Source organism: Varanus komodoensis, unplaced genomic scaffold (assembly GCF_004798865.1).
Source record: "Varanus komodoensis strain SLA01 unplaced genomic scaffold, ASM479886v1 scaffold68, whole genome shotgun sequence".
NCBI classification, from domain to species: Eukaryota; Metazoa; Chordata; class Lepidosauria; order Squamata; family Varanidae; genus Varanus; species Varanus komodoensis.
Window position 1 is genome coordinate 1,449,500 of NW_025336321.1, and position 122,844 is coordinate 1,572,343.

General features: G+C 41.6%; 4 protein-coding genes across 15 annotated transcripts; 3 read left to right on the forward strand and 1 right to left on the reverse strand.

The window, feature by feature from the left end:
• The first annotated feature begins 19,245 nt into the window (after nucleotides 1-19,245).
• On the forward strand, nucleotides 19,246-32,083 carry NFE2L3 (NFE2 like bZIP transcription factor 3). The gene is made up of 3 exons (XM_044450755.1): nucleotides 19,246-19,375; nucleotides 27,416-27,499; nucleotides 30,247-32,083. The coding sequence occupies exon 3, from the start codon at nucleotides 30,253-30,255 to the stop codon at nucleotides 31,435-31,437; it is 1,185 nt and encodes a 394-aa protein (XP_044306690.1). The 5' UTR covers nucleotides 19,246-19,375; nucleotides 27,416-27,499; nucleotides 30,247-30,252; the 3' UTR covers nucleotides 31,438-32,083.
• Nucleotides 32,084-34,388: 2,305 nt separating this feature from the next.
• Nucleotides 34,389-47,785, reverse strand: HNRNPA2B1 (heterogeneous nuclear ribonucleoprotein A2/B1). 8 transcript variants are annotated; one of them, XM_044450715.1, is made up of 13 exons: nucleotides 46,035-46,444; nucleotides 44,900-45,010; nucleotides 42,337-42,483; nucleotides 41,148-41,358; nucleotides 40,460-40,561; nucleotides 40,290-40,370; nucleotides 39,881-39,943; nucleotides 39,006-39,125; nucleotides 37,902-38,024; nucleotides 36,757-36,839; nucleotides 36,561-36,596; nucleotides 35,290-35,394; nucleotides 34,389-34,680 (listed from the first exon to the last, which is right to left on the reverse strand). In XM_044450715.1, the coding sequence occupies exons 1-10, from the start codon at nucleotides 46,230-46,232 to the stop codon at nucleotides 36,778-36,780; spliced, it is 1,218 nt and encodes a 405-aa protein (XP_044306650.1). In that variant the 5' UTR covers nucleotides 46,233-46,444; the 3' UTR covers nucleotides 34,389-34,680; nucleotides 35,290-35,394; nucleotides 36,561-36,596; nucleotides 36,757-36,777. The 8 variants fall into 8 exon arrangements, with proteins under 8 accessions (XP_044306650.1, XP_044306649.1, XP_044306653.1 ...); XM_044450714.1 differs by having other exon boundaries at nucleotides 35,682-36,596; nucleotides 46,035-46,442; XM_044450718.1 differs by lacking the exon at nucleotides 46,035-46,444 and adding an exon at nucleotides 47,551-47,785 and having other exon boundaries at nucleotides 35,290-36,596.
• Nucleotides 47,786-47,918: 133 nt separating this feature from the next.
• On the forward strand, nucleotides 47,919-60,014 carry CBX3 (chromobox 3). 2 transcript variants are annotated; one of them, XM_044450725.1, is made up of 6 exons: nucleotides 47,919-48,014; nucleotides 49,606-49,656; nucleotides 53,978-54,120; nucleotides 55,230-55,395; nucleotides 56,618-56,712; nucleotides 59,403-60,014. In XM_044450725.1, exons 2-6 carry the CDS (start codon nucleotides 49,633-49,635, stop codon nucleotides 59,527-59,529), a joined length of 555 nt encoding a protein of 184 aa, XP_044306660.1. In that variant the 5' UTR covers nucleotides 47,919-48,014; nucleotides 49,606-49,632; the 3' UTR covers nucleotides 59,530-60,014. The 2 variants fall into 2 exon arrangements, with proteins under 2 accessions (XP_044306660.1, XP_044306661.1); XM_044450726.1 differs by lacking the exon at nucleotides 47,919-48,014 and adding an exon at nucleotides 48,026-48,071.
• A 16,075-nt stretch (nucleotides 60,015-76,089) lies between these two features.
• Nucleotides 76,090-116,053, forward strand: SNX10 (sorting nexin 10). Of its 4 annotated transcripts, none has more exons than XM_044450720.1 (7): nucleotides 76,090-76,230; nucleotides 89,947-89,995; nucleotides 99,587-99,673; nucleotides 102,499-102,599; nucleotides 103,262-103,360; nucleotides 113,436-113,651; nucleotides 114,082-116,053. In XM_044450720.1, exons 2-7 carry the CDS (start codon nucleotides 89,972-89,974, stop codon nucleotides 114,161-114,163), a joined length of 609 nt encoding a protein of 202 aa, XP_044306655.1. In that variant the 5' UTR covers nucleotides 76,090-76,230; nucleotides 89,947-89,971; the 3' UTR covers nucleotides 114,164-116,053. The 4 variants fall into 4 exon arrangements, with proteins under 4 accessions (XP_044306655.1, XP_044306656.1, XP_044306659.1 ...); XM_044450721.1 differs by having other exon boundaries at nucleotides 76,104-76,239; XM_044450724.1 differs by lacking the exon at nucleotides 76,090-76,230 and adding an exon at nucleotides 76,242-76,308.
• Nucleotides 116,054-122,844: the final 6,791 nt, after the last annotated feature.

Genomic DNA, 122,844 nt, shown 5'->3' on the forward strand with positions numbered 1-122,844 from the left:
CCAAGACATACATCTTCACATAATGCAAAATTCACTGCCATGAGCTGTGGTGAGTGTTGCCAGGAGTTCTCAGCATATTTAGCTGAAAGCTCTTTCTGCCAGTAACCAATATGCAGGAGAGGCATTCTGATCATTTTGAATGAGGAAGAAATCACACAAAATTTGGAAAGGCACCAAACGCTAAGTAGTTGGGTGAGGGTGGAAAACAGGAACCATGAGCTGACATGGGAAGCAGGGCAGGTCTATCTAGGAAACACAAGAGGCAGAGAATGGACTGGGATCCCAGTGGGACCCAGTCTGGTCTGTAGGCCTGACTGCATGCACTGAAGGGATGATCCAAGTGCTAAATGTAAGCAAATTTCAGTCCCACTGATTTCCCTGTAGGAGCTGCTCTCTCCTATTGCAATCAATGGTGTTCCAAGGTGATTGGCTTCCGCTGGTGCGTGCTGAAGGGTTTTGGCTTGGAAATGTAGACCTCTGGAGTTGCAGAGTTCTAATTACCCTATTGCATCTCCTCTCTGATATTATTTGTAATACATGTAGAAAATAAAGCATAGAAAAACACTCTGAGAACCACAGTGGTTAATACTTGTCAACCTATGCCTCTCCTTATCTTTCTGAACAAGTGTCGAAGAAGCACCCATGTAATGGCAGTCATCAAAGGCAACACAAACTACCCAATTCAGCAATACTTCACTGAGGGAGCCAATCTCCAGAAGGAGCAGCTGGGTTGTGTAGAAGGACTCCCTGCTGCAGTCAAGCGTGCCCAGCGCACTTAATTTGAGCCACTTGCTATTTCCATAAATCTGCAGTGCAGAGTCTAAATCATAGAGTTTGTTTCAGTGGTGTGGATAAAATCAATAACTTTTATTTCCTGAGCCAAAATAAAACTCACCACAGTGGCAATCCGTATTGTAACTTTATAGTTGATTATCATCATTCATAGCCAAACTGTAGTTAAATATTCTCAGCCTGAATTTATGACCAAGGACACTTCAGCATAATATATATAAAGGGAGTTTTATTGATCAGGGAACATCTGCTGGCACTTAAACATGTAGGCACATAAACATGAACATAAGCTTTGCAAGTCTGCAATTTTTGATCGTCGTAAAATTAGAATTTATAATCCAGTGCAAGATGTAATGTTTTCTTTATCACCTTCATAAAGATAAAGTAATGTAAGCTGGGTCAGTAGATTACAAAACCATTACAAGATTGCAAAATCTTAGATTTTAAAAAATAATTTATGGAAGGAAAACTTCATTATATTCACTTTAAACTTTACCCTCTTTAATTACTTTTTGCCTGTTGAAGTAGAATGGATTTGGCAAGTCCTAGTTCTTAAAAGCACAAATGGAAATGATATAAAATATTGAGTACAATGCATCCAACAGGAAGTTTCATTGGGTTTGTAAGGGAATATTAAGTACATGCTTTAATCTCTCCCATGGAAATCAAATGAGCTTTAAATGCTTCATTTTAGGTAAAAGCACACTTAATGTCATTAGCTGCCAAAGTTAGTTTTAATGTGACAGTTTTGGCCCTTGATTTCAAACAGATTTCTTAAGCATTCATTTTTCAGCTGAGAGCAGCCACTGATCGATTGCAACTGGTATAGGTGTGCATTTTTCTCTGTTTTGATAATGAGGTAAATAGATTTGTTTCTCCAGCCCTCCAAACACATAGATGGCTAATTCCATTTCTCTGCACATCACACCATGGAGCACAAATGCTGATGCGCCCCCAGGATTATGGATAACATGGGGCACCTGACTCCTCCCATTCCCATACCTAGAAGGCCCACAAAACCTTGTGTCCAAGGTCACCTTTGCAGCCTTGGAGAAGCAGTTGTCATGGTTCTGTTCACACTGGCTAGAAGGGCAAGAGAGATGCTGTTAGTTGATGTTGTAGCAGAGAATCAACAAGGGACATATCCTAAAGCAAGGCAGCAATACATCTTTATATAAAAGAAATACTGGCGATGAGCTTGGAAGGCTTTTTACAAATTATTTAGTATTTTAATTCAAAACAACAGTACAGTAAAAGAGCTGATATTAAAAAACATAAGACACACAGTCTTTCCATATGCAACCTTCCTCATAAAACCAGGGGCCCTATTTATATCATTCTGCCCTAGTCTCAGGATATTCAAATCACATGATACACACTTAACAAAATAAACAAATAGTCATATTTTAAACTACTTAAAAATAGTTCATGTGTGAAGTAAGAGAAATAATAGGAAAAAGAGGGGTTCATGTTTTTCTGAGACTCACCATCCACTGCCCCAAAGAAGCAAAAAGATTAAAGAAGTTTTTAGAAAGGATTGGACAAATGAATGAGGGAAGAGTTATCAAATATTATGATCAACAGAGCTAGCTATGTAATTGGGTAGAAAAATTCAATGGTTTCAGGGAGATTTTTTAGTGTCATGAATTGTGCAAACAAAAAATTAACTTTTATTAAATCCTACATACAGACTTCAATTTATTTATTTTTTCTTTCTTGCACGCACTAACTGATTTCTCCCTAATTTTTGAGATTTATAATGGAAATTCAGCTTTTCCATCTTAATTAATCTTTTATTGTTAAGAAAAATGGTAAACAAGTGGCTGAAATGTTAACTAAATCTATGTTTTAGGGTGCTTCCAGACAAGGCTTTTATGGTACTGTTGCCTTGCTGAATTCACAGAATTTTACAGGTGGGTCCAGATAACCTCACCTTCCACTCAGAACCTTCCTCCATTTCCCCACCACTCCATCCCAATTTTTCTTGACCAAAGAAAATTAATTACAGCAATAAGAAGAGCCCAGGCCTTTTTGGAAGCAGCCTTAGAGAGACAGGTATGCTTGTGTTGATTGAGTGAATGAAAATAAAATGAAATCTGTTCACTGATTTACACAGTTTTTGCATTTAATGAAAATATCCTGACTAGTGTACACTTCAACCTGTGCATGTAATGAGTAGCACTCAGTTATGACATTACACTGACCCCGTAATAACATGGTTGACAGACTAGTAAAGGTTCCGAAACTCAACCATATTCCATTTATAAGACATTTCTGCCATGTACATGTATTTCTAATGTATAATGAGATATAGCTTAAATCCAGCCAACTTTTAATAATTCAAACCAAACTAATGATTTTCTTCTGTGCCAATAGGTGGCCTTTATAGTAGGTTTCCTTAGTAGAGTTACAGTAGCACAAGTTGGTCCTAGGACATTTAAAGAACCTGTTTCTTTATTTCCTTTAGCTTTTTAAGGATACAATCCAATGCATAGTTAGACAGAAGAAAGGCCTACAACTCAGAGCATTCCCCAGTCATTTCTTGCTGGTGCTTGCTGGGACCTGTTGGCCTTCTTTCTGTCTAAACATGCATATGATTGCTCCTTTCGGGATTATAGCCTCTTTGAGAGGCAAGGGAGTGTGATCCAGTTATGCACTTTCAAATGAGCAGGGAGTATAACTCCTTATATTCACATAATAAGATACCTGGGGTCAATTCCAGTGCTTTTTGAAGGCTGAAATCTCCTAGCCTGTTCCAGAGGAATTTATTTTGTCTTGTATGAATAGCAATTGTCAGGATTTCAAACCTGCTTGGAATGAATACGCAGATTTAGTGGAAGCATACAATCAAGCACTCAACAGTTTATTAACAGCAAACAGAAATTCCTAAATTAAAACAGCACTGGGGGGTAGTCTGTATAAGACTGGCTACTAGGAAACAGGACATGTACAGTGTGTTTTATGGAGTTGGGGTCACCATTGCTTTGCAGGGAGGGGGAAGGGGGCCTTGAATGAGTGATATGCAAGAACAGTATAAGCACTTAATTGCAATACAGAAATTGCGAAATTGTCATAGTCATCGGGAAAGCATCACAATACATGGAGGGCTTGAGTAACAGATAACAAATAAAGCAGTCATACGTTACAGAATGTAACGGGTTTCAATGTTTGATTTTTACAGTCTGCGGTAGGAATTTCCAGAAGACCATAAGTAGCTGGCCCAGTTGCATGGCTTCACCCGCTGCCTGCTAGGCTCTGTATTTGAGATCAATTAGCCAGCGGGTGAATCATTCACATGTCCTGGGGCTCCTGTCACCCATTCCAGAGCCAGACTGCCTTGATCAGAGCCAGAGATGTAGGCACAAAATCCTCTTATTTCCTGAAATCAACCAGTGTCTCTTTTTGAATAAAGAATTTGCATCAGCAGAATGAATCCTTTACATGCTTCTTAAGGGTGCAATCCTATGCATGTTTATCCAGAAAAAGCCATACAAATTGGGTGGGAATGCTGAGAGTGGTAGGATTTTTTTGTTTGTTTGTTCAACCATGCATATAAGATTGTACCCTAAGACAGATAGTACAAAGAGCCCTCTAGCACGTAAAGCCAACATAATTTTATAGTCCATTGACATAGCATGGACCATGATACAATGTCCTGTATCTCTTGGCTACAAAACCTGATGCGCTGTGCCAGGCAGGACTGCAAAGGAACTGAATAGCAAACAGTAAGTGCATTCAAGAGGATTGCCCATTTTTCCAGGCAGGCTGTCCTTGGTTTTAAATGGAGGCAAACACAAATTAAAATCATACTGGCAGGGTGGGGAGGGAGGAAGACAAGTTGGAACACGCAGTGCTTTTGTCGAGATTACTTTCTATAAGACCACCCAATAATGTTGCTTTCTTAACATTATGATATTTTAAAAGGTTACTTTTTAATGTTTCCCTCGCATGGAAGAAACTTCATCATCATCATTACTAAAAGCAGACAATGGGGGATTGTTTACTTTGCTTTATCTCCTTTCACCCATCACTTTGATATGTTGGCTGAACTTGTCTGATCAGTAGAAAAACTGGAATGCTGTTGAATGGGATTTGGGGTGGAACAGGATGCTTCCTCAATGACCCTTCCAACCCTGTGATATTCCAGTTCAAATTACCCTTGGCTACCATGGATGAGAAACCCAAGGGGAAAAAAATCACACTTTCCCCACTCTCCTTGAAGGCTTTTCACAACTTCATGACAAAAAGAAATCAGACAGGCAGAGCTTCTCCCAGTTATCCTATCTGTGCAGTGCAAAGCTTCATCCATTGAATGTGTGCTAATCATGCAGCTGTTAAATCAGGAATGGGAAATCTGTGCCCCTCCAAATGTTTTGGCTTACAATTTCCTTCAGGCCAAGCCAGCAGAGCCAATGGTGAAAGGAGTTGTGGACCTCCAGATGTTCTGGCCTGCAAGTTGTCCACCATGTTTAAGGCAAAGGAGACCTGTCAGGTAAAAATATGTCAAGCTACCCTAAAGCCTTTCCTTAACTCCTTTTCAAGATATTAACAGAGTTTGGATATGAATGTTATGTATTTGGGAGATGTTTCCAACCACTGCTATCTCCTTTAACAGGTGAAGCATCAATGAAGATAGTGCTAGAAGATGCATCCCACAGAGGATGCATTTTCTAACATGAGATGTATTACGTTCTGAAATCACTACCATCCATGGCAGTATTCAACACTACTACTAAACCCATGCCATTGATGGGTGACTTCTAACATAATGGCAATCCCTTGTGCTGGTGCGACAGATTTTCCAGGGAGGCTTCCTGTATCAGCAGCCACTATTTGCATTACACTGGAGGTTGCTTATGCTACAGCTGCATCCATAGCATAAGCAGAACAGCACCCTATGTGTGCCTCTCGTGCTGATCCTTGGGTGGCTTTAAGAGGGGATTCATGGAGGAGAAGGCTATGCACGGCCACTGATCAAGATGGCTGCATGTCACTTCTGGGATCAGGGACAGTATGCCTCCATGTCGTTCACGCAGAGGCTGTTCTACTCCTGTCCAGCTTGTGGCGTTCCAGGAGGCATCTGATTGTCTGCTAATGGAACGGGCTGCTGGGTGAGATGGGCCTCTGGTCTGATCCAGCCTGGTTCTCCTCATGAGTGCAGATTTTTAGAATGTGCCCCTTTAAAAATACTTAGAACTGAAAACTTTCACGGGCTGCACACCCAAGAATTTTGCAGGGCCATATGCTCACCTTTACACGTGCAGGCTCAACACCTAACAAGATGTTGGCATGTTTTGTGTTCTGCTATTGATACTCAATACAAAATGTAAAATGAGAATGGACTTTTACTTCCAAATAGGATTTAGATCGGAGTTCAAAGACCCCCATGCACACTTTCGAGGGACTCATATGCCAGGTCTTCTTAGTATTCTGTTCCAACAGGACCTACTTATGCGGGGGAGAGCACATTGGGACTGTGGAAGGAAGGGAGTCACCAAAGTTCCCATCGGCATGCAGAATCTCCATGTGTGACCATTTGTTTGATCTTGACCAGGAGATACAAATTGGCACAGGCCACACACCTCAGTGTTTGTGTTGCGGTTCTTATTAGCAGATAAGACACCCGCCACTGGCATGCACAGTCGGACTTAGGATACACAGGAAGGCCTGTTCAATATTCAGAAATTCCATTTATCCATGAGGCAAATCTAGGAAGCCATGTTGATCTTGAAATGCTTAGACGGGGAAGAGTCAGTGAATTTCTAAAATGTCTTGACTATTAGTGTTCTGAAATGGATGCTTTGCTGTGAAATTAATGAGAAATGTTGTAACTATCAAGCAAAAGCGCATACACACTGATGAATATTGAACAAGGAAAATATCTACAGCAGGAATGCCTGTTCAGCACCATAGCAACAGGACCAATTTTTGGTGGAGGACCAGACTGCCCTCGACCTGGCCCTCTGTAACCCGGATACCATGAGTAGGTATAGCCACACCTATTAATGTCCTCATCCCATTCATTTTCCCTTTCCTTATGCTGACACTGTGAGCTGCACGACCTGGGCTGGACAAAGGTGGCAGGTGTCTACAGGCGGAGCAGCAAGACAAGAGGTGGTAGAGGTGGATGAAGATCTTGGCCTGATACAGTAGGGCCTGAGGCAAAGGCAGAATCAGAAACGGGCAAGGATCAGGCACCAGCAAGGCATGGCAAGGCTAGAGGCAAAGGCAAGGAGCAGGCACCTGGCAAGGCAAGTCAGGTCAGGTGCATGCAGGAATCCACACACAATTGAAGGCAAGACTACCTGCATGATCAGAAACACAAAGGCCAGCACTACTGTGATAAAATGAACACTACCGGGAAGCCTTTTATAGGGCCTTCCAGAGCTCCCAGCCTCACCACATGTTGCCCAGGCCAACCTGGCAAGTACCTACAGGTCTGACCCTGGTCCAGCAGATACTTGCAGGGCAAGCCATGCTGCTCTCCACAATCACAACACCAGGAGGAACTGTGTCAAGGGTCGAGCTCTTGATGCTCATCCTCACTTGGCTTTTCCATAACACAGCCATCTCTGATGGACCATATTATCTTATGACATCATGGCATTCACAGTGCCATCTCCAACTGGCTGCACTTGCAAGCCCAGGAACTAGAAGAGGCACTGAACAGCGGGACAGGGGGGCATGACAAATCAGAGGGGCACCAAAAAAAAAAAAGCACTGGAGAACTGGTGGGGTTATTTTAGCACCACGCCTCCCAGTCTCCATTTCGCAACAATGACATTTGGGGCATCCCTTGAGTCAGCATTCACTTGAGCATGAGTGAAAAGTAGTGGAAAAAATGTAATGCATCTATTCCATTGCCAAAATTCATGTGGAACTGTCAGTATTTACAGGTAAATGTTAATATTTGCCCAATTTCAGGCATGCAGTATAACATATATTCCATTGTGTAGCAGGTGGCTCAAGTCCATAATTAAAGTGAGGCATGTGATAATGTGGTACATGCACATTCAGGATCTCTAGTTAAGCCCTGTATTTGTTTGATTCAGCGTAACATGCTTGAATAGGGTAATTCAATTCTTCCTCATTTTTAATGTTATTTGAGCCCTTTAATATAATTTGGTGGGCTATTACAGTTGTTACAGCTGCTAGTTTTGCCCTCAATACTGATTTCACTTATGACCTCAGTCAGAACAAGATTTAAAGTTTGAGATGATGTAAGTGAATAAGGTTTATTAGATTTATTCATGGGGCAATTTAAATAAGAATCTGCCTGGCTTAGAATAAGATTCAAAATGAAAAATGCATGTGATTTATGGACCTGTCCATTTTAAAGATTTATATGTAGTGTAGGATGATTAAGTAAGAGACAGACCTGATTATATGAAATATGTAATTTTTGTAATGCAATTTTGGAAGCAAGCTGCTAAACAGCACCGGCATAACAATGACTGGCCGAACATTTTTATTACAATATTACTGCACAGCTGGAATGCAGAGTCATATAAGTGTTGAGCACATACTCCTCTGATCATTCTGACCTGCTTTTCTAACAAAAGTAAAGTATGCTCAAAGGAAGGGCAGCTGGGACGGGGCTTCTCTACTTCACACAATGAAATCTGTATCCATTTTTGTTTGTCTGCTCTATCTCTCTTGGAGCCACCATAATTTATTTCTGATGTTTGTTTCATTACATATAAATACACTTCAATGCAAGGCCACATGCTTTAGATCAGAACTTTTAAAGTCTGGTACCATGAATCTCCCAAGGCACATACACAAAGGAATCGAAAGGTTAGTTCACACAAATCTTTCTTATTATCTTCTTTAAAAGTGGTTGGTTGACATTTAATTTTTGGAACATTCTGTTCCCCAGCCTTTGGGGGCTTTTTTTAAATGGGCTCATTTTATTGTCATCATTTTATTGAGTTTTGAGCCATTTGTGGGGGGTTTCTAACTTAGAGACGCCATGCTTTATTGCTTCTGTGTTGTGCTAGCTTTTGCTTTCGGAACTTCTCTTCCTTCAAGATCAGTGTCTCTGAGCATGCACAAAGCACCTTTCACTCAGAGGGCAAATGCATTCGCTGCCACAGTCCACCTCTCCATTCTCCAGAAACAGATATCTTCAGTCAAATTTACTAGCTGTATCTACACAGTGCATGCAATAGGAGATATGGCTATGGGGATGGTCCCAATAATACACTATAAACATGAACATCAGTCAGTGTGTATGTTCAACACACTAAAATTTAAGTTGCAATGCAACATAATAACCCAAATTATCTCACTATCACTTGTATAAATTGCAGAGCAAGAATGTTATAGACATTTCACACAAGCAACACAACTTGGCTAGAGACTGGAGATGGAGCTTTCCCCTCCCTTCCCTAGGAAGTTGATTAAAATAAAACAAGAAGAAGAATTGCTCATAGTTTTTACGTCTGGAAAACAGGTTTTGCAAGAGTTTTTATTGCTTCGTATTTTAGCTTAAAGCATAGTTTAGCTTAAATACATTGGTAAACTTTAGGTGAGGCATTTCAACCATCAGCATGAGGAAAAGCTGCAAAAAAGCTAGGCAAGCAGCCAACAGTCCATGGTTAGGAAAAAGGGATGGGGCCATGTGAAGTAGGGTAGTTTTTATTTCTATCTCCCCCCAAAGGCCAGTTTGGCACCCCAGGACTGGGATCCTGCATGCATATGGTACACTCCAGATGTGTTGGACTGAAACTTCCATCATGACTGGCTGGGAATGATGTCAGTTGCAATCCTACACCTCTGGAACACTCCAGGTTAGGGACCAGTTTAGAATATTAGAATGAAGCAGAGAGAATCTAAGCTCAACTACGCATTCAGCCATCAATCTTTGTGGGTTAGCCTGAAGCCAGTCCTTGCAGGGCTGTTGTAAAAATAGAATGAAAGATTGCGGAGATCCACGTGTGCAACTTCAAGCTAACATCCTGAATAAAAGTCTCCATATAAATGTCACAAAGGAACAAATAGTGTGATGGCCCCAAGACATTCTAGGGAAATCTAGCAGTGTAGAATTAGAGTGGTTCTAGTAGCCATGGCAGCATCAGATGCTGCCTTATGTGGAGTCAGACCATTGATCTATTGAACTCAATAGTGTCTACACTGACTGGTAGCAACTCCCCAGGGTTTTGGGCAGATGACTTTTCTAGCTTACCGAAGATTTCAGCAGCAACATCACACTGCATGTATACTCTGCAGTGTATTTATATTCTTTTTTCTTTTTATAAAGAACCAAAAGTGGCTTACACAATCCCCCTCCACTCTGTTTTATCCTCACAACAGCCACCCTGGGAGGTAGGTCAGGCTGAGAGTGAGTGACTGTCCCAAGGTCACCCAGTGAGTTTCGTGGCCAAGTCTAGAACACAGATCCTCAGCCCAACACTCTAACCACCACACCACACTGCCTGGGATTAAGGCATTCTTTACATGTAGAAAGTGTCTTCCACCACGGGGCCACAGCCCGTCCCCAACTATGGGCTATCAAAAAACAGGTTGGTTCAGAGTGGAAGGTTAACTCTGAATGTAGGTCAAAAATCAGCCCAGAACAATGTACAGGGCAGTTTTGGCTGTAGCGAGTAACACCCCCGCCCCCGAGAGTCCACTGGGGGAGTACAATCCAAAGAACATTTACACTTTATTCAGACATACAGGAAATACATGCGGCACGTAGGCAGTCTCCAAAGGGACTACAAAGATGGAGTGTGTGCAAGATGCTTTCATAACCTGCCAGTTTTATACACTTCGGGGAGGGTGGGGGATCAGGTACACAGTTCTCTGGAGGCACTCCAGGAGAAAACAATAGGGTTGAACACAATACAAAAAGAATCTTCAGGACAGACAAACAATTAGCATATCCAAGAGATCAGATCATGAATCCCTTCTTTAGTCTAAAGCTGTTCCTACACTGTCAGGCTTTTAGCAGCTATATTATGGCAAAGCTTGTGCTCATTTTGTCTGGACAAACTCAATCCTACATGTCTTTAATTAGAAGTCAGCCATGTCAAATTCAGTGGGACTTACCCCTAAGAAAATACATGCAGCATTGCCACTTTGGACTTAATAAGTGACTTCTTCATGTTTTTGTTTTCCATGTGTGACTCAGAAATGATGATGATCTAACTCACCGGGTTACTGTGAGGGCAGATGCAGACAGTTAAAGATGGAAGAGTTTGATGTAAATTAATTTGCTGCTTTGGGGTTGACATGTGGCCAAAACTGTATACAGATATAGCACCATGTTTGCATTTGGTGATTAAAAGTGTTTATACTCTGCTCCTGCACAGAAGTCCATGCTGGTAACGAAGTACAGAAGCTTATGAGATGGTAAGTGAAACAAATATACTTCTGATGACAAAGCTTCCCAAACCTATCTAAATCAAGGGGTCGTACTAGTAATACAATTTGCATGAAACAAAGTTGCCCCAGAAAATTATAAATTTTAATCTGATTTGTACAGAGTAATTTAATTTCCTCCCTGGCAAACTACATGGATTTTATCAATTACACCAATTAACTTGCCAAACAGATTTATCGGCCAGCCATTTTCAAGACACATTCTTTGATACACTGTTCCAACGCCATCAATTGGGCTGGCCTGTTTAGTTTCAGATTTTGATATCTTTATGTGTATTGGAAAGCAAATAATCAGAACTCTTCTTTTTAAAAGAGGGCTTTTCTGGTGCATTTTAAAAACAAGTTTTCAAATTTTACATGGATTTGTTATGCCAGCAGCTCTGGGACATTTATTAACTCCTGCTATCAATGTTAATGCTTAATTGTCCAATGTTCATAACTACCATTGAGTTCACTATATGCATTTTAATATTTCAATCAAATTTAGCAATCTAGAACAAGACTCAAAATTGAAGGAAGATTATCCCCTACCACCTGAAGATAGGGTTTAACTTTTGCAAATTATATAGCCTCCTGCCACTAGGTATTAACATCCTTGTATTGCCTGCTTACTGGCTCTCCACTATCTAAAATTCCTACTCAACTTTGAACACCACCATGCTTTCCTCCTGTTCTCTGGCTCACCAGGGATGAGACCACCCATGGATTCTATCTGAGGGTGGGGACATATATAAGGAACTGCCAATGATTATATTTTCCCCATTAAAAATGAAAGTGGGGAAATGGCCATTGTTGGGATTTTGTGCCACTAGCCCTCAGTGGAATCTGAAGCAGGCTTAGCACCTGATTCATTCTTCTGTAATGAAGGTTGCAAGCCTGCATCCACTGATCTAGGAGCAAGCCTTGTTGAATTGAATGGGACCCACATCTGTCTATACATGTATTGAACTGCATTGTATGTCTGTATGAATGCCTTCTGCACCCCATTAAACATTGTCACAAACCGCAGACTTTGAGATAATCCCAGTCAGGACCTACCTTTTCTTTCTCTTTTTGCCACTGTTGCTTTGTTTAACCTGGAACTCGAAGATGTCTGAAGAATTCAAAAGCTTGCTCACTATTTTATGACACTGCGGTTGGTCCTAAGAAAGGAATTACCTTCCAAGAGCTGCATTCCAATTTGACATGCAAAGTCATGCAATTTGCTGTGGTTCAAAGTGCTCACAAAACTTATAAAAATACCATTTGTGATCTGCAGGGTACTGCTGCTTTGCACAATATCACAATAAACTATTAGCACATTACTCTTGTTAAATGTTATTTAATCTCAAGAAACATTTTGGTAGTGCACAAAATGGTACTTGTCACATATCTGTTGCCTCTTAGATCCACATAATTTGAAGGAAATTATTAGAATGATTATTAGAATTACAAACTGGTGACAGGCCTAGTTTTGGGCATCCTTGTGCATTACCATACTGGCTGGGGCATGCTGGAATTAAAAGCCTTTTTAATTTTCTAAACCCACATGGGATTGCACCTTAAATCCTGTAAGCATTGCCACTGGATCTACTCACTGCTTGGGGAAATGGAGAGCTTGTTCATTTCTGATTACCGAGCTTGCTGCAATAAACCAATAAACTTCCAGGAGCTGGCTTTACTTACAAATGAATAGAAGAATAAACCAAGCAAGCACTTGAAAGAGTAACTGGGAGGAAAGGAAAGGAAAGGAAAGGAAAGGAAAGGAAAGGAAAGGAAAGGGGAAGGAAGGAAGGAAGGAAGGAAGGAAGGAAGGAAGGAAGGAAGGAAGGAAGGAAACCCTCTGCACACACCTGTATGCACACTGCATCTTGTGATGGATTTTAATTGTAAGCTGCCTTGAGGGCCAATCATAGCTAAAATTCAAAGTATATATATAAATTAATACTATCTTATTACCTATATTTTTATTTATTGCTATTTTTTATTTAGGGAACAGAGTGGGATATGGCTAACTTAGATGGTTCATTTTGTGCACCCAGTTTTAATTTAAAAGACTGACTTGGTTCTTGCTAGATGTGCTGCCTTTAGTGTTCAGACAGTTGGCCAAGAGGAGTCCCTGAAGGACACTGGCTTTCAGAACTCTTGCTAATAAAAAAATGCTTCTGGTAGCGGCACCAATATCCCAGAATGAAAACCTGAATGAAAGCAAGAGATGCAAGTTGGTCCTGCCACTGTGCCTAGCGCAACAGATAATGCATAAGAATTCTGAAACTGTAAAAGTGTGCATACAGTGATACCTGCTACTGTGAGATACGCTGAAAGAAATTAAGTGCATGTTGACAGTGAAACACCATAGCATTTTGTTTAACATACTGACGAAATGCCTTCCCATCTAGTCACAATTCACATTCTAGAGGAAACCTCCCCCCCTTTCTGAAGAATTGTCAACAACTAAAAATACCCAAAACCCAAATAATTTTCAAAGTAGGGATTCAATTAAGGGCTTAAAGATTTTTAATTGTCAGAAGGACCGATTCTGTTATATATCATGGAGTTCATTCTAGTATGGGGTATAAAGGTTGTTAAAGAAAAGTTTTGGGAACACACAATTTCAAATAGACTCAGACAGATTAAAATTTTAAGAAGGTAAAAGATGAGGAACAATTGCCTATAAGATCCTGGGAAAGTTTGACACTGCCCTGTAATTTTGGTTCATTTGCATAATCCAGCTTTCCCTTTACCTGATGCCGTCTAAACAGACTGGGCTGCAATTTTCATGATCTGCAGCTAACAGGATTGAGGGGAGGCACAAAGCTCCCTGAAATATTCTTGGCTGAAACTCCTAACCAAAACTCCAGTTTCAGGGATGCTGGTGTAACCTTGTGCATTTTTCTTTGAAAGTAAATCGCACTGCTCACCAGGACTATTTGCAAATATGTGTACATAAGATGCAACCTAGTAACCTGCCCAGGGAGCCTTATTAGCTAATGTGGTGGTGTAAAAATCAAATGAATGAATGAATGAATGAATGAATGAATGAATGAATGAATGAATGAATAAGACAGACCTAAAAGAAATGTGATAAACAGTACAGCCAGTAGAGGTCTCTATTTCTTTTATGTTGCATATAACTGATTAAAACAATAATAACCACCAATAATAGCTTATAAATGGACAAATATTTTGTTGACATCTAACATGTCCAAAACTTAGATATAAAAATGTAAAGATTACTTAAGTAATTTTTGAATTCTTCTCAAAAAGCTTTTCAAAAATCCTAAAATTAAGTAGGATTTTAAAACGTAGACTGACGAACAACATAAAGTACAATGTTAAATGCATGTGTCCGGTTAATCCCTACCCATTGAGGGTCATACCCAAGTCTACAGCATTTTCAAAATCCCTATGAAATGATTCAATTTATGTGGGCCTACTTATGTCTGGAGTCAAGCAACCAACATTCAATCTAGGAATAGTGACTTCTCCTATGTATTAGCTCCTTCCTCCAATTTGCTCCTAGAGTATGAGGAGGGATAGGCCAGCCCAGTGCCCTCCAAAGGTTTTGCACCTCTGCTTCCATAATCCCTAGCCACTGGCCATGCTCGCTGGTGCTGAGGAAGAGGTGTATCTCCACGCAACAGCAGGTCCCTTTCATGCTAAAGGTCTCAGGCTCCATCCCACCATCTCCAGGTAGGACTAGAACAACCTCCTGCCTGAAATCGGAGAACGCCTGCTGCCAGCCCATGCAGATAAGATTGAATTAGATGGAGCCTGAGTCAGACCCAGGCAAAGGCAGCTGTCCCTGATGGGACTGAAGTCCAGAAGATCTGGAGGGCACCAGGCTACCCACCTGAGGCCTAAATTGGCCCAAGATCACTCAGTGGGCTCCAAGGCTGAGTGGGGATTTGAGCTTATGTTTTCCCAATTCTACCACACTGGGATAATGTAAGAAGGAGACATAATTCAGTACCATAGACCTGTTCCTATCCCATCCTGCAGTGATTTTAAACATTAGGTCCATGGGCTAAGTCAACTGGGATCCCACTCCAGTCATCCAAGCCTCATCCTCTTTATTCAAATCACTGATAATGTTCTGTGGTATCCTGGCTTTTGTGCCATTTTCCCCCATTCTAGGAGGCTGAAATGCCTCTCCTAAGGCCTACTTAGGAGTAAGAGGGTTAAGTTCAAATATGCCGGTATTTCTGCTGTTGGCCCTACCTGTTTTTCCATTGGTCCCACCCATCACTGGAATGCAAGAGGTTCTCTGAAAGCGACTGAGACCCCTGGGCTGAAAGGGCAGCTGTGCGAAACAGAGGCAGCACAGGTGCAGCTGGGTGGGCTCTTCTGGTGGCAGCAGCCTTGCTCCTGAAGCAGCTCTGGCTGTGCGCCAGTGCCAGAACCTCCCACTCCACGAGTATGAGAGGCCGGTACTTTTGATGGTGTTGCATTAGCTAGCCTGGAGTTTATTGCCCAGCAACCCGAGAATCTTTAAAAAATCTTCTTAGATACCTGTATCTCTGCGTGTTGCATGTTTATAGATACATGGCCTTACTAATGTATTTTTAGGTTTAAGCTTTGTAACCGCCCAGACAGCTTTGGCTATTTGGTGGTATAGAAATGTAATAGAAAAAGTGAATGGAATGAAATTCTCCATATAAGCACCCTATGGAGGTGTAGAAACCCTCCATAAACATAATTGGCACTTCATTTTCTCCTATGGAACCAACCAGTTTGGGAAACAGTGGTTTTCTGTGCTGATGCCAGTCATGGAAAAGGAAGGTTGTCAACACAACACCCACACACAAATGTTGCGCAGCTTCCAGATAAAAGAACTCCCACACACTGCTGCCACTTGAGTATGCCACAGTTGCCCAAGCCTTCTCCTTTTTCATCTGACCCACTTTCCCCAAGTGAAGGATGATAGGCGAGGCCAACAGGTGAATCATTGGCCCTTATATTTCCTCAGTTACACAAAAACAATGCATTTCGTGTGCAGGGTGGAAGGGGTTAGTCAGAGAGACCAACTTATGTCCAAGTCTGAGAGCCCTGCTTTGGGAGCAGTATCTAAACTCAGAAATGCAAATCCAAATGGCACATTTTTTTCCAGGATAGTCACTGGTGGAATCATTTTGTTCATTTCCCTTACAGACTTGGACAAAACTCTGCTCAAGCCAGAGACTTCAGTCTGATAGCCTGCTTTCTCCAGTTTTTGAGAACAACTCAATGAATGGAAGGTACTGCTGCCTGATTTTCAGGGATTCCCCCTCCCTGTTCCACAGCTCATCTTATTTAGCAGGGGTCCCTGACTCTCCATGTAGCACTTGTAGAGGGCTGGAGAGACTACTGCCAAGAGGAGGCAGCAACACAGTTTGTTCCCATCAGTCCCAGTACACCTGTCTAACTCTGCATCCAACTCATCTACTAGCGGAGCAAGTAATAAATGTACCTACTCAAGCTAAGGCAATAAATTCCACTTAAACAATTTGCTAAGACTGTGGACGGAATGTACCTATGCAGCTTTCCTCTAACAAAATCATGGACTGTGAATAAATAGGAATAAATCTTTAGTTCCTAGTGTAATTTTCTTTCCTGCTTCTATATACCTGACAAAATTAGAATGATCTCATAAATGAAGGGTGGGAAACCTCAGGCCCTGGGTGGCTTATTGGCTTTTGTGCAGTTTTTCCTCATTCTAAAAGATTAAAATACCTCTCCTAAGGCCTAATTACTGATGCTAAGAGTTTTAAGCAAGACTCTGCTGCTATTTTTGATCCCACACCTTTGTCTTTGGCCCCACACACCACTGGAATGCAGCCAAGAGCATCTTTGCATTGAATTTGCCCTCAGGCTGGAAGAGGTTCTGCACCCCTTGAAGCTTGATTGCAGTAGAAAGCAGCAGGAATCCATGATTGCCTGCCTCAACCCTTTACCCTGGGAGAAATTTAACTGGGAAGTCAGCTGTGCTTATAAGTACAGTGGTAATACCAGGAGCTGCACTTGACAATGCAACACACCCATAGGCATCTCCACCCAGGACACTGCAACAGGTCAGTTCCTCTCAATTAGCACAAGCAAAACACCGCCTTCAGTAGAAACCAGGTATGCCAATGTATGCTTCAAGGAGAGAGTGCACAACCTGACTTGGTAGGCCATCCCTGGCAAAACACCCCATCTGCCTGCTGCCCTGCCTGGTTTTTGCTGACCGCATCAGCTCATCCTACCTACATTATTGACATCTGACTCTGGTTCTTCACTCTGTGTATGTCCTGCAGTACATTTTGCTAGTTCTTGTGGTTTTTGATGATCCTGATCGTTCTTTTCCACTTTAAGACAACTCTGCACACAGACAATTGTGCATGGAGTAAAGGTCAGAAAACTGTGTCAGAAATGGCATAACATTTAGGGAGGAAATTTGATATCCACAGGAATGCAAAACATCTGAAGGTTTTGCAAAGCCAGGGATGAATAGCAAAAGGTGGAAACAAGTTATTTTAGCAAAGATTAAGGAACTTCTCAAAAGTCACCTCTGATAGCCACAACACTATTTGACCTCGGCCAAAGTATGTGTAAGTTAAATAATAGCACTGTTGTCTCCTGCTCTTTCCACTGCTTTCCCCTGTGTTTGCTTTTAGATTCTAAGTACCTTGGAAGTAGGGACCTGTCAAACCTGTCTGTAGTTAATGCATCTATATGCAATGCTTATTTATGAGGCAGGAGCATTCCAATTACACAGTCTACTACTGGTATTGCTCAACAGGGAGGGTTGCACAAGTGTGATGCATAGCCACATCATCCACACTAATCGCAGTGGCAGAAGCAGGACAAGCTACAGCAAATAGCACAGAGGCAGCTATGCGACGGCAGCGACCACACTGCTGCAGTAGTATAAAAACAGGCTCCAGGACTGCAGGACCCTGAAACTACTGAGTGGGCTTCATTGAGGGAGTTGTTTGGTTCTAGGAGGGGAGAGCCTATGGGTCCCAGGGAATCTTGGGCCCTCCAAAACAAGGAAGTGGTGGAAATGTTATTGCCTCCAAGCTTTGGCCAATATTTGGTTTCAGTAAACTTATGATCAGAATCAGTGTATGTACAGCAGTGTCAACTTTGGACCAGGTTCAAATCTCCATCAAGCTGGCCACCAACTCTCCATCTTATCTACCTTGCAGGGTTCATGGAAGGATAAAGGGTGGTGGTGGTGCAGGGGAGGCACCATCACTTGGAGCTCAGATGCAACAAAACCTTAAATAAACACAAGCAAGCATGCTCCTGAAATCCTACTGGAGACAAGAGATCTTCTTCATGCTTTAAACCTGCATTCCACAATCTGGGGCTCTGCAAACAGCCTCAAGTCGCGTAGCCAAAGGGGAGTTGTAGCGCAAGATACCTGGAGATTGGGAAAGGCCGCTTTAAAGGTTCTTCCCTCCGTTCCTTTGAGTAACGCCTGTTGACCCAGTTCTGTCATGCCGTCCCCTTTCTTGACCCCTCCCCTCCCATCACTCGCCATTCACACGTGTTCCCTTCCCTAACTTCTCCTCCTCCTCCTCCTTCCTTCCCCCTCCTCCCGCCTTCTTCTATTGGAAGAATCCATTCGTGCCTGTAGCGGGCGGAACCGCAGCAAAGACCGAGTCCGGGAGCTCCCTCGCAGCCTCAGCCCGCCGCTGCCCCTTTGCCCCGGCGCGGCAACTGGGGGCAGCGGCAGCCACCGAGCAGGGAGCGAAGGCGCGGGCGCTTCCTTCCTCTTTCGCGCCGCCACACGTGCTCTGCTCTTGCCCGGCGCGAAGCGAGCGGCAGGGGGAGGGATGAAAGCGCCGAGGCGGCGTCGGCGCTGCTGCTGCTCGAAGAAGCGCTTTCTCCGGGCCAGCCTCGCCGCACTCCGGTTCGACGCGAGCGTCCCCCCGCTCCCGCCGCCGAGGCGGATTCCAGCGACAGGAAGGACGAGCTGGCGGCGCAGCGGCCACTCCTCCAGCCGGGGGCGCCTCGCTTCCCCGCCGGGCGCGTGGCCGCTCGGCTAGCGCGGGAGAGCGAGGCGGAGCTGCCCGAGCGGTCCGCCGCAGGGGGCGAGCCCTGTAGCCCGGAGGGAGTGCGCGGGCCCCCCGCCTGTGGCTGCGGCTGCGGCGGCGACGGGCAGTGCAGGCGGCGAGGGAGCCAGGACCTCGAGGCGGGAGTCGCTGCCAGCCCTGCTTGCGGAGGAAGGAACGAATTGCCCAGCCGAGAGGTAAGAGCTGGGGAGAGACGGCGCCTTCGTCAGAGCTGGAGCTCCAGGGCTCTGGGAGTGGAGAGGTCGCCCCCTCGGCACTTGCGTTCACACCGCGGCCTGAATCGGGTTGAAGGATTTGTATCACGCTGCGTCTGTATGAATTTGGCTTAGCCGGTGCCAGGAAGTTTGTCTCATCCACAACTTTTTGTGAACGGCTCCATAACAACGTGGTGCGAATGGTCTGTACTTTTTGCCTTGAATTTTCCTCTGATCTCATGGGATTGGATCCAGATTTGTGCTGGATCAGCTGTGCTGCTGGAAGCGGATCTCTCTGCCCCCTTTTCCAGGACAGCCCCTTCAGCTTCCTTGAAAATAATATGCAGAGAAGTCAGGAAGACGCTACTGAATCGAGTGTTTTGCAGAAGGCAATCCCGGAATGAATCGAATTGGTCTCACCATATTATTAGCATTATTAACTATGATAATAGTTTATTCTACTTAATATAATAACATCTCTAAGCAGTTTACATAGAAAAATATTAAAAACCCTCCACTGACATGGCAGGTTGACAGCCCTATCCAGAGTGCACTTTGCATTGTAGAATTTACACAGAGATAGGCCAAGCGTATAGACTTCACATGGTTTTGTTGTATTCTGTCATCTGCATAATGTTCCTGAATTTTGGCCACTTAGTGTTTGGAAACAAAACAAAAAGATGCTTGGGATATTTAACATTCCAAACATCTATTCATGTTGCCGTTTCGGGTCTTTTTATGCCCTAATGTGAACAGTGTATTAGGGTATAAAAATCTCCAATTTCTAAATAAAATTGGTGTAGGGAAACAGGTTAAGTACTCCCTGATAGCTGTAGCTTGGCACAAACTTACTTAAGGTTTACTTTGTCAGTTCGTGATATTTTTTCTAACATTTTCAATTTACAATCTGACTCCACAAACACTTGCATTTGGAGATGGGGTGTTTTACCATCCCAGGATTATACTGGAAAAGGGCTGTTTTTTTTGTAGCCACTGCATAAAATACCCTCCTCCACAAACATGTATGTGTACTGTTTATACCTGAAACGCTTGACAACTTGCCATACATCTGAAGTGGGCTGTAGTTGACTTAAGTTTATGCCAAAATAAATTTGGCCATCTTGAAGATGCCACAAAACTCTTCATTGTTTTTGCTGAACAAGACTCAAAAGGTTCTCCTTTTGGAAGCATCATTCAAGACTTAATGGTCTTGCACTCCTCTCTACCTTTCTGGATGGTAACATGTTACTTCAACTTGTGGCAAAACAGTCTTGTTGCATTTGGGGACCCCTCTTGCTTATTTTGCTGAGTGGGGAACTGAGTCACAGAGTTCTGGCAGATTGATCCACTGAGTTGAAACCGGGTTGAGGCAGCTTGGTTCTTCCTTGCTTTTCCAGAGGTTGGGCTGAGAAGGGAAGTGTCTCTTGGCATTCAGAAGCAGCCAGATCCACACCTGGGCATCTCTTGTTAAAGGACTTTGAGGAGCATTATTTGTGTATTCCATTCCATCACACCCTTCAGACAAATGGCATCTCCTAAAGCAGGTCCAAATACTGAGGAGAGACAACAGGCTCCATCCTCAGATTTATAAGCAGCAAATGGGGAAGAGAGGAAAGGTAGAGGAGGGAGACAAGTTTAGCAGTGCCAGAACAAGTAGCAAGCTATAAACAAACATGAATGTATTTAGTTGGAGACAGACACATCTTCCCTTGCTCATGCTCTTGCATGGATGGAGGGGCCATGACTGAGCCTGCAGCCCTGGCTTCTTTTGGCTAGGTAGGAAGTGCCTCCAAAATCCAAAGGCAACTTTTAACTATGCTGTCATAGCTTACTTTGCTTTATTTCTAAAAGACAGTGTAGGAGCTTCCATCCTCCATAGAAGTGGCATTCTATGAATGCCTGTCCCTTCTACTCTCTGTGTAGAAGCTGGTGCAACATGTGGATAGTCTGCATGTGTTCAGAGGTACTCTGTTCCTCTTGCATCATGTGATTTTGTCTGGGTGCTGGTACTGGGAACAGATCCCCAAAAAGCCTTGGTGAGCTCTTGGAATCAAGTTATCTTTGCTGTGGCAACTCCCAACTCCTACTTGCTAGGCAATACGTCAGGGTGTTGCTAAAACTGTTGGAGTGGCCTTGGGCAGTAAACAGAATTAACTTTGTGCTGAAAACTGTAGGGCAGGAAGGAGGGGAGTTCAGGCTTTGTTTCACCAGACTTCTGGAATATTTCTGTTGTTCTTTATATTAAATGTGGGGAGTCTGTGGTCTTCCAGATGTTGGGGGACTTCCATCAACAGTAATCAGCATAGCAGGTGGTGAGAAATGATGGAAGTTGCAAACCAACATGCTCCCTATACCCGCTTTACCTATTGTCTCCACTCATCTCAGCTCTTTCAGTATTATTTTGGAAAAATGTGGATTCAAATGAGCAAACCAATCCTCTGTGCTTACAGAATTAAGTGAATTCCCAATGATAACTAGACAGTTTTCAAAATAAAGGGGATTTTAAATTTTATGGAGTTGACATTCACATATAAGGGCTTTTTGGGGTGAACTCTAACACACTGGTTACCTGATATTCTTAGAGACATCTCACTCCTGTACAGCAACAAAATAAAAGTTAAAAATTAATATAGCTGCCAATATTGCGCACACTTAGGCAATAGCAAAGGTTACCTAAGATTGGTGGGTCCCATTCACACATACTGTGTTTGTGCTAGTTATCTAGAGAAGACATTTTTAGTCCACTGAAATCAGTAGGATGAAGCCTGTCTAGCTATGCATTGGATTGTGATCATGGGGAATTACATATAATTCACTTTCTACTCTTCCACTAGATGTTACACTTGCAGTAACTAGACTTTGAATTCAATAGATTCAGAAAATATGCACACATATAGTAATGCGACCATTCTTCGCATGCGTGCATTAGATCCTTTTGTAGCATACATTTATGTCTTTTTAAATCTCCTGAATATTTAGTACCAAATCTTTGGTATATTCACAAAACAGGAAACTTAAATCTGTGTTACTTTATATTGGCCTGTCCTATACATGTAAACCTCCATCACCAAGTATGTATATTTAACTTCTCTTCCATGTTCTGTTCTGAATTTACTGCTAGGGCACAAATAGTATAGAAGACTGGATTAGACCATTGATTACATCTCATCCAGTGGCACAGATGCAAGCAGCAAGCCTACAAGCAGGACTTGTATCCAGATATATGCTGAATCAGCTGCTGATAGAAGCAAACTTCTCCACCTGTTCATTCTCATGCTAGCCCCTGCTAAACAATCAGGAACCCCTGATTGGAGTGAGATGTGTGTGAAAGATCCTCAGAAATTGGGTAGATGGACTTTTCCTGAGTAGGGCCCTTCCTTTCATGGAAAGCAGGTCCTGGATCCAGCTAAATGGATCTTAGGTTTTTGCTGCTCCTCAGCAGTTGGGATTCAGTGGTGTACGGCAGGTTCCATAAAGAAGTCACAGCTCAAAAATGCTCCTTAGTATCTTGTGTGGCACTGACTTTCACAAAAATGCTTCATACAACATTTCCTATGTCTAGCTGAATTTTTCAGGGCCTGTTTGTCAAGGAAGGCCTTGTTTTTTCCCTGTTGAATCCACCCTGTTGTTGATGAAGATTCAGGCTGCAATCCTGTACTGAGTGTTTGTGTGGTTATAAATAATGTGGACTTTAGGGAGACTTAAAAGCTTGCAAACAGGTTGTAAACTAGCTTTTGTATTAAGTGGAGTTTACTCCCAAGTAAAGATGCATAGAACTTCATGCATAAATGAAGTGATGTGTCTTCTTGCATACAAAGCTGGCCATACAAAATTAACAGTAGTGTATATTATGCTATTTTTCTATCTTGGCCTCAACATGCATTTGGGTAGATAATACTATCAAGGTAGTATTTTTCTTTACTTTTCAGTATGGGAAATTTATTAAAAACATATATTGATAATGCCTTTGTAAATTAGATTTCCAAGTATAAGAACAACTGTAGTCATAATTTTCAGTTACTTACCAGGTGAATTTATAGCTATTTAAAATAGACATTTTTACCATTTGTAATGGAATTTTGAACAAGTATTTACTTGGTTATGATCCCAGATCTGTTACTTCTGCAAGTAGTAGTGTAACTAGTTTCTCCACCCTAACCTAGAGGGATCTGTGCAGTGGAGTAAGAAATGACTAATTTTCTATTCTAGTTGATGCTTCTCTTATGAAAATATAAACTTGACTGTCTAAAAGGTATGTTTTATTTGTTTGTTTTATTCTGCCGCATTAGCCATAAGGCTCCTTGGGGCATATATAGCATAAGATTATGTTCTACTACACCTAATCCATTTGAGGAAGGACATCAAAGTTTAGTGACTCCTTATTAGCTTGATTTTAAATATTTTTGCCCTTTGATTTCCATGGTGACTAACATAATAGTAGAAACGAGCATGAAATACTTAAAAAGCTAATGGAATAAGTTAAAAAGGCCAAAACAAAGAAATTCAGGTTACATAATATTAGAATGAGTGGTCTGGTTTTTACCCAACTCAGATACTTACTAAATAAATCAGGTTTTTGCTGCTTAATAAAGTGAGCAGGGATGAAGCCAGGGACCTCTCTAGGAAGGACATTCTGTAGTCTAGGTACTACAGCTAAGAAGGCCCTTTTATATGGTCCAGCCTGACACAAAGGCACAAGGCAGGGCATATCAATGCCTGAATAGGTTCACATGGAAGAAGACAATCTACATTTCCCAGACCACTGAGGGCTTTGAAGGTCAAAAAACAGTTTTTTGAATTGGGTCCAGTGAAGAGGATACCCACTGAAGTTAGAGGCTCCAAGGGAACTTTACTAGATGACTTTCCAGTCACTACATACAGATGCAATTGGAGTGTCCAGAATCTGCTAAAGATAGTTGTGGTAGAACACATTCCACTAAGCTGGCCTTTCACTTAACCATGATCACCATGCCTGGAGAGGTGCACAATTGCTCTTCCAGCCAAAGTTGCTAAAAGGTGCTCCTGGCTACTCCTCCAAGCTACACATTGGAATTTTAAGATGGGAGTGTTACACCCATCCAGCGCAGATGGTGTAACAGCCCAAATCAGCAGAATCCCCAAACAGCAGCACTTGAATTAAGGCTTCATTTTTTACCCACATCTAGTTCATCAGTGGCTTTGGGAACCACTTCAGAACTGCTGCTCAGTCTCTTGGATGAATAGTGTGTTGGGTATCACCCACATATTGATGAAACTTAGCTCAAATCTCTGCATAAACTCCGGTTTCATGTAGGAGTTACCATGGGAGACGAGATTAATTCCTGCAGCATCCCACTTGTCAAAGGGTATTCGCTGAAGAAATGCTACCTTTTAGGATTTGCCCGCAGGAGATAAATGGGGCTACCGAAGTATAGTGATTTTACCCCTACCTGGCATCCCAGCAGCATAACCAGGATGAATACAGTGGCCTCATTTGGAGAGATGTCTTAAGATCTGTACATATACCTTGTGCAATCTTATTTATTATTGCATTGCATTTATATCCTACCTCCTCCATTCCATTTTTATCCTGTTAGGTAGGCTGAGAGTGAGGGACTGGCCCAAAGTCACCCAGCGAGCTTCATGGCTGAATGGGAACTAGAACTCAGTTGGAAAACAATGAGAGGGGTTAATAATGGAAAAATATGAGAGGAGTTTTTTAGGCCTCTGAGAAATTTGGGGAATTGAAAGGGATGCACCTTCTGTTGATCTAGCATAGATCATTTACCAGAGCACTCAAGACACTCCCAGTACCAGGCTGGAAAAGACCAAGATGAGGGTTTCCTATCAGGAATCCTGAAACTGGCTGCCATTATGTGCTTGAGCCTCTTGCTGCCTCTGATAGATTGGTCATTCCTAAGGCTGGTGGGCTTGAATGGACACTTCATTTTAGAAGAGATTTTGCAACGGGCTCCTTCAGGGCTGCTGGGCCTGCACCTTCTCCTGAGGGCACACATTCTCTCAGCCACTGTACGATGTCAGTTCCTGCCTTTGCAGGGGCAGGCATGTGGTTCAAGGACCAGAAAGGTCAGGTTAGCATAGCAGCTTTCCAGCAGCAAGCATAAGAGATACTACCTCAGTGTGAGTCAGGCTCCAGCTGAGCAGCTTGGTAGAGGAAGTCGTTGCCCCACCCGTTCCTGGCTTGTAGTTGGGGCCACAATCCAAAGCATGCTTCCTCTTCCCATTTGATGCATGTTGTCTCTGGGTTTCTGTCTGGGCACACAGCCATCCTTGTTCCTGGAGGTAAACTTGAGGCGCCTGCAGAAGGGGGAGGGCATCAAGTCACATGCTTCAGCTTCTCAGGTGCCACAGCCCCTGTGAGTGGAGCATCGCTTCTGTTGATAGTCTTGGGAGGGCAGTCAGCACCCTCCAACTCTCCCCAGTCCTCATAATCACAAGGGTCATCGATAGGACCTCCTGCTTCTGAGATCTCCTGCAGTTCCAGGGTTATCCTGCCAGCCTGCGACACTACAGCTGTGCCATGAGGTCAGTCCTGCTCTGGCAGAAAGGGCAGGTCAAAGATGTGAGTGTTAGCTTCCTATCCAGAAGATACATTCTGCATGTAGAAAAGGATTTCCACACTCAAATCAGGAGCCACAGATGCATAAAGCCACCCGAAAGGGGAGGAAGTGAGCATTGCACCCAGCAATCTAGTTAGCTGCAGGATACATAGTGTATGTGCAGTTGTTCTCTGAAGCCGTCTGGAAAAGATTGCACCCTGGGGATGAAGCCTTCGGCATCACTTCAGAATTCCTGACTTTAGTGGCTATTCCGCTTGGTAACAGATACAGACTTTTCCAGAGCGCTCTGCTTCCTCCTGTGGAGAGGAGGATGTTAGTCAAAGAAAGAGGCGCAGAAAGAACAACAGGAGGGAACTACATGTACTGTTTTCCATAATACAAACATAAACCTCATATGACTGATTACAAGTCACCTTCTGTAATCGGATCTTTCAAGTTGAAGTGCAATAAATACAAAAGTAAGTGGTTTCCTCACCCCCAATTCACTGCCGTTGCATTGTATGATTGAAACCCTCGTTTACAGGGTAAACTAGAAGGACTATTTGAGATGTCTGGTGTTCACATACAAAAGTGTGTATTAAATGCTGCACTTGAGTTTTATTTTACAGGTCAAAGCATAGGACAAGTTTCCCCAGGGGCATTTTTCCAGCTATTTTGGACTTCAATTTCCATCAGATCTAGACAGCAAAGCAAGTGGTCAGCAGTCTTGGACCTTGTAGTCCAAAACATCTGAAGGCATTGGGTCAGAGAAGCTGATGTAGGGGCTGCTTCTGATGAACTGTTCCCAAGTGGCTACACTGCAAGCATAAACAAAACAAGCAAGCTGATCCATCAGATTTCGAGTGCTGAAAATAGTAGTTTTAGTTTGTGATTTTTTCAGCTTACAGTTACTACTTGCCTGTAGCTGCATGGAAGTTGAAGACAATTGTGGAGTGCAATTGGTTGACTGATGATGGCAGACCACTTCCTTGTCATGTTGTAAGCTTTTAATTGGTTTTGTATGGCTTCTGGTTGTGTGAATTCATCCTGTGCATGAAGCTTCCAAAATGTTACATGTTATCTATAAAGTTTCAACATGGATGTATCAGCAGCAGCAATGAATTTGTATTAAGTTGACTTTCTTTTGGCAAATCTTGCCACTCAGTGAGAAACCTATTTCTTTATACTTTTTTCATTTTATGCATTTGATATAGTGCCCTACAAAGTAATTAGTACTTAGGATGGTTCCTAGCGGGATCAACAATAAAAACAATAAATAAAATACAAAGCAAGTGCAAAAATTTAAAAAGCAATAAGGAGCAGCAGATTTGAGCAACCATTAGGTGACTTATTCATCCCTAGTGCCTATGGTGGACTGAATAAATATTTTCTCCCTCCTTACATTTCTAAGTATTCTTTTCTGTCATCTATAAATCGTACTTATTTTGGTATATGCTTAACAATTTTTCTTCTTTTTTTCCAGAACCAAAGAAGCACTACTGAACATTCTTCCCCGCTGGAAAGTTACTTTCCTCTGCTAACATCACTGACTGAAAATGCACTGGTAGTAAGTGTGAAATATAACTTTGCCAACTATCCTGATCAGTTGATGTGCTTTTCTACTATAAACCATTTAAAAGGCTGAAAAGCAACCTAATAACAAGCCATTACCAAATCATGATATTTTCAGAACTGTACAATCCAACTGTATCAAGTTTGCTAGTTGCCTTTTTCCAAGTGGTTTTTATAACTAAAATCTAAAGAAACTTCTGAAAATCTTCCTGGAATTGTGATGTGACAAAAGCCTCTACTTATGCTTTGGGGTGGGAACTTGTAGCATAGCAGATGTTGCTAGGATGCAACTCGTATCAGCCTTTGCCAGTATAGCCAGTGGTAAAGGACTTGTGGGAGTTGGAGTCCAACATCTGGATTATGCAAAATTATGCATGGTGGGGAGAAAGCGGACCGAGAGCCATTTTCTCCCTTTCATAATATTAGAACTTGGGGTCATCCCCTGAAGCTAATTGATCGGAGATTCAGGACGAAGAAAAGTACTATTCAGCACAGGGCATAAATAATGGAATTCTGCAGTGGCAGCCACCAATTTGCTATCCATCAATGTTATTAATGGCCCGGTGGCTGTACGCCACCTCCAGTCAGAAGTGGTATGCCTGAATACACCAGCTGCTGGGGAACATGGACAGAAGGGTGCCTTATTTGAGTTGCCTGTGGGTTTCCCAAGGGCAGCCGATCGGCTATTGTGCGAACATGATGCTAGACTAGTTGGAGCTTTGGTCTGATCCAGCATAGTTTTTATGTTCTTATAAAGGGTCACAAGTTGCCAGCCCGACCTTACACTATAGCTCTTACCGTAGTGAAGTGTGGTAGCAGTGAACTATATTTGAAAACACTGAGTGAATTTGGTAACTTGCATAGTGTGTAACACAATGCAGAGGTGGGGGGGGGGCAATGATCCTCCAGATGTTGGTGGACTTAAACCCATTTCAGCCTCAGCTGTCATGGCCAATGATCAAGGATTACAGGAGCCACCGTCAGCGGTTCACCATTCCTGGTCTAACACATGTGCACAGGATAACAGAATCCTCGTAGCATGAAGGCAGATTCATTAACATTAACCCACATCCTCATTTAGGTTAGCCATTTAGCATAGCAATGACGACTTGAGCATGGAGTCAGACTTTCCAGGAGTTACTGGTCTGCATATTCTCCCTGTGCATGTATCCAATCCCTACTTTATGTCTGCCAGGATAGTATTTTGGTTATTGAATCTGGCCATTTCTGTCAGCTTCCATTACTTGTTCCAGTTTGATGCCTGGAGCACCATGTCCATGAGCTCCACAGATCGTCCAGGAGAGTATTTTGTGCAGGAGGGTGAGATGTTCTGTAGCCAAGTAGTTGGTACAGTTCCATTTGGTATTGGTCAGATGTGATATTAGACCAAGAAAAGCAAAAACATCTGTTTCCCAAGACTTTTATCAGAACAAGCAGATGTGGAATATGTTAAGAGACTGGGTGGTTGTCTGAACGCAAGCAGGTGGGGCAGCTGCCTTGCTGTGTCATGGATTATTGTAGGCTCAGACTTCAGCAAGTGTAGAAAAGCCATTTAAGGTTTAACTAGTATTCAGAAATATAACTAGTATCCAGAATTATTTGTCCATAGATTTAATGTAATATAATAGTATCCAGAATTATTCTGAAGACTTGACCTCTGGGATTTTGGTAACAAGTGTTGACAAAAGTACCCTAGCACCCTCTTTTTCAATCTCCTGTTTCCAGCCTTGGATGGCACTATCAATACAGCCAGTAACTGGATTACAAATGAGTTCCATTGCTGAGATAACAGAAATTTATCTTTGAGTTTGTATGTAAATCAGCCCACATGGAGTCGGCTCTCCACACACATGGAGGCTAAGGGCACAGGACCCCCACAAAAGTGAAAAAAACCACAAATATGTTTAGGCCCCCCACTGCCCAGACTCCCCAGCGCCTCTTTGCAGCAAGGAAATGCTGGAGAGATTCTCTCAATGGGTTGAGGCAGGAGGGCTTGCTTTGGAGGCCTCTCCCCGCTTTTGCTTCCTCTCTATACTGACAATTTGCTGCAGGTTTTTTAAATTAATAGGCTTGATTGCGGTTTGTTCCCAAGTATGGGTTGGTCACAACTTGAACATTTGTAACTTGGGGACTGCCTGTATGCTGGTAATGCCTGACTGTATTTTGTAAACCAAGTATGCAAGTACCACTAGTCGTTCATATTGGGTTCTGGGTATTTGAAGTGTTTATTTTGAACTTTTTCAAATTTCCCTGTATACATATATGTATCTTTTCCCATACAATCCTCTCTCTTAATATCTACCAGGTAGCCTCTTTTTACCCTTGAAAGGATAAGCAAGAGAAGGGTTGCAAGGTGTAAAAAGTCAAGCTGTAGGAATTGACACATTTCTGAGCAATCACCTAGAAAACAATGCAGACTGAACCTGTTTCAGCAGGACTGCATAGTGATGCTGGCAGCAGCCTTTGATTTGCATTACTAGCAGAAATTGCAACTGATAGTGCAAGCTCACAGTGTGTACTTCTAATATTCTTTTACCTTGCTTCTCCACTTCTCTGCCTTATGATTTTGCAAATCACCTTTCCCTTGATATCCTCTTGCATTTTTAGAGTATAACTGGATGGCAGGGGGAGAATAAAAGCCTTGTTGGAATGCTAGAGAGAACTACAGCTGAATAAACTATTCTCTAAGTATATAAAGGTAACTGATGCTGCTAAGCCTGATCATTTTTACATTTCCCGCAGGAACACATGATGGGAAATACTGTGCCTGTCAGCAACACTGGAAGTCTGAACTTGTCAAACTTTCAAAACACTGCAGATCTGAGCCAGGCTATTAGCCATGATGTGAGCCTTCACGATGCTGCAGTCATGGGATCAGATCACACTGGTGCAAAAAACACAAAGACTTTGGAGAGATTGGAAACTCTGGCATTTAATTCTAGCCTGGCTGACTCAGACACATCATTAATCAATGGCACCAACTTCTTGGATATGTTTGCATCTGATAATTGTTGTAGGAACCTAACAAACCAGGATTTTTTCTTGGGCCTGGATGGAAATGGATTGGATGAAATAAATCTCACATCATTAGCTATGGAGGAAAACTTTGATCCTGCAAAAATCTCTTCTCTTTTCAATGAGCCAGATTCTGATTCTGGCCTTTTAGATCTAGATTGCAGCAATTCATCACTTTTTACCTGTGACAGTGACACTGAATCTTCCACCTCTGATGATTTAGAAGCTGTTGGAGGTTGTTGCCTAGAATATAGCTGCATGGATTATCAAGACAATTATGGATTTACCACAGAATTGCATATAGACGTGTTTCATGATCATACATACAGCCAGATTACCCATCAATTAGCATCCTCTGTGTCACAACATTACCTTTCCTGGCTGAAGAAATCTACTAAAGTCTCAAGTAGAAAAGCCCATGGCATAGAGAGAAGCCAAATCAGTGATGAGTACCGTGCAAAAGCCCTGAAAATTCCATTCTCTGTAAGTGATATTGTGACTTTGCCTGTTGGTCCCTTCAATAGCTTGTTGGCAAATTACTACTTGACAGATAATCAGCTAGCACTCATTCGTGACATAAGGCGGAGAGGAAAAAACAAAGTTGCTGCTCAGAACTGCCGTAAACGTAAACTAGATGCAATTATGAATCTGAAAGATGATGTGTGTCACCTTCAAGCACAAAAGGAAAGGCTTAAGAAGGAAAAGGCCCAGTGCAACCAATCTATTAACAATATAAAACAAAAACTGAATGACCTTTGTTGGGACATTTTCAGTGGATTAAAAGATGACCAGGGAAGACATGTTAACCCAAACCAATGCACTATGCATTGCTCTAGCAATGGCACTGTTTTGATTATACCAGGAAGAGGAATCAAATTGGAACATAAACAAGATACAAAAACTAGACTAATGACCTAGGTGTAAGAATTGCTTTAGAAAATTCTAGTAATGCCAATGGGTGCTTTTTAAAGAGATGTGGTGCTTTAAGTCAAGCTTCTAAATAAGGAGAAAATCAACAAAGAAAATCAACTGTAAAGATCAACAAAGCCACCTACAGTACAAAAGTATTTAAGAACTTGTTTACTATTTGTGATAGGATAGGTCCAAAAAAACCACTGGCAGTTTCACTAATTTCTCTGAATCTGTAGTTTTTATCTCCACAGAATTCTCTTATAGAAATACATATACAGGGTCTATGAATACTATTCTGAAAAAATTATAATTGGCTAATAAATGAGTTTACTTGTCCTGTATGAACTATGAATTAAACCATATGGCTTCGCATAATTTATTCAGCTGATCAGTCATGGCAACACACAAGTTCCACTAACCCTTTAAGACCTGACCCCAGTTATAAGAACTATCCATGTTTTACTGTATTATCCATCCCCTTTTGAAAGTAAAGGAATTGCTCCCTTTAGTGTATACTTAAAAAAGGTTCATTGCCTCTTCTGGTCAAACAAGTTTTTGTAATTTATTTAGGAAACTTCTATGCTGCCCCATTCGCTGAAGCCTCGGGGCGGCTCACAGACATAAACTTCATTAAAATAATATAAATTAACAGTATAAATTAAGTCGCCCTGGCCAAAGAATAAAATAAATACTATTAACAGTTAAAATGACATTTGAATAAAAAGGTCTTTGCCTGGCACCAAAAAACAAATGACAGCGCCAGGTGGGCCTCTCTGGGGAGCGCATTCCATAGATTGGACGCCACCGCAGAGAAAGCCTTCTGAGTACTCACCCTCCCAATTTCCTTCACAGAGGGTTCCCGGAGAAGGGCCTCTCCCGCAGATCTCGGGGCAGGCGGGCATATATGGACGTAAGTGCTCCTTCAGGTAACCAGGACCCAAGCCGTTTAGGGCTTTATACGTCATCATCATATCCCTAACCAGTTAAATCTGTTTTGATAGGTACTAGTAACAGAAGAATGTATTCACTAATAATCTCATCTGTATTCTAGAGTCTCTTTAAAGCTAAGGTTCTTTGTATATTGTTAGAGCAATCTTACGCAATCTTACTTAGAAACAGTCTCCCCATACTCAGGGCTTTTTATATCAAGGTGTATTTAGCACTGCAGCATGAACTTCAGTGAAAATTAGTAAATCCACTTTTAGAAACTTGCATAAAAATGAAAAGTATGCTAGAGTTTAGCCATAAATGGAGTTTTTGTGAAAATTAACCTTGCAGTCCTCCGAGCGCTTAACTGAGTCTAAAGTAGGGCTTAACACTTGTTTTTAGCCCACTGTGCATGCTAAAACTGGAATATTCCAAAGCAGTTTACAGAACTTTTGTATTTTCTACAAAACTAAACAGTGGTTTATTACTTGCTTTCTAGTTAGCAATGGCTTATTTTATTCAGAACGGCTTGAGCAACTCATTTTGACCCCATAAATTCCTAATACTGGGAAAGCAGTGTTGAATTTAACAGGGAAACTGGGTGACGATTACTGAGCTGCATACATCAATCTCATCTATATTGAGATCTTGTTTCCTCTGAAAACATTTAAGTAACTTCGAATGAACACAGCTACGAACAAGCCAACAAGATGATCATTCAGTTACTATGTTGGTGCATGCATTCTTTGGCATCAGCAATCTGGACCAAATGTACCATACCAAGGTCTATCTTTCATTGAGAAGGAAAGCTTTTGTTCTAATACTACCAACTGTAAGCTAGGAATTGCTGTGGCAAGCTTTAGACCGTATATGAATACTAATACACTAAACATTCAAAATACAAGTGACAGGATTTGAGAGGCAAAGTGTGTATTTTGTCTTACATGTTTTAAATGCAAAGGTTTCTGCTCTTGAACTAAACTCATACAGACGCTTTGTTCTGAATTTTAGATACTGCATCTTCTAGAACCACATCCTTCTTAAATTCTGTCTGCATGTTCTCAACCGTGAGAACAATGCTTGCAAGGACAGCAATACAGGATTTTACGTGCCTTATCTACATTTTCTGCTATTGAGAAAAGGGGTTTTACAATTTAGATATGGAATAGTACAGAAGGAATACACATGCTTAATAATTCCTCTGTAAACATTAAATGTGCAAAGGCATACAACTCTGCCAGCTCAGATGTGCAATAATGTAAAAGGCCTTATTGCTGGAAAAAAAGACCAGCAATAGCAGAGACCAGGCAAAAGCAAGAACCAGACAGACAATATAGCCAAAGTGTCAGAAAATGTTGCGTTTAAGTATGATCATCTCAATTTGATTACTTGGAACTATACATAGAAGTCACTTGCAGATAAGGCTCAGTCAATCTGACAGTTATGTTCAACTGAGTTTTACATTAGCCCATAAAATGTGGCTCTTAGTCAGGAAACATTTTAAGTATGTCTTTGGATGGTAGAATACTGTGTTTAATACTTCTTAAAAGTATTTTCACTTAAAGGAAGCACTTTTCCAGAATGATGTTGGACGAAATATAAAGTACAAGATCTCACAACAAAATAGCACAACATAGTTTCTCTGTTGTGTAGTAGCCAGTCCAATATTTCTTTTCAGCATACTCCATTCCTTCTCCTAGTAGCCTTGTCCCCCAGCCCCCATACCAACACCAGCATTGGTCATTATATATTTAGCCCACACTGGGCTGCTTTTTTATTCCTTTTCTTGCTTCTGCAAACTTTAGGGTTCCCCCAAACATGTTTTATTTCTCAATAGTTGTTTTCACTATGCAATCACAACTTAGTACCTCCAATTATTATTAGTGTAAGAGCGTATCAAATTATAATGTACTTTATGCTACTGTAGAACATTGTTACTACTGAACAAAATCTACATTAAAGTGTCATGGAAGAATTATGTTTGATGTTTTAACTGCATATGAAATGTTAAAATGTTATCAGACTAGGAATATTTTTGTATAAAAGTTTATTATATCAGTTATAAAAAATATGACACAGTGTTACTGTCTTAACATTAGTCTTGATTTCCTAACCAGACTGAATTCTAAGAACAACTTTAACTGTAATTTTATATATTTTTAAAAGCATTACAATAGGCTGCAGTAGTATTTATTTAACCCAAACAGGTTTTAATAAAACCAGCAAAACCAACTATTTTGTGATGACAATAGAAATATCTTATTTCTTGAAGTTTCTGTGGTTGACCACTTCTTCATTAGTTACCTGCAGCCTGGCACCTTCCTGCCAAAGAAAAAGAAAGTATCTGAAGAAGTTTTTTCATGTATGCCTCATTGTTATCACCTACAGGAACATTTCAGTAAATGGCTATGAACCAGATGAGGCAGATGCAGGCTTTTAAAATGTGCAGATTGTATCAAGCAATAGAAATGGTAAGACAAATATTAGACCACCCCACCCATTGAAAATGTGTGATTGATTCTTTCATTATATCTATCCAAATCAAACACCATGCTACTCTAATGTAAAAGCTGATACTGTACACATTAACAAAGTTTCAGAGAAAACGCACGAACATCCTAGCCCAACAGAGTTAAGCTGAGTCAAATTCCACCTCTGATGTTTTACAACCCCTTGTACACAACCTTTTGTTAAAAAAATGAGTACCACAATGCTGTAAGGGAAATGGTTCCTATGTCTGACGTTCTTATTTTCAAATAAGTTTAAGAATACAGTTTAGGAATTAGCCATAGCAATAGGATTTCAGCTGCACTTAATGTCTAACAACTGCTGTATTTCTACAAACACCATTTAAGTGTTTAGGATTTCAAGAAAATGAAGAATGAAGGATAAAAACATTAAATTGTATCATGTAAGTGAGCTGCAACATACCATTTTAACTAACCATAGCAGGGATGAAACCCTTGCAAAGCATTAATGGACACTTGGCTGGTTCATTTGCTCAGCAGGTCTATTGGTTGTCCATGGTGCATAAAGCTAGATTCCAGCAGGGGAAAAGATAGGTTAAGTAGCTGAAGTTAAAATAAATGAAAATATATAGCAAACCAAATAACACAAAAGAAACAAAACAAACAATCAAAAAACCACCCACCCACAAAAACAAACAAAAACAATTCTTAAATTTCCAATAAACAATTGTTAACTTGGTTCATTGCTATGTTAAACTAGATAATATAACCACTATACTGAAACAGTACACTGTCATATAGTATTAGTTTCTTGTTTTTGGAATATTAAGAAAGGAAAAGTAAATAAGATCTTACCTAAAGAAGTTTAACTGAAGCTTAGAACTATTTTGCTCTACACCCTCAGCTTTCGTTGGCATCCTTAAAACTACTGCAGTTAAAGCTTTGCAGAAGTACAGCACAGCTTTTTAAGACTGGCTGAACTTAGTGCCGTTCTCAAGACTTCTCTTGCACTAGACCTGTGTCCCTGGAAGAGTACCTCGCTGGGGATATTTCCTTTCCTTGCCATTGAAGAAGCAGCATCTAAAAGATCTAAAAAGGTGTTTCTCCTTGCAGAGATATCCCTTAAGTTATCTAGGTATTTTAAACCTGGTGATTTACAGAAAACATTATCTGACCAGCATTTTACATGTACAACAAACGACTTTATAGTATTTGTGGGACCTTCTACTACCCACTCCTTGCCTTAATTTACAATGTATTTAAAATAAATCTATAATTACACAACATTTCCTTTAGAATTATTTTATTAAATCATAAATGTACAACAGCTTCTTAACTCTACACACGCACTTAAATTTTTAAAAGGAAAACGTTATGTCTTATTACACCATGATCCTGGCTAATAGCTTTTCGAAACTTTGAGAAAATTCTTTAAAAAAGGTTTCACATGTCACCTGAAACTTACAAATTTAACATTATCAAAGGAATGCTTCTACACTCTTACAAAGACCACTAAAAAGAAACAACAATTAAAAAGCTAAGAAACTGTCTCAAAGGCATTTTTACAATCCTTCCTCCACAGTAAGGTATGTTATTAAATAATCCAATCCATTCACAAAATGGCTCTCTGCATCTGCTCTGGTGTCTTCTGCCATATCACTGCATATTTATGCATGTCTGAGATAAGTGTTTCCTTAACAATGTTATTTCGAAAACCTGAAGCTGTTCTGTTACCTCTGGGCTCATCCTCTCCTATTTATACAGTGAAGCCTGTTTCAACAGAAGTAAAGAGTAAAAAAATAGGTTATGAAGTTATCCATCTACCCAGTTTTTTTTTTAAAGGAAAGATAATATGATCCTAAAAAGCTTTTACCCCTGCTGCTAAAGCCAAGAAACACTGCAATTTTAGCATTTAAAAAAGTACACTCACCCATGAAAAGCTTACAGAAGTTCAATAACGACTCCTCCCTCCATATCCCCCACTTCCTCCACTTCCTCCAGGACCATAATTTCCTGTATGGGGGGGGGGGAGAGAAAGCAAGCATGAAATTAACATGAATCATCAACTCTTATCAGGTGAATAAGCATCTTATATACAGTTTAAATCTTCACTCCCTCTATCCAAACTGAGAAGAGCTGCCCAATTGCTGCATAGTGGAATGTGTTAAAATGATGAGAGTTTGCAATTTTACAGCTTTGGGAGCACATGCTTTTAAAATAATACAACCTAGTCTGAATTTGCATCCATGCAAACCCCACTTCGCAACATTCTATCACAATATAAGCCTCTTCAGGAGTTCTACTTAGTATGTTGCTAGAAGACTCCAGCCCAGGCCCTCTAGATTTCTTTTGTCACCCTGTAGGGCAACTGTCTGAAGGGAAACATCTCCTGTATTGGTGCATGTGCTCCAATTTAAGAATCCTGAAAAAGAACACCCCTCTTCAGACTATCACCCTCCATACATACAAGGAAACAAATGTGACAATGGAGTAGGTAAGGACCAGAACATTCCTCAGTTCATGTGTTTCAATAAGGAAAGTAGAATGCCTGAAGAAAGCTGTGAACTAAACAAGAGCAGTCATCAGAAAAGGTCTGTGTTCATCAGAACGTGCATGATTCTTACCGCCACCAGGAACAGCCTACCTCACTTATAACTAACTTATGTATAAACCTTTTCATGTCCAGTCCCTCACTGTTCAAAAGTTAAAACACTGCATTTAGGTACAATTGCAGTGGGAGAAAAACCCTTCTACCACTTGTCAGTTCAAGCTTTGACTAACAGGATTATTGGGGCTGTGGGCAAATCTAGGTTTGTGGGAAGGGGAAAATTTGTCTTTTAAGGAGGGAGGGGAGACTGAAAATTTAAGTCAGAAGAGAAAGACAATGAAGTAGTCTCAGACAGAAGCTGCAACAGAGAAGGAAAATTATTTCCTATCATTTTCTAACATATTGGCTTAAAACCCTAGATTAGAAAAGCAGGTGCATCACATGACTTTCTCTACACGTGCCAGTAAATTTAACAATACACATATAGGCATGACATAGATGGCTGTTAATTCAGTTCAACAAGTTACCTCCACCATATGGTCCCCCCATATTCCTGCTTCCACCAAAATTTCCACTCTTCATTGGACCATAATTTGAGGGCTGCTGGTTGTAGTTTCCAAAGTCATTGTAATTTCCACCTCCATAATTGCCTGAATAAAAAGAATATATTAATAACCATCAGAACATTAACTTTGGCTATGAAAAGGCATATTTCAAATCCCATCATGCATATCTAAACCAAAGGAAACTTTTTGCAAAGAGGGACACATTCATTAATGCATTACATTCAGTACTAGGTGTCAGTGTGGCCAAAACAACACTCTCCCAAACTTCCTTTTCTATCCCTCTTTCCCAGTCATTTGCTCTCCATTTCCTCAGGGATGCAAAATTACTGGGTAAACTAATCATCCACTCTCCTGCATCACCAGCTTACTTTGGTTTCATGTTGTGTACTGCAAAAGGGATACCTTTTTTTAATTCATAGGATGGCAAAGATGTGATGTGGCAATACAGGAAGAGTGATCTTCCCTTATGACATCACTCACCCTGCCCCCCTACTAAGTCTGTTTTCCCTACTTCTCAGTTGCTTCCAGCAGATCATGTGGCTGAGAGAAGACTTTCCCTGGAGGTTTTCAACCCTGATGCAACCTCTCAGCTGATCTATGGGAAACAACTGAAAATTGAAGAAAACATAACTGCCAAATGGGAGACATCAACAAGATGAACAGAGAGATCTAGCAGGCCACACTCAAGTCTGCAAACCAGAGCTTCCCCACCATGATCTAAGCCAACTGATTTCACATTTCACACATTACATTTCCCTTATAAAAAAGTTAATTTTTCTGCATAAAAATATGCCTGAATAGGGAAAGTCATGATTTAAACTGCTAAATGACAAATGTAATGCATGATGTATACTGAATAAGATATTCTGTGTGATACCCACAAGGAGTATAACCATTTTCTGATAAAAGCTTTTTATTTTTGCCATAGCAATTATGAAAGTCCTTACAAAGATATTCTTTAAATCCCATGATTATCTAGTACTTAACTACTTGGAAAATTATTTTCTTCCCATTTAAAAGGTGCCCAGACCAACAGTAGTAAAAAATTATTTTGTACATGATTACCTCCTCCATAATTGTCATAGCCACCTCCATAGCCCCCACCCTGGTTGCCATAACCAGGTCCTCCACCACCATAGCCTCCTCTTCCTCCTCCATAACCAGGACTGCCTCCAAAATTACCACCTATTGTGAAGCAAGATTCAGTAAGTAATATGTTGCTCACTGTTTACTTTGGCCATAAACAAGAGAACTTTTAGAATTGCTGGAGTGCACTGGACATTAGTATTTCTATATGGAACAGACCCTTCATGCCACATCACAGTCATCCCTGCATTTGAAACCAGCATACCATGTAATATGGGACATGCTGTTGCCCAACACAAGAAAGCATGTAGTCAACTGCACTGATCTGCAGATGACTTCCATCTTGCAGTTCTTACTACTCTGTGCTATCATAAACCTGCTTTTATTAGCCGTCTTTTAAATGCACCCTGTATTTGTTTTTAGCTGTCTAAATAGTTTAACATTTAATCAATTGTGGAAAAACACTCAAAGAGCTTCAGCTAAGTAGTATGATAGTAATTTATAGAAAGAGAATGAAATCTTATACTGCAAGTCACTTGTTTCAATGACAGCATTCACATCATCTCTCATGTATACTTTCACTGGGAGAGATTATTTGGTTCCAAATGAAAATTGTATCCAAATTACTAGTACATCATGTTATCTATGGTGGATTTGGGACTTTATTAGCTAACTCATTTTGAATATTCTAAAACAACATACAAAAACTGTGATAACATGGACAGAAATCTTCTAGTATCTGTATTTGTATAACTGTATTAACAGAATTGCGTTCAAGAAAGTTGTTTTGTTTCCATTATTAGTCAGAAACAAGCATACTATTTTTTTTTAATAGAAGAATTCAAGAAACTAACCTCCTGGTCCTCCTCCATATCCATTGTATCCATCACCAAACCCACGACCACCACCATAGCCATCTGTTGAACAGAAATGTTCTATTAACTTTATATATAAACAGAAATCTGAACAGATGACAGATGTACCTTTGGTCTGAGCCAAAACAGATCCTCTTATATTCTTTAGCCAAGCAAACAATAATCAAGAGTTTTAAAGTATTCCTTTAGGTTCATATTTTAAGAATGTTAACAATAGAGGACATTACACCATGTACAAGTATGGTCCAGCATTGTACATGGCAAAGGGTTGTTATATCCCATAATACCACCTACCAATTTTTAGATATGCACATCAGAATGATGTCATAGTTACATCAAAGAGTTGGATTTATTTAAAATTTGAAAGACCAGTGATCAACAGACTTACCAGATCCACCTCTGAAGTTACTTCCTGGTCCTGGACCAAAGTTTCCACCACCTCCACGCGAGTCTCCAAAGCCAAAGTTACCTGATGGTATTTCATATAATAAATATAAGTTATCTACAAATTATGTTACGAGTATTTAACTTGCACATTTAATGATACTCAGAATATACCTCCTCGTCCACTCCTTGAGCTCTGAACCTCTTGCATTTCTTGCCGGGATAAAGCTTTTCTAACTTCTGCATTATGACCATTAATTGTATGATATTTCTGCACTGTAAAAAACAACAGCACACACAGAAGATAACAAATTTAAGACAAACTGTACAACATTGTGAAACTTCCAGAACATGCTCACTTAGCACTATCAAACAACTTAGCTATCATATGGCCCCTAGACAGCATCTTAAGGGTCACAGGATACTTTAGATTCCTAGACCCATGATCAGAAAAGACCTCCAACATCAGAGCTGGGGAGCAGCCCTTGGATCTCAACCCCCTCACAACTGATGCATGACAAACAAACCAACAAAAACCAACCCCCCCACCCGCTGCAACAGCTACTTCTCCAAAGGCAACCTGCAAGAAGTGGTATATAAGGCCTAGTCTCCACTCCTGAGCTAGAGCTCCTGTACCTCAAGCTAGATGTCCCAAATTGGCTGCCTTGCAGTGTGGAAGAAGCACAGACATAAAGACTGGTTCTGTGTTCCTCCTGCCCTGCATACTGGTAATCATCTGTATTTGGAGGCTTACAGGCATCCCTGTCAGAAAGTACATCTTTACTTGCTGGAACAGTGATGAACAGGACCGGGCCACAATCATGTATGTTAAATATTTAATAGTAAACAGAGCTTTACTTACACACAATTTTATCCACAGGATCATGGTCATCAAAAGTTACAAATCCAAAACCTCTCTTTTTACCAGATTGCCTGTCTGTTATTATTTCAATTGTGTCAATTTTTCCATATTCTGAGAAGTAGTCTCTAAGGTGATGTTCTTCAGTATCTTCTTTAATTCCACCAACAAAGAGCTTTTTCACAGTAACATGAGCCCCAGGTTTTCCAGATTCCTTGGGGGAAAAGGTTTGCCATTAAAACTGCTAATCATTCTAAAAAGCCTGAATTTCCACTTGGTTTTGCTAAAAGCAAAACAGTATTAAAAGCAACCATCTTCACTATAGCTACAGTTCATGTCTTAACTTTTAAAATAGTATTAGGACACACAGATCTCCAAAAGTTATTTGTGGCGGTTTAAGAAACTTTTGAGGGATTTTTTTTTGTGGGGGGGATGAGTTTGGCATATATTGGATAGCTTTAAGTTCTCATGAGGTTGGGGATGGGATTGCCCTGTGGCTCACAAATTAGGAAGTCTCTAGTTAAATGGTCTCAGGAAAGCCACTTTCTTTCAGGCCCCCAACCTGCAAGGCTGGAAATAATAAAGCTGACTTTTCTCACAGGATCACAATATGCTATATTATGGAGCATCCTTGAGTGCTACATAAAAAGCATTCATATTATATATTGTTAAAATGATAGGTTATAGCCGTAACAAAAAACAAGTAGCAGCATTTTTTTGGATAGACCAAAGTTTTAATCTTCTACCTATTCCCTCCCACTGAAATTAATGGAATAGAATTAATCCATGCCAGCTCATACTTATTTCTGCCCAAGTCTGGGAGAAAAGAGAAGGATCCAGAGCTGGAGGTCCTTCTTCAACACATACTTCTTTCCATCCTCTAAGGGAGAGTTCTAACTAATTTTGTGGCCTCTGAGATACTGTCCCAGAGAATGTAGGATTACAGCTTTAGTTTTTTAGGTATTGTGCTGAATGAACTCTCAAGTGCACTAAGTTTAACATCCTATGTGCTTACATTTTAACAGGTATCACTCACTGGCAATGACTTCTCCAAGCACCAAGCAATAAAGTTCTCAAAATACTGCTATAAACTTATCTTACATATTAGTTGCTTTAAAAGGCAAAAAAAACAAGGAAAAACAAGAGGAATGTCCCATAAGGTAGCATCTTCTGGGTTCAAAACAAAACTTACCTCTCTGGCTACAGCTCTTTTAGGCTCAACTACTCTTCCATCAATTGAATGAGGTCTGGCAGCCATTGCTGCATCAACTTCAGCCATGGAAGAGAATGTTACAAAACCAAATCCTCGTGAGCGTTTACTTGCAGGGTCTCTCATTACCTAGAAAATGCAGAAATGTGCATTTCAACTGTGGACATTTCTAAATTATCACACATTTATTGCCCTAGTTTTTTAAGATTTATACCCTGCCTTTCTATCACAAATAACAAAAATAACACGACTCAAAATGGAAAATCTTCAGTAAAACCACATTATCCTCAGAATCAATCACATTTTACTAGTATACAAACGCAAAAATTGGAGCCAATACTTTTCATTCCCCAGTCACTGCTTACTGACAAAACTGAAACAAAAAAATCCAATCTATCTGTAATCACGAGGAACAACTGCAAGCCGCTGCCTTTCCCATTCAGAAGTTGCAGCTTTACATTTTCTCTCAACTCTCTGCTACGCCTTTTATTTTTCAGCCATTCTTTCTTCAGCAAGGTCCCTGCACATTTCTTCTTTACTAAAACAACCAAGCATTTTCATTTACAAATTAAAATATAATCTAAAAATCATACTTTAAATTCTAGTACTAAGGGTAAACCATTGCAAATACACATTTACATACTTGATCAAAGTCATCTGAGAACTGAAACCTGAGCAAATAATAAAGCAGGGAATGGGCTCAAGGAAGTACCAACTGGAAAAAAGCTACAGCCAAAGTTCATACTGTAAATGCACAGCCATCAGGTACCTCAGACACACTACTACTTTACCAGTAAGAAAACAGACCCCTATTTAAGCTTTGGCTCAAATGTCCCCATCTCTCTCCAATATGACCACAGGGATGTCTGGAAGCATTCATTACTGTTTTTTATGATTTCACAGCTTGTTGCTTCAACTAAATGCCACAAGCTATGATCAATCAGAAGTGTTAGCATTAACCATAGAAACTACCTTATTTTCATGAAGCCCTAGTAAAGAGTTTGGAGGTATGGATATGGTATTTAACACTGGAGTCCCCAACATGGTACATACAGGTTCCAACAAGTTTATTAGAATACTTGCTACAGCCTCAACCTTCTTCACTGCCAGGTATAGCTTCTAAGCAATGCTGTCTGCTCAGGTCTTCCTACTGATCTGATCAGTCAGTAGATTCAGTTGAAGAATACAGGAGGAAACAAGTCTAATTGGTCTCTCTTTGCTGGTTATGTCTAATTATAGTTGTTCTATCCCTGCTAGAAGCGTCCAATTAGAACAATCCTCTGCGAGAATCATTAAAACTCTTCTCTAATTGGATACTAAAAGCAGGTAGACTCTAAGGGGAGAACAAGCCAGCATCTATGCCTTCGTGCAAGGAGAAAAGGGAATTCATGGGAAATGGAGAGCAAGAAAAAAAGCATGGATAAGTGGGGCTGGGAGGGGGAGAAGAAAACTGGTTAAGTAGGGGGGTTGTGGAAGAGGGAAAAAAGGAAGATGTAGGAGAAGAGGGAAATGGGGAAGCCTGAGAGGGCTGGGGAATTAAAGAGGTAGAGGGGCTGTAGCAGTAAATAAAAACAGGTAAGAGCATGTTTAAGTTGTTAAACTGGAGACGCAAGTATATGTATACATACAAATACGTAAACATATGTATATATGGTATACATACATATATACTTATGTATATATAGTGATATTGGAAGAGAAAAAGTATATACTGGTGCTATATTAACTTCAGAGGTATTTATTTTAAGGTGACTTGAAAAGGTTAAGTTGCTTTACTTCTTTAAGACAGGTATCTGTTAAAACATAAAATTATGGATTTATAGGAAAAGCTTTTGTTTGAGTGAGAATATCCCATCCCTGCTTGTTTTCACGAAGTTGTCTCTAAGCATCACTACCTTGCCACCTTTGAAATGGACATTTAGTTGCACTAGTAAAAATGTTCATTGTTCAGAACATTATACAAGTCATTTTATTGAGATGCCTGTGGCCCATTAGAAAGAGGTAGCACACATGCCCAGGGTTTGTGTTTGTTAACAATAAACCATAGCTTAGCATAAACAGGAAGCAGTTCAGTGACAAAAATGAGCTAACATGCAACACTGCTTATGACATGGCATACTGAAAAAAGAGATATTGTACCAGGCTGTCACCAATCAGCACTGTGAATAAAGTAAGATTTTTTTTTTTACACACCAACTGTCCATTTAGTATTGACTATATGGACTAGCAGCGCTTCAAACAGGGGTCTTTCACAGTCCAAATTGGAAATGCCCAGGATTAAACCTGCAATTTTCTGTATGTAAATTTTATGTTGCACCTCTTCATTACATCCCTTCCCCCATTTCTTATACATTCAGCACATTTAACACCAACTAAAAGTATAGAATATACGTATTTCCAGCTGAATCCTAACTTTAAAGTTTGGTAGGTCTGCATAAAAAACTGTCAACACACTGAAGACTTGGTACTCAGTACAAACAATCAGTGTGCCTAAACCATTTCAAGCATATTTAAAAGCAGGAACAAATAAAGGCACACAACTCACCACACAATCTGTTAACTTTCCCCATTGCTCATAGTAGTTTCTTAAACTTTCTTCTGTTGTTTCAAAGCTTAAGCCACCAATGAACAGTTTACGGAACTGCTCCTTTTCCCTCTAATTCAAAGAAAAAGACAGCAATATAGCATACATCTTACAAATACTTTATAATGTTAGATGAAATTGAAATGCAGAATCCCCAACAATATAGTTGAGACAAGAAGGTGTTCTCTATCTTGGCTGAACACTTTACTGTTGATTTCACAGAAAAACATGAGTGTTTGGAAGAACTCATTTGTGGAAGAATCCATTTAGAGTTGAATATTTGGACTGCAGAAGCCCAAATATTATTCTAAATTGAAAAATAGTATGATTAATCTGTTTTCCCACAAATAAAGTTGAGAACTGAGAAACTTATCTCAAATTATCTGAAATGCTTTGAAACATTGTATGTTGAAGGCCATCACCTAATATATGCCTGTAGTGGACACCTGGCACCAAATTTGTCATCTTAGTGGCACCACGTTAAGACAACCCTCTTTGCAGAGGCCAACAAATACCTACCTGGTCATTCAGCGGTCTTATACAATTAGCAAAGTGTTTTTTTCACTTGGTTACGCCTTTTTAACTGCTTTTTAACATTAATGTTATTTTAATTCTTACTGTTTTATCTATTGTATTTTTTTACTTTTTAAAAGTAAACTTTTTGCATACTTTAATTACACTTGCATAACATTTCTAAAAGTTAACATAAATCTTAAGATATGGATGGAACTGAGTAACTGCTTAAGTGTTCCGATTTCTAAAACAAGTTAGCAAGGCACAGTGGCGCCATTTCCAAAGAGAACTTTCCAACAGTACCCAAGAAAAACTGATCTGCCCACTCTAAATGGTGTTGGACGTCGAGAAGTTAAGAGGAGGGAAGGGTACAGACTATTCGAGAAGCTAATTTCTACGCCTTGCTCGACGCTGAAATGGTTAAACTGCTTTTCAGTGCCTGGCTTGTTCCCCGCCCATCTAATGAAGATGGCTCCGCCATGTGACGGCTTCAGAACCCGAGGCCCTCAGCGGGCTATGAAAGAAAATGGCGCCGGCTTAACACCGCGAGGGGGGTTTTTCCCAGAAGGCCAAAATAGACTACCTTAGTCCCCTCTTCCGCGCAGGCTCGCTTCCCCTGCCCTCCTCTCGGTACTGCTAGATTTGGCAGAAGAGCAAGCGTAGCTGGAGCTCTCAACGCAGGCTTCATAACCTCGTATACATTCTCGCTCGCATTTCTGCCGTGCCTGCTTAAGTCTGTCCTCGTTAGACACGAAGCAGAAAAGCCGCTGACCTCCCTCATTATCCCTAGAACTACGTGAAGATCCTCAGCTCGCTGGAACTACTTAGCCACCTGCTCCCCCTCTCCCAACTGCCGTTGGCCCTTCCAGAACCTTCCTCCCCACTAAGGACTTCAGTAGAAGGCACTTTACTCCCGCCGACTGCGCCACCAAGTGTTTCCAACTAACGGATTCTGCGTCACCGCAAGAATCTACGCTATTGGCGTACTGTGCCGCATTTGGTGCTCTCATCACCAACGCACTGCAATTCCAGAACACGGGGATTTTCCACCATTAGCGTACTAAAAGCCACATGTTTTGCGTAAGGCATTTTGAGAATACGATCCCGTCTTTCTAGTAATGGCGGCGTTCACTCTCACGTATATGAAAATTCACACATCGTTCCCTTCGCTCCAAAATCGGTTTCAGGATTATTTTTAACTACGTGAAACCATAAAATGATCACAATCCACTGGGGTAAAATGTATGAATTGAGGACCATCCACTTACTCGCTATCTTTAAGCCATTTGCTTTAATAACCCTTTTTCGTGTGCTAACAGGGGCTACTTCAGGAGAAGGATCGTTTTGTTGTTGATTTTTAAACGAAAATACCGTATTTGTTAGGTGCACTTATTCCGAAAGCAGCCGAAATACGCATCGTCATCCCAAGGGGCGCTTTCGGCCGTTTCCGGACCAAGCCGCCTACTTTCGGATATGGCCGGAAGGCCGCCGAAGTGCCCTCGTCCCTGTCCGGACTCCGTTCGACAATTTCCGGAAAAGCCGAAGACTCCATGAGCCTATCTCTGCCTGCTCTCCGGAAATTGCCGAAGCAGCACGAAGAAATAGAATCGCGCCAAAAGGGGAGGTAAATAACCGAGAACCCATTCCCTTTTCTTCAGAATAAGTTTCTTCTCCGCTGGACCGACGGCAGAATTACTGTAGAAAAACGTCTCTCCTTCTAGGAGTTTGTTGGTGAAGTCCAGCGAGAAGGAGGGGGAGTAAGAAAATAATCCTACCCCTAATGTTTTTCGTACTTCGCAGATAATATTCGTTGACAAATTACCTGAAGATGCAAGGGCGAAAAGAACGCGCCGAAACCCGCCATTAATCACTTCACGGCTTCTTGTCCCGAGCCCCTTCAAACGGGTTCGCTATCGCCTTCCAAAGCCGCTGGAGACCGACTTCAGCCCTCCCTTCCCCCTCCCTCATCCCGCGCCCGCCATCTTCCCTCCATCCTGTCTTTGGGAAGGCTCGTCCGCCCACCTACCCCGCTTGGAAACCCAAGGAGGACACAATGGCTGCAAAAAGGTCGGCCATTACTGAGCCACGCTGTCTGTTACCTCACTCACCCAGTCGCTCTCCCGGTCTCCGCGAGGCATTTCGACCAGTAAGAAATAAAAGAAGTGGGGAAGCGAACAGGTTTTTTGGGGAAGGGGCTGCGGCTGTGGTGGCCGAAAAGACGCTCTGGCTCTACCCGGTCCGGCAGGTCCTCAGCACAGGCGCGGCCACGGCGGTGGAGGCAGCAGAAGTGTGTGAAGCGGCTAACGACCGTGGCGGCGGCGGCGGCGCAGTGAAGGGCGGGAACGAAAGAGGGAGGCGTCTGCTGTGCGCAGCGGCGCGGCGAAGCCCTGCCCAGCCCCCTCGCGGCTCCCGCCCTGGCTGCGGCTGCTGCGCCTGCCTCCCGCCCCCTTTTCCTTCCCCGCCGCCTCTCCCCGCCCCCTCAGATGTCGCTGCTGCCGTTTCACTGCGCGCCTGGAGCCCGGAGACTGACTACAGGGGAGCGGAGCGGCTGGGCACCATTGAAGTCCGTATCTTTCTCTCTTCTCTTCTTCCCCTCCTTCAGCTCCCTTCTAACTCGTTTGTAAGAACAGCGGGGTGTGGTGAGGGAGGTTTGTGTCCCGTTTTGAGAATAAGGCTTACATTTTATGTAACTCCAAGAAATGTCCAGGCGTGGCCTCTTTACTCCCCTCCTCCATTTTTTTTTTTCCTCTCGGTGCTGTTGCCGCCGCCGCCGCTTCTTGGCTCATCCAGGGACTTAAAAAAAAAAAGGCCACAGGGCGACCTTCCCCGACTAGGCCTCTCTCCCCCGCCCCTTTGCTGTCCGCTTGTCGTCGGAGAGAAGGGCAATGATCACGCATACCGTGAGACCGGCAGCACAATTCTCTGAACGTTTATACTTCTGAAGGTTAAATGTCGCTGAATTCAGTGGGGCTTGCCACCTAGTTAATATGCAGCCTTGGACCACTTCTGCCATCCCTCTCCCAAGGAAAAGCACCTGGCAGCAAGTGGAGGAGGAAGAGGCTCAGGCCTCGGACAAAGCAAGAGACTTGGAGGCGTGGACATTTTTTGAAAAATAATCCGTTGAAGCTTTAGCACGTTGGATGGGTGGCGTTGTGCTTGCAGTTGGGGGCAAAACGTAGGGTGTCTAGTGGAGCTGATCGAAGTGGGGTGGCGGTGGTGGGAGTCTTAAGTGATTTGGCGTTTCGTGCTGCAACTGGTCCTGCCTTGTATACTTTTGGTTATGGGAGGCCCCTCAGGGGTCGCTTTGCATCCCCACCCGCCCTGCCGTTGCTCATGCACCTCGTGCTTAAGGCTCAACTTAATCTTGGAACCTTTGCAACAGGCCTTTGTTACTCGCATTCCATTTCTTCTAAATGGAAGCACGATGCGCGGGCTTGCATGGCCTAAAAGACGGTATGTGATGTATCTCCTGGAAGAAGATACTGCTGAGTCAAGGAGGGTTTGGGAGCTTGGTTTTTCCTGCCTTGCTGAACCTAACGGCTGGTGTTCTAGAAAGGTTTAAAAAAAAGCCGCTGTGAATTAGAGCTGTTTAGGAGTTAGAGAAGGCTTTTGGTCAGCTAAGCTCTGTATATCTCATGCTTATAAATTGTTGAACTGACTTACAATTTACAACTTTATTTAGTTAGTACATTATTATCCCGCCTTTTTTTGCTTCTCACAAGGAACCCAAGGCGGTTTACACTATCCTCTTTAAGGTGCTTAGGTCACTACAGGTTACTCAACTGTAGTCCTGGACCCTCTTGAATAGTTATAACCATGGTTGATGTAAGAGAATGTAAATGGATCCATAATACTATCGCTTGTTATTGAAAGTTTTATTTCATTGCACCCTGTGGACTTAGGGTTTTGCAAAATAGGCTTTTCTTACAAACTGTTATGTTCTAGATTAGAATTTGTAACATGACTAGTGAAAAAGCATGACATGTAGGTAACTGTAACTCCAACTAATTCTAACAAAATGGATGTATAACTTCAAACACTGTTAATATACTTGATACATATTTTAAGTCACGTGGATAGAAAAAGGACCATACTTGTATTGAGATGCCTTTCTCTGAGTAATGCAACATTCCTTTTGTCGTGCATTTTTCTAGTAAAAGCTCAGCAAGTCTTCAATAAAAATGGCCACCAATAAATCTACATTGGTAAGTTTATAACCACCAAAATATATAAGGATTTTACCACCATATTTCTTCAGATTTATTGTTGGCATCTCTATGTAAAAAGATACATCCACATCTCCCCTCCCCAGCATTATTCTACCAAAATACCAGATGCTGAAAGTAAGGCTACTAGAAAGAAAGCAAACTCAGTCTTTACTAGGTTTGCCATTTTCAGCTAAATTTTTATAGTGATGTACTTAATTCTTGAAGCCTGCTCTCTGTATGTGATGCATTTCTTCACCTCCTTGTGGGAAAGGTAATAACTCAGGTTTTACTGAGGGAATAGTCTGAGTAGAAAGTAAGCTGCCATTGTCATTTAAGAAAACATGTGACAAACTGAGCATGTAGCAGCAGTAAACAGACCAATGCTGGTTCCAGTTATAAGAACATGATTATATTATTTCACCTGCATATCTTACACATAATGGAATGCTTACAGATGATAATATAAGTATAATGCTGCCCATGAGTCCAAGCAAGCAAATATATACTAAAACAACTGAAACAAGTAAAAGTTGAAGAACTTGGTTTAAATAGGTTTGTGTTTCCCAAGCACTTGAGTCACAGTTGTTTTTTCAGGATGGTTTGTGGAGACATACTTTACCCTAACACTCAAAGATGTATATCACACAGGAGTGGCTTGTTGTGTTGTCTGAACCCAGAAAGGTCAACAAAACATGTGGCTGGGTTCAGACAACACAACAAGTTGAAATTGGCTTATAAGCTTCCATGGCTAAGTGTGTTGCATGAAACTAGTCTCTGACTAGGTTCACATTTTCAGTATGTGGGTGACGGAAGCCATGGTGGCTTCTTTTCTCCACCTCCACTACTGGCTATGCACTGTCTGATTTACTTAATTACTATCAGGGTGTGTGGCTTCTCATGTTGTCTGAATATGGTAGAGTGCATGGCATGGGGGCAGCTTTGAAAACAACCCCTCTGTACCCCTCATGGGGTCCAGGTGACAAGAAACTCCACAAGGCATATTGCCTTCAAGGATTTTGCATGCTTGTCCATTCTGTTGCACAGTATCATTATTGCTGCAGTTGACTACCATGGCTACCCTTCTGCAACATGGACCTTTTACAACTACCAGATAGTCCAGTTAATAGTGTGCTTAACCATGACCTCTGTCCGGTTGGTCAGGGATGAGATAGTGTAGTCAGGGCAGAGATAAAATAGCTCAGAAATTTCTGTGTTTATCAGCTATAGCGTGGGTATCATCATGAACCACATTCCACAATGTTGCTTGCTGCTTTTGCCTGGTATGGGTGACATTAGTTCACTCTTCTCTTGAGTATAGAATTATGGAAGTGGGAGGATAAATTTCCTTCTGTTGCATTAGCTTTAGAAGCTCAACACTGTTAAATGGAAGTTCCCTGCCCATCTCTGTAACTCCACTCTGAAACTGGTAATTTGGACAACAGAGGTATTCCAGGATACTCATCCACCATCCAATGTATAAGGAAGCTCAGCCTTTTACCCCTCTGGAGTTGGAAGAAAAACTAAGACATTTTTGGATAGTGGATAACAGGGGCACTTATTGAGCCTCTGCTGTCTTGTACCCTACTGTTTCCTCCCAGCTTCAGTTTTGAAGCCTGAAAGAAGGCAGAGCAGGGTCCTTGCAGTTGGGAGTGTGCTTCCAAAGCCCTTTAATGTCCAGCACAGTTACAGAAATCTTTCCACCTAACTTAGGAACTGGATGACAGGAGCAGGAGATCATCAGTGACCTCATAGACAGTGCGCAGGCAACTCAAGTGTGTTCCCCTACATTTGGTGGGCCTTACTTCCAGATAATTCTCTGGAAGTAAGCGCTATTGAATACAAGTGGACTTTTCTAGGATATGGATAGGATTGCACTGAGGAAGAAAATATGAAGGGAAAAGGATTGCATGGAAGCTGAGGGATGGGGTTCTCAGTCCATTTGGCTTGGTGGCAAGTCTGGCCAAAATTTGTAGACATAGATTTATTTTTATTGAATCCAGTGCAACTTCACTACTTCCTTTGTGATAATGTTGCTTTCAATATATCATATTGATAGCTAGGGATGCCCAGTGCTGCATGAGTTCCTTCCTGTTTCACCAGGCATAGAATGGTAGATGCATGGTAGTTTTTAAATGTGTGCTGCAGTCCCTCCATTAGGATAGTGGTTTGTTTAGTCACACAGTTTGAGAACTATTGAAACACGCAGTAACAAATGCCTTTTATGTGAGAGGGAAACAATTTTCCAATTCAGATGGCAATGTATATTTTTGAGAAGATAGAAGCACTAAGTTGCTATAATCTTTGGGTCACTTCATATTTTTTTTACACAACATCTGTAGGAAAGTATTGTTTTATTGGTAAGTGTAAATCTTACTACATCAAATGAATGAAAATACATAGGGAACATTGTATTTTGTAAATGAAAGACATTTTAATTCACATCTGAGGTTTTAATTCAAGATGCCGAGGGAAAAGAGTTCTTTGTATCAGTGCATGGTCTTTAAGGAAAGGAATATGAATTCTACATCCTGCACACATTGCAAATACTATGAGACTGGATTTGCACAATCACCACAACCAACAGTGTACTGATAGCCATTTTGAATATTCAGTCTCTCCACTGCCTGTCGGGGACTGAATATTAAAAATGGCTTCCAACACACACTGCAACACACCCCCATAGCTTAAATAAGCCACTATAGGCCATGATGATTGTGCAAACCACCTGTGTGTTTGTCTGAAGTAGTGGTGTATGCCCCCAGTACACATGCAGGATTTTATATGAATGACAACTGTATATCATCTGTAGGCAAATACAGTTTTGCTCTATAGGAGTAGCAAATATGAAGGATGAGGAAAGAAATTGAGAGGCATAATTGGCACTGTATCAGGCATATTATGTAAGTCATTTTATTTATTTTGTATTCTGTTCCAAGGTTTAGGATAAATTAAAGTGTGTTTTTAAAGAATGGTTTCCTCAATTTCCTATTTTTAGAGAAGAGACAACTTAGAGACATTCTCTTGAACTTCTAGAGATCCTTCAACATAATTGTATTCACCTTCTGTTGTTAGAAATATGAAGGTCTAAGAAAATTCTGAAAACAATGGTTAAGGATTCCTTCTAATTTGGGAGAATAGGACACCTATGAACTGTTTACATTTGGAATGAGTAAAATGCTTTTAAGACAACATTTTACTCAATGTGTGGTATAAAGATTTTTATGCAGGACAGCCTGCACAGTATTAGAGCGATATAGACTGTAAACAGATACAGCACTCAAATCCAGGATGCATTTCTATACCTGGGGTGTTGCCATTGTTTATGAGGGGAATCTAGAGAGCCTTTGTAGCTCATGAATGTCTGTTTTCCCCTTGTTCCTCCCCCAGAAAAGATGGACTTCAAAATTTCTGAAAGTCTTGAATCCTAATTCATAGTTTGCTTGCATTTTGCATGGTTGGGAACACACACATCTAAACATAAAGGAGCCTGACACATGGCACAGGCTAGTTGTTCATAACAAAACAACTGAAAGTCTTGCTCATCTTGCACAACTTGGGGCTTTTGGCTCCCAGACATTTCTTCTCTCAGTCTAGTTTCCCACAAGATTATAGACTTGTGATGATTTTCCTCATGTTTGCTACTTTGAATCAAGGAATGCATCCAGAATTGTGTCCACAACTCTACATTTGATTCTAACAGAACTGCAGCACTTCTAACATGAGACTAATATACTGGTTTCAAGCCACTGCATAGGGGAATTGTGGAAAAATAACATCCTATTGTACTGAACTGTGCCTTATTGAGGTTGGAATGCTTTGAGGATGATGTGGATGTAATAACTTGCTATCTAAATAATGCTTGGCTGATAAGTACTTTTCTATCAAGTTTAATTTAAAACTGTTGGTGTTACTTTAAATCTTCTGTTCTTGACTTGATGCAACTGAGGGCCTCAGTGGAGAAGTTTCAACCTAACTAAATTGAGAAGAGCTCTGTGGTCTTCAATGAAAGCTGAAATGATGCATGGATATGAATGTAGGATAAATGTTTTGAAAATAGCATCAGAAAAATTTCCAAGCTGCTATTTATTGTTGTTGATTATTGCTATTAATAGTGCCTATAAAGCCTCAAATGTGTATGTGAGTTTTATCTTTTGTGTGCCTTCCCACACAAAAGGGCTCTCATTTCTTTAAAACTAGTTCTGGGTCAACATACTGAACCAGAATATGAAACCTTTCTTGTGGGTCAAAATAAAAGCATGATACCAGTATGGCTGTTGAGGTGTTGTTGTTGTTGTTTTTAAATGATTTTGTTTTGTAGCATAAAATGGGGAAGAAACAGAATGGCAAAGGCAAAAAAGTGGAAGAAGCAGAACCTGAAGAATTCGTTGTAGAAAAAGTTCTGGACCGGCGTGTAGTTAATGGCAAGGTTGAGTACTTCCTGAAATGGAAGGGATTTACTGAGTAAGGAACTTCAAAACTCCTTTTTCCCAAATGTTTCTGTACCAGTGTTTCACTGAGGATGTAGTCCAGAATTCCACACAGCCATAGTATGGGCATAGAAAGAAGAGTACACCTGGAAATATTTTGAAATATTTACTGTAGCCAAAAATAATAGTTATACAGTTTTGCCCCACCAATCTATCTGTGCAGTTGGCTACAATATAGGAATTGAAAACGCCTCTATTTGTGTGCCCATGTGCATTGCTCTTCAGACCATGTTGTGTTGTGCATACTGATTCTCCAATATTGAATGCAGATTTGAATTAGGAATTAAAAATTGGTTGGCATAATCAAGACCAACTTTATTAATAGTACTTATTAGTCACTTTCCAGAAGGTGCTTTAAATACTAACACTGAATATAGACTACTTTTTCTGGCAGAGTTATTTGAAAAATGAGGTTGATAATGTTTGCTACTTGGTCATTGTGTATAACAATACAATGTATAATACTGCCCATATTGCTGAAGACAGAAAGCAAACACTGTCAGGTTATTTAAAAATAAAAATCCACTTTAACAGGTGCAGATTTATTCTGTCTCATCTGTGTTCATATACACATACTTCAATTCTTAAGTCTTTTCTCATTCTTATTTGTACTTCAGTAGATGTCCACTATTGAGCTTTTATGTACTAGTTCCTATACCAGTTACAAAACTCAAGTGATCTGTAGTGTTGTTTATATATTTGCTGTTTGTGAATTTATTTTAAGAAAAGTTAAATACTTACGTCTACCTTATTAGACTAGGTAGAAGTTAAACTACCTTATTAGATTTTTTTTACAGCTCAAGTAAACCATATCAGTTTTTAAAGCTTTAGGACTTTAATCTTAAGTCTGTGTAACATGGGTTTGAACTATTCCTTACTAAAGTTAGAGTTAACTATTATTACCTTGCAATGAAATGAAATAGAGAAAATAGGACTTGGATGATAATAGTGTTGTCCTAGTAACTGACTGCAGTTGAACTCTATTTTATTAATATTTTATGATGGCTTGTTGACATTTACACTTGGTTCTTCTAATTTAGATATCTCACTGTTTTATATGTATATATATAAATTTCGTTCCAGTGCTGATAACACATGGGAGCCTGAAGAGAATTTGGATTGCCCAGAGTTAATAGAAGCTTTTCTGAACTCTCAGAAAGCTGGTAAAGAAAAGACAGATGGGACTAAAAGAAAATCTCTTTCAGACAGTGAATCTGATGACAGCAAATCAAAGAAAAAACGAGATTCCGTAAGTTAATTAATGACTTCCTCTTGAAATGCATCAGTGAGGTGTATTCAGGGAGAGTCAGCATCAGTAGTCTCCTTTTTTCAGTGGACATGATTACTGGATTACCTTGGGTCAAACACTTTTGCTCAGAACCTCACCTGTCTTACAGGTTGCAGCCAACCTTCCCTCTTTTTAATCTGCCAGTGGTGGTTCCTTTCTCATCTAGCCAAGCCTACAAGTCTTGTAAGACAAGATTCTTTTTTAAAAAGCTTGTAAAGTTTACATTTTGAGCAGCAACAATCTGAACCAATCAGATGCTGACTTTTCAGGTAGGGGCATGACTAGGGAGGGCACTGGAGCAACATATGGACCTCTGTTCTTTTGCAAGGCTCAGCCATTTGGCTTCCATACCATTTCCTCTTGCCAGCAAGTCCAACTGAGGGAAGTAGAAGCTGCTGCTGCAGTCCACCCTGACAACAGCCTCAGTTATGCCAAGGGTATGGGATAGATGGATCTTAGCCTCTGTGCCCTTGGCAGCCACCCACCTCTCCCAACTACAGTAAATACCTCGGTTCACGAACGCTTCTGTTCGCAAACAACTTGGTTCGCGAAAAGAAAGTTCGGCAAAATTTTGCTTCCGTTCACGAACTCCACCTTGGGTGACAAACATGACTGTGGCCATCTTCCCTGCCTGAACACGAATGCAGCCATCTTCCCTGCTCTGACAAGTGGTCGTGGCTTCCTCTAGTTGAGATCGCGGTCGCAGACAGGCCTGTGCACACTTGCTGTGAAGCTTTTTTTGTGTGCTTTTTAGCTGAAGGAGATCTCCCTGATGCCCTTATGGAGGGGGACTCTCCCTCCAAACAATAACCTTCCCACCCACCTTCCTGTCCTCCATATCAGAAGTCACTTCAAGCAAGGTTAGTGTTCTTTCTCTTCATACTGTACTGTACTTTGTTTCATATTTTTGTGGTTAAAAAAATACATATGGTTCAGAATGGATTAACCTTATTACATTGAACCTTATGGGGAAATTTGATTCTGTTTGTGACCAATTTGGTTTGTGACCAGAATCGTGGAACAAATTGAGCTTGTGAACCGAGGTACCACTGTACTAAGGCTAGGCCTAATAATGTTCAAGGATCATGATTGTCATCCTGAGTATCTTGGATGAAAGACTGTGAGGTGAATTTTCAGCAATAATTATAAAAATGTGATTCTTGTTATATATTTAACCAAACAGATTGATAAGCCCAGGGGATTTGCGAGAGGTCTTGACCCGGAGCGAATAATTGGAGCCACAGACAGTAGCGGGGAACTTATGTTTCTTATGAAATGGTAAGTAGTGAAATGGAAATGTCAGTGCAGAATGCCTCCTAGTTTTACTTGATAGAGAACGATCTGCTAAATGCAGAACAATGTGGTATAAAGTTGTTGTTGGTGGCTTTGGTGTTTTCTTTCTAAGCATAGATAATAGCAATATTTGCTACATTAAGGAGTTTAGAAAGTATCAGGGCAATCTTCAGTTGCACTTGTCAGTACCTAACTTATTAATATATAAATAAGATAACTAACATGAAATCTAAACTTGAAAGGACGCTAACTGTGTGGCCTTATCATATCTATCAAAGTTAAAGTACTACAGTGGTGCCTCGTAGTTCAAACGACACTATAACTTCAAACGACCCAGAGTTACTAGAACATTAAAGTTGATATTAAAATCGCTGTGAAGTACAAATGATGCTTCTACATTCAAACTGCACACAGTAAAAAAAAATGTGGGCACTGTGTAAACATCATCTGTTGTGTGCCCAAGTCATCTCTTGCTTGTGGGTTTTCAGTGTGTGCATTTTTGTGCGTTTTCAGTGGTTTTTTGTTTGTTTGTTTGTTTTTTTGCTTTTTATCCTACATATAAAACCCCTACATATTGTGCATGGCATCCAGGAAGAGTGTGGAAGCAATGAAGCCTAAGAGGAAGGTTGTAGTATCAACGATTGAGGTGAAAAAGGAACTTAACACAAAGCATGAAAGTGGTATGCATGTGGTGGATCCAGCAGCCATCTTTAAGATGCTGAAGTCAATGGTGTGCACCATTCTTAAGAATAAGGAAGCAGTAAAAGCTGCAAATGTAGCTAAGGGTGCGACAACATTTACCTCCAGGAGATTGCATGTTACTGAGGAGATGGGAAAAACTCCCCTTTATGTGGATAAATGAGAAACAATTGGTTGGTGATATCATTTCTAAGAGAATTATTTGTGAGAAAGCCAAGTAGCTGTATAATGACCTTAAGAAACACACACCTGGAACCAGTGCTGAATATGAGGAGTTTAAAAGAAGTAGGGGATGGTTTGATAAATTTAGGAAAAGAACTGGTATCACATAGTGTTGTGATGCATGGGGAGGCTGCTAGTGCTAATGTGAGGGAAGCTAAAAAGTTAGTGAAAATCTTTAAGCAGTATGTTGGTAGTGAGGGATTTGTGCCTCAGAAGTGTTCAACTGTGATTAGACAGGCCTCTTCTGGAAGAGAATGCCTAGAAGGACCTACATTACAAAAGAAGAGAACGCTATACCAGGACATAAGCCTATGAATTGGTGGGGGAATCCAGCTTCATCAAGGTGGTGTTCTTGCCCCCAATATCACCCCTTATCCAACCCATGGATCAGCAACTCATCTCGAATTTCAAGAAACTGTGCACCAAGGCTATGTTTCAGAGGTGCTATGAGGTGACCAATGAGACTGAACTGATCCTCAGACTTCTGGAGGGATCATTACAATATCCTGCATTGTGCTTAAGGATTATCGATAAAGCATGAAGGAAGTTTATCTCAGGACAATGCACTTTCTCTCTTTCTCTCTCTCCATATCCTGCCTTTTTCCTACAAAGGGCTCAAGGCAGCTTACATCATTCTCCTCCTCCATCTTATTCCCACAACAACAACCCTGTGAGGTAGGTTGGGCTGAGAGAGAGTGACTGGCCCAAAGTCACCCAGTTGGCTCCATGGTGGAGCAGGGACTAGAACCCAGATGGTCTGAGTCCCAGTCCCATGCTCTTAACCACTACACCACACTGGCTCTCTTAATTCACTTTCCATTATTTCTAATGAGGAAAATTGATTCAAACTTTGAATGATTTGGAGTTCAGACAGCATCCTGAAATGAATTAAGTTTGAAGTACGAGGCACCAATGTATTCTTAGTATTTAGCATTAATGTATCTGTATACGTGATAACTCAAGCTGTTTTGCTACTAAAGTGTATTTTCCCCCGAAGAGCTCAGTTATTAATATACTTGCATTTCTGTTTTTTTGTCCCACTGTGCTTAGTGATATTTCACTGACATTAGAAATGCAGTATTAACAGCTGTATTCAAAAATCTTCTCTCTCAGAAATGTTATACTGATGGTGGCATCATATGACTAATGTATAGCAATTGCTATAGGTGAAAGTAAGATCCAGAGGGCTAGAATTATCTTCATGCTTCCTTCATACTCCAGAATATTTAGATGACCAATTTTGGCTATTTAAATGTTTTCCCTTTTCATGAGTAGGGGAGACTGAGGCATTGCCAGGATTCCTCAAAGGGTGGAGATGTCTTGCTCCTCCCATCTCTTAGAATGCTCCCCCCCCCATGCCAGCTTTGAAGATAGCAGTCTTTTGTGCCCAGCCAATGTGGAAAAACTGTGGGAACAGTAGGGGCACCTCCAAGGTTGGAGTTTCAGGTCTGACTTACACACACCACCTGCAGACAATTTCAGAAAGACTGTGGCCTAACAAGCCTTGAATGGCTTGAGTAGGAATTTGCCTTTTCTGATAAGTGTAAGCAATAAACTCATATACTAATGCCTGGTACCAAAATCTTCACTGCTTTAAATGGAGCTAAGTGCTAAATAAGCATGCACCAGATCATACCATATCTGCCACTGTTTCTGAAAGGTGTAGTAATTAAAATTCCATGCTCATGGAATCCTGATTTTATGTTTCAGGGAATACTTTTCAATATATTAATTAGCATTCTTTCTTAAAACAGGAAGGATTCTGATGAAGCAGACCTAGTGCTGGCCAAAGAAGCTAATGTAAAATGCCCTCAAATTGTAATTGCTTTTTACGAAGAAAGACTAACTTGGCACTCATGCCCAGAAGATGAAGCGCAATAATTGTTTGAGTTTTTCCCCTCCCCTGTTTTTATATATGTATAATTTTGACTTACCAGAAATGTTGAAAGCGTCTAAGGTCTAATGGGACAAGTTTGGTTATTTTTGAAGTAATGTGTTTTGCATAAACAGAAAAGATTAAAGGGTTTGTGCTATTTGCTTTGTTTATTACAGGAGAGCATTTGATACTGCCTCCTGCATATTAGGTAAAGGTGTTTTATAAAACTTGATAGTTAATAGTGACTCTTAATGGCAGTTTGTTCAGACTCACATGTGTTTTTGTACCCCTCTATACAACAGATGTGCATGCATTTTTCCCCAATTTTGTCCTTAAATCTGTATGGACATCCTTTTTAGTATTTGTGGCTACTTGGTTCTAAGGGGACCAGGTAAAAACTTTGTAGTAAGTTGAAGGTGCAAGACTGTATATTATTTACTTTATTGTAAATACTGGTGAACAGTTATCAATAAAATAGTTTTATATTCTTGTTCCTTCTTTGCCAAACAGTGAGAAGCTAAAAGTCTTAAGAGGATTATTTTTCATATTGATCATATCCTCTAATGCTAGTACATAATGTCCAAGCAAAGTTTCCCCCTGAATAATTGTTGTATGAAGTCCCTACAATTAATCCGTCTGCTTTTCCTGGGCTATTTCCCCAAATCAGTTGACAAATTATTGCCAAGTAGCCATAAAAATCTCCAGAAGCATCTTTTGAAACATGAGAATACTGACATTTTCCGTTTCTGGGAGATGATTGCCCAAATCTTACCTGCATAGGCCGGGATGTACACAAGCTCCACGCACTCATGCAAGTCCCCTTACAACTCCTTTTACACAAGCTGCAGGACAAATGATCCAAGTTTGCATTTAAAAGGACGCTATGATTAACTTTGTCTTTCTGATTTTTTTGCTGCTCACATGAAGAAAGAAACAAAGTGTCAGGAAAAGGACTGACTGGGGGTGAATGTCTTAGTTTATTGAGGCAGGATTTGATTATCTGAACTGGACCAATATCCATTGTATGCAAGAATAATAATGTAAACATGTGCATGCAGATACTAATACTATATGTGCACTGAACCAGCCAGATGACAGTAGCCCTTTGGCCTTCTAACTTATATGGAGAATGCTGTCTTTGTGTTCGGGGGGAAAATTTGAGGAAAAAGTGTATACCTACAGGTTCCTTATGTGAGTTTAAAACCGGTACAATACCGTCAGTGTTCTAATTCATTTTGAAAGTGCTTGCATGCAGAGCAGCCTCTTCAAACCTTCCCTTTCCATCACATGAACAGCAGTAATGGCAAGTGGGCTCCATTCACACCCTTGTGATGTGAGGGGTAAATGAATAAGGGTAGTGGTTTTATGCAAATATTCTGTCTTGAATGATGGAAAAATTTTGGCGGGTAGTTTCCTCCAAAAGAGGATTTCTGAAAAATTTCCCAGGTGTTTCAGGGATGGCCATGAGCTATTTTTAAACTAGTCACTCAAGTTTAGAGAACATCAATCATTAAACAGTTAATCTAGAATTTTAAAAACCTTCCGTTGCATTTACTCAGAAGACTACAGGTCCATCAAAGGTTTTTCACCCTAAAATAGGTATTTCTTAGAACAATAAAACTTTCTACTTTCTGACAAATACTTCATGCACATAGTACTCAGTATTTGCAGTTGATCTAGTGCTGGAAATGCTCAAAGAAAAGGCAGTATGATCCCTTCTATGCATGGAATGGCATTTGCCAGTAAGTCATCCCTTACCTCTTGTGTCAACTGTCTATGGATCCCTTGAGAACTGTTTACTTCACTTTAGGGGGTAATGGCTAGGTAAGGAATCATAGAATATATGACTTTAATTATTTAAATCAGCTTGTGTTTACTCTTGTCAGGTCAGTGGCTGAACTTAGTACTTCAGGTAACTACAACTGAAAGAATTATTGAAGCTTTAACCACTTTTTATAACTTGAGCTGTATTTCCTCAGAAGTGATAAGTGGAATGATACTTAGGCAGGGATGCATGTGCCCTTGTGTGTCCTGCAGGAATTCCCAGTGACTTCTGGTACTACTGACCATGGTACTCTTTTTGAGGTATGGGACTGGGGCACTGTTACGTGGCTCTTACCTTTGGAGGGGCAATCTCTGAAGGTATTGTGGTGGTATTCTTGTTCAATGCCTTGGTCATTGGCCTGTGGTGAGAAATTGGTGTAAAGTTCTTAAAATACAGTGCCATTCTTAAAAAAAAAAAAAGTTTCATAGATGAAATGACTCCACCTGGTTTCAATAAACTATTTAATTGTACTTGTTGAGGTCCCATCTTAATTTTGTTCTGACTTTGATACAATCTTCCCTTTTTTGTTCATCTCTCCTGTTATGGAGATCCTTGTCTACTTCTGTTTTTCTCAACAATGTATGAAAACCTTGTAAGACTTGCAAACAAATATATGCAATTGTAAATGAGTAGACTACAGTGTGGAAGGGTAATAATACTACCATTTTGAACAGGTTTTTCCAAAGTGCAGATGTAATGCCTGCTAATGATCAGCTGCTAGGGAACTGACATTTCTGAACAATCCACTTCCCAAAACTATACATCTAGCCTATCCCTTCAATCACTTAGTCTCATGCCAAGGCTGTTTCTTCCTGACAACATCAGTGGCTACCCAGTATTAAACTCCCCTATCTACCTAAGGGACTCTTATAGTCCCTGAAGGTTCACACCACTTCAGGGAAGAGGACGTCCTTGAATTTCTGTGCCCCCAAAGAAATTTTAATGCTTGCATCCCTGGATTCTTTTATGTGCATGGTAATGAAATCGAAAACCTATAGAGGCCTCAGGGGTTCTGTATCTTCACTGTGCCAAAATCTCAGCTGAAACCCAGATTTTTTGCTGGAAGTGATAATTATAAAATCTTATTTTGGATTTGGCCTATTTAGTCAGTGATTTTGCCATGGCAGAAAATTTGGAAGTTGTATAGCTATAGCTGCTGTTTTTTGAGCATGGAAATGAAATCTATGACTCTTACATTTTCCTGATAATTGATCAATATTCGTTGTTTCAGGAATGACTTTGGGGACTTGGTGGTTACTAGACTGTCTTAATATCTTATAAACTCCTAAATGTAAGCAGCACAAGAGGCTTGTAGAATAAGACCTGACAGCATTAAAAACAGCCATCCCGCCATTTTGACATTTGCTGTTTGCGAGATAAATCGTTAATGGAAGTTGACATACTATTTTTTACCTTCTTGTAAGTTGGTTCATTTATCTGCAACTGCCCTGAGTACCTCGAGGGTTTCTTCCAATATCAAATCTAAACAGACTAGTTTGAAACATTTTTCCACATTATACTTAAGGCTTGGGCTTAGATGCTGAGGATCTGTAAATACAGCAAACTGAAAATAAGGAAGGAGCTTTTTGAATGTCCCCAGCAGCGTTTTGACACCCCTAAATGTATCAGCAATTGTATTTAATCATCATATTCTAATTGTTTAAGGAGCCACTGTCAATTTAGCCAATTTATTTAAGATAGATAAAGGATAGGCATAGCCACTTGCAACTCTAGCTCATAGAATATTTAAAGCACAATCCTAGGCATATCTACTTAGAAATAAATCCTATTTATTTAAATAGGGCTTCCTTGCAGCTAGGTGGATTTAGGATTTCAACCTTATATGTTCCTTAAGCGCACAAGGATCTCTGTAGGTGGCGAGGCTAAGGCACCTCCCTCCATGTCTGATCGCAGATGGGAGTAAAGGGGCCGGCTCTCCCCCGAGCTACTTTTTCTCCTGCCAGAAACCGCCCAGCTTGCTCGTGGCTTCCTTTTAACTTTCCCCGCCCTTCTCGCTTCCCAGCCACCATTTCTGTTCCCCTCCCGCAGGGCTCGTCTCGCTTCCTCCCTTCCTGCGTGGGCGGAGTGAATGCAAAGCCCTGCGCAGTTAGAAAAGCATTTGGCGCTACTTTTCTTATCAAAATTATTTCAGGAAATAGACTAACTTGTCGCACTGCTCCTATGCCCAGCACAACCCCGCACCGAAGACGGTGCAATGCAACTCGTAATAAAAGGAAGTAGGTTCTCTCCTGATGAAGTCCCCTATGCCCAGACACTTCCTGCCGAGTAATGCGTCCGGCTCCCTTCCCTGAATCTTCGCGGCACAGTCTGAATAAAGACTGGAGAAAGATTTTTTTTAAGGCACTTTCACCTCCATTTAGGCAGAAGGAAATCTCCGCGAGGTCTATGGAGCTTACTGTGTATCCGAAACTGCTGCATTGGCCCCATCTTTCAGGAAGCGCAGAGCAAAGCAGAACCCCTGACACTTCTCCGCAATGGCCGAGCGGGGTCCAAGGCGTGGAAGTTTCTACGGACTCGTACTTGCCTCGGAAAAGCAGTTTATAGCTAACTTGTAGCCCTACCCGTGGAAAAACGGGAAAGGATGCTCGCAGGTTAGGGATGAAAGCGCAGCTGTAAGCGGGGATGCATCGTATAAGAGTGTTTTTACAATCTTACTTTCGAACTACGATTGGACAGCTCGTTGAACAGTTAGAAATAAGTTGCTCTGGCAGATTGCAGATAGGTAGATAATATTGTTATGGGGTTGGTCCCCCGCACACAATGACTATCATTGCATTGAGATTTAGGCTCCTTTGCAATTACGTAATCTCGGACCCTTAAGTAGAGCGATCACCTTGTTTGCCTTGGGGCAGTGTGTCCTGACAAAGGACCGTTGATGGCCTGGAAACATTGCTTTTCAATGGAAGGGAAGCTAGGATGGCCTAAATAGGCAAACGTGATGGGTGAAAATGGCTCATATTTTTTATCTGCATAGCAGGAAGTATGTCGGAAATGAATCTGAAAAGGAGACAGAGAGCTGACTTTGTTCTCAGCAGGAAATCTGAGTTCCTCTGGAAATCTGATGCACAGCTTGTGTATTTAATAAACCTTCTGGCACAGAAATTAAATGGGTCTCAAATCATATACTTCTGAGAAAGCAAAATCCCAACTGGTGGAACCCCCGAAATTTCTCACCACTCAGAAGGGGGATGCACTGTAACAGTATCTTGCTAGTTCAACTTTTGCATGTTCTCAGAGTTTACACAAAATAATTCACCATGCAGGGTAGATGCTTATCAAATTAACAACAAGGGAAAGCTGAAGTGAGCAATCTGGTTTAGTTGCCAGTGCGTCCAGTTTTACGTTGGTACAGTCTACATAGCATTCTTGTAGCTCAGGGGTTCTCAAACTTTTTCGATAGGCGGCCAGTTGAAAAGCGGTGTCTACACACGCAGGGCCAGTGATGTGGGGTGCCTGGGCACGGTGGAGACCTTCTCCATCTCAGAGAGCCAGCCACCACCAACCCCCCCACCCCCCGCGCTCGAGGCAGCAGCAAACGCGCACGTACGGGACGCAGGTGGCGGCTTGCTCTCTTGGAGACCATCTTGAGCGAGCCACTGCCTGTCTGCCTGCCTGCCTGCTCAGCAAGCACGCGCAGGGCCGGATGGATGGCCATGGCAGCCCGGATCCATCCCGTGGGCCGTAGTTTGAGGACCCATGTTGTAGCTCTTCCGTAGAAAATAGTATTATAGATAATGGGTAATTATAACTGATCAGAAAATGGCATAAGAAAACAATGAAACACCAAAACAATATAAATTGTTTAAGAAGGGTAGTAGATGTTCTTTGATATAGCATTTGAAGCAATTTGAATAGGAATTAAATTGAATAGGACCTACCCCCCCCCCCCCTTTAGCCCATAGCCATCTGCACTGGCTACCAGTCCATGGCCCAATTGAAAGCAAACTTCTTAACATTTAAAGTCCTAACAGCTTGGGACCAGACTGCCTGAAGGATGATCTCCTCCTATTTATACCTAAGATCATTCTCAGCAGTCCTTCAGAGGGAGTCCCTGCCAAAGGAAGTTATGTGGGTGATTACTAGGAAGAGAGCCTTTTCCGTTGTGGCATCATGACAGGGGATGCACTTCCTAAGGATGCTTGTATTTTTCTGTTGTTGGGTGAAGACCTTACTTGCCAAGACATGATCACAGTAATTTTGGTTTTTCTGTTTTAAAGTCTGTGTTGTATTTTAAGTCTTCCTACTGCTGCTAGATTATTTACAATTTTATACTGTGTTTTAGTTTTTAAATTGTTGTTAACTGTCCAGAAAGCTTTGGCTATAGGGTGGTATAGAAATATAATAAATAGATAGATAAAATATTATTAGACTAGCTTAGCATGATAGGTAAAATTCATATCAACTGATCCAGTGCAATTGGCCAGAGATCTTTTTATCCTCATCAGAGCTGGAAGGAAGGACGGAAGGACTGACTTACATGATAGGGGAAAGGGAAAGAGAAATGGCATGGAAAAAAGTAGAAGAAAAACAATAGAAGTGGAATGAGGTGAAATGTGTAACCTATTTTCTATATAGGAAAATGTGAGCTATCATTTGAACAAGTTTATGACTGAGAGTATGTTAGCCACTCCACATAGCACATGACCTTTCCATGTCCTTTCACTAACTTCTTCCAATGCATTCCAAGTACAGTATTTCAGCATCTGCAATGTTGCTGGCACTTCAGTATCTCAATGGATGCAGGGTTGGTTGTCACCCAAGGTCACACTTTAGCTGTCACTAAGATTCAGGAAAATTCCTGAATTCCTGAATTCCTGAAGCAGTGTACGTAGAGCCAGATATTTTCACCCAGTGGGCATCCATCTTATCATGGTTGCCTGAGAACCTCTAGAATCCAGTGTTCCTTTAGGCCTGACAGGGTTAAACTAACACTTAGAAGTAGAGTTTCCTTCTGTTTAAATGAGTATTTGTGCTTAATTCTGCTTGCTGAGATTAGTACTTCTGATAGTACTTTTGTTTTAATAAATTCTGGGTGGGTTTATATGACATGGGAAGTCCTTTGGATTTATAAGCCATGTATGTTTCTGCTTCACCCCAGGAATGTTGTGGCTCTGGAGCCACTTCCTCCCCTCATGGCCCTCCTGCAGTTATTCCAGAACACAGCAGGAGCACTGAGGTTTTACTCCTGTCCCACTTTGTATCTCACTGCATTTTGACTTTTTTAAAGTCAAAGTTGAGGTCTCCAATTTAAGTTTGAGGTCTCAAAGCAGAGTGCCTTCATGATCCTAGTGGGGGCATCCATGAGGTGTCCCTCCAGGGAGGAGACAGCCCTATTATAACTGTATCATTCAGCTTTCTAATTTCCACTGGCTTCAAACTGTGTGCTGGTTGAAGCAATCTGCCCATAGTGTCTGCATGGAAACATTGCAGTTAATGTACATCATTTAACCTGGTCCTCTTTCAGGTTTCTAGATTTCATCCTCTTAGCACCTATCGATGAGCAGACACTGCATCTCTTGTCAGGACACATGTTTGTAAAGCTCAGGGGCAGAGCATGTGTTTTGCATGCAGGAGATCCCAGGTTCAATTCCTGACAATTCCAGGCACAGCTGGGAAAGAAACTTGCCCAAAACTGGAGAGCGGTAGATGACCAGTGTTAACAATCCTGAGCAGGATGGACCAGGGCAACCTCCTATGTTCCCAGGATAGGTAGAAACCAGCATTCTTGTCATATTTCATTTTTGTTTTGCCCCACATGGTCAAAAACACTTTGGAGTGCTTCCTGTGCTGGCATGGGTTCAGCATGGCTGGGTTTCTATTGAGGCCCACTTCCCAATGGCAATGGTGGGTGGGGGGAACTACTCAAAGCCCCCTGACTTCCACCACAGCTTCCCCCACTCCTTGCGGCCACCACCTGATTGTTTGCCTGTTCTTTCCCTAGAGACAGAAGAGATTTTCTTCTTGGAGGCTCTTTGCTTGAGTGGGCAATGGTGCGGAATTGGGGTGGTACCACTGAGAGGGGTCTTGTGAGCAGAACCCACCCCCACCCCAAAAAACAGGAACCAGGACTGATTGTATCCTTTTTATATGTGATTCCTTTTACCAGAAATATAGGCTCAGTCTATTTGGACAGTCACACCCATTTATTCTTACTCAGTTCAATACATTTGGTACAATATAGTGAGTGTTCTTTTCAGTGTATTTTCTAGTTAAAAGGAAAAAAAAATCCGACCTGTTTGTGCCAGGCAGTAGATGGCGCTCTTCATTTGAACTCTGGCTTCTACCACTGCCCTCCACAGCCAGAGCAAATGCTTCCACTCTTCAAGGAGCCCCTCACTGGAGACCATTCATCCTGCCGCCCTGTGGTCACACACTGCACAATTTGTCTAATTGCCCTCATGGCACACAGATTGCTGTGGAGTTCAAATCTGGTGATGTGTATAGCAGGGATGGCTTCCAAACCACCCCATAACCCACGGTTTGTTGTACGGTACTAGGGTGGGTTGGAGGCCACCCTCATTAGTTAGTTAGTTAGTTAGTTAGTTAGTTAGTTGAAACACTAGCCACTATATTTGAAATAAGTGATCTCTCAGAGTCAGAATGCATTGAGGCTTTTTACACAAGGAATTGATAGTCTGCTCTTAATATCTCATTGAGACTAGTTGGGAGGTCATGAGACTGTGCCCCTGGTTTCCTGATTTCACATGATTATAACTCAGTTTTGAACATCTAGAACTTTTCATCTGTATCCTCCTTTCCTTGTGTTTTTCAGCATGTACAGAATTTTGTACCTACAACTTGCCAACTATGTTTGTGGCATGTCTTTATATGGAAACTGGATCTTCCAACTTGGTATTGTGTGATAAATGTTAGAAATCAGTACAGTTTATACTTCTGTTGGATTGTGTTATATTAATAAAAGTAATGATTTTTGGATCTAGAGACATTAATTTAACTGAGTCTACTTTTAAGCATGACTAAGTTGAAATCCCATCCTTTTTTAAAGAACATCTAATAACTGTTTTCTGGGTGCTAGAAAAATTTATACTTTTTGTTACTATTTAAAAATAAAGGAACATACCACCAAACATTGTAGAAATAGCTTCCTTATTATGTTACTTGGTATCAAAATCTTAAGAATGTCCTTTCTATTCAGTGTTAGAATTAATACTTGGGAACAAGAAGCTTGAACTGGAGATGGATGAGTTCCCTGAAGAAAGACATTTTTGAAAGACCTACACTGGATATATTCCACAGGCCCAATAATATCATTCACTACGTTCAGCTCTCATTCGCTTACTCATCTTTCAATGGGGTATGTGCTCTCTTCCACCAGCAGTGCCCCTCTCCATTCTAGATAGGTGAAACAGACCACTCTCCATGGAGGCAAAGAAATGGACACAGATTTGACATTACAAATTGCAATATTTGGAAGCCACTGGGGGAAAAAAACCTCAGTGTCCTAGGACAGTCTATCACTAGCCCTAAGTGGCTACTGTGGAACAAAGGAGCTTCCAAGACAGAGGAGAGGGAGAGATCACTGAGACAGAATTCATCATTAAGGTTAATGCTATTGATGGAGGATTAAATCAGATACATGAATTACAAGTTCCTGGTGCCAGGATGTGTTTTACCAGCAATTGCTGCACTGTAAATCACCACTTGTGAGCTTGAGTGGACTCCGAGGGATGGTGGAGGACAGGAAGGCCTGGAGGAATGTTGTCCATGGGGTTGCGATGGGTCGGACATGACAACAACAACAAAACCACCACTGTTGCCACTGTCATCATCATCAGGACTTTTTGCACAGAGTCTCCTTCTGACTTCACTAGCTACAATTCTCTCCAGCCTGCCATTTCTCCATATGTAATGTACAGATACCCTGCAAGTTCTCATAATACTCAGTGCAGCTGATGAAGTAGACCACAGTCCATGAAGTTTTATGCCATAATAAATTCGCTAGACCTGAAGATGTCACTGAACTCTTAACATGAAACACTATCAAAGCAGGTATGAGCATCTGGCTTACTTAATTTGCCAACCCCTCTGCTAAGCCACTCAATTACATCTGGAAGCACTGCCTCCCTCCAGCATGGCAAAATAAGGGGAGGCAGTTTCTTACTATTGCAACAGTAGTAAGCTGAGCTGTGGATGTGATTGTTCAAGCACTTAGCAATTAGATGGATTCCTCATCAAAGCCAGAATGCACGGAATACAAAAATTAACCTCTCTGAGTCAAATCTGGATCAGCTAGCTGATGAACAAGCCAAAGAACTTACAGCACCTTTGATATCTTGAAGCACATTGGATGCTCAGCTCCTATTTCCTTACAGACAGCCTCCACTCTAAAACTCAACAGCAACAACAGGTCACATAACAGAGATATGGAAACAGAAACCAGGTGCTGTGGAAGATGCAGGTGCCAATGCTGTCACTCTGTCTATTCTGGCAACACAAATGCAGGGAATAACATGATCTGCAACATCAGAGGTTCATTCACTCATGTCTTCTCCAATGTGGTGTTTGTGATCATCTGCAAAGCAAAGCCCATCTACATTCCATATAGGTAACAGTCTGGTGTATATGCAAAGTAATAGATGAACTCAAAGCTGACATCAGAAATGACAGTGTTCAAGAACCAGGGAAGGAATGCCAACCTTGTGAAACTGCCGTTCCTTGGGCACCTCTGCTTGATACTTGTTTTCCATTTCCATGAGTCTTAGGGCTTCACTGGTCCAAGTTTGGGTTAATCAAACCAAACATAAATTTGAGTTGAAAATAAAATCCAACTTTATCCCATTCTAAAACTGGAATAATTATTTGAAAGTTTAACATTCTTCATGTTAGATTATAATTTGCTATATGAACATAATTTCTGTTTAATTTCTATGAATATTCAAGATGCCACCCTAGAGTTTGGACGCAACCCTGTGTATGCTAAGATAGAAAAAGTCCTACAATTCCCAGTATGTCCTAGCTGGTATGTGCCCTTAGATAGTTTTCTACAAAGCTTTTAGATAAGCAAGGGAGTTCTGTACATGTATTATACTATAACTGGAGGAATTTCTGTTATGTTGGCAGAACAGCACTGTATCCAGTATATGCTCGTTCCTGGAAATGAGAGAAGGAACATGGACGTGGAAATAATTTGCTCTGCGTTTTATAACATTTGTTCTACATAAAAAATCAGAAGAACAGAGTTTTCCTTTGAGGCAATATCACCAAGCACTGTATGTGCCAGAAGTACTATAATGATAAAAGAAAGTTGTGATGTTATGATGGGAGGCATGCTGATGGCATTCCTTTCCCAGGACACTCTTGTTCCTGGGACTGGCTTGTATCTTGATGTTATTTGAAACAAAAGCTTCCTTCCAATATGTACAACTCGTTTGCACCGATTTGGCATATGCTATAGAACAGACCATTTCTTGTAATGATTTGTTTAGGGGTGTGCTATCTTGTAAAGGTTTTATAAATAAATAAACCCAAGAGTTGAGTTTACAGAAATATTGTTTTCATGCAGAAGACAGTGGGTCCATGGAAAATTAGATGTGTCCACCTCATATTGACATTGAGAATCAACTGAAGACACATTGATTTTAAAAGCAAATTGTGCCTGTGGAAGGACATGAGACTGATGCAAGCATAACTAAGGACAGGACTGCAAACAAATGCTGGGGCGCCATAAAAGAGATGCAGCAGCTCAATTTCCAGGTCTAAATCCAGGCTGCCTAGGGCCCAGATCTGGCCCACCTGAGGCTCCAACATGGACTTCCAGGATTTTCCAGATGGGTATGCCTGTTCCATTATCCTCCATTTCTCAGAGCAGTTTCTTTGTGTAGTTTTTTTTTTCCCCCATTTGAAAGGCTGAAAGGCCTTTTAGCTACTGACAGGAAAGGCTTCAACCTGAAATATGCTAGTTTTAGGCCCTGCTCCTTTCCCGTTGGCCCCAGCCAGCACAGGAATGAGGCCAGGAGACCCTCTGTCTCATGGAATTTGACCATTGGTGTAAAACAGGTTTTGTACTCCCATTGTAAAGTTACATCTAATTTTCCACAATCTGAGAAACAATAAAGAAGTGTTTTCAAAGTGTATGCTATGGAGCATATAAGCAAATTGTATTGCATGGAATACACTGTCATAGTCTCAGACCAGATTCTGTCTGCTAATTATAATGTGCAACAACTTGACACTGTCTGAGAGCAAACTAAATTCCAGGCTGGGTCATGCTCCTTCATATGTCCTTCATAATGAACCTTCATAATAGCTCTTTCCCTGGTTAGCTTGCCCCTAGATCTCAGATCCAACCTATTGTCTCATTACATCCTTCTCTCTACCTTTGGAATAATGGTGGGGGCAGGGGAATAGGTTGAAAAAACATGCACAGTTTTGCGTACTGTGAAATCTGCTACCGCAAATCCAAATGGAATTATTCACCTCCAGGTGTTTTGACAGCATGTGGATATCAAGGAAAAGAGTAGGCTTATAGTCATGCGTCCGTAAGAGAGTGAGTGCATGTGTGTGTTTGTTGATAGTTCCAGCCAGTGTTGTAACTCCTATAATCAGGTGATCTAAGAATTGTTCTTCATGGTACATTTTGTGCCCATCTGCTGGAGAAGTCTGAAGTCTGCACCTCTGTGGAAAGTGTTACTGTAAAGTTCCCATTCAATGTGACAAGAAAGACTGAGAAATCGCCTAAAATATGGCTGATACATTATGAAGCATGTGAATGATTACTGGAAATGATGAAGCCTAGAGAACTGTGTGTGACTGAGAGGGTTGCCTCCAACAACCATTGTTTTAATGCCACATAAAAAGAACTCAAAGCAAGTGAGCGAGGGGGTAGTTTTATTTAAACTAAACATGAGGATTCTGGAAACAAACTATTATTAAAATACAGTATCAGTTCATACTAGGTTGGATCCCAAACTTGCCTTCTGTTGACTGAAATACTTCATCATCATATGTTTGTATGCATGGTATTTGACATTACAAATACACATTGTACATATATCTGAAAAAAGTTCATATGCAGATCTGAATCTGCACATGGAGAGATGGGAGACTATTTTGAAACCTACATATCCCATCTCAAGTTTATTTATTTATTTCTTTATTTAAAACCTTTATATGCCGTCACCACATGCCTCGGCATCTCGGGACGGCTTACAACATAGAATTAAAACAATAAAACAGCAACAAGTTCCATTGTGGGAGACAGGCAGAAAGAATGTAGTAAATAATGCTCAAGTGTTAAGAGCGTGAATCAAGGATACCTGTGATGGGAGCAGTATAGTATAATGGTTAGGATATTGGATTGGAACTCAGGAGATCTGTGTTCTAGTACTCACTTGGCCATGAAGCTCACTGGGTAACTTTGAGTCAGTCACAGACTCTCAATCTACCCTGCTTTACAGGGTTCTGTGATAATAAAATAGAGAGAAGGAGAGCCATGTAAGCCATGCTGGGTTCTTTGCAAGAGGAAAAAAGGTGGATTACAAATGTAATAATAATAAAAACTAATGGAAGAATACACATCTTACAGTGGATCCTATGATCCTTTCAACAATAGGATTGCCTTGTTAGGTTTGCAGTCCACAGCAAGTCTCCTGGCTTAATGGAGAGACCTGACCATACAAATCTGTTTCATCATTTGCTATCCCTGAGGGAGGGAGGGAGGCTCATCACTCCCAAAGCGTGATTATGGGTAATCATGTCCTTGAATAGCACAGTAGGAACATTCTGAGCATGAGGATGTTGAAACATGTAGATCTTTGGTCTCATTCAGCAGGACTGGATATTCTGTTAAATAAAGGCCTTCAGATATTCCCTTGAAGCACAAAGGACTGAGGTATTAAATAAGGGATATAGAACCACAGGATTTGGGGACTCATCCAGCTCTCTAGGGCTCTCCAGATGGCAATTTGCCTTCATATGGTCCCAATGCTATTTTCATCAATCTCTGATTGTTTGGTGGTTTAGCAGCTTTTATGAAGGTCTTCCTCCATTCAAAAAGGAGAAAAGCCTCTCCTAAGGCCTAGTTATTAATCTAATATGTTTGTATTTGTGATGCCATCCCAGTTTGCTTTGACCCTGTTTATCACTGGAACATGCCCCCAAAAAGTTATCCAAAATGGAATGTGGCCCAGGGGCTGAAAGGCTGAGTTACTCCTGTTTTTAATATCGCTAATTACTGCCTCTTATTACAAAGTTCACATAGGTAACTTGAAACCATACATGCCACTGTGTGCCAAATTCTGGGCTGCATTCTTGCTATCCTACCTGCTCAGAAAACTTGTTCAGCTAGCCTGAGGAAAGAACCTAAACTGAAGGGGTGGAAGGATGTTTTCTTTACTCATATTGCCCTAAGCTCTACCAGAAGAAAGGCAAAGAGGTTATTCAAGTTCTACAGGTAGTATAGTAGACTTTCAGAGTCCAAAACCCAGGAAGGCTTTCTGGAGCCATACCAATGCCTTAGGACCTTCAGCTGTCTTGAAAGAGCACCAGGCATCTTTTTCCTGAAGCTGCTTTCCCCAAGAATGTTCCTTAGAGAAGAACTGGCGAGAACCACTGTTTGCTTTACTGAAGCAGCTTTGTGGCCCATCCTGCTCACCCACCTGCTTTCTCCCAGGAAGAGGACTAGAGACTCTGTGCACTGGCAGCCTCTAAAATGGTGGGAGAGAGGAACTTTATATAATCTGCTGCAAGACATGCTGGCTTTTGTTCTCAGCTTGAAGAGAGGAATTGATGCATCATTCAAGGAGATGACTTTGGATGCCCACAAAGCATCGCTAGATTGCTGTTTTCAAAGCGAAAATTGGGTTCTGATCCTACACTCCCTTTCTGAAAGTAAGCTCCACTAAACTCAGGGGAACGTATTTCTGAGAAGACCAGTACAGAATTACACTCTTACACTGTATCCTGTATGTGTTTCAGATTAAGTTCCCAAACAATCAAGTGCTACAATATTCGGGCAATGTCATCATTCACATCTCAAGGTGCCACTGTAATGGTTGAAACAATAAGAAGGAATCACTCTTGTGCTAACTTAAAAACAAACAGATTTTCTCAGTTGCAACATTTCAAGCCAGCTTCAAACAGTGGGCTCTCATTCATGAAAGTGTATGCCACAATAAGACAACTTTCTGTCCTCTCGCCTACTGCTAGAATTCATGTCACTCAACAAAATGGGTAGGCAGGAAATTCAGAGAGGGAAAAGAAAGTTGTTCTTCAATTTGTGGCCACAAACTGCAGTAGTGGCCTTAGCATACAGTTGGCTTTAAAGGCGGATTAGACAAATTAAGGTGCAAAGCTGTTTAGACAGAAAAAGTCCCACAACTGCCAGAATTCCCCAGCCTGAGCAGGTGGCTTTTTCTTGTCCAAATATGTATAAGATTGTGCTCTTAAGCTGTCAGTGGCCATTAGCCTAGCTATGCTGGCCAAGTAGAACTCCCATGTCCTGATGCAGTATCCTATAAACATAACTAAATACCAGGGCTGGGTGTGGGAATGGTAGAACCATTGCCTTTATATTTTCTTCCTGGAGGTATCTGTTTGGCAGCCGGCAGAACTAGGATGCTGGGTTAGATTTTTTATTACGAGATTTATAAACTGCCTTGGACAGCATGTGGTGGCATACAGAAAATATTTAAAACCATCAAATTAGAATCTGTTACACCCTCTCCCCCAAATGGGCAGTAACAATTAGTCAACACAGCAAATACATAGAAACAGAGCCAGTCAGAAGGGGTCTCCTGGGTCATCTAGTCTGACCCCTGGCTCCAGCCGGCTGCGCTCACGACATGCCCACCATGCCCAATACAAATTGGAACAGAGAACAATCCTGTGATAACTAGGTATTGTCTAGTGGGCCACAGTATTCTTCCATTCCCAGATCCAAGAGTGGAATTCTGTCTGTCACTTGGGATCTGGGAATCCAAAGAGTCCTGTCTCCCAGCCTTGGAAATGGGAATCCAGTGCTTTATGGTGCTTCCCTTGTGGCCTCCTGTAGGCCACAATCCAAAATACACTTACCTTCAGGGTGTAAAGCGCCCTGAAGGAAACAATCATGCTAGGGAAAGTTGAAGGCAGAAGAGCAAGAGCAGCCATGGATTGATCCCATCAAGGAAGCCACGCCCCTGACTTTACAAGAGCTGGGCAGGGCTTTCGAAGACAGGGCATTTTGGGGGGCATTATCTCATGGGGTTGCCAGATGACTTGATGGCAAGTAACAACAAAGCCCCCACTGAATTCCAACAGGCTTACTTCTGAGTAGACTGGGCTAGAAGTACACTCTGCATTTTCTAATCATTTCAAACTAGTTTTTGTAAAATTCTTAGGGCACCTGTTGAGGCACAATCCTATACAAGGCAAAGCAAAGGCCTTCTTTCTATCCAAAGGCATGCTTTTTCCGTGCTTAGGCTGTGAAGAGCCACTAGCTGCTGGCGCGCCTGTTCTGCATCCCCAGCGCTGCGCTGGCAAATAAAATTCTCCTGGCTCGCATTATCCCATCCCTGTCTTCATGGCAAAGGCAAGGAACGGCCGGCGGCTGACTCCCCTGCCCCGGCTTCCCCCCGGCCCGGTCGAGGACGCGGCAACCGCCCCCCGGCCTGCGAGCGCGCCGGCCCTCCACGCAGGGCTCTCGGCTGGGCGCAAACGTGCGGCGCCGACAGAGCCTCTGCAGCTCCGCCTCTCGCCGGCGATCACGTGGAGGCAGAGGCTTCGCCTGTGCCCGGGTTGGTCAGCTCCTGGCGCTGCTGGTGGCTCCCCCGCCGCCGCCGCCGGGACTTCGGGCGCTGGTTTCCTTCTCCTCGCGCGGAGGAAGGGTCGTCCCAAAAGCCGGAGGGGAGCAGTCGGCTGGGTAAGCCCGGTAGGCATCTCTCCCGGAGCTCCTGCGGCTGGCGAGGCAGGAAAGGAAGGGAGAGCGAGCCGAAGCGCGGTGGGTTCGCCTCCCCCAGTCTTGCGCGGTTTTGGTTTCTGTGGCGATACGTCGCCCCAGCTTGGGGTACTGGAGCGGTTCCCTACCCGGGCTCCCAGATGGTTCAGGCTACAACTTTCCCCATCCTTAGCTATGCTGGCCGGGGATGGTGGGAGCTGTAGTTTAACCGCAGAGGCTAGTAAACACCTGGAAGGCACCCGGCTGTGGAAGGCTGTTGCATTGGATTGCCGGCTTCCGGGAAGGGCAGCGGAGTCGTTCTTTCCACACGCGTCGTTATCAAATGATTCCTGCCGCTGCCGCTTGTTCTTGGTCCTGTCCTGGCCTTTCCTTGCTTTAAGGCAGTCTGAAGAGCCTCTCCTTAAGCGCGCAAGGCAAGGGCAGCTCTTTCATGGAGCGCTGCTCTCTTAACTCGTCTCCAGGGGGGGAGCTGGTGCGTTCCTTTCTCTGGATGGGGTGGTGCGGCTGGTTTGTAAACGCGTTCCGGGCACTGAGGGGAAAAGGAGTAAAGAACAGAATCGGCAAAATCGAGGAAAGATCTCTCTGTTTCCTCTGGGAGCTGTCGCTGAAACATCCATGATTCACCCCTCGCCGGCTTAGGCTCTTTAGTCGATAGTGCGTCAGTCCGCAGACATTTACTGGATTTCTAACAGCTTGGCACTGCGATGAACAGCCAAAATTGCATGCCTTGTCGTTGATGTGCGGTAGGATATTTCCACGAAATTATCCCTAGATATCAGTCTTCAGTAACCATATGATGAACCAGGGTACTCCTCACTTCTTTCCACTGCAGGTGTTAACAAGATAATATCTAGAGCAATACAGTATCTTAATCAGAGACAAAAGAAAGATGTCTATTAGGCAATCACATTTCTCTTTGGTTTTAAAGGTTAAACATAATATACACTGGGTTGTTTCCAGTGTTGTATCTACTCAGTAAGATAGAATAGAATCCATTAAAATGAATGGGACTAAGTTAGACTTACCTTGGATACAACCCACTGATACAAACTGAGTAAACTGGGTCATCTGGAGAAATGAAAAATGTGACCCAAACTTTGTTGAAACAAATGAATAACCATGCCCAATCTCATTAAGACTGAATTCATGCATTAAAACTTGAAGAGAGAGAGAGAGAGAAACAGCCAATTCTTGAGATGCTAGATGGGGAGGAGCAGAAACCAGTTAATTTTTTTTTTTAAGGGCTCTGGCTATTGGGGTGATGTGCTTCCTTGATTTTGCTTTTAAATTTCAGTAGATTCATCCTTCCACAACAGGGAAAGGAAAGCTCTGCAGATGTTCAGATTGGTACTCTGTACATGTGGATGGAGAACAGAAATGCAGCTATTTGTGTACTTTGAATATTAGCACTGAAAGAGATGAGGCAGCTGACTACTAAGAGAGAGACTTTTTAGTGGTGGCACCTGTCACAGAATGCTGTCTGCAGAGAGGCTTGTCTGGTGCCTACCAAGAAGTCCAATCACTGCACCTCTCCCACTGAAGGAGAAGTTCTGGACCCATGCATTAGTATACATGTAGGGTCCCTTCTTATAAATGCAAGAGTTTCATGGCTGGTGTACATGTCAACTGCTCCTTGGTCTGATTCTACTCAGGACATTTCTTGTGCTCTTGGAAACCTGGAAGAGCATGATTTCTGGCATGGAGAGTACCTTAGGCCCATGGAGTTTCCATTGGGAAACATCTGGGGTTCCATTGTGGACTTCTGGGGTTCTCCAGAAGGCCATGCACGGAGATCCCCTTGTCTCAGCCATGTTCTCTCAATCAGTGATTGTTTGGTGGCTTCCTGGCTTTTGTGCAGTTTCTTTTCCTAATTTGAAAAATACTGTATCTCTTCAAAGGATTAGTTAGAGGCACTAAGAGCTTTATATACTTAAATATACCCCTTTTTCCTTTGGCTCACCCCACCACTGAAATATGGTCCCCTGAGAGTTTCTTCAAAATTATATTCAATTCTCAGGCTGAATTCTATTCTGCAGCCCTGTTGTAAATGACTTCCACATATTGAACAAATGGGGTTTGGCAGCAGCAATGAACAAAGCATAAATCTCCATGTGGATATTTGGGGTTGTCCAAAGGTAAAAGTTTAAGCAAAACAGCTTTAGCATCTTGTGCAATTCAGCCATTTAAAATGAGACTATAAACTTGCTGATTTATGAACAAGTGCTCTTAGCACAGGTGATAAATGGGATCTAGCTGACCAGAGATGTTCAGCAGTGGGAGATAAGCTGCTTTTGAATTAAGGGCAATTCAGGGTGCTGTCCTAGGCATGATTAGTTAGAAAAAAGTCCTAAAATTGCCAGGTTCCCCAACCAGCCATGGGGCATGGCAGGAATTCTAGGACTGTTTTCCCAACCAAACATGCATAGGATTTCACCCTTAGCATTGCACTGGAGCAACTGATATGTTTATACCACATCGCCTATAGTCTTGAACAAAATAGCCAGACTTTTGAATGACCATCTTCCAACAATCTTTCAACCGAAGCTCCTATCATCCAGATTAAATCATAACTGGTACAATTGAGAGAAGGCTCCTTTTTGCGGTTGCCATGGTAAAACTGACACAGGTTTTCAATGTATATTATGTGGTGGGATAATTGCTGGCACAGCAAATAATGATGTTCCCAGTAGTTATAGTTAAGTGGCTGTTGTGTCTGATTGAAGAATAGGCAATGGTGAGTGAGCGGGAAGCTGTTTGTTTTAGCTGTTCCCAAACTGTTTCTTGCCAACATTTCAGTAAGGCACTGAATGGGGATTGTAGGAGAAAACCCAGGTGATGATGCATTTTTCCAAGCATCACACGTATGTGGTATTTTGTTGCTTGGCATTCTATGGAAACAGTCTATTTATCCTTAGTAGCAGGACAAAGAGATCATCAAAAGGAACGTGGCCTATTAGTACTCTCTCCATTTATACCCATTTGTCACTGATCAGTGCTCACAGTAGCATGGCCATAGCCAAATCTGGGATCTCAGCTCAGCTCTTGAGCAGTGGTTGCCAAGGGACCCTTTCCCCATTTCTGGGACATCAGTCTGCCTACATAACACAGCAGAGTGGGCTCGCCATTTAGTCCACCGCAGGCAAAGGCTGAAATGAAAACTGTTGGAGGATAGTTCTGTGGATAAACAATGGCTGAATGAGTGGCCCGAGAAGGAGATTTTTGCATTCAGAGTTGGCAATTTGTTCAATTTTAGTAAGTCGCAGAAGAACCTTTATAATTTTTTAGAGTAATGTGGAATGTACTCATTCTGTGTCTACCAGGAAATGTTTATGTGGTATAGCAGCTTGTTGCTGGACTAGGACTTGGAATATCTGAGTCTCTAACTCTACTCAGCTATGAAGCTCACTGGGTAACTTTAAACCAGATTCCTACTCTCTGCCTAGCCTACCTGACAGGGTTGTTGTTGTGAGGATAAAATAGAGAGGAACATTGTGTAAGCTGGTGTGGTTCATTGCAGGAAAAAAGCCAAATATAAATCTAATAAATAAACAAGTCAGGGGAACAAGTATGTGTGTGGTTGGGAGATGCCACCATCCTAATGGTGCTGACAGCATTTCTCATATCCAGTGGTGGTGCTGGTGTGGACAGCCAAGCTGTCCAGGCCTAAAATTTAGGAAGGTGGTGCTGGCAAGGACTGGCTCACTGTGTGGACAATGAATTCTGTTGGGCATCACTACCGCAGACTGGCAAGCATCCTGCCAGCAACCAGTAAGTGGCTGATGCAGGCACTGGCAGCATTATGCCAGGGAGCCAACGAAGGCATTTGCTCCTGGCCCCCCAAACCTGGGCCTGGGGCCTGCGCAGGTTATCAGATAGGAAGCGTCAGTTTCTTTGAGTAGCATTTTCAAGCAACTCACCACATCTGATACTAAATGGGAGATGTCCTTAATTCCTGAATGCAAAGTCATGAACAAACATTATTTCTTAGTAGAAAAATCAGCAGGACTTAACAGATAGATTTATGATCAGGGTAGATTTGGGGGTTTGTTTACATTGCAGCTTGCTTCAAAGCACTCTGATGATGCAATCATATGCATATTTGCATGGTAGTTAGCTCTGCTGACTGGAGTGGACTCATTCTAAAGTCAGTGTTCCTGAAAGTTGTAATCAAAACGTGCAACATACTGTCACTTCTTGTGAAAGCAAATTTAGCACAACTCTTATCAATATACATCTAAAAGAATTCTATTAAAGAGCACAGAGTTACTGTACGATGCCATTGTTATTTTCTTTGATTTAAGGCAGGGTGCAAAACTTCAGCATCGGGGCCAATTACTGCCCTTCCCTAAATGATCATCCCTCACTCCCTGTCCCCCAGCCACTGATCATTGGTTGCTTCCCCCTTCTGCATGTTCCCCTGCCCCCTTTCTGAAAGGTTGAAGAGCATCTGCTAGGGCTTAGCTTCCAACAGAAGGAACTTCAAGCTAAAACATGCTGGTCTTTTTTTTTTGCTCTGCCCACTTTTGCATTCGGTCTCACTTGCCATTGGAAAGCTCCCCTGAAATGGAATTGTTCCCTTGTGCTGAAAGAACACCTGTACTTCTAATGTAAAAAGTCATCTCACAGGTTCCTACAGTTGGTTGCTAGTATTTTCGTACTTGATTTTCATACTTGATAAGAACGGAACATCATCAGTTCGTATTAATTTTTATACTTTTATTATTAACTTTTCTACTTCATCTTCCTCCAAGGAGCTCAAGGCAGTGTACATGTCATTCCACAGCTGCATTCTAAACTCGTAAGCAATCCTGTAAGATTAGCATTCCAAAATCTATATTGGAGGCAATACCTATATTAGCAAATTTAAATATCACAAGGTGGTATGCAAACTTTCAATCTGATAATGGCCAACCCTTGCTTTTCCTGTAAGGCAGGTTAAACTAAGAGATCATGATGGACCCAAGTTCACCAAAACAGGAACTTTTAGACAGAGTGAGGATTTGAACTTCGATTTTCCCTGTACTCAGCTGGTATTCCAAGCCTGCTTGAAGGAATTTGAACTTCAGGAATTTTTTCCCTGCAACCCCCATCATTATAAGCCCATATGAAGGGCCACCTTGAGAGAGCTAGGCTGGTCTGCATTGGCTCTTCTAATTCTAGAAAAATCCACCCACACCTCTTTCATATGCCTGGAGTTGAAATAGCTTGATCTAGCTAAAGCTGAATACAATCCTATGAACAATTAATCCTGTGAGTAAATGTATAGTCATACACATCCGCAATGGACTGAGCAAGAGCTTCTGTAGATGCTCCTTTGATGTGGCTAGTTTGTGAATGGAAGATTACAGCTTTGTTCATTTATTGTGGCACCATAAAGAGTAACCAGTTTATTCTGGCATAAGCTTTTGTGGACAATGGATGTACTTCATCAGATGGATGTACTAAAGTGGACAGCGTCCATGCAATCACATGCTAGGATACATTTATTAGTTTTTAAAGGTGCAACCCTATGTACGGTTAAACAGAAAAAAGTTCTACAATTCCTTGCATTCCAAAGCCAAGCAATTCCATAAGACTGTGTTTCTTCCTATAATAGAGTAAGATAACTACTCCCTTGATTTTTTTTAAACTTCCTGTGTCTGCAGCATGCCAAAACCAAAACTTCCTCTTTCATGCTGGCTGTCTTGTAGTAACTTTTTATTTTTCTTGTATATTTCTGCTTCAGCAAGCCATGAGAGCCACATACCCTCGTGGCTTTTTATCCCATATCATCTTGGGTAGGCTGCTACCTACGCAGACCTTTGCTTTGAAGTAATTAGACCTGTGAAAGATTTGGAGTAACTCCAAGCACAGTGATGACAGAGAGATGACACATTTCCATGTGAAGGGATGCTTGTCATGCCTCTGCAAAGTGTGCAGACACTCAGTTCCTCTTTCCTTGTTCGTCTCATTCTTCCCAAATCTGTTGGCCTGCAGCTCCCATCACCTGAACCAGCACTCTCCTCAGCTATGCTGGCCATGATCAGAGTTAGTGCCTTGCTCATTAGATTGAGGAAAGACAACGAATTCTCAGGAAATAGTTTGCAAGTGGCAGCACGGCAGTGGGTACTTCATTTTGCAATTAATGCAGTTGCTAAGAGACAACCGTAGAAGCCCTGTAACCCAGGAAGACCTCATATCAGAGACCTGGTTTGCAAACCCACAAGCTCTTCTGCTGTTTAAACCCCACTGAAGGCAGTAGGACCTAGGCAATCTAGCTGCCAATTCTTGAAATCTGAGGTAAAAGTAAGGTAGAAGGTGTCAGTGAAATCACAAGCCCTAGTCTTGGCTCCTTCATATTTAGGCCGAATCTTGCTTTCTCCTCTGCTTCAAAAAATACAAGGTACACCAGCGACAATCGCAGAAGGCAAAGGGGCTATGACTCCTATGATCCAACCCATGCAGGTTCAAGTTCTGTGCCTTGCTGGATTTGCCTAGACCACTCTTCCCTAAAGTGGTGCCCTCAAAAGGTTTTGGACTACAGCTCCTATCACTCTTGCTAATTTGATGGCTGGGGCTGATGGGAGCTGTGTTCTAAAGCCTTTGGGCTACATGGCACCTGTTTGGAGCTAAATGCAAACTGCCCTGCTCAGTCAGATACATAAACAGGAGCATGGCTGAGAGAGATTCAAAGAGGGATGCTGTGCAGAGCGCTTGACTAATGGAAGGGAGCCAAATCATGGTTCTGTATCCCATAGCCATGTCAAACGCTAGCTAGGGGGTACGTCAAAAGGTTTGTGGGGGACTCTTTCTCTAAGTCTCCTGTAATTTTAACATGGCTCCTTGTGTAGAATTGCAACCCTTCTTTCTAGCTCTTGCTGCACTTCTGTGCCATCTGGAACTTTGGTTTAGAAAACACTTATTCCAGATCAGAGTCTTACTTGGCACTGAGTATAGTGGATCCAGTACAGGTATTCACTGCCCTTTGCTTTTCTACATCGTGTTGTATTGCAACCTAGATTTCCAATGGATTAAGTTGCCATTGTTACCTCTTTATGTCCGCAGGATACTCAACACTGTAAAGAGGTAATAATCATTTCCTCAGTAACTATCATTGCATTCTAATACTGATCTTAGTTGTCCGAGTGATTATCATTATGTAGCCAGTATATGGTCATCAACACACAAGAAGGAAGTATCATAAGATCTGGGGGGAAACTAAGCTTTCCTGAAGTCCAAACAATATTTAAACTGAGAAGAAACCTCAGGGGAAGAATTCTCTCCTGCCAGATATCCCAGTGAGGATACCGCAGTGATGCTGCGTAGGTATTTGGTACTGGGTGAGAACTAGGCATGAGGGAATGTCATGAAGTATCCTGGAAAAAGGCAGGTGTCCAACCAGCCAGTCATGAATAGAAGCACTCTGATCTGCTGCATTTTGTTGTGGGTCCCACTCTTATTTTATGCCTAATCATAAAAGTGCTCCAGCACTGGGATGGTGCAGCAGGGGAACACACAGCCACCATGTACCTTAAATAAAGCAGGGATGCGAGGGAAGAATTGCAAAGTAAACCACTGAGCCATTCACTGCTTTGCTTGGGACTGTCTATTGGAAGGTACAGAAATGTACTAAAGAGATAGATCCAGTACGGATCCTACACATTTTTGCGAATATGTATGAAACCCATCAAAGCAATGGCTAGCAACTGAAAAACAATTAAACCATAACAAAAAAGGAAGCATTAAGAGCGTAGTCCCAAGGGACTGCTTCTCAGTAGGCAATCTAGGACCCATCTGTCCATCCTAAGCCCTGTTGTCCAGAAATGCTAACGATTCCCCTTGTTCATTCCAGTTACAATCCGCCTTTAGGTGAGGGATAGGAAGCAGCAAACTATTAAATTTAAAAGACTAACTTTCTGGGAAAGAACATTGTGGCACTATTTTGTGTGATTCCAAAAAGCATCCTTGTTCTTTTTTCATATTTCTTTGGCCTCAGGGTACTAACTCCTGGACAATTATACTGCATATGGGCAACAATAACTAAGCTCTTTCTAGGTAGCTGCTGAAGGAATGTATAGCTACTAATTGCTGTGCTACTTGAATCATACCTATGATTATTGGATTAGATCATCCTTTTGATATGTCTGGAATGACATAGATGCAATATATTGAGAAATATAAATATAATCCATCCGAGAAATATTTATTACAATGCCAGTGGTTTCAAGTCAACATCCAAACATATTGTGTAAAATTCACTCATCTCATAAAATTGTTTAGCCTTGACCTCCATCACTACATGCATACATTCTGTCTGAACATTTGCAAGCAGGAGGAAGAGGAAGCATTGTTGGAGTCAATGTTCTGCCATCACTTACCAAAACAGTGGAAACCAGGAAGGAGAAAATGCATACTTTCAGGAAATCAATAGAACAGATTATACTGGAATATTACGGAACAATGAGGAACATGCCAAATTGAATTTTATCTGGCCAGGGCGGCTTATTTTATAATGTGAGTTTTAATTAAGATTATTTTATATGGATTTTAACTTGTTTTATCTATGTTGTAAGCCGCCCCGAGGCTTCGGCGAATGGGGCGGCATAAAAATGTTTTAATAAATAAATAAATAAATAAATAAATAAATTAAATTACATAAAGGTTAATACTTATAGATAGTGGAAATTAAAATACTTACTTTGCTTTTCCATTTTTTCTGCCAAGGAGCTCCAGGAGTGATACATAGGATAAATGGCTAGGTCAGGCTGAGAGAGCAGGCTGGTTTGCACAATAACCATAGCCAGACATGGATTAATTTAAGCCATGGTAATTTCAGTGTGAGCTGAAGGCCACTCTGAATAATTGCATTTCAGCAGGAGGTTGCCATGGTTAGTTGCATCATCCAAACCTTGTTAGTGGGGGTTGTTTATGAACCTTCAGATAATCCTGCAACAGACCATGGATTATTTGAGGTTAACGCTCAAAGAACTCTGGGTTTGAATTGGCATTCAGGCATCCACCTGCAGCGTGGCTTTTTATGGCTTAAAAAAGCTATGGTGGGTGGCAGTGATCATGTGAGCTGGGTCACTGCCTGGCCCAGAGTCAGTTCCCCAGTGGATTATTTATTTATCAATTTATATCCTGCCTTTTTCCTACAAAGGGCTCAAGGCAGCTTACATCTCCTCCTCCATCTTATCCCCACAACAACAACCCTGTGAGGCAGGTTGGGCTGAGAGTCTGTGACTGGCCCAAAGTCACCCAGTTGGCTCCATGGCTGAGCGGGGACTAGAACCCAGATCGCCTGAGTCCCAGTCCCATGATAATTACCAATCAAGAATTTGAATATAGTTTTTCTCAGTCCTGTTCCAGTTTTCTAGCCACTATACCATGCTGGCTCATGATATAAGGCAATTGGCACAGGCAGAGATGATATTACAGGTTAAGGGATTGAAAACCATTGCCAGATCACCTCCATTTCATCCCCATGCTTCAGTGCTATGTGTCTGCATCCATTTGGTTTGCCTGCTCAAGGGTTGGCTTCTGGAACTGACTGCCTGGGCCTTCACCTTCCACAGTAAACGGAAAAATGCGTGCCTGAAATGCTGATGACCCAAGCCTATGGAACCCCAGCCTGCCACCTCTACTTTTTAAGGCAGTCAAGGCATCTCCTGGTTACTCATCAATTGACAGTGCAAACAGCCCTAAGCCTTCTGTGACCTTCTGCCCAGCTTGCTATCAAGTGACTCTTGCTCTGGCTTCTCCCCCACTTTGTCAAACTGTTATCAGCAGATTCTTCAGGGTTTTTCTTTTTAGAAAAACCCTCCTTCCGGGTTTCCTAACACTACCACCTTTTTTATCCAATGAATGGAGGATCAAAACAGATAGTCCTTTAAAATGTAAAGCAATTCCCAATACAGGCTTCCTAGTGCTCTGTATCTGTGTCTACCAACTATGGCCTCAGGACTCTATTGAGGACTTTTAAGATTTGTATCTGGCAGAGTGGGATTTGCCCCTACTCTACAGCAAAAGCTTTTAAAAGACTTGGTTGCTGGATACAGATTTAAGGTCTGCTTTGCCTCTAAGTGTGCTTTGAGGAGACCTGCTCTACTGGAATCCACATTTCCCACAGTGTTGCAAAGCCCTTGATATGAGACCCATCTTCCATCTCAGCCCCTGCATCGAGTATGAGAAGTGCTACGCTGGAATAGACCAAAGGCTTAGCTAGGCCAGCACGCTGCTTCCCACTGTGGCCAAACTTATATGCATGGCAAACCTGTAAGGTGGACATTTATGTCCAGTGGAAGCCTTACTGGGGCCCAAGAACACCTGATACTTATTTTCAACATTTTTCTCCTGACAGCCATCCCGTGGGCAGAGACTTTGCCCAATGTGCTTCTGGCTTGGTGCCTCTATCTGTACCTTTGCATTGAGCTCATACAAAGACTGTAACACTTGTCTGCTCCTAATTGTCCATATTTTATGCTCATGTCCCATGTGTGCTTTTCCCTAGTTGTGCCAGGCCTCTGGAAACAGTATGAGAACCAACATCAACAACCTTTCTGCTGTAAGAAAATACTTTAGGACAGTACCTGTGTTTTATTTTAAAAGCCTGTTTGCTTATGCTTATTATTTTCAACTTCTGAGCTACTTAATTGATTCTGCACTCAGTTGAAAACTGGCCGGTGTGTGTTTAATCCCTTCAGAGCTGGTTACTAAGCAAACATCAATTAAGCTGCATTTGGAAAGAAGACTCCTGTCTTGACTAGATTTAGAGGAAGGGCTATAGTGGCAGAATACATGATTGCATGCAGAAAGTCCCAGATAGCTATTCCATTCCTAGCTATTCCTAGGTAGGGCTAGGAAAGACCTAGGCCTGAAACCTGGAAGAACTACCATCAGTCAAAGCCTGGCTTAGACAACACAATAATGCTCAAGGGTTGAGCACAGGTTAAGTTGTTGGTGAAATGGAAATTGTTATTGAAATGTGCATTATTTTGTTCTTTGATTTACATTACCATATTTGGTAACTGCAAACAACTCATGAAGAGAGCCCATTTTTTAAACAGAGTTGTGAACTATGGCATTTCCTTAGTCAATAAACCATGCTAGTTTGTAGCTTGTTAACTGCGAACAAACCACTAAAACCATGGCTTGTGAGTGTAGTCAGATTCAGATAACACGATAACCTGAATTTCACCAAGGCACGATTCAACAAAAGCAATCACTCAGCTTTGAGTGTGGGTTACCATGTTGTGTCAGCCCAGTCAGTGTCAGTAGTAATCAGCTACACAGACCAATGGCCTGATTTATTTGGTGTAAGGCTAATGGTCAAATTATCAAGTAATTAGAGAAGCAGCAGACCTGTATTTAAACTCCACATTCTAAGAAACTTCTCTCATGCTTATGCATTCCACTGCAACATATTGCAACACCCTGAGACATTTTTTTTCTTTTGATAATGCTTTCAGACTTTGTCCGGGCATACACTGAATTTTAAACTTTTTATTCTAAACTTTGCTTCCCACCTTCCCCCTCCCCCCAAAAAAATGTATAGAGGAAGATGTTTTCTTAAAGCCGTGTGATAGCTTGGAAGTGCCCAAGCACTGTGTAGAAGTTTCTTTAGTAACAGCTTAACAGATGATTGAATGAATGGACCAGTGTACTAAATATGAATTATGTCTTGAAGCCTTCCGGGATGGTGTATTTATGTCCTACTTATGGACTTCCCAGAGGCAGATAGTTGGCCACTGTGTGAATAGAATGCTGAACCAGATAGACTTTGGCATGTTCCAACAAACTTATTATTATTTTCTTATCTTAGTTATTTATGACCTCTTCTGGCAGTTGAGTTGATGTTGGCTGGTCACCTTAACTAGATTTAGCTTTTGGTGAACTTGCTGTGGTGAAGGGAGCTTTGGGAAGACTGGGGCCTAGCTCCATCATCTTGATGTTGATGGATATGCAGGCACACTTCCAAGCTGATGCATGATGGGTTGAGTCTGAAGGTGGGATCTTCATTACATATAGGGTTCTCGATGTCGGGATGGAAGCCCAGTTGAACACCTGAAGCGGGCCAGAAAGACAGTTAAATTGTTCATTCAGCAGCTCAACAGCTGCTGTGTCTTTCATGATCACAAACATATATTCTACTTCTCCAATTATTTCTGCTTCTTCTACTTGCAATTGCAGGGCTAAACCAGGGCACATTTTGCAGACAATCTCTGAGCGCTACACTGAGTTTTGAAGCATCAGTACTGAAGGGCTCCTTGATCAGTATAAAGTTATGGTCCAGTAAGATCCAATGGAGAGGCACCAGAGAATTCAAAACAGTTTCCGCTTGCAAATGAGGTTACAACTCCTTCAGAAAATAGCACGCAACTGAGATGTCTGAAAAGATTTTATGCCCTAGGGCATTCTGAACAAACTTTTTCAAGCAATATTTTCAGCTGAGCTGTTTTTAGCAGTTCTTATTTGGTTTGTTACTTGAAAATTGGAGAAGTGGTTTGGAACGTTAACATTGTAACAATGTCATGAACAGCAATGCAGAATGAGTCTTGGGTAGGATTTTGCCTCCATAAATACTAAAAATGATGGAACTGTATGGTGTCACTTGTTGTTTTGCAAAAGTCTGCTGTTGTTTGATGTCAAGGTATGTTGCCATCCTGTTGTAACAATGGGGTGGCAAAGCACACACATATTTTCAATTTCTCACCCCTGGTCAAACTATGTCCCTCTTGTCTAGTAAAAACAACAGTGAATCTTGTGGCACCTTCATGATGAACACATCTATTCTGGCAAAAGCTTTTGTGGACTATGGCCCACTTGATCAGATTTATATACATTATATATTGTGACAGTGAGAGGGTCAAAAGGAATTAACAGTGAGGTCAGAAGGAAATTAAATGCACAAAGTACTGAGAGTGACAATCACATAATTAACGAGGATACATGTGAACTCCATAGCATGTCGCTCGTGCCATACATCATTTACGGAGCAAGCCATTTTTCATGGCTTTGCACATGATTTTAGGGCAATATGTTGGAAAGCCATGAAGAACCATACTAGGCTTTTGAAAGTGGGGCTTTCCTTTTTGGGATCCAGGAACCCCCTTGCCCCTACTTTCTCCAATCCACGGCTTGTTGAAGCATGTAAGGGGAAATTCCCAGACTTCTTTCTTTACTCACATGTGCAGTGTGTGTTCTCTTTCAGAGGTAAAAAGGAAAGAGCATTTTTCAAAATGCTTCCATAGTAAGGTTGCCAATAAGTTTGCCAACGAACTCAAATGTATCACATATATTTTTATTTCTTATCAAAGTAGCCAGACAATTCTGATAAGTTTGTTTGTTTGTTTGTTTATTTCATTTTTATGCCACCCTATAGCTGAAACTCTCTCGGTTGTTTAAAGCAATCCATAAAAGCAAGACAATCAAATGCAATAAAAGTACCATAAAGTCTAAGAAATATTAAACCATTTAAAACAATTAAAACATACATTAAAGAGTGACACTGTAATATTATAGGATGTTCATATAGAGGCTTTCCCATGAGGAAATCTGATATAAGCCTGCGGGGGGGGGGGGCATTTTCCTCTGCATTGATACCCAAATCATGAGTTGTGACTCTGGACCAACTTTATGTTCAATATATTCCTTTTTAAAAGGTCACTGTATTTACCTGGGCTTACCACTTTTGTGTTTTAGATTTATTTTACCTGCCACTTGGAAGATGACACCAAAACACGAAACACAGGTAGGTTCACTTCTTTGAATGTCTTCTTTTTAAAACTGGAGATGAATAAGGAAGCCTTTTTAAAGGAATAAGGAAACTGGTTTGACATTAGTGAAAGTAGAAATGCTGTGCAAAAATACTTATAGATTGTTCAGAAAGCAGGTCCTTCCCGTTCTTGTCTTGTGTGGAACTATATAATACTAGCTATGAATAAAGTGTAGAACTTAAAATGTGGTGATATATTAGGACACCGAGAAGGTTGTGTAATTGCTGCAAAGAAGAGATGATAACAGTAGTTCCTCTGATATATATGTAGTAATGGTAAGTGGGAGGCAGCTTTTGCAAGTAGAGGTCATGACAAACAATTCCACTGATGTGCTTGAAAGCAAAGAGGCCATTAGAATGTGGGTGTTTATTTTCAGGTTTCAAGTGCCTTAAAGCAAGTTTTTCTGCAAATCTGCTTCCATGGGCAGATTGCTCTTGGCAAAAGTGGAATTATCTTTAAATGTAGCTTATATATTCAGGATGTAAGCCATCTTGTTCCAATCCATCTATTTATGTCCAGGATCTGATTCATCTCTTCTGTGCAGCAGATTTGATTTCTGTGTGACAAAAATGAAGAAAAATACAGCTGTTTTTGAAACATAAATTGACAGACAAAGATATCATACACATTTACTGCTAGTCACCAAATTTAACAGGTTTTGAGCTCTACAATATTGAGATAATGCTGCCCAGTCTCAAAGGGCTGTTGTAATGTATGCAAAGAGTTCTAAAGAACAAATATGAACTGAGCAAATGTTAAGCAACAGTAGTTAATAATCTTCTTCAAAGGTAATTTTCTCCTCCTGGGAAAACAAATAAGAGTTAAAATTGCCATGTGATATTTACTGGCAACATTTAGACACATTTCCTGTCAGACAAAAATATACCACCTGTATCTAGCCCCTGCTTCCCCATTCAGCATAAAAGTTCAAATGTTCAAAGTAGTCAGGTGGATAGCCCATAGGGGTTAGATTTATGTGCCCCAATCCCAAGAGAGAATCTAATCTGCATTGCAAAATTATGTATGTATGGGGTTTGATTAAGGCTTCTTGTGCACTCTCTGTTTCTAGTAGCTATGTATTCCCCCCTGTTTTTACTCCAGACGAAGGATCCTCTGTCTGGCTTGGGATGCTAGTTAATGCCAGGGACTAATACTGTGCCTAGTCTAGAGTAAAAATACACCCTGGCAACAGACAGAGGTCTCGCCCAGCCCAGTTGCTTGAGAGATGCCAGAGACACAACGCCATAGATGGAATGCATGTGGTCTTCTCCACTCTTGTTACTAGCATTGCTCTTTTGAGAGCTATAATGATGAAAAAATCTAGAGAATGATTTAAAATGATTTTATTATGCAAATAAACTCACTGGGGGAGAATGCAAGCTCCCCTAGTGAAAACTTCACCATTTGGGCATGCATTTTAATAGCCTACAGCAGTTATAATGCACAGCTATAGTTATGTTAGAGTTGATGGATCTTCTCATTAAAAAGGCATTGGAAGCAAGTCACAGTGACAATAAAAAGAATTTGGAATTCATTCATGCAAACAGAAAACTTACAAATAAAAATATATATGGTTCTGTCTTTTAATGAGCCTAAACTAAACCAACACTTATGTTCAATGAGACAGAACCCAAATCACATGCTACAAATGGCAGATAATGGTGTTGTAATTGTAGGAGAGAGACACCTTGAAGCTTCCCAACACCTTGGTGGGCTAACTTTAGGGGCATACCAATCCTGTTTATTTTGATCTGTTTGTTCAGAACACACTAGAATTTAAAAAGTTGCTATATGCCAATTAGCCCTTTTAAACAGAGGTGGGCAACGTGTGGTTCTCCAGATGCTGTTGGCCTATAGTTCCCATAAGCCCTAGCCAGCATAGCCAATGGTGATGAATGTTAGGAGCTGTAGACCAAATCATCCAGCAGGATACAAGTCGCCCACTGCTGCATGAAAACATGCTTTATTTGGCTAACAGGAACCAATTGTACTTTTACTTTTCTTTTGAAGTTCTGCTTAGTGCTAGTGAATCTGTAAGAAATGATTTACAGCAATGAGAGTCAGCAAAGGGAGGATCTCCTTGTGTGGCAATTCTGGTTTAAGGAAGAAGGTCACTAAATTCCTAAATTGCACATTCTAAATGGCATGTCTCAGAAATACATCTTTCCCTGCTGGCACTTCCCCATCCCTCCTTAGTACCCTGCTGCTTACTTGAACAGGCTCCTGCCAACCTTCAGCCTGCCAAAGGTGTAGCTAAACCAACATCCCCCATGCTGCAAACTACAGCCGCTGGCATATGCACTTCCTGTGCCATTTGGTGATCTCTATCTCTATTGGCAATCTTGATAGAGCCAGTTTTCCAGGGTTCCTGGTACTAGGTCTCTGGATCCAGCCTCCAGCAAATCTTCTATGATGCCACTGACACCAGGCCAGGTAAATGGGGTGATGCGTGTGGGCAGCCAGAGAAAGTTCCTTTCCAGCTTGGATTATGGTCTGGGGCAGAGAATAATATGGGGTCATTGTGTATTGATACAATGTACCCTGCTTGAGCAGCTTGGAAGAAAGGTAGGATATAAGTATCTTAAATAATTCCAATTGAATAAAATGAAATTGCCAGAGTTTGCATTCTGAATGAGGAAATAGCCATTTTTGGCAGCATCATTAGTCCTAGTATGTGGCTGGTGGGGGGAAAACTGGGAGCAGTAAGGTTCTCTTGGAGCACCCCTTATTTCTCACATGAGAACTGGTGGTGTTTGGGGGCTAAACATAGCTGTTGTGAGCCAGGAATCTTTAGTCTGATGCTTACCTTTGCCACCAAATCATTGATCTGTCTATTTCAGCACTCTGCCTACTGCGACATAACTTCATCTTGATGAGAAAGGAAAGACTGGGCTTTTCTTTTTCTGTTTTGAGTTGTTGTTCTTGATCTACCCAGGAGTGGCTTGTGGCTCATGAATGTATAAAGCACGAGTCTGTTTATCATCTGTTGTTTTTCTTCGTTCTTCCAGTTTTTGTAATGCTTAATCACAGAAAAGCTAACCTTCTTCCTGGTATTATTTTTTTCCATTGGGCTGAATCCAACCATTAGTTATATTTAGAACACACCCATTGAAACCAGTGGGCCTTAAGTTAGTCATAACTTGTTTTCACAGGTCTTCTATAAACAGGGCCAGTGTCCAAGGCAGGGATGGTTGGGCACCTTCCGTGGCCCACCTCACAGCAGGTGCTGACTGTCTAGAACCCCCTGGAGTCACTCCTGTTCTCCACCATTGAAACCTGCTTATTCCCCTGCTTATTCCCCTGCTTGTTCACCAGTCCAGACCAGGCAAGAGAAGTGGTGAGAAGGAGAAGCAGAAGGTACCACCGACTCTTTGCCCACCAATCAGCAATGATGAAAAGAGGATGAGGTGCATCTGAGGAAGGGGACCCATTGACGGGATCTTGGCCAAGGCCCCCCCAAAACCTGCAGCTGGCACCCACTCAATCCATAAAGTACTGGCTGAGGTTAATATTACATTCTATCCTTAACTGTTATTGCGACTTAAACAGACTTGATCAGCAAAACCAAAGCAATGAGCTTCTGTGGCAAACACGGGTTTTCTTGAAGTACAGAAAAGCTTCCCCTTAGCCTTTTTGTTGTCTCGCTGGAAAGTAGCTTTCACAAATTTCCCGGCATTGCTAAATAAATCCCATGTTGAGGTATACGCCAGTGTGATCTGTGTTGGGGGTGACTGACCAAGGAGAACTTGAGGTTGTGATGCACTGCACAGCGCAAAAGTTGGTTAGTGTTCAGCTACTGTGAAAATGGTGAATACCCAGCTGGACATAATCTGAAAAGGAATGGAAAATAAAACTGTCTTCATGAAGAGGTACAATGCAGTCTTGCAGAGCTGGAAAAGGTACAGAAAAGGGCAACCGAAATTATCAAGGGGCTGGAGTTACTTCCACTTCAAGAAAAGGTTGTAGTCTGGGCCTGAGATGGTTTAAGCTTAGAAAAAAGATGAACATGGAGAGACTTGGTAGAGGTACAAAAGTATTAATGGTGTGGAGAAAGTGGATAAGGGATTTTTCCCCTCCCTCTTTCATAGTCCTGGAACACAGGGGTATCCCATGAAACTGATTGACGAGAGATTCATGACAAAGAAAGGGAAATACTTCTTCACACAGCATATAAATTGTGGCATTTGCTCCCACAAGATACAGTGATGGTTATAAGTTCTCATGGTCTGATGCAGAATACCTCTGGTTCTTCTGCTGAAGCAATAATGGGAACAGTGTACTACTCTCTTAACTCCAAGAGAGCCTGAGAAATCAGGAAAAACCCTCAGTTGCGCAAGTGGCACACAGTGAAATATACCACTTCTACTAATGTGAGCTGTTCTCTTGGTTGCAAGACCTAACTTTTATATATTAATCCTATGATTTAGTAATAACAAAATAATGGCCCAAAAATCAGAATTCTCGGCCAAAGTGAACTGATTTGGATTCTGTGCAAGTTGGTGGTAATAAGTTATAGTCATTTTAAGGCCTTTCACAGCGACTTCCAATGCATGGAGAATATGAGGAGCACTAAAACTTTGTCTTGTCCCCGAAGCATTGTCTAGGTTTACACAATATACCAAGTCACCTGGGCTTATATGGATCGTCTGAACCCAAATGGCACTTAAAGCTCGCGATGGACAAAGCTCCTAAAGAGCCACTTGGCAGAGTCGTTGGCTGCTCCAGCCAAGTGGCTGTGGGGAGCACCCGTGGCAGCCTCCCCAAAGTGCCCCAGTGGCACTTGAGGACAGCTGTCAGAGGGTACCCATACTGCTGAGCCTCTTCTAGAGGAAGCTGAGCAGAATGGGCTCCCTTCATGCCACTGGTGGTGTGGGGTGGAGAATGAGCTGGTAGTGCAGCTGGCAGTGTGAAGGGCTGTAGCTGCTGCGGTGTAGGCTTGTGGCTTACTCCTAGCTTGTTTCTGCTTCTGTTTGCCCAGCTAGAGCAGCCTGAAAATGAAGCCACTCCAAAGGTTGACCAATTGTGTCTTTCACAAATACAGAAAACAAGGCACAGTTGGTTTGGTCATCTAAACATGGTTTGTTTGTTCAGCTAAAGCAGAAAACTGGTTAATATAAACCATGACATTAGCATCATGTGTGAGTACATCCAATGACCTGGTCTGCATGTAACGACAACCCAGAATATTGGTTGAATTTGAGTTGTCATTGAATTGTGGTTTGTTGAATTGTGAATTGTTGTTATGTGTGAACCCTGCACTGTGGGTTAATCAAGAACAACCCAGGAAGATAATTCATGGTTTGTTGCTGAGTTGTAGCTCTTGAATCGTTTGTGGTTAGCAACCCATAGTTAAACCATACTTTAGGATTCACATATCATGACGACCCACAATTCAGTGTCAAGCCATATTCAATTCAAATTCTGTCAATTCAAAACCAGGCCAATGGGGCTTGTATCATGCACTTCAAAATGGGATGAACCAGTCCTGCAGGTTTTGTAGGTGGCAGCAGCTTGTGCTTGTCCTGCTAAATGGAGCCTGGACTTCTGCACCGGATGTTCTGGTGGCACCATTGGTACCTGAATATTCATAGTCCAGTTTCCTAGTAGGGTGAATGCCCAGAAGACCAGGCTTGTTCTAGCAAATATTAGCTACACTGGAAGAGGATACTTCCTTGGCCAGTTCTGGACTCTGTCCCTTCATTGCAACGGTACTTACAAGCTGGATAATGGAGACTTGATGGAAAGGGTGCTGTGATTTCCACTTTGGGTGGAAATCAAATGCACTATACACTGTGCGCACACAGGGGCAGATTGATTCCCCATTTCTTGGTCATAATGGAACTAACCATGCAAGCAGAGTTTTTGGGAAGCTTTCTTGGTGAACTTTAGGTGTGAAACCCAAATTTAATTTTTTGTCAAAGACAGAGTCCTTTAAAATACTATTAGCTAAGTTTCACTGTGGTGGTAAAAAGCTATAGAGGAATGTTCTTGGGAGGTCTAGTCAGTCTATTGTAGCTTCAGGCATGTTCATGTATTCTGTTAACCTATCAATAATCTTGAGTTGCTTCACCTACTCTGGGCTTCCCCTTTTGATAATGTGAAAATACATCATGCAAATGATGGTGATGTGGCTGTCTTGTCTTTAGGCAAACGCTTCTGCCTTTTCCTCACATCCTGATGGTCTTTTGTTTTCTGTGTCAAAGCTAGCTGAGAGTGAGTGATTACATTAAGAGAGCACATCCAAAGCACCACCCAAGGTAGCCTTATTCTTTTATAAGCCCAAATCCAAGGAAAGTATTCCAAGACCCTGCTTTGTGAATTGGGATCATGTTGTTATGTGCAAAATGGGGCTTTTATCTTGCATGCGATAGTCCTCCTCTTGTGGCATGTGGGAAGCATCAAGTTCCAGGTTGGGGCCACATCCTAAAGCATCTGATGTCCAGCATCCCAGACTTTTGTGAGGTGAATGCCTCGCCAGAGGACTTTTAGACATTCACCTTGGATTTACATGGATGTTCTTGTTAGTCATGTCCCATCCATCTCAACCCCATGGACAACATTTCTCCAGGCCTTCCTGTCCTCCACCATCCCCCGGAGTCCACCTAAGCTCACAGTCCACCTAAGCTCACACCAACTACTTCAGTGACTCCATCCAGCCACCTCATTCTTCTGCCATCTATTGTTCCCAGCATTAGGCTTCTCTCCAGGGAGTCCTTCCTTCTCATTAGGTGGCCAAAGTATTTGAGTTTCATCTTCAGTATCTGACCTTCTAAACAGTGGTCAGGGTTGATCTCCTCTAGGACTGACTGGTTTGATCACCTTGTGGTCCAGGGGACTCGCAGGAGTCTCCACCAGCACCACAATTCAAAGGCCTCAATTCTTCGGCGCTCAGCCTTCCTTATGGTCCAGCTTTCACAGCCATACATTGCAATTACATAGATGGTCTCACCTTTACTGCAGTGGTTCCTCATCCATGTGTGAAGACTACCAGAGAGAGCTGCAGCTGTGCAGTCTTAGGGCTTCCCTGCATATGGCCTTAAGGGGAGCGGGGCAGAGTTTGCTCTCTTTCTCTTCTAATGCCTGCATAGGCTGATTCTCAAAATCCATGGAGAAACCTCAGGGCCTAGAAAGAAACCTGGTCTGCACCCAGCTATGTGCAGAGGGGCTCTGCCTGCTCAGCTGTGTTGTGGATGATGTGTGCTGTGCTGGGAATCCCAAAAGGCAGAGTAAATTTTAAATGGGGGATCAACAATTTGCGATAACTGTCATCTGTCATTTCCATCTAGTGAGGCTATTTAGTTTTGGAGAAAGCCCAGAGGGACACCACTTCAGTGCTTTATTGATTGAATAGCAGTGATGCCCTCCCTATTTTGCTGGATTTCAACTCCCATCAGCCCCAACCAGAGGGCCACCCTTCCACATCCACCAACTAGGTGCAGAAGGCATGTACTGAGCAATTCTGAGCTTGTGAATTTGTTTTGGGTACCAGACTAAAGGGAGCATGTCTACCTGGAAGCAAGAGCTACTGTGTCAGTCGGACTTACTTCCAGGGACGTGAACCTAGGGCTGCAGGCAGAGGAGCTCAGGAGTTTAGGAAAATGTGGCGTAGCTTGTACTGTGTCTGAAGCTACTGAGAGTGCGTTTGTGGATTAGAAGGTGACCTGGGTCAGATGTAACAGGAAACCAGTGGTTGGGTTTGCACATAACACTAAGCCACCCCTTTGAACAAGCCCTGTAGCCTAATTTGGCTTACCAGGGTGGTTGTCTCCCCCTTCCCCCTCAGTTGGCTAGCTGACTCTGGTGTGTGTCCCAGGGGAATTTGTGACAGAGACTGTCTTATCTCCTTGCCCTGAGCATCTCCCCACTCCAGTTGTCCCCCTCTTTTCGTTTCTTGGCTTTTTAATGTTAGGTTTAGGCAGGGCTTTTTTTTGTCATAGAACGCACTGGAACGGTGTTCTGGCACCTTTTTTCGATGGATTTTTCCACGGGCGTAGCAGGCCGGTGGCAAAATCATTAAAATGGTTCATGCAGGCTGCTTGTGTGTCCGCACTGGTTGTGATGGCGCTGCTCGGCTTGGGACGCTGCTCGGCTTGCGCTTGGTCGTGTGGTCACGCACTGAGTGCTGACTGTGGGCGGCGACCATTATGTTTCATTACACAGTGTTGGCGTGTGTGGAGTGACTGGCTACGTGCAAAAGGTAAATAATTTCTTTATCTTAAAAAAAGTTGGTGAATTGAAAGTCTTTTTTAAATTTTTAGTGAAAAGTGTGACCCCAAATTTAAAAATAAAAAAATTACTAATTACTTCTCAACCACTGGTCCTGCTAATAAAAGATTACCCTAAAAAAACCCTAAATAAAAGATTAACAAGATGTGAGTTCCGGCACCTTTTAAATTTATTTTTTATTGTTTTACAAAAAAAGCACTGGGTTTAGGTCTGTGCGAGTGCGCCATTATGGCTGTCTGACAGTGTAGTCTTTCCTGGTAAACTTCCTTTTATATTTCAAAGGGAACACCTCAGTGGAGCAAGCAGCCTACAAGGAAATTGGCCAGTCAGCTAATTTGTGCACAGTTGCAAAGGTCCAGGCTGAAATAGTAGCAATGGAAAGGAGGGACCCATTAGTATAAGTCAGAAAATGGGGGCATGGGGAAACCAAATGAAGAAGTGTGCGGAAGGGGTGTGTGTGTGTGTGGGGGGTACACAATATCTCCCGCTGGGCAATATCTCCTCTGACTTTACAGATTGTGCCCCTTGCCTCACCTTTTTAGCACATCTCCAATTCTCCAGCCACTTCAGAAAGGGCAGGTCCACACTTTTTGTGGCTATTTTCCCAAGCCCTTAGCAGTGCCTTCCCCCGCTTTTTAATCTCAAGAAGTTGGCTGATGGGGCAAAGTGCATGGGATGCCACAGGGCAGTAGCACTGTAGGTACTGCTGGTGCCACTCCCCGATTTGCTACATTGTCATGAAGGCCCTTTTCACAGTCAAAGTTACTCATGTAGAACGGGTGGGAGGATGCTTCCCATAATTGGGCCATATGTGAATCAACCCTTAGAAGCCAGATCGGAACATTGATCTTGTGCATTTAAACAAATTATTATTTTATAGCAGCCAAAACGACTGCTTTGCAGTATCAAGAAAGGCTCTTGGCTCCTGTGCATAACATTATTTTCACGCTTTTGGGAGGGTTTTAAAAAACCAACTTTTTAATTTACCGATTCTACAGTGGCTGTTGTCCATATGAGGCTGACAGAAAATAGCTGACGTTGTTGCTTCTAAATAATGCATTTCCTGGTTAGAAACATACAGTGTTTTCTAATTTAGAAATTTCCCTTTAGCTCATTGACAAATAGTTTCCCCGGACATGTGCTGTAGACAGGCTGAGTCATTGCTTTTCATTTTGGTTGGCTGGTATTTTGCTTGGTCTTTTTTTCCTGTTTCTCTGTTCTTAAGGCATGGACCTTTGGCTAACAGTCACATAAGTAACCGGTGAAGTGGCAAGCTCATCTGAGGCTCTGTCCAGGGGAGTTTTTATTTCCATATCAATAACGCTATCATGCCCTTGCAGGAATTTGTAACAGTTTTGGTACGAGATCCCAGGCTACAAAGGGAAGACTACTGGCATTCACATATTGACTATGAAATCTTCATTCATGTAAGTATGTGCACTGCACTCTGAAAATGTCTTTTTATAGCATGAGTACTTTACAAATACGGCAAACTTAAACCTTTATAAGCAGTGCTTTTTTTGTCATAGAACGCACCGGAACAGAGTTCCGGCACCTTTTTTTGACAGATTTTCCAAGTTTTAAAAGTAACTTTTGAAAATTTGATGTTTGGTCCATGTGGATTTGAATCGCCCTGTCGAGCGTAGCAGGTCGGCGGCTAAATCATTAAAACGGTGCATGCGAGCTGCTTGTGTGCCGAATCCGATGCATGTGTACTTTGTCTGCGCTGGTTGTGATGGTGCTGCTCAGCTTGTGGTGCTGCTCGGCTTGGGATTGGTCATGTGGTCACGCGCTGAGTGCTTACTGTGGGCGGCAGCCGTTATGTTTCGTTACACATATGTTTTGTGTGGGTGTGTGTACAGTGATTGACTACGTGCGAAAGGTAAATAATTTCATGAGTTCCAGCACCTTTTTTATTATAAAAAAAGCACTGTTTACAAGGAACATGTTTTGCACATGTATTCAGAATTTGGCAAGAATTAAGGCAAGCATAAGCTGCAGAAATATATATGGCTGAAGTCAGACTACAAACCCCATCACCCCAGTCAGCGTTCCCCTTGGCCATGTTGGTTGGTGATGTGTTAAAGAGTAAGAATCAGGATGAAGAATAGGCCCAGCAAATGTAGAATATAATGCTCAGGTTATATATCCCAACTCACCTCAAAAACAAGGTTTTCTTTCTTCTATCTTCCCCAGTCTAGTATAAATCCTGGGATGGACTAATTCATGAATGACCTGGGACATTTTGAAATACTGGCTTGCAGCAAAGAATGAAACTGTCAAAAGCTTTGTGCAAATGGGAAGAACTGGGAAGAAAACACTGTTATTTTGGATCATCATCATTTTAATCATAGAACCATTTTTGAAGTTCTTTGTTGTGATCTGAATCACATTTAGTGAACTCTCATGCTGACCTTGAACTGAACTGAACTGAACTGAATTGTGGATTGTTCTGTACAGAGATGGAGAATTCTGCTACAGCAGGGGTGTCCGACCTTTTGGCTTCTCTGGGCCACATGGGAAGACAAATTTTTTCTTGGGCTGCACATTAAATACACAAACACTAACAAAAGCTGATAAGCAAAAAAAAAAAAAAAAAAAGTCTATGCATAATTTTTGTGGTATCTGCCACCACAGATAAGCAAAAAATTCTTCACATAATCCTAATTATGTGGCGCCCCATTCGGAGAGTCTTTTAAAATCATCGAGCAAGTCCAAAGTTTGTGATCACTAATAGAGAAAATGAGCATAACTAAATAATAAAACTTCATTGATTTTTTGATTTTTCATTATGAAAGTAAAAGAAAAGAGGGAAAAATAAAACTAGTGGGATATTTGACATTGTATCTGAGAAACTAATGGATCAATATCTGGTTCGATGAAAGTTGCAATTCTCAGTGAGTTCTCAAGGTGCCCATCAGATATTCTGGTTCTAATTTTACTCTTTGTGTTCTTCATTCTTGAAAATAATTGCTCACAAATGTAGGTGCTTCCAAAAAGCGAAGACATGAATAAGGCGTGATTGTGAAGCAAGGGATATTTGTCTCTAGGGCAATAGGACCTATAAAAAGTCCCTGATCAAATTTTTCTTTAAGTTGAATGTCAGATTGCAGCTCTATATATTCCATTTGAAAATTGGCAGGTAACATATTTATGTCAACTGAAAATGGAGTCTCAAATATATCAAAATAGTGCTTATTTCCCCAGAAACCTTGAAATCTATTTTCAAATTCTTGTATCAAATTGAAAAGCAAGGCTGCATATTTTTTGCTGTCCACAGGACTGTGTTTAGTTAATGTGTCGAAGCGTATAAAATTGTTTGCAATGGTAGGTTGAAAGATTATTGATAATAGCTGCATTTCACTCGCCAAGTCAACATGAGCACACCTAACGTCTGATGGTGTCGATTTGACTGTCTGTGCTTGGAAGATAACACACTGGAAGTCGCAGACTGCCATAAAACTGAAGCCATGCATGTGTGCAAATAGTGAGAGCATAGGTACGTTTATTTTACATGACATTGCAACACAACATTGTCATCTACAAAGTACACACTGGAGAACTTCACAATCAAGTTACCAAAAAAATTGCAAAATAATCTCATGTTTTAAGCAAGTTTACAGTTTTGTGTTGGTCTCGTTCAGTTCATAGCCCTTCTGGGCCACATGTGGCCCTCAGGCCACTGGTTGGACACCCCTGTGCTATAGGAATGATATTTGGAATCCGGGGGGGGGGGCAGCAAGGTTCTTGAAAAGACATGTTGAGGCTTCCTGCTGCAGCGGTTCCTTGTGCTGAATAGTATCTGCCCTTGAAGTCCATTTAGTTAGTTAGTTAATCCTTTCTTCCAAAAATGGCTCTTAAAGCGGCTAACCATAAAATTCAAATTAAAACAGCAACTTCAGTAAAACATAACAGAAATGCAAATAGAATGAAAATGCCATTAAAGAACTGTGAAAGAAATAGAAGAGAAACCCAACTAATTTTAACCCCTCTCACTTGCAAATCAGCCTAAATGCCAAAGGACTGGCTAAATTAAATGAAACAAAATCACCTTTACTTTTAGCAAATGAGGAACCTCAGTTTGGATCCACTTGTTAGCACATCCAACACCAGAAAAGGGGCTTGCTGAATGTCCTTTAGTTCATCATTCAGATCCTTTGGCTCCTGGACTGGCAGGTGAATGGTGGAGGGGAAGTGCTGTTTCTTCAAGGTATCTTACACTACAGATTGAACAAGTCTTGCTTCTTTTCAGACAAACAGCATGTGTTTTACAAGGAAAACATCTTGTGTCCGACGACGGTTTCGGGACTTTGTATGGCTTCGTCAGAGACTTCAGAGCAATGCTGTGTTAATGTGAGTAACTTCCAAGCAGATAAAACAGAAGGCCCTTGCTGGAGTGGCTTATCCAGATAAGGGCACATCTCTGCTTCCACCCATATAATCTCTTTTTAGGAGTAAGGAAAATGTAGGGAGATTGTCAATTTTAGAATCCTTCCTTCCTTGCTGAGCTTTTTGTCCATTTTTGTCTGACCTGCCAAATTCTTCCTTTGTGGAGTCAGTTTAACTGAGTAGCAGCTTCTGTTAAACACTTCATACACATAACTGGGGATAGATAACCTGCTGACCTCCAGATATTTTAGATTACAGTACTCATAGTCTCTGATGGTTGGGCATGTTGACTAGGACTTATGGGAGTTGTAGTCCAAAATATCAGGAGGCTACAAGGTTACCATAGGATCATAATCCACAGAAGTTTATGCTGTAATAGATCTCTTTGGCTTTAAATTGTCTCAAGATTCTGTTTTGCTTTTGCTGTCGCAAATGAAAATGGTTGCAGCTCTAGAATCTTCATTTAAGTCACTTGGTTATTAGTTTTGTTAGGTGTGAGTAGCTGTCCATAGTAATATTTTCGGTTCTTTTCTGTCTTTCTGTAGAAGAGATCATCATCCTTTTTAAACAGTAGTTTTATTCATTAATTCACTCACAAATTTTGGTGTTTTTCTTGTTTTCTAAAGACAATTGCCAGAACTGCCATCTAAAACTCCATTTTTTAATACAAATAATCCTCAGCACGTGGACCAGCGTCGGAAAGGCTTGCAACAATTTCTCCAAGAGTGAGTATTTAGCTTCCCCCCTCCCAGCACTAATTTAGAAGAGTTTTTTTTTTTTAACAAGCTTGCTAATTTCCTGTTCCTCCAGCAGCTCTCATCTCTTGTACACGACCGCCACCTTGTGGCCACAATTCTGTGTTTGCACAGCCTCTCCTGCTTGCATGGAAGGGGCTTCCTAACTCAGTTCAAATGCTGAAGACTCTCCATGTTTCCATAATTGGATACTTTTAGTTTGTCCTGCAATTTGTATTTTTTTTCCCCATTTGAAACAACCCTGCGTTAAACAGTGCATTTATTTTTGCTGAAATGGGATATTATGGTAAAACTTAATTTGTAGTTCTCCAGGGCAGGTTGTACAGACTTTAAAACATTAAGAGACAAATTGTTCCTTATAAGGAAGCTTATGTGGCCCACCTTGGGTTCCTCATAAGAGGGGAAAAGCGTGGGGTATAAATGAAATGAATGCATGAATAATAGCCTAAGCAGGAATGTCACAGCTGTGCTCTTTTTAAAAACCATTTGCAAATCAGAAAGTCATCCATCCAATTTCACAATTCTGTTGCTGAATTCTTTGCCAGAGCGGTGTCTTGTCACACACACTCCTGCTCTTGACCCTGCTGTTTTTCAGTGATGGAATTCATCCCCCCCCCACCCCCCAATCTTGGAAATCCTTTCATCAACTTGTGTTAATAATACAGGCCATGGTAGACTGTAGAATCTACTGTATCCTAACAAGGTAGTTCAATGTTTCAAGCAAATACTGTTTTCTTTTTCTTTTGTCACCTGTTCCCAGGTGATTATGCTTCACTGACCAGACCCATTTAACTTCAGCATGGTAGCCACTTCGTGTGCCTTCAGGCCACGTTAAGATCTTATTCAGTGAGGAAAACAGTCCTATGGTAATACTGTGTATTTGAGATTAGATACTATTATTGGCATGATCTTGGAATAATACTATATGATGACAGCCATTGTCATTCTTGAAATGCTCCAAGTCGCTTGAGGATTTGTTGGTTTTCACAATGCTGCGCTTGGATGTCCTATAATAAATCTCATTTTATGTTAAAAAAAACATACACAGGGCATCACAATGACATCTCACCCATCGCTTCAAGCTTCCCATAGTGTCTTCGCGGCAGCCAGATTACATTAAAAGGCCCAGTGAGGAGAGCACTGATGCACTCGCATTGCCTGCAGCTGCCAATTTTTACTAGCACCAAGGACTTGTATTCATAAGCGGGATTTATAACATCTGGGGGAAATTGCTAGGATTATAGCTCCCGTTAAAGTGTTTAGACAAGCTTGCACTCTCATTCCATGCTCCTATAAACACTGTTGGGCCAAGATGGGGTTTCCCCTACCACCTTTGGATGGTGCAGCCTGGAATGATGGGAAATCCCTGTCTTTCAGTGCGTGGTGTGAGCAGTGACATCTTTGTGCTTCTGGGCTCATGCAGGTGAACAAGGAGAGGGAGGAGAATGTTGCATTTTGCTACAGAACATATAAAGATCCTTCCCTTCCCTTCCCTTGGTGTAGCCCACTGGGAAGGAAATTAATGCTCTGCATACATGCAGATTCTAGCCCAGGGATGTAGACATCTATGGTGAACATGAAGCTGCATGGACTTTATTAAACTAGCATTAAAAACTCTTGTTGCCTCACAGGAGCTTTTGTATGGCTGATAATTAGGTATCCCCAGTGAGCAGTCAATTGTGGTCACAAAGTCACTTGGAGAAGAGGACCAGTCAAGGCCTTCACCCCACCTAACGTGCCCACTGTCAAGCATACCATGGCATCTACAGCGCACCCCACCCCTTTGTATGCAGGCTGCCACATCACATCCCTGGATTTACCCCAGGGGTTCTCAGTTGCTGAGCTTTAGAGCATGTACAAGACGAGGTGGAGCTAGTGTGGCACAGTGGTTAGACTGAGACAGGGGAGATGTGGGTTTTAGACTCTCCTCTGCCACGAAGCTTGGTAGGAGGCTTTGGGCCAGTTTCTGGCTTACAGCCCAGCCTATTTTGCAGGGTTGTTGTGAGGATAGCATGGAGAAGAAGCTTATGTAAGCAGCCTTAGGTTCCTTACCAAAGGAATAGTGGTGTTCTATAAATATAATACTAGTAAATAATAATACATGCAAACAGCCTTCCATCCATCCACAGACACACGCACTCACCTCGCCATCTCAGCATCCAGGGACTGCCCCCTCCGCAGCCCGAGATCCCATTGCGTGTCTCTTGACCCAGCTGATTGTCCCTTTCCCCAGCGTCAGTCAACTGGACACAATGGAGGTGCAATCGTGATAAGGTGGATGATATGCAGGGACGACTCTTTAGGTTATGGGAATGGAATGGAATAAAATAAAATAAAAACTGTTAGTTTGGACATGCAGCAGGTGCAGGATTAATTGATTCTCCTATTATTTATTTTAAGCACATGCTTTTTCCCCTGTTCAAAGAGCCAATGCAGTATCAATGTTAATAGACAGAAATTTATATGTTGTTGATGTTGTTTCAGTAGCAGAAGGATGGTTGCCTCTTTGATTCTTACAGATTCTAAGAATTCTCCTACCTGCCTCCTCAAAAAAAAAAAAAAAAGGAGCATAGAATTCCGATTCCTATTTTTTGTGACCCTCTCCTTTCCACTGAGGTAGAGGGAAAGGCACCCGGCCAGACTTCATGCCAAAGCAAATGTAACCAAATGCAGTGTCTGTTACTGTTTTCCACTTCTTGTCTACTGTTACTGCACGTAGTGTCTAGCCATGATTGCAAATCTACCTGCTTTATCCTCTTCCTTTTCCACATCCACAACTGATCTGTGATGTGAATTCTGGCCTCTTTGGGCCATGTCTGTTCCTTGGAACAAATCAGAGGAACTTCCTTAGGACCTCCCTAAAATAAAGGAAGGGAAGGAAAGAGGCCTTTCATGTGGTATGTAAATAGTGGCTGCTTTGGTCTGTTAATTAACCCATGATTTGGTACAATGCATATGCTACCACCATTTTGAATAGGCAACCTAACTACTCATTGTAGGGTAACTGTGAGTTGCTTAGTTTACAACCTAGTGCATTCAAGTTCAGATACGTGGATTAAACAACCATCTAATATATGTACCAATTTAACTACCAATTGTAGGTTAACTGTGGGTTGTTTAACCCATAGCATTTGGATTCAGAAATACAGAGGTAGCATATTTAAAGGGACAGTGGCACACACCCAGCCCATGCCATGGCAAATTGGGGTTAAAAAAGCTGAACAGGCTTGTTCTTAGAATACATGTCAGGAATTCATATTTATTTAGAATGCAATGGAAAGCCAAGGAAAAATGACTAGAAGACCTTGTTTAAAGTAGAATTATTGTTTTGTCTTTTCCATGTATTGTATTTGGGCATAGCAAATTAACTGTATATTCTCCTCTGACGTACAGCCCAGCCTTCTGGCTATCCACTCCTTCACTTCCCTTGGCCAAGGAAATAAAATCCCACAGCAGGCCTTTGCCCGCACACCTTCCAGGAAGCTGAAAATAACCCTATAAACAAACCTAGTTCTCTGTCAGACCCTGGGAAATCCTTCCCCCTTGCTGCCATCACATTGATGCTGCTTTCTGCTACTTTTTCCATTTGTGTACCACATTTCTTATGTTCAGAAATCCCATTTCATGATGCCATTAATACAAAGATATTCATGTGTAGAGTTAGACCCATGGATTTAAGTGGGTCTGTGGCAAGCATAACTGAATTGGCTCTAACACTTATTTTTTTTAGAAAAATGTGGAAACTGATCCTTGTTCTGGTAGCCTGCATTTCTCAAGAATTCCTGTTGAAAGTTCAGCTTCTGTGTGTTCAATAGAGGGCACCAAAACACAGGCGGTGTTTGCCTGTTCCTCTGGCCTTGATTCTTCCCCCAGCCCCGTTATGCTATGATGTAAATAGGCTGCGTAAATTTGTTGAAAACAAAATCAGAGTGTTAACCTTCTGCACACATGTGAGCGTGCATCTGTCGCTATATTGGGTTACAGAAGATACAGGAAATCTTTAGTTAGGATTAAGTTGCGCTGCTGAGCCATATGTTCTCCTCCCGCAGAACAGTGTGTAATATACTTAATAAAATCATGTTGAAAAGAACCAGATTTTGGCCTCTGTCCAAACAAGACAAACCAAATGTTTTGCTTTTATTAAAAATTCTGGCTTTAGCTTGGATAGGGGAGATGCATTCTAAATCTCACATCCCGAGCCTCTACGAATGGCCTTAAAAAAGTAAGCATCTTGAAACTGCCTAATGTATACATTGTTCTTATGATTAACTAAAACTTGATTTTTATGCTCTTGCATTCCAGCCGGGATTAGGATCTTGAAAAGCTTCTTACATGCAAGTGCAGTGGGGTTAACATGGGCCACGATCTTGGCTCAAATACATGAAACAATAAAAGGTCTCTGAACATCTATAGATTTGCTTTCCCCTTGGCTACTAGGGCAGGCTTATTTACTGGACAAGTGGCCTCTAAGCAGACCTGAGCCACACACACTCCGTTCAGACTAATTGAGTTGCACAGATTATATTGTAGCTCTGTAAGAGAGGGGAAATCCAGCATAACTCAAGCCCTGAGGATTTGTCTTTAATTTGTGAATTAAGATTGATGTTCAAAAGTTGTTTCATGTTGATTATCTAGCTTTTAATGTATTTTAATTATCCCATTGTTCATGTAGGGTGCATTTCTTCTCACATTCATTTATTTTTATTTTTGCTGTTTTTCCTTCACCACCTGTGCATTTAGAACCAATACATAGCACTATATTGGTCATCTTAAAACCTGATGCAACCGAAACAAAGACCCAGGATACATACACAATATGTTAATGTTCTCTACTATTTATAGAACATATGTCAATACAAAAGTAAAAATGCACAATACAGATTTGGTTTTGATTGGTGTGGGGCGGGGGCTTGGGCTGTGGGAAGAGGAGCAGATTTTGAGATGACCAGTTTGGGATGAGACCATGTTTGATCGCTGAAAAAATGCTCTGCTTGCAATCCTTCCCGCTGTTAGGTCCTCCAGGTTTCCCCCAAGCCCCTCTTTCTTTTTGGCATCTCCTTCCTCCAGGCCCTAACTTCACCACCCCCTGTTCCTTGAGGCGGTTATCTGGACCGCTGATTCCTGCTGTTCTCTGCTTCCGCCAGGCAGCCTCCCCTGCTGGTCCACCTGGTGGCTGTGCCCTCCGCCTGCCTTGCAGGTATCAGTCAGAAAGGATGCCAAGTGGAGCTCCTCCACGATTGGGCCGGTTTCCCCCTCACAGATGGAGCTGTGTGTGCACACACTGGTGCGTGTGTAAAGCCTCTTCCCACGTGCATGGATGGTGTGGGAAGGTTTGGGACCAGCTCTGGGTGAACCAGTCACAGTGAGGTTAGCCCATGCAATGCTCCACACGTAGGTTTTGCACACGTGCCTGGAATGATCTGAATTCCCCTCTTGTCTCTCTCAGCCTTGGGCATCGTAAACAGCCTTGTACTGTAGCAAACCACTGATCCATCTAACCTAGTCTTGTTCATACTGACAGGCAGTAGCTCTTTAGGCTTTCAGGCAGGATTCTTTCCTAGTCCTACCAGGAGGAGCCAGGGCTTGAGTCTGGGACCTTTTTTTTTTTTTTTTTTTTTGTGCTCTGGCATGGATCTGTGACCTCTTCCCAAGATTTCTTCACTCTTCTGTCTCAGTCTGCATCTCTCCCTGCCAATATATGCAGCATCTCTTGTCTTTAGACCTTCCAAGAGCATTGTTATTAGTCCATCCTTTCATCAACTTTGAGTCATCTCTGCCTTTTAATAAAAACCACCTCTCCCAATCTATTCTCACAGTCCCCTTCTCAGCCACATTTGCCTGCTTAGACTCGTTTCTCCAGCAGCACTGCTCTGGGGCTTCACACCCCTTGGGTTTTTCTGCATCTGAGGACATCTTCCATAGTCTACTGTTTGGAAAGTTTCCATAGTGGAGTGTGTCATAACCACAGAAGCTAAGATGTTTCCAAGGCCACTTGCTGTCAGAAGCTTCCTTGCCACCCCTCTGCCCTTTAGCACTTCATAAGATAATGATGAAGCATAAGAATTCTGCAAGGTTGCAGTCCTATGCGTGTTTAGACAGAACCATGTCCCACAACTCCTGGAATTCCCTAGCTAGCCATGGGAAATGCTGGCAGTTGGACTTATGTCTGTTTAAACATGCATAGGATTGCACCCTAAGGCATATCATGCGATTAGAGGTGAAAACCAGTGCCTTAACAGCCTGATTATGTGTACTCAGGTTTCCCTGAGCCCATTTAAATCAATGGGCTTTGCTGTGCAGAGGATCCTGCTGCCAAGTGTGCTCTGAAGGCCGCATCTGACCATTGTAGATGGTGAAAGATGAGAGTGATGTTCTCTTGGCAGTCCACCACCATCTAATCAGCATTAGATGAGAAGGCCCAGTTCAGATGTAATGATCTCAGGCTCATAAACAAATGGCTACACACCAAGCTTTGGCAGTTCTATCCTAGTTGTTAGATTGTACGTTCCCGCAATGTCCAGACTGGCTTAAGCCCTACTTACAAGCCAGGATATAAAGGCAGAACCCAGAAAGGATGGGAAGGAGCTTGAGACCACATGGCTCATCCTCAGACTGATTAAACCATGGTTTATTGGTCAAAGATCTATACTGGAACCAAAAGCTAACTTCTCAGATGTGAGATGAAGATTATACCAGTACCTCTTATTTTAATTATATCTTTCTAGTAATAGACCCTCTTCATGTAAAAGGCAGACATTAAAGTTTTCATATTTCTTAGGAGGTGGACAGCCATCAACATCCATATTTCTGTTCACAAATTGGCTCTTGCCTGACCTGTTTGCATTTCCAGGTGACTATACCTGGTTTTGTTAAAAATCTAATTTATCATTTCTGGGCTCTTCATTTTGTTTCGTACCTCCAGATGGCACTATTAAGCAGAAAAGAGAATAACTGTAAAATCATCAATCCAATGTAAAATAAAATTGGAAATTGAATTATAGCTGCAGGGAGGGAGGTGGACTGTAGCCTTGAGGTGCTGATCAACCTGCACCTGTACGACTTTTGTTTGCTGTTCCCATATGTTAGGTTACCAGCAAGTTAATCACAGGGCTTCAGCAGTTCAAGGCTTAGCAAAATTGCACTGGACACAAAATAAAGCTAAAATGAATTTCTGTCCAATGTCATTGACATTAGTGCTCATTACTTTTGTGGTGCAATGCCTCAAACCATCAAAAATCAATTTTAAAGATTACCCATTATTTTATAAAGAAAATAAAATACATTTCCAACGGCAACAAAGCAGTAACTGTAGTGTAATCTCATGTACAGTTACGTAGGCTTTTTTTTTTTGTGGGGAGGGGTGATAAAACGAACTCCTGAAGGGTTGTTTTAAAAAAATCTCTGCTGAAAACTGCATGCTATGCATGCTGTATTCAGTAGTGATTTTTTTATTGTTGTGACTTCTGAATATTAATACAGTGTTGTCTGTACTATAAACATTCCAGCTTTCTTGCTGGTCAGAACAGAGTGAGAAGGCGAACACTAGTGTGACATCATCTTCATCAAGGTAATAGTCATATTCTGAACCAGGACTTCGTTTTCCAGTGGCATTCCTTTGTGTTACTGTTGTTTGGAATTTCCTATAAACCAGGAGTCAGTGTGAATCATGGTTTGAGGCCATGCAAGTCACTGCTGCTCTCAAGAAAGGTTTCTGTTCACATTTGGGGCATATCGTAGTGAGACTGAAGTACTTTTGAAAGTCTTAGTGATGTTGAAGGAAGAGTTCAGCGAGTGTGTAAAACTGCTGCTTAAAATTCGTAACTTCAGGTAGATTGTGCCATTGTTGATATTGTTTGAGTTGTTAGTGGTAAGAAAGGTACTCCATAAAAATACAGTATTGGTATGTTTTTAGGAAATAATAGTTGTAGTTATTTGGATATCTGGGAGCATAAAAGATTTGTTTTCTCATTAAGAGGTGATAATAGCAACTGGGATTCAGAGAATGTTTGTCTCCCCTGCCCAGCACCATGTGTGACACATGAAATGGCCTGGGCAATCTGCCCAGTCCACTGGAGCTCATGGCCACATGGAGTTCCTGAAAAACCCTCTTATTTATTTCCATGCGCATGTAACAAGAAAATAGATCAGGAGAGGCTAATGAGCATTCATGCACATTTCCTGATTCTCCTTCAAAATATCATTTGGCTCAGCATTCTGCATCCTGAGACTTGGCTTGTTCAGTTAAAGAGGGGGAAAAGTGCATACCCATCCCTCTTGGTTTTCTGGAATAGCTTGGAAACATGCAGGCACTATGTGGGGTAAACTAAACAGGCTTTTAAGAGGGCAGAACTTCATGACCTTACTTACCTCCCCTGGATCGTCGTTCTCTTGCCCTAATGACTGCCTGTCTTAGGAAGAGGATAAATATAAGCAAGCTTCCTTAACCCCTCTGAGTGCAAGATTCAAAATACATGTTCCTGGCACATACAGCCATGCTCAAAGTGGGGTTGCATGGATGCCACCCCTTTCCCCATTGGGGGGGCATAATGGGTACCTCCCCAATCATAATCTCACTTTTGTCCTCCCATTCACGTATTGCATATAGCTCTCATTACTTCTCACTGCAAATATTGACTGTATCACAGCCTTCCTTCCAAATGTCTTGGGATACAACTCCCCTCACCCCAGGCCAGGATAGGCATGCTGGCTGGGGATGACGGAAACAGTAGGCCAACATGTCTTGCTGGGCAGGATGTGCTAGGCTGAGGATGGCTACTGTATGATACATTTCCAGCATTAACTCTGTTGACCTGATAGGCTTTTGATAGCTAATGGCGTATGATGTTGCATTATGCATTGGCCCCTAGCAGCGAGAATTTAATAAGACTTGTCTAATTTTAATAGGCTTAGTTCTGTGTGGTTATTCTGAGACAGAGAACCAGGCTATGCTTTGATGTTATCCCTCAGGGTGGGGTGGAGGGTCAGGGGACAGCTTTAGTTATTCATATTAAATTAATGACTTCTCTTGCAGAAATGTGTATTCTTGCCAAATATAAGCTGCAGTCCTGTAGTTGTTGACTCTGGCAAACTCCTTTTAGGTTTTTGAATTGTGATCAAAAGAAAGTTAAGGATATGATTAACTAAATTAAGTTGGACACAAATATAAATTAAAACACCTAAAGATCTAAGGTATTTTGGATTTAAATACAAATAGAGTGGTATTTTCAGGGCCTGATTCTGCAGTTAATGAAGTACATGTGCATTTTTAAAATGTTGTACAAAACCAGATTGGGAAAAATAGATTGTATGACTGGACCACATGGTACAAACAGGATAGTTCTGCTGCACTTTTGTAGTTGCAGAAAAAACGCTGCTATTGGTGAATATAATTTTTGCTTTCCGCGCATTTAATTGCATTACACATATGCTGAATTGAACAGTTATATTTTGAAATTATATGCTGCAATTAAAATTATTTTTAAAGAAAATCACTGAAATGAAAGGCTCCCCAATTTCTTTAGTTTACCAACCTGTATAAAGTTTAGATACAATAATAATTGCATATGACATACAAGTAATAAAACCTGCAAAATATACATTCTTTGCGCGTTAAACGATTTATTTTACACAGGCATCTGAACACATTCCAAATTCTATTGTTCCTCTTATTTGTCTGTAATAATGTTTTTAACAGGTATACAAAGTTATTGTTTGTGAACCAGGTTCCATCATAGTATGTTATCCCCATCCACCCCCACTTCACGTCAGCCAAAAAAGTAATTGATCCACATGGTAGTAACAGATGGTTAAATGGAAAAAATGTCCTTGGAATTATTCTTATAGCAGATGTTCATAACTATTAGCTTCATGTTTTACTCACCTAAAATTCCAAATAATTTAATAAAGAGAACACATGTTCAATCACATTAGTATTTATACTGCATTCAAAACTACATTTGCTGTAGGTTAAAAGTAGCATAAAAGGAAGACATTATTGCATAAATGATCTTGGAAAGCAGTTCAAATGTTGGATTTTTTTTTAAAGGATCCTTCAGAATATGCTACTGCTTTCGGACAGTAGACTTCACCTCTTCGTACAAACCCAGCTGAGTCCAGAAGAGATTGAAGCATGTGTATCCGGACAGACAAAATATTCTGTTGCTGAAGCAATCCATGAATTTGCCTGTTTGAAACGACGGTTTCCTGTAGAAGATGAAGAGAGGAAAAAAGAGGAAAATTATGCAGATTCAGATTCTGAGAGGTGACTTCCTTACATTCTGCTAAACATGCAGACATGATGATAAACACACTTCACTTTTTTGTTGTTGTTGATGCAATACTAAGATAATGAAAAAATTAATTGACTGAGATTTTATTGAGCTGTGACAGCTCATCATAGAAGTCTTCACATACACCTCCACACTGAATTAATGAATGCAGTAGAAATTCAATTATCTGCATTCTGATTATGTGAATTTCATTTAGTCAGACTTGAATTATTCGCGTTTAAATTATCTCGCTAAAAAAATATCCAACTGCACTCCAAATGGCTAATTAAAAGTCCAAATTTCCTGTCTCTCTTTTGTGACTGGGGATAATTAAAGTTCTCCTCTGTTACTCAGGCTTTGAGTGTGTTGTGAAAACCAATTTCCTCTCTCTTTCTCTCTCTTCCCCCGCCCCCTTCTCTGCAGTTCATCCTCAGGGCTTGGACACAGCAGTAATGATAGCAATTCACACGGATGTAAAGGAAGCACAGTTCCTGAAGAAGCCTGAAGTATCGTTTATACATTGCTATCACTGAAATGACAGATCCAAACTTCAATCATGGTTGAAAGTTATATGTAACAAAGATGCACCATCCACCCAGTTGTCAAGGCATGTCTTTTCTCCGTTTTCAAAACTGTTTGTTCATTCATTCATACATTCACAATGCATGTGTTCAAGCTTTTCTAATATTCAATGATAGAAATACTGCCTGTGGCAAGAGACCTTAAATAAATGAGATTTCTTGACATAATTATGTGGAGTTCACTGCAAGAGAGAAGTGGTGGGATTGGGGGTGGGGGCACTTAGATGTTTTATATTAGACTATCTAACTTTTCAAAATTCACAAATTGTATTTTCATTTAGCTTATTTTCACAACTGTCTTTCCGATATACTAACTCACACCATGTTATAGAAATCTGACAACTCTTAACCAATACATAGTGCGATACTATGCATGTTTATTCAGGAGTAAATTCCATGGTGTTTAATGGGCCTTATTCCCAAGTGTGTGTATAGGATTGGAGCCAGCGGACTAAGCGACCAAATAAGTTTTCTGATGAACGTGTTGAAATATTAGCTTTTACCATAACTATAACTGTTGGGTATAATCTTATAGCCACATAGTTACAGGCTATTATCCAGTAATTGGGTTAGGGATGCTAAATGCCAGTTGAACTCAACAGACATCCGTGTGCCTACCTGTGGACAACTTTGCTGTTTGCCTTGCTCTTTTTGTGACCGAGAAACAATATTAAAAGTATGCATTTATATTTTTAATGAATTTTAGAGTGAACGTTTTGACAGAGTTGTAGCAATGAGAAACAGTACGAGAAGATGTTATAGCCAGTTGTAATCAGAAACATATAAGGTGGTCAATGAAAGCTGAATCTTGCAGATGACTATTTAAACTATAGGATAAGGTAACTTTGTCAGTCACTTTAACTTCACTGGAACCCCACCCAAACATGTATTTCCTAAGAAAACTACTACTCAAATCAGGTTAATTTTTCTTAAGGAATGGAGTAAAGTTGGAGAGAGAGAGCAAGTAAATACTTTCAGCCAATGGTCTTTTTTGTTGATGTCCCATTTACACATCAAAGAATCTTGCTGCTCACCTTTGGGCTTAATTGTACATACATACAAATCTAATCCTAATCACTGAAAGAGATACATGTTTAGGTAACTGTAAGAAATTTAATTAAATCTGTAAGTAAGCCTATGGTTGTAATTGTTATTGTAAAATGAACAAAAGATCTGCGACAAAAATGCTGCCTGAAACAGGAACTGAGAAAGAAGGAACTGGAATAAGATGTAACTGTTTACTTTAAAATTATTCGTATCTGTGCTTGTTACTGTTACTGTTAGTCTGAAGCAATTTGTGCACTTTAAATTCAGTAGCCTGCTGATATTCAGTATACAAAGCCTAAAGATCTCTTTAATACCGGTGTGATGTCACTCCCTCGATGCCTACTCGGGAGTAAATGATTTAGTTATTTCAGCCTAAGAACCGAGAAGTATAGCAAATGGAAGGCTTTAGCTCAACTTTTCAGTCAAAGGTTATCTCAGATCATCCAAATTCAGATATGAATTGCTGGATTTGTAATAGTTACAGTGCTGTCAGCTTTATCACACCTTATATAAATAACACATTGTTCCAGTATGTTATTCCTGTATGTTGGGCAACTGCCTTTCACACATGCCTACTCAGAGGTAAGACCCAATGAGTTCTACGGGCTTTGCTTCCAGGATTACATTATATGTCTTTTTCATGAATGTTTTTTGTACACCAAATACTGATGTACCTAAATGCTGACTATTGCTTGTGTTCTACTGTTTATTATCTGTAAAATTGTTTGTATTTTGTCACATTTCAAGATAAAGTATTCTCTATGTAACTTAGTGTTTCCTAGTCTTTAAATGTGAGAAGCTGTTATTTGGTTTACTTTTATATTTGCAGTGTTTTGTTCATGAGAATTTACTCCAGTATTTAAACTGAAATCTTGTTCCCACTTTCCTAGAAGTAAACCATTGAGTTCAATGGGACACTTCTAAGTCATTATGTATGGTTCTGTGTTACTAGTTTTCTAAAAAGATCTTCATTATATTCCCTGTTTTTGGATTCATTGCTAAGTCAACTCAGACCTATCTACCTTTCCCTATTCTTAAAAATACACTATCATTTTGTGTATAGAAAATATATAGAAGGGAGGTAACTAGTTTCCCAAGTTTATAGTTCTGAATCTCTATATTGTGTTGTTTTATATCTTATGGCCGGAGAAGCAGAAAGATAAATCTTAAAATGTACACACTTTATGAATAATTCACACACTTTCTTGACATTCTGAAAACAATGCATCAACCTGCTACTTAGAACAACTTTTGAGAGAAACAAACTCCACTTGATCCATTTTTAATTGTGCCTCATTTCCCTTCTTCAGTTAGGTCACTGTATATGTTTAAAAAACTCACAGATACACACACACTTACATTTACCAAAAATCTAAAGTCCTTTGGTTGTTGGTAGTTACACTCCTACTAGCAAAACTCATCAAATTTTATATCCATAATAATATTGCATGTTTTAGCAATGGTGCATCCAAACTTGCTGCATAATCAATTTTAAAGTATTACATCCATAATGAATTTGTGCTTCTTTTCAGCAAAGGCCTCAAGAATTCACCATGGTTAAAAACATGTATCTGCTTCTTTAAAAGGAAATAATTCATTCGTCTTCTTTTGAGTAGATCCCATTTCACAGAATCCTTAGAAAAGGAATTCTATATACAGTCATTAAAAAATGCTAAAATGTACCAAGCTGCTGCTGTAGCCTTTATACATTACATTTTACGCGCACACTGTTGTGCATAATTTTATGCCAATCACAGCTTGATACAACAGTGCCGGTTTTGCATGACATTGTCATGCACATCGCTTAAAAAATTGCTTCTGTTCGACATCAAATAACAAATATAACACACACGCAAATAGAAGGAGGCGGCTGGGTGGGAAGACACATCAGTTTGTGAGGGCTACGCGTCTCCTAACTTCCCATTTTTTAAAGCCTTTCAAAGTAACCTTTTCACTGCCGGAATCCTAAAAATGAAACGCCAGCGCCCACCGGGAAAGTAGGTGCCCCCCAGTGTTTCCCCGCCCTCGCTTCCCCAAACTCTCAACACCTTTCTTCCTCATTGGTCGGCAGCTTCTCCAGGTGGATTTCCCCCCTTCCACTAACAGTTGACCTGGCGATACCGCCAGTTCCTGCCATCTAAGGCTTGCTTCCTAGAGTTGCCCCTGGCTCCAAGAGCTCGCGAGCCCCCTTCCCCCCCCCCACCTCATCCCATGTATGCTAACTTCTCCGTGTATTAAAAAAGAAAAAAAAAACAGTCACCCACAAGCCACTCAGCAACCATCTGGTTTCACCCTAGGAGCAAAACCAAGGAATGCCAAGGCATCGGCGCGTCTCTTCGCTCCCTCCCCCCCCCCCCGCCCCCCCCCACCCCGCCAGTCCTTTGCTCCTCTGGGCAGCCTTTGCACTACCTGAAGCAGCAGTTGCTGGTTTTCTTACCTCAGGGCCTTGATCCACTCTTCCTTCCACCCCCCCCCGCTTCCCCGCTTCCGCCCCGCATGTTGGACTTTTTTCCCTGCAGCGGCGGTTGCCGCGCGCTGCACTGCCGGCGTGTGCAGGGCGCTTGCTCAGCGGTGGCTCCCTCGCTCCCTCCCCCTCCCCCCTCCCCGGGAGTCTGTAGTGTGTTCCAGGCGCCCCCCGTGTGTGCCCGGGCTCTGCGGGGGGGGGGGGGGGTTGTCAGGTAGAGAGAGATACGGCCTTGATCTCGTAACCCATAGCAACGGCCAAATAAGAATGGGGGGAAGAGGGTCTGCGGGGGGAGGAGACGGAGAGGGGCAGGAGATGCAAGCCTGCCGCTGCAGAGGATCCCAGCCAGCACACCTCTGTTCAAAATACCACGATCGAATCAATAAGACATCCATATATTGCAATTAAGGTTTATTAGGTTGGCTCTAAGATCACCACAAAAAAGAAAGGGGCAAGTTTGGAAGATCTCCCCAGCTCTTCGTTTGTTACAAAAAGCAGGTGGGGAGTGGGGGGGGGGGTAAAAAAGGCAGGCTGGCCCCAACACCCGAACTAGGAATGAACCGCGGTAGCTATCGCCCTAAGGCAAGAGGAATCTGGGCACGGATTTGCAAACAGCAAGATCGAAGGCGCCGTTTGCCTTCCTGCATATAATCAATAATCTCCCCTACCCCCCTCGCCTCCGCGCGTTTCGCAGATGGGTGCGTGAAATGATAGACACAGGAGAGGCTGGAAAATATTAGGCAAATAAATGCTGTCGAGGGGAGCAAGACGACATTCCCAGGCGCCGGCGCGATGGCGGGCTTTTGTTATGCAAACGCCCGGGCTGCCGGCTGTCGCTGGTGCGCGCGAAGCGAAGGGAACCGAGGTTGTCAAACGCCTCCCAGAAATAAGGGTCAGCGGAGCTTCGGGGTGCGGGGGCGGCATATTGTTGTGCAGGCGCTACGCACCGGCCTGGGGCTGAAGGGCTGTGAAAGGGAAGGAGGGGCGAGATGTGGAGCTGGGCGTTTCGACCGTGGCGACGCTGGAAGCGGCGGAGCTCTTTTCAAAAGGAGGAATCACCGCTCGCCAAAATGTGTATGTCCGATTTGTATTTTTTATTTTTTAAGCACCAAATCCGCCGCCACTATGAGCCCACACGTTTATTTCCGAGGCGCGATGAGTCGTTTGGGCTGAGCTGGGCTCGAACGGCCTAGCAGGAGACATGCGCTTTCGAAGCGAAGCTGGCCGTGTTGACCCATAAAACATCGGAAATCCGGAATACCTGTATCAGGCCAACAAAATACCACCCAAAAGGCTGCTAGCTTTCGAGAAATCTTGATCTCTTCTACGGGAACGATGTTAGAAAGCGCAGGTTCTTTATCTCCCCCACCCCCTTTCATAATATCTTGCATGATTAAGAGATCTGGAAATCTCGAAAGCTTGCATAAAATGGGTGACCCTCGGTCTGTGTTGATTTTTCAAGTGACCAAGAAGAGTCATAATTCACATTACAATTATCTGAAGAATACCTTATGCATTTTAAAATGTGCATGCCTGTCATGTCACTGTATTTCCCATTTCACAGATCAGACGCACTGACGTTGAAAACAGTGATTCATTGCTCAAAAGAAAGATGCTGGGTTTCAGATTTGCCTGGAAGGAGTATTGCCTGGTCTGCAAGCACTGATCAGTAAATTCCAACTTGCTGTGACTCCTTGGTGGAGATGAATAATGTATGCTGTACACACACAGAGTCTTCAAGGACTAAGGATAAGTATATCATGGCTGAGGGTCCATGATCAGCCTATTAGTCTAGGCACCGTACATCCAACTAGATGCTTCTAAGTGCAGGATAATAAACAAACGTAGTAGGTAAGAACTTTTGCATTGTCTAAGATGAAGTTATGAAATCAAACTCGCCTGCCATTAAGCCGGTGTAGGCAAAGGAGTAGGAACAGAGAAACCTAAGGGAAATGAACAGTAGGGGTGTGGCATCACCTCACATGTAAAAAAGTAAGAATTGCTGCAATAAATGGCATCAGGCTAGATTTTGTTCCTGCAGTCCCATTGTTCCACTTCACATTTGCTCTGCCCATCCATGCGGCAGATCAGACCTGCAATTTCCAAAGTGTGTGGTTTGTAGGCTCCTGTTTTCAACCCAATAAAGGAAGCATATTCAAAGGAGGGTGTCTCAGGATACTGATGGGCTGAGTTCTCACTCTGAATACGGCACACATTTAGAGTAAAATGTTTAAAAATCTGTTCTGAAACATATCCTCTGTGGCAACACTCGGGGCACAATTCATCTGAACAGTAACTGCAAGCCTTACTCCTATACTTTTAGGTATGTGCAGGCAAACTGTGGAAACTTGGCAGCAGGAGGTATTCTGCACATGCTCAGAGTTTTAGTTTTCTTCTTTTACTTGTTTACATGTGCCATGAAACTGTGTTTGGGGACTGCTGCTGTACGCTCTTGAGCACCGATTTAAACAAAAGCTTTATGCAGAAGGACAGATGATCAGGTTGAGGTGCAGAGCTTACTCACTGTGTGTTTGCCTGGGTAGCCTTCTCACTCTTTGCTGTGTTTGTACAAAGCAGTTTTCAGTCATAGGAGACGGAGACATCATAACTCATAACAGCCATGTGACTGCATCTCAGAGGGACAATTCATACCTACTTGGCATGCTCCAGAGCATCTGTACAACATGGCAATGCTTCCAGCTGTCCTCGGGGAGGCAGTTGCATGTACTTTGTGGGATACTGTGCAATTGCTGAAATAGTTGCTGGTTCACACATTATGTCACCTGTGTTATCAAGCATGATGTGTTTGAGAAACAGCTCAAAAGGCTATGTGTAGAGAGACATTGGAATGGGTAAAGCAAGCCTCAATAATAATAAAAAATAGTAGTAGTAGTAACGGGACAATCTCATTCCAAAGTCTTAATTTCTTTTCCCAAAGGTCACTTGTCAGTTTTGTGTTTATTCATTTCCCATACCTAGTCCCTAAATCGCTTCTTACAGCTTCCTTGGTTTTAAAAAAGTGTTTAGAATCTTGCACTTAGAGCTCGTCGCCACCTTTCTATATCGTGCCCTTACATCTTAACAGTGGGTGACAGCACTATTCTATCTAAAATGCTTGTGCTCATGCTCAGTTTTCATGTCCATTTTTGATGCAGCAAAACATCATCGAGCAGACTTTCATTTTTGTGTGGTGAATCTTTCTTTAGAATTTGAATTTCTGGAAGCCTTTCCTCTTGGTATGTGAAAAGTGTCAGTTAAAGTCATGTCTTTTCTCTCATTCCTTTCCTGACTGACCATGCTGTCCAATTTGTTGATTCTTAGTCCTCTAATTTTAAATATTTTAATTGAGAACCTTTAATATATAAATGGAAACAATTTGTCTTGTTTTTAAATCTTTTAGCCTTTGTCGTTTTGTATTTTAAGTTTATATGCTGTAAACCACCTCATTATGTCTTTTTTAGATATAGTCAAGCAGCTAATACATAGATTTTTTTGTTATTTACATAGTTATTTACATAGCTACATAGTTATTTACTACAAGATGAGATACCGTAACATTTTCAGTGGTGGCAAATTTTGATCTGGCCACAAGGGGGCATACTCAGATGAAAGTTTGTATGTATAATAAAAGGGGAGGGTGTGGATGTGAGTGATGATATTCTCATGGTGTCTTCCTAAGATTAGATGTGAAAATTGAGGTATCTCCCTGTGGGCTGTCTGGATAACCTAGAAAGTTCTAGAAGTTCACAGCTACTGCTAATCAAATGACACAACTTATTGTTATTCTTCAGATAGTCCTATATTTTCCAAACAAGTAATTCCTGTAGCTATTGGGTTGGGAGGACTTGCTATAGCGACCCTGTTTAGTCACCTTGGTTCCCCTGCACTCTATATACAATGAGAGTTTGCCTTCCTTTCAGATTGCTGAGGGGAGGAATAGATTTCCAGGGCCCATCCACCTAACCTCTCCCTCCCTGAATGTACTGCTGTGCTAAAGCTTTTAATTTAATTTTTTTTAACAAAAGCAATTACAGAAAAGTGCAAATCCAATGCCTGACATTTAACACTTGGCTGTGGCAGCCGAGCTGCGCTTAAATGGGGGCCTTTTCTGCAGAACAACAAGAGCCAAAAGGCCTTGTGTCATGGAGTAATGTAAGACACAATCTCGCCTGAAAATGCACAATGAATCGGGAAGGATTTATGTAATTAATTGACCAGTCTTAACCTGTTATCGTGATGTAAGGAATTTGGAACTCATTAATTTGGGCTGTGACAGATTTCATATTAGAGCTGGCAAATATGGATTGAGCTTCTTATTCATGTAGCAGCTGGAATTTCTATGACAGTGAGGATTAGTGAAGAAGACCTATTGCTGGAGTCAAACTGCCTCTTTTGTAATCAGCCGTCCTGCTCTGCATTAAAGGGATAATGGGAAAATAGGAGCAGTGGGGGGAAGGGATGCCCTGTCTGCAGAGGGGAGGATGGCAGTTTTGCTCACTCTGCTAATATTTATATTGAGCATCCGCGTTTGCAATTGAATGAAAGCATTAATTGCAGTCATAAAGTTAGGGGAGCTCTTTTGCAGACAAAAGGAGAGGAGAACTGGCAACCTTGGCCCAACCTGATTTTTTTCTTCCTTTTTAAAATAAGCAGTTTTGGACATGATTGTTTTTCATCAAAATCATAGTCTTGGTGAAAGAAAGAAACCTTTGTCTTAGGAGGAACAACAGAAGCAGTTGGCATAATTGTTGAACAAGACACATGTCTGTTTACAACAACATATTACAGGTTTTGAGGTGAGTGCATGCATGCTAAGAGACAGAAGATGCTGAACCATAATCAGGATCAAGCTTTCTGAACCTCTTCTTGCCCCCACCCCCCCCGTTCTACTGTCCCTGGATAGCTACTGTGTTTTTTTATGGTTCTGTGCATATGCTGGGGTTATTGTTGAAATGTGGGCTATTGTATTTTCTGAATCCAGCTGCACTAACAAACCACAGCACAAACAACTCAGAGTTCACAACCCAACAATAAACCATAGATTCTCTTCATGGCTTGTTCATGCTTAACAAACCATGGTTGTTAGCACAGCTG

Bases quoted from the DNA above. Each gene is read 5' to 3' on its own strand.
- NFE2L3 (XM_044450755.1), top strand. From the start codon at position 30,253: ATGATGGGAAATACTGTGCCTGTCAGCAACACTGGAAGTCTGAACTTG.
- HNRNPA2B1 (XM_044450716.1), bottom strand. From the start codon at position 46,232: ATGAGGGAGGTCAGCGGCTTTTCTGCTTCGTGTCTAACGAGGACAGAC. The intron at 41,359-42,336 runs GTAAGTTTTGTT...TTTTCCCCCAAG, and splicing joins AAAGAGCTGTAGCCAGAGAG to GAATCTGGAAAACCTGGGGC. The intron at 40,562-41,147 runs GTAAGTAAAGCT...TGTTTTTTACAG, and splicing joins TCCTGTGGATAAAATTGTGT to TGCAGAAATATCATACAATT.
- CBX3 (XM_044450725.1), top strand. From the start codon at position 49,633: ATGGCCACCAATAAATCTACATTG. The intron at 49,657-53,977 runs GTAAGTTTATAA...TTTGTTTTGTAG, and splicing joins CCACCAATAAATCTACATTG to CATAAAATGGGGAAGAAACA. The intron at 55,396-56,617 runs GTAAGTTAATTA...TTAACCAAACAG, and splicing joins CAAAGAAAAAACGAGATTCC to ATTGATAAGCCCAGGGGATT.
- SNX10 (XM_044450720.1), top strand. From the start codon at position 89,972: ATGACACCAAAACACGAAACACAG. The intron at 102,600-103,261 runs GTGAGTAACTTC...TGTTTTCTAAAG, and splicing joins CAGAGCAATGCTGTGTTAAT to ACAATTGCCAGAACTGCCAT. The intron at 113,652-114,081 runs GTGACTTCCTTA...CCTTCTCTGCAG, and splicing joins GCAGATTCAGATTCTGAGAG to TTCATCCTCAGGGCTTGGAC.